Source organism: Urocitellus parryii, chromosome 3 (genome assembly GCF_045843805.1).
Source record: "Urocitellus parryii isolate mUroPar1 chromosome 3, mUroPar1.hap1, whole genome shotgun sequence".
NCBI classification, from domain to species: domain Eukaryota; kingdom Metazoa; phylum Chordata; class Mammalia; order Rodentia; family Sciuridae; genus Urocitellus; species Urocitellus parryii.
This window is the reverse complement of record NC_135533.1, coordinates 212652570-212796748: the sequence shown is the minus strand read 5'-3', so window position 1 is coordinate 212796748 and position 144179 is coordinate 212652570. Positions and strand designations below refer to the sequence as shown.

Here is a 144179-nt window from a genome sequence, read left to right as displayed (position 1 = left end):
TAACATTCAGTTTTGAGCAAGTATGGATCAGTGTGTTCAATACTCAGAAAAATGAGCTGAAAACTGGGGCCCACAATGTCCATACCCATCTGTCTACCTATATCGTGGTCCTAATAAGCAGGCAATTGTAGCTCCTTCCCTAAAGCCCTTCAAACTTCTTGCAAAGTTATTTTAGAAAACTATCACCTAGGATTAGAAGTGATTAAGGGAAATGTAGTCCTCAGCTATATCCAAATTAATATAACACACATTATTAACTTAAAACATTAGATCAAAATTCCAGCCATGATGGCTGGGGTTGTAGCTCAGTAGTCAAGTGCTTACCTAGCGTGTATGAGACACTGGGTTCGAGTCTCAGCACCACATATAAATAAATAAAATAAAGGTCCATCAACAACTTTAAAAAATTAAATTAACAAAGATTCCAGTCATGAACAAACATAAAGAATAAAACACAAAACAGCAATCAGATGAGACTATAATCTTTCAAGGCCTTTGTACTAATTAATTTCTACTAAAACTTTTTATTACACATGAAAAGCTTTTGATAGTAAACACTGATATTCTCAAAAACAGTTGGTACTCTTAGTTTAAAGGGAAGGGGGGAATTATTGGGTAGGCAACTTTCAGTACCCAGATGAAGAAGACGACGGAGGGGAAGACGAAGACAAAGAAGACGACGATGACGAAGGGGAAGATGAAGACGAAGGGGAAGATGAAGATGAAGACGAAGAAGAAGAAGGCAAAGGCAAAGACGAAGACAAAGAAGAAGAAGGTGCCCATGCTTTGAGTTCAAACTGAAACAACAATTTAAAAAAAAAAAAAAACACCATTTTCCTGCTTGCAAAAAAAAAAAAAAATGCACTTGTGCCAGACTCAATGATATATGCCTGCACTCCCAAACTTAGGAGGCTAAGGCAGAAGTCCAGGAGTTACAGGCCTGGAAAACATAGCCAGACCCTGTCTAAGAGGAGAAGCATACACACATGTAAACACACAATCTCCCAAGAGTCCAAAAGACTTTGTAATGAAGATAACATTTACATCCCAGCTAAAGAAACTCACCTCATACTCAAAAGTATCTCATAAAAGCTGAAAAGGGAAACATATAAATTAAGTCTTTGTATTAGAAAACATTGGAAATCAATGACTTTCTAGAAGTCCACTTTAATGAGGCACTGATCTTCTCTTCTAGCTCAAATTTTGAATTTTCTTATACAAGTGTTGAGAGCCACAGCCAAGTCAAAATGGTGCCTGGCACTTTGCCAGGAGGAGTGGTTTGAGAAGTAATGCCAGGGATCTATTAAGATGATGAGGATTCCTTAAAGACTGATTGCTGTAACTGGATGATGTTAGTTGAAATAAGCTGTGTGTATTTAGTTGGGTATATATATATATATATATATATATATATATATATATATATATATATATATATATCTGCTGTTCTGAATAAAGAGGCTCCCGCTGTTTCAACTTTCAGAAATTCCTCGTCGCCCCCCGGCTACTTTGCACAGCCCAGCTGGACTGCGGCACAAGTTATATTCAAAATCAAAAGGCTTTACCATATAACTTACAAACACAGGGTTTCTCTCAGTTGTCCTCAAGTCTTCAAAAGAATGAGTGATAATCTCCCAATTTCGCACATTTATAGCGTCTCTACAGTATGAGACTTCACAAAATAAGACTTCAAAAGTTGTATTAGTTCAGAAAAAGTCTTGCAGAGATTCCCTTCCTCCTTACATTTATATGTTGTCCATTGTGTGAATTTTCACGTCTTCAAAAGTAGGCTGAACAAATAAAGGCTTTCCCACATTCCTTACATTCATATGTTTCTCTCCAGTATGACTTCTCACATGTCTCCCAAAGGATGAGGGAGAACTGAAAGCTCTTCCACACTCCAGACATTCAAAGGGTTTTTCTCCAGTGTGCATTCTTGCATGTATAGTAAGGTATGAAGAATGTCGAAATGACTTCCCACATTCCTTACATTCATAGGGTTTTTCCTCAGTGTGGGTTCTCATGTGGATACTAAGAGCTGAGAAACAAATAAAGGCTTTCCCACATTTTTTACATTTATAAGGTTTCTCTCCAGTGTGAGTCCTTGTATGTACTGTAAGATAGGAAGAACTAATGAAGGCTTTCCCACATTCCTTACATTCATATGGTTTCTCTCCAGTATGGCTTCTCACATGTCTCCCAAAGGATGAGGGAGAACTGAAAGCTCTTCCACACTCCAGACATTCAAAGGGTTTTTCTCCAGTGTGCATTCTTGCATGTATAGTAAGGTATGAAGAATGTCGAAATGCCTTCCCACATTCCTTACATTCATATGGTTTTTCCTCAGTGTGGGTTCTCATGTGGATACTAAAAGGTGAGAAACGAATAAAGGCTTTCCCACATTTTTTACATTCATAAGGTTTCTCTCCAGTGTGAGTTCTTCTATGTACTGTAAGATAGGAAGAACTAATGAAGGCTTTCCCACATTCTTCACACTCATAAGGCTTTTCTCCACTGTGAGTTCTTAGGTGTTCAGTGAGGGATGAGGAACGACTAAAGGCCTTCCCACACTCCTTACATTCATATTGCACCTTACCATTGTGATCTCTCACATGTGCTTTAAAGGATGAGGGACAACTGAAGACCTTCCCACATTCCTTACATTCATAGGGTTTCTCTCTACTTTGATTTTTCACATGTGTGTTCAGGGAAGTGGGAAGATAAAAGGCTTTTCCACATTCCAGACATTCATAAGGTTTCTCTCCAGTGTGTTTTCTCATGTGGATACTTAAGGAGGAGGGGCAATTGTAGGCTTTCCCACATTCCTTACATTTATAGGGCTCCTCTCCAGTGTGTGTCCTCACATGTACAGTGAGTTTTGAGGATTCACTGAAGGCCTTCCCACACTCTTTACATTCATAAGGCTTCTCTCCTGTGTGAATTCTTATATGTCTTATAAGATGAGAGGAAGAGCTAAAGGCCTTCCCACATTCCTTACATTCATATGGCTTATCTCCACTATGAATTCTTTTGTGTTTGGAGAGTGATGAGGAACAACTAAAGGCCTTCCCACATTCCTTACATTCATAGGGCTTATCTCCACTGTGAATTCTTTTGTGTTCTGTGAGGTGGGAAGAACTACTGAAGGTTTTCCCACATTCCTTACATTCATGGTTTGCCTTTTCACTATGAATTTTCATATGTGCTCTGAACATGGAGGAACAACTGAAGGTCTTTATACATTTCTTACATTCATATGGTTTTTCTTCAGTAGGAGTTTTCATATGCTTCTTAAAACAAGAAAGAAAATGGAAGGCTTTCCCACATTCCTTACACTGATAGGGTTTGTTTCCAGCATGAGATCTGGTGTGATTCTTAAGTGATGAATGAAACAGGAAGGACTTTCCACACTCATAGCATTCAAAGGATTTGATTTCAGTAGTTCTCTGGAGCATAAGATTAGAAATTTGTCCACATTGATTTTCTTCATTGTATTCACAGATGTTCTCTACCACATGACTTTTAAAAATAAAAGACAGATTATTAGTAATAAAATTTACCATTTTCAGTAAATATGTATGCTTTCTGCCACATCAACTTATAAGCTAAAAGTTCTCAAGAAGGCTCTTCCACAACCAACATTGTCACTCAGCTTTTGACTTAAATGATTTTTCTGATAAATCTGTCAAACCAATCTATGTGTCAAACTTTCAATATCTCAGTATCATTTGTAGGAAAAACTATCTAGACAAAATTCTTTGTGAAAGTACAATTTTTTTTAATTTTGAATTTGAATACTTTCATTTCTTTTTTTAAATTTATTTTTTATTAGCATGTATTCCATTAGTTATAAATGAGTGCAGAATGCATTTTCATACATCATACATAAATGGAGTATAATTTCTCATTCTTCTGGTTATACAGGATGTAGAGTTACACTAGTCATGTAATCATATATGCACATGGGATAATAATGTCCAATTCATTCTACTATTATGCCCACACCACCTCCCTTCCCCTCACTCCACTCTATTTAATCCAAAGTACCTCTATTCTTCCCAATCCACCCCCCCATTGTGAATTAGCATCCACCTATCAGAGAAAACACTTGGCCTTTGGTTCTTTGCACCAGCTTCATCCATTTACTGGCAAATTCCATGCTTTCATTCTTATGAAAGCAAAATTTTTGACCTAGGTTTATGTTGAAAATGTTTCTTTTTTTAAAAAAAATTTTAGTTATAGATGGATGCAATATCTTTATTTTGTTTATTCATTTTTATATGATGCTGAAGATTGAACCCAGTACTCACATGTGGGAAGCAAGCACTCTGCCTGCCACTGAGCCACAATCCCAGCCCCAAATATGTTTCTTAAATCTCAAAATTGTTTCCTGATGCACTACCTTCTCTTATATGAAGGGCACTCACCTTAAACCTTTCTCATGGCTTTTGTTCCAATCATTCACAGGATGGGTGTCCTGGTTTTCATGTAAAATAGAGGAGCAGGAACCACTTCTTTTGAATCTCACTATTTTCTGTTCATTGGATATTTTTTCTCCATTGTTATCTTGAAGAGCAACTAATTCCTTAGTATTAAGTAGAGACTCAAATTCTGAAGCGAAAAAATAAAACAAAATAAAGTTACCTATGAGCAAAGGACTTTGAGCAGTGCAGCTGTTTCAGGACTTCATGATTAATAGGCACAAGGGTCAAAACTAAAACAATTCACTAAAAAATATTTCCATGAAACCATAGTATGGTAACATTACCATAGTATGGTAACACATGCTTGTACTCCCAGCTACCTGGGTGGCTGAGGTACGAGGTTCATAAGTTCAAGGACAGCCTCAACAACTTAGACCCAGTCTCAAAATGAAAAAGGGTATGGGATATAGCTCAGTGGTAAAGCACTCCTGGGTTTCCCAGTGCTGAAAAATAAAAAATAGTGCTTTGAAGAATGACAGTGATGGTAACATGACCAGTAGAAATGATTGGGACCAGAGACATGAAAAATTGTGCTCCATATGAATTAAAATGCATTCTGCTATCATGTATAACAAATTAGAACAAATACATAAATAATTTTTAAGAAAGAAAGGTTATGTTAAAATTTTTCTGTTAACTTGATATTTCATATTAGTATAGAAAATATATTAAAATTTTTCATTAATAATTTTTAAAAAATTATTAGGAGAGGAAAACAGAAAGGATAAAATACACATACCAAAAACAAACGTTAAAAAAACACATATGGAGATCTTTGCCAAGATCAAGGAAAGTATCAGAGGACAGATAAACAGTCAAAATAGTCCTCTGAGGCATCTGTGGATAATGAGCCTCCTCAGACAAAACAAACTTTTGCTTTATTTCTATTTTATTTTTGTCTCCTCCCAGGCCAGTTTCTCCCAGGGATTCTTGCCTTCCTGGTGCTGCTCCAGGATAACTTCTGTGTTCACTGTCTGCAGTTCCTCCTCTTGTTCCCACTGGGAGATCAGATTGGGTGTGAGTAGTGGGTATCCTGCATACGAGGAAAGGAATATCATGAGAGAAAGCAATGAAGAATCACATATATCTTTTCATAAGATTGGGTCAAACTTTGGTCTTCTGATACTCTAAAGACAGAGAAGGATGAGTTTAACTGAAACAAAATGTCAAATCCATTGAAGAAAAAAAAAGGCAAAGGAGGGAGGGAGAGGAAGGAAGAAAGAAAAGAAAAATAGAGAAGGTAAAAAAAAAAAAAAAAAAAGCTGAGATGTGGGAGGAAAGGCAGCCTCTAATGTGAAGAACTGATCTGAATCAGACATAGTGGCACAAGCCTATAATCCCAGGGTCGGATTGGGAGGCTGGAGGATCATGAAGTCAAGGCCAACTTCAGCAACTTAGCAAGATACTGTTTCAAAACAAAGAAAAACAAAATTTTAAAGAATTGGGGATGTAGCTCCTGGTAAAGTGCCCTCGGTGTTCAATTCCCAGCACAAAAAGACAAAGAAAGAAAGATTGATGTGGGCTGGGATTGTAGTTCAGTGGTAGAGCACTTGCCTAGCATGTGCAAGGTGCTGAGATTGATCCTCAGCACCACATAAAAATAAATAAATAAAATAAAGGTGTAAAAAATTATTAAAAAAAAAAAAAGATTGACCTACATTCACAGTGGAACCTCAATATTATTATAAGCTGATTTGACACACCCAGAATATTTTTTTTATTTTTTTAAATATTTTTTTAGTTGAAGTTGGACACAATACCTTTATTTTATCAGGTTAAACAGGGTTTCACCAAAAGTCATGTCCAAATGTATCAAGGAAACAGAGTAGAGAGCAGAGACACAGATCTACATAAGTAAAGCTGGCCCTCTTTATCTGTGAATTCAAGCAACCATGGATAGAAAATATAATAGGAAAAAATTACATCTGTATTAAACATGTATTTTTTGTGCTTATGTCCAAATCAATGCAGTACAAAAGTAATTATGAATAAGATAGGATAGATAGTAAAACAGGCAGACAGTTAAGAAAATGCACTCCCCCACACAAAGAGAGAGAGAGAGAGAGAGAGAGAGAGAGAGAGAGAGAGAGAGAGAGAGACTGACTTTAAATGAAGAGGCTATTTCACAAAAATAACCTATAGAAAACATTCCAAACATTACAGCCAACTTCTTTGTCCCAGGTAGCAGGAAAAAGGAGATAGTGCCTACCTGGGTGAAGTCTACAGACTCAAGGCCTAACTAATCAGAATGTCACAGACCAAACCAAGAACCTTGGCACTTTTCCAATACTTGTTTAGCATAGGTGTTAACCAATAGTATTGGCATTTTTTCGAGACATGATTAGTATAGATACTGACCAACACCCTTAGTATCTTTCCAAGACCTGATTAGCACAGATACTGATGAATGCCTCATCCAGTAGCTATTTAAGTCCCTAGACTAGTACACTTAAGGAGAAACCTACTCTCAGGTTCCCCTCTCGGCCGAGAGTTCTGCTTCTTTTCTTTTCACTTATATAAATAGTACACCTTCATTCTTGCCTTCTGTTGTCTGTGGATTTGTCTTCAAATCTGTGAATAAGACCTTGGGGGAAAAAAAATGGCACCCAGCTGCTGAGGTCTGTCATTGAGAGCTACAATACACTGCTCAGTAATACTGAAGAAGAGTCAGGTTCTGTCAGCTCTGACCCATAGAGCTGACCAGACAGGCATTTCCCTGCTGTGATTAGTTGCAATAATAAAATGGGCTCTCTCAGCTGCAGAGGCATGTAACTTATGTGGACCTACAGACCAGCAGAGTGGAGACTCTGGTTTCATTTCAAACTCCAGTTTCAATTACATAGCACTTACATTTTGTCAGGCACTAAACATAATCAAGAGATGATGTAAAGTATATGAGAGCTCAGGCTGTATACCAGGGAATTTTAATTAAGAGATTTTGACCATCCACAGATGTAGGACTCTGGGAAGATTCTAGTATCAAATCCCTACAGATCAAGCAATAACTATGTAGTCAACTGATCTCTGACAAAGAATTGACAGCAACACAATAGAGAAAAGATAGCCTTTTCTACAAATGCTGTTAGAACACTGGACATACCCACATAAAATAATGAATCTATGCCCTTCACAAACATTAATTTAAAATGGATCATAGATCTAAATGTAAAACATAAAACTAGAAAAATTGTACAAGGTAGAAGGAGAAAATCTAGATGATGTTGGATTTGGCTATGACTTTTTTGATACTATATCAAAGGTATGATTGATGAGAAAAAGATTGATACAATACACCCCATTAAAATTAAAATTCCTGCTCTGTGAAAAATAATATCTAGAGAAAGAAAAAATAAGCTATGCCTAAAAGAAGACATTTGCAAGAAATTTCTCTGGTAAGAGGCTGTTTCACAGAGATTTATCTGGTAAGAAACTGTTTTCCTGTTCTTTACACAAAGAATGCTTTTTAAAAAAATATATATTTCTTAGTTGTATACAATACCTTTTTTTGTTTATTTATTTTTAATGTGGTGCTGGGGATCGAACAAGGGCCTCGCATGTGTGAAGCAAGCGCTCTATCACTGAGCAACAACCCCAGCCCAGAGTGCTTTTTCCTTTTTTTACATATTTGTATTAGTGTTTTATCACATACATAATATTGCAGTTCATTTTGACATAACCATACATGCATGGAATTAATGTGCTCCATTTCAGTTCCCAGTACTTCTCCTTTCCTTTCCTTCCTCCCTCCCCCGTCCGCTTCCTCTTCTCTACTGGTCTTCCTTCTATTTACCTATTGTTTTAATTCCTGCTTTATAGATACACACAATAGTGAAAGTCACTGTGGTATATTCCTATACGTGCACAGCACAATTTGGCCAGGTGCACTTTGCAGTCCCCTCTTTCCCTCTTCCTCCTTCCTTCCCATCTGCGCCCTACCTATCCTACCCTTTTTATTTTCATGGCCTCCCTCTGCCTGTTTCCCTCTTATTTTGCTCAAGCTTCCACAAACCAGAGAAAACATTGGACCCTTGGCTTTCTGAATATGGCTTATTTCACTTAACATGATATTTTCCATTTCCATCCATTTACCAGCAAATGCCATAATTTCATTATTCTTTATGGCAGAATAAAAACCAATGTGTGAATAGCTGCTGCCTCTGATTCTACAGCTGCCAACCTGAGGTCGCCTGGAGGTCTTCTTTCTGGGCTGCTGCAGAATCCACTGCTGTGCCCAGAGGTCTCTTTTCTGGGCACTACCTGATGACCCCTGACCCGATTCTGATGCTACCTCCATGGTCACTGCTGCTGAACCGGAGGTCTCCTGTTACTCAACTGCCACCTGCACCACTACCGCTATTGCTGCTGCCTCTGATTTCTCTACTGCTAGACTGAAATCACCTGGAGGTGTTCCTTCTGGGTGCTGCTGCCACAGAAGAAACTGTGGATGCAATTGAAGCCCACATTTCTGCTGACCCTGGAGATCATCTGGTGTCGCTGCCCCCACAGCTGCAGTTGTAACTGCCAATGCAGCCGCCACTAGTGCTGCTACCACGGCCTAGAGGACTGCTGCAGGAGAGATTCCAGGTTTGGTTGCATGTGGCTGAACCCATATTGGGATACCAGCCAAAGCCTGGGACCTGGGTGCCAGCAGGTTTACCACCACAAGACCCCCTGTCTGGGGACTCCAATCAGGACCTGCAGGTCCAGTGTTGGGGTACTTGTGGGTTTGGAGGACCTAGGGTCTTCCTGCTGAGAGTGCTAGTGGCCTGGGTATTGCTGCTTCATCTCTTGTTTGCATGGGTGTATTCCTGGTGGTCTCTCTGCAAGTAGGAGCAGCATTGAGATCTTGGGACTACAAATGGCAGAGCCTGAGGTATTTGAAACCCAGGTTTGTAGGCTAGAGACTAGGTTTGCAAGGGCTGATCTGGATTTGTTGATCCCAAGAGACGTCAGAGTCAGAGCTGAGAAACTGTTGAACATGACAGAGACAGTTCGACTTTCCAAAAAGATTTATTTTATTTTTTATTCACTAAACTCTCTACCATATTTGGAAAAGGATGCTTTTTAAGCTATTTTCTTTCCAACTTCTCTCCAATCAACAGCCAATCTCTGTCGCCTCCTCTTCCCCTCTTCCTGTGAATTTTTACTTCTAGCTTCTCTCTTCCTCCCTCACAAATACTACATACTACACTACACCGTTCTCTCATCCACCCTTTGAAATTGTAAACCATTTTACAAAATTTCTGTTTATACTATAGATAGTTATTAAATTCATCATTTTGGTTTAATGCGAGAAAGCAGTAGTTGCCTTAGTGGGAGCTATTAGGTTTAACGCTACATATTATACACTGAGTAATATTGACATTGATCTCACCATTAAAGGTGAGGCTCTGGAAACCTTCAGACACCTAGACACTATAAGTCTACAGGGTAGATTTTTATGCTGCCTTAGATCCATACTTCTAGATGGGAAAACACACTAACAACATGAAAAAAGAAGGAATTAAAGAGCCCAAAACAAATCAAGATGCTTCAACAACAGAAGCCGCTGATAACACAGTAAAAAAAATGTCCAAGAAGGAGTTCAGATTGCATATAGTTAAATTGATATGTGAAATAAAGGGTAGTATGAGGAGTGAAATCAAAGAACATACAGGAAATAAAAGACTACTTCAATAAAGAGTTAGAGATCATGAAAAAAAAAAACCAAGCAGAAATCCTTAAAATGAAGGAATCAGTAAACCAAATTATAAATTCAATAAAAAGCATCACCAACAGAGTAGATCACATGAAAGACAGAACCTCAGACAATGAAGAAAAAATATATAATCTTAAAAGTAGAGTTGCCCATGAAGAGAAGATGGTAAAAAACTATGAACAGAACATCCAAGAATTATGGGATAACATGAAAAGACCAGATTTAAGAGTAATTGGAATAGATGAAAGAGCAGAGATACAAACCAAAGGAATGCATAATTTTTAAATGATATAATAGTAAAAAAATTTCCACAATCTAAATAATGGAATGGAAAAATCAAATACAAGAGGCTTGTAGAACCCCCAAATGTACAAAATTACAGCAGACCCACAGCAAGACACATTATACTAGAATGACTAACACAGAGAATCTTAAAGATAAAATCTTAAAGGCATGAGAGAAAAAAATCAAATTACATATAGAGGGAAACCAATTCAGATCTCAACTGATTTTTCAGCCCAGAACCTCAAAGTAGAAGGTCCTGGAATAATATATTTCAAGCTCTGAAAGAAAATGGATGCCAACCAATAATTTTATAACCAGAAAAATTAAGTTTCAGATTTGAAGATGAAATTAAAACATTCCATAATAAACAAAAATTAAAAGAATTCACAATTAGAAAGTCTATATTACAGCACATTCTCAACAAAATGAAGTACGTGAAAAAAAGTCAAAACCAGCAAGGGGAGGATCTACACTAAAACAACACTCAACCAAATGAGAATCTAAGACAAATCAAAAACCAGAAAAAAAATCAAAATGATAGAGAATACAAAATCATATCACAATAATAACCTTGAAAGTTAATGGCCTAAACTCATCTATCAAAAGACATAGAGTGGCAGATTTTATTAAAAAGCAAGACCCAACAATATGCTATCTTCAAGAGCAAAGGCATCCACAGGCTGAAGGTGAAAGGATGGGGAATCACTCAAGTGGATTGTATAAACAAGTAAAAGTTTCCATTCTCATTTCAGATAAGTAGATTAACAAAGTTAATCAGAAGAGATTATATATACTTCCCTTAAGAGGACATTTCATACCTCTTAAGGAAAGTATATATAAGAAGGATACAACAATTACAAATATTCATGCCCCAAACAATGGAGCATCTATGTACATCAAACAAACGTATCTCAATTTCAAGAGTCAAATAGGCCACAATACAGTAATACTGGGTGACCTTAACATACCTCTCTCACAATGGGTCAGATCTTCCAAAACAAAAACTAAATAAGGAAACTATAGAACTAAATAACACAATCAATAATTTAGACTTAACAGACATATATAGAATATTTCACCCATCAACGAGCAAATATACTTTCTTCTAAGCAGTATATGGCTCCTTCTCTAAAACGGACTATAGCTTATGCCACAAAGCAAATCTTAGTAAATACAAAAAAAAAAAAAAAAAAAAAACAGAGATAATATCTTGCATTCATTGAGACCACATGGAATAAAATTAGAAATCAACAATAAAATAAAAATAGAAGTAACAAATGGAGACTAAATAATACACAATTAAATGATGATGTATAGTAGAAGAAATCAAGAATGACATAAAAAATTCTTAGAGGTAAATGAGAACACTGATAATCATATCAAAATCTCTGTAACACTATGAAGACAGTACACAGAGGAAAGTTTATTGCATTGAGCACATTCATTAAAAAAATAAAAAGTCAACAAATAAATCACCTAACACTACATCTCAAAGCCCTAGGAAAAGAAAAACAAATCAACACCAAAAGCAGTAGAAGACAGGAAATAATTAAAATCAGAGCTGAAATTAATGAAATTGAAACAATTGGAAAAACTGACAAAACATGAAGTTGGTTCTTTGAAAAAATAAATACGATAGATAAACCCCCGGCCATGTTAACAAAGAGAAAACTCCAAATTACTAAAGTACAAGATGAAGAAGAAAATATCACAATGGACACATCTGAAATACAGAAGATGATTACAAACTATTTTGAAAATTTATACTCTAATAAAATAGAAGATATTAAAGATATCAACAAATTTCTAAAGATATGTGACCTACTCAAACTGAATGATGAGGTCATATGTGCTTTAAATAGATTTTCAAGTAATAAAATAGAAAACACCATCAAAAGCCTACTAACCAAGAAAAGCTCAGACAAGATGGACTCTCAGCTGAGTTCTACAAGACTTTCAAAGAAGAATGAATACTAATACTCTTCAAAGTATTCCATGAAATAGATAAGGAGGGAACCCTTCCAAACTCATTCTATGAGGCCAATATCACTCTGATACCAAAGCCAGACAAAGACAAATCAAAGAAAGAAAATTTCAGACCAATATTCCTGATGAACATAGATGCAAAAGTTCTCAATAAAATTCTGGCAAATCACATACAAAAACATATTTAAAAGATAGTGCACCACGATCAAGTGGGATTCATCTGAGAGATGCAAGGTTTGTTCCATATACAGAAATCAATAAATGTAATTCATTATATTAATATACTTGAAAACAAGAATCATATGATCATCTCAACAGATGCAGAAAAACCATTTGACAAAATACAGCACACTTTCATGCTCAGAACACTAGAAAAACTAGAGATAGTAGGAACATATGTCAACATTGTAATAGCTATATATGCTAAACCCAAAGCCAGCATCATTCTAAATGTAGAAAAATTGAAAGCATTCCCAATAAAAACTGGAACAACACAAGGATGTCCTCTTTCACCACGTCTATTCAACATCATCCTTGAAACACTAGCCAGAGCAATTAGATAAAAGAAACAAATTAAAGAAATACAAATAGATAAAGAAGAACTATCACTATTTGTTGATGACATGATTCTATATCTAGAAGATCAAAGAAATTTACTAAAAAAATTCTAAAATAAGTGAATTTAGCAAAGTAGCAGGATATAAAATCAACACCCCTAAGTCAAAACACATTCCTATATATCATCAATGAATCCACTGAAAGAAAATTAGGAAAACTAACCTATTCACAATAGCCCCCCAGCAAAAAAAAAAAAAAAAAAAAAAAAAAGGGAATCAATCTAACAAAAGACCTCTACCATGAAAACCATAGACCACTAAAGAAAGAAACTGAAGAAAATTTCAGCAGATGAAAAGATCTCCCATGATCCTAGACAGGCAGAATTAATATTGTCAAAAGGGCCTTACTACCAAAAGAATTATTCAAATTCAATGCAATTCCTATTAAAATCCCAATGAGATTCTTCATAGAATTAGGAAAAGCATTCATGAAATTTATTTGGAAAAATAAGAGACCCAGAATAGCTAAAGCAATCATAAGCAAGAAAAGTGAAGCACAAGGCATCACAATAGCGGATCTTAAACTATACTACGCAGCTATAGTAACAAAAAACAGCAGGGTATTGGCACCAAAATGGACTTGTAGACCAATGATACAGAATAGAGGACACAGAGACAAACCCACATAAATACAGTTATCTCCTACTAGACAAGAATGCCAAAAACAATCACTGGAGAAAAGATAGCCTATTCAACAAGTGGTACAGCAACACTGAAAATCCATATGTAGCAAAATGAAATTAAACCTCTATCTCTCACCCTGGGCAAAAAAATCAACTCAAAGTAGATAAAAAAAAACTTAGGCACTAGAACAGAGACCCTATGCCTAATAGAAGAAAAAAATACGCACAAATATTCACCACATTGGATTAGGATCTAACTTCCTTAACAAGACTCCTAAAATGCAAGAAGCAAAGTCAAAATAATCAACAAATGGGATGGATTCAAATTATGAAGCTTCTTCTCTCAAAGGAAACAATTAATAACGTTAACAGAGAGCCTACAGACTGGGAGAAAATTTTTACCACATGCAACTCCAATAAAGCATTAATCTCAAAGAACTCAAAAAACGTGACACCAAAAAAATAAATAACCCAATCAATAAATGGGCTAAAGAACTGAACAGACACTTCACAGAAGAAGAAATACAATCAATCAACAATTTGCATTTCTTCTTCTTTTTTTTAATAATCTTTTTTTTAATATATTTATTTTATTTATTTATTTTTATGTGGTGCTGAGGATCCAAACCAGGGCCTCACACGTGCTAGGTGAGCTCTCTACCGCTGAACCACAATCCCAGCCCACATTTCTTCTTTGGAAAAATCTGTTTAGTCCCTTTTGCCCATTTCTTGACTGGGTTATTTGGTTTTTGTTTGCTTTGGATTTTTTGTTTGTTTGTTTGTTTTGTTCTGTTGTTGAATTTTTTTATTCCTTGTATATTCAGGATGTTAATCCCCTGTCAGAGGAGTAGATGGAAAAGATTTTCTTTCATCCTGAAGGCTGTCTCTTCGCACTTAATCATTTCTTTTCCTGCGTAATACAAAGAAGTCTTAAAGATCAATAAGAGAATAAAAAATACTGTAAATATATAGCCAAAGACCTAAACAAACACTTAAACAAATACAGAGAAATGGCAAGTAAAAAAGTAAAAGTACGCTCCACATCCTAAAATCATTCAGGTAAAAGAAAACAGTGACACACCTCTACACGCCTTTGTGAACAGCCAAAATCCAGAAAATTGACAATGCCGAATATTGGCAAAAATGTAGAGAAACTGAAACTCTCATTCATTCTTGATGGGAATGCAAAATGGTACAGCTACTTACGAAGACAATCTGGTGGTTTCTTATAAAATTAAAAATACGCTTACCATGGGGCTGCGGCTAGCGCTCACTCCTCAGCACCACAAAAAATAAATAAATAAAGATATTGTGTCCATCTAAAAAATAAATATTAAAAAAATACTCTTCTTACCATATGATCCAGCAATTAAATTGTGTCCCTTGGCATTCATCCAAGGAGTCAAAACTGCACACAAAAAGCTACACGTTTATGAGAGCATAATTCATACTTGTCAAAACCTGAAAGCATCCAAAATGCCCTTTAGTAAACGGGATGATAAATAAACTGTGGCACATCTATACTACATAATATTATTCAACAATAAAAGGAAAATCATAAAAAGACATGAAGGAAACTTAAATGCACATTACCGAGTGAAATAGGCCAATCTGAACAAGCTACATACTATATAAATTCCAAAATTATGACATTACACAAAAGATAAAAAATATACAGATGATATAAAGACCAGTGGCTGCCAAAGGGATAAGAGAGAGTAAGGGATTAAAAAGTGAGAGCACAGAAAATTTTTAGGGGAATAAAACTACTCTATATATTACTATGATGGTACATGTCATTGTACATTTGCCCAATGCCATACAATGTACAACACCACAAATGAACCTTAATATAGGCTATGGACTCTAGTTAATGATGAAGATGTGTCAATGTACATTCATTATTTGTAAATTAAACATGGACCATTCTGGTGGAAGATGTTCATAGTGAAAGGGGCTGTCTGTGTTGTGAGGACAGTAGTTAGAAATCTCTCTACCTTCCACTTAATTTTGCTTTCAAACTGAAACTGCTCTAAAAATTAAAGCCTGTTACTCTGGGGCATGGTGGTGCACACCTATACCTCCAGCTATTAAGGAGGATGAGGCAGGAAGATCCCAAATTTGAAGCCAACTTGAGCAACTTAGCAAGACAATTTTCAAAATAAAAAAGAGCTGGGGATTTAGACTTAGCTCAGTGGTAGAGAGCCCCTGGGTTAAATTCTCAGTACCACATAAACACACACATACATACATACATACATATGTGCATATGTACAAATGTACATACACACATACATTTTTTTAAAGCCTATTTTAAAAATGTTCACCCATACGTAGAATGTTGCTTTATATGGAAACTAGGTCTTTGTCAATATAGTAAAGTTAAGATGAGGTTATTCTGGATTAAGATGGACCCTAAATCCAATGACTGATGTCCCTATATGGACACAGATCAGAAATACGTACACAGGGAAGGTAATGGTGGAGGCAGAGACTGGAGTGATACATCTATAAACAAAAAGGACTGTCAGCAACCACCAGAAGCTAGAAAGAGACAGGGAGGGACTTTTTCCTTAGAGCCTTTAGAAAGAATATAGCTCTGGTGACACCTTGTTGCACACTCCCAGATACCAGAAATATGAAAGAATAAAAATTTCTATACTTATGGTTCTTGTTCATAGAGAGCGTAAGAAACCAATATAATCTACCCCATAGACACATCTCTAAATCATCCAAAAAGCACAAATTCTCTAATAGGTATTTTCTAATGGCCTCTTACTAAGATGCCCCTCGACTCCCCATGGGTATGTTCTCCCATGACTGCAAAATAAACCCCGCTTGTTTAACTTACAGGTGTGCTCCTGGTGGTTTCTAGGTAAAGGGCATTTACAGCAGTAGAATCTTCAAAGGTCTGAAATCACAAACTCTCCCTGTGCCCCAGAGAAGCGCCCCAATCCTAACACATTCAATACTTAATAATCCTCAAGGCTTGCAACCACAAAAAGAAAAAGAAAAAACAAGTTTAATATGCCCGTGTTCATTTACATGAAGAAGCCTCCAGATCATAAGCACCCTGTGGTTAGTGACCGTGTTTGTCTTATTTACCAAGTACTCCCACTCCTCAGCACAGATCCTGGAACAAGGTCAACTAGGAGATACAATTGTTTTCTAAACCACTACATGAACCAACACTGCTAATCTTACCTAGTGAGACCAGGTTCTGGAAGGTTTCCAGCATCACATCTCTGTAGAGGCTCCTCTGAGCAAGATCCAGCAAAGCCCACTCCTGCTGGGTAAAGTCCACAGCCACATCCTCAAAGGTCACCGAGTCCTAAAAGATGCCACAAACTCTGTTGAGAAAGGTACAATTCCTCCAGTGTGTGCGAGATGATGGGTGAGGCTGACAGCATGGGGACCTGAGAATCAATTCAGGGGAGGTTCAGAAGATTCTGTGGTCTCCCCAAGTCTATGGCAGGACTCAGTAAGCAGATCTCGTTCCCTTTCTACACACACATACTTAATGACTGAACAAATCCTGTCTAAAAGCCAAAATACTTCTAAAATACTACATTAGTCTCTTTGCAGTTGATGGTAATGAAATAAGAAAAAAAAAAATCAAAGTTATTTTCCTTCGAACCTGCACAGAACACTGGATATTAGGTGTGTGGGTAATTTTCCACACACATCAAGCAGTTCTCCAACAGAGAGTAGCTAGGTTTCCTGTTATTCAATAACATTCTTACACTATCTACATGGACAGCTTCATCCCACAGGTTGAGGGCTCAGTCCCACAAAACTTCCCTATACTTCATGCAACATACCAATTAGTACATTGTCATTTATACTTCTGACCAAATGGCTACATCTCAGGGGCCCCACTGTACCCTCCTTGAGTTGGCTAATATGCTGGGATGGCTTACAGATTCTAAGCAAACCCTTCCTGGTGCTTATGGTTTGTTATAAATACAGAGAACTACCCAGATAAAGAAATATATATGGCATAGCATGGTAGGAAAAGCTGCAGAACTTCCATGCCTATTGGGGTGCCTCGTACCAGGAACCTCTACATATTCAGCTATACAGAAGCTCCCTAAATTCATTCTTTTTGGGTTCTCACAGAGGCTTTACTAGAAAGCATGACTGATTTAAATTAGCAATTTAAATAATCAATTTAACCTTCAGTACCTCTCAGCTTCAAGGTTAGGGGATAGGGCTGAGGAGTCAAGCATACCTTAGTTCTTCTGGACCAGGAATCATCCTGAGGCTATCTGTCCTGGTCATCAGTCATCATACAAAGCTATTCTTATCACTCCAGAAACATTTGAAGGCTTTTAGGAACTCTATGACAGGATATGGAACCAAGACCACATATTGTACAATATCATATTATTCCTTATTCAGAAATTCTTCCTCATGCAAGAATAACTTGACCTGCTACTTTATTCCTATTAAGGCATTGAGCACAACATCAAACTCAGGTTTAAATCTTGATGAGGTTTTAATGAATGAAAACACAGAGAGTGAATTGGAACTTTTCCTTTTTTCCCCTCTCACAATCCTGAGAGGCCCAAGAGCCTGCACATCTTTCAAGTCAGGCCCACAGTGGCTCCGTTTTATAGTATTGTGACCTGGGCTCACCAAACTATAGCATATGCACTTACTCTAGCCTATCACATACGTATGTAAGTAAAGTTTTATTGCAATACAATAAAACATTTGTTTATGTTCCTCTATGAATATTTTTTTGTATTAAAATGACAATTTCCTTGTAATAGAAATTCTATGACCTTCAAAACCTAATACTTACCATGTGATCCAAAACAAACAAAAAAAAGAAACAGCAGATTGCTAACCTGTGCTCTAAAATAGCTGCAGGATAGCAAATGAAATAGAAATATTCTTTTAGAGCATTATACCTTTTACTTACCTGCATCATATTTTTCTGTAACCCAACACTTATTCTTTCTTCCTCCATGTCACCTTCATAAAGAAAAGTAAGACGTTGAGAAGTTATAGGTAAGATAGAAGCTGACATGGGAATCCAATCCTCCAGAGAATTCCCATACTCATGAGCCTGGATATTGTAGCACATCCATTACCAGTGACAACTCAAAACACATACCATGACTCCCAAGTAAATACAAACTGAACTTGTGTGAAACTGGAACAATCCTTTCTCCCCTAGAGATACAAAACAACACTCTTATCCTTGTCAATGATACAAAAGAGGTTAATAGTAACATTTTATTAGTAAATTAACTCAAGTCTTAAGAACATCTGGCTGTCCATTTCCCCATAACAAAAAGCATAAAATGTACCAAGTGGTGCCTTCAACCCTAAGAATATATACTCCCTGACTCATATCTAAGAAAGCACTAATTTATTTAAACACTAGTCTTCTTGGGACTCCTTGACCAACATTTTTACTTGTTTACCATTTTACAGGATAATAGGCATTACTACAAAGCCCTGAACACTGCTGTCATCCCAACCCCACCCAATGGGCTCCAAAACACCTAATTTCTGAGAAAGAGAATCAAGCTATTTGTTATGGTTAGGATATGGGATGTCTTTCAAAGCCTCCTGTGTTGAAGGCTTGGTCTCCAGTGCTGCAGTGTTCAGAGTTTGGGGTTGGGGGAAGCGATTGGATTATAAGGGGTCTGACTTCATTGGTGGATTAATCCATTTTATAGATTAAGAGTTTGAATGGACTACTGGGAGGTAACAGGAACTATAAGAGGTAGAATCTAGAAGAGATGAGAAAGAGGAAAAGAAAAAAGTAGTGGAGGTGGTGGTGGATGGTGATATTAGTGGTAGAAGAGGAGGATGAAGAAGAAAACTTCATTGTATCCAGTCATTAAAAGAATCATACTTAAAACATGCACAAGGAAACAGAAGTTGCAAATTGTTTTACAGAAAGTTTCACAAAATAAGCAGGAAATTCATAATTCCAGTGTACAGAGGGAAGGTAATTTCCTACTTCCAACACCAGAAGGGTACAACTAAAAAATATGCCAGATCACATACAAAGTACAAATAATAGAAAACTATTGATAACAGTTGAGAAATAAACAATAAGTATAAATCACATTTTAAGTTCATTTCATCCTAGGAATGACAGATGATTAAAAACTGAGTCACCAAAAAAAAAGGAATAAAACTGAATCACTGGGACTCAGTGGTATGGTGCCTTACTAGTGTTGAGTCCTTGGATTCAATCCCAGCACCACAAGAATAAAATAAACAAAAACTGAATCACTGATTAATGAAATTCACAGTATTCATAGAAAGGTTATTTGACATATTCCCTTAGACATAAAGAAATGACTAATCTATTTCAGTGTACATTGCTAATAATAATTTAGGCCATTAGAAAGGAAAAGATTTTATAGATTACAAAATGCAAACATTCTATTTAATAGGGAAATACTGATTAATTTTCTCTGAAATCAGGAACAAGGCAAGAATGAAAATTATATGCTAATCTCCATTAAGCTGGGAGTCTGGCAAGTGCAGTAATTAGAAACCAAAAAAAGGAAAACACAAATATTTAGGAGAAAAAAAATTCAAACTGGCATGTTTTCTGTACAAAACTTAAAGAATCTATAAATAAGTGACCAAGCTTTTTTTTTTTTTTTTTTTTTTTTTTTTTTTTTTTTTTTTTTTTTTTTTTTTTTTTTTTCTTTCTCCCTGCATTTGCAGTACTAGTGATTGAAGCCAGGGGCACTCTACCACTGAAGTACACCCCTGGTCCTTCTAATCTTTTGTGTAGAGATAGGGCCTGCCTAAATTGCTCAGGCTGCCCTTGAACTTGGGATCAAGTTCTACCTCAGACCCGAGTAGCTGGGATTACAGGCGAACACCACCGCGCCGGGCTAAAATGTATCACTTTATTAAGGATGAAATGCACTTGCCCAGGAGGCGGGTTAACAGTATTTTAAAATCAGCTCCCTCTTGTGTATCTGAATGCAATGTGTCCAACAGGCCCCAGGCCCCCGGGGAACTCTCAGACCCGCGCTCGGCAGTGCGCGAGGCCCAGGGGCAGCGGGACGAGCTCACCCCACGCCGGGTGTGTGCAGACCAGCAGACCCGCACAGGCTCCGGACCCGGGCCCCGACGCAGGCGAGGCCTCTGCTCTCCGCAGGGAGAGGTGGCGGGGCTCCCCAGCTCCCGCCTGCAGGAGACGTGCTCGCCGCTGGCGCAGCCCGGAGTCCCCGATGCGGTCACCGGGATGAGCGCGACGCCCGGGGAGCCTACGGGACTCTGGGCCGCGCGGGTGAAGGGGACCCGGGACGGCTGACCAGTGTAATCCAGCCTTCCGCCTCCCGCGGCCCATACCTGGATGGCGCGGGGCCGGACGGATAGGATGCGGCGGCAGACGACAGGAAGCCAGCCTTCCGCCTCTGGAGGCCCATACGTGGATGGCTCGGGCCCAGAAGGATAAGATGCGGACTGAGGCAAGAATATATCTCAGATGCGGTCTGCAGCGTAAAGTGTCATGGCGGCCACAGGCACACAGTGACCTACCTCGCGCATGCGCAGACACGCTCTTCTGCCGCCCGCTACCCCTCCTCATTCTGAGAAATATTCTGCGTAAGGGGCGGAGCTTCAGGAGCTGGGCGTGGCGCAGAGCGGCTGCTCAGTCCACCATCGCAGGGAACGTGCTAGTTTTTCCTGGGGTTGTAGGTAAAAGGAGAACCAGAACCGTGGCCGAGGCTGGGGAGGGACCAGGCTAGGCCCGCCGCCGAGTGGACTCAGGTGAGACCAGATCAAGGGGCATGACATTTAATATTCCAAAGGTTGGGTCTAAGATGGGACCTGATTGCCAAGGGAGACCCCTGGAAATTCCTAGAGGCGGGGCTAAGGTTAGAGCCTGTCACACAGGCTCCCTGAGGTCCAGGAGTAGGATGCTCATCAAATACATTAATACCCTAGCTAGAGCCCTGTCCACAGGCCATCATACTTAAAACTCTGAGTCTACCAACCTGTGCGATAAACTCTTTTCCATTGATTCAGTCCTTTAGGTCTTTACTTTTCCCTTTCATTGTTTTATTGACTATTGCTCTGCTAGAGGAAAGCTACTGAAAAGTATTTAATTAGGTCCTTCTATCTGGAAACCTTGCTGAACTTTAATATCTGTAAGTTCCTTATTTTGGAATTAAATATAAATAATTTTTCCTTGCATTTTTGTTATTATAATATTCATAAGTCGTTTATTTTTTTTTTGTTATTTGTGCAGGGCCTCCTAACTATGTCAGATAAGAAATAAGGTATTCATGTCTTGGTTAATAATAATCACCAAGGTTCCCATGTTAGCTGTAGTTTGTGGCTTTTATCAAGTCCTATTTTGAATCTGCTTTGTGAAGACATTTTATCAGTAGTTTTGATAAATATTACACAGTGTATATGAAACTATTAAGTTCATAATAGTTTACTCCAACTTGATTTATGATGTCATGTCTGTAAGAAACAGACTCTCCTGTCCAAACCTAAAGAATAGATTGAGAAACAAAAGGTATAGCCAAAAAAAAGCAAGGAATGTGATTTTCCTGTCCCCCGAGGCCAGGTAGGGCTGAAGGCAGATTGCTTTTTAGAAAAGAAAGCATATGGAGAATCAGTACAGTGAACTCATTTTATAGAATTATTCTTTTAACCTTGTGTTCCCACCATCTTCATCTATTTGTCCCCTTACACCTTACAGATCTAAGTCTGTCTGTCCCCTTGATATAGGACAGATGTGGCTGGACACCAGAAATCAGGTTTATTTTAGCTGCAGCAGTCCAGAGGAGGCTAACCCTAAAAAGCTTTGGACCCTGAATCTGAAAATTCTTTTAGATTTATACTTAGTGGGGTGGTTACATGTCACTGGGTGGGTACATAACACTTACTCTTTGTCCCACATTTTTAGGCTAGACAGAGGTTTCACAAATTTTGTCTGCAAACCTGGCATTTATAAGAAAGAGGAAGCTATAAACCACAGAAATTTTTGGTGATATCCTATTGACACCTTTGTAAAATTCTTTCTGACAAGCAAAGAAGCTTAATTATGGCAAGGGTCTTTTGGATGGGGGTAACTGGTCTGCTTCACCATTACAAAGCAGTAAAGAATTTTTTTTCAATGCTGGGGATCAGACCAATGTGTTGCACATGCTAGGCAAGTGTTCTACCACTAATTTATACCCCTAGCCCCAGAACAAATTTTATTTAGGACAATTGCAGTAGGGGAGTAGAGATCTCAGTATAGAACTGGACTCAATTCTGAATACAGCACAGATTAGTGGAAATTTATAAGCCAAGGAACATGGTGGTGGTTCTAGGTAGACATGAACAGTGGGAATATGGTGTTTAAAGGGTTAATTCTATATATACTTGAATAATATGGAAAACAACATCTTCCTAGAAAAGGGAAATGACAACCCCCAGGGCTGAGGGAGGACAATGGGTCCTGGGAGAGAAAAGGCAAACAAAGTGCCTTGTGCTCTCTCTGGTCTTTCCTCCTTTCCCAGTATCCTGGAGGGGAAGGCAAACAAATGGGCTCTGGGCTCTGGATTATTATCCCAGTAACAAGGAGTTTCAAGCTTTTACCACTGTTTTCCTGAGTTAGATTTTTAACCTGCACAACTAGTTTCCTGACTATCCAGCCAACATGTCCCAAATCTCTCATGATTAAGTCACACAAAATCTTCTGCTATGATTAACTCTCATTAAGATCTATAAAAAACAAACCTCTCTTTTAACCAGTCACCATTTTCTCCCCTGAAAATGTGCCATTCCACTACTGCTTAATAAAGAAGCTTGCTGAGCTGAGGTCCACCCCTGTTTCCAGTTATTTTTGCTTACATGAGCCTACATGCTAACTCTCAGCATATCTTTCTTTGAAACAATTCACACAAGGCCATTCTAACTCAGCTGTGTTTTAAAAATAATAACAGTATTTGGGCTGGGGTTGTGGCTCAGTGGTGAAGCTCTTGCCTAGCATGTGTGAGACACTGGGTTCAATTCTCAGCCCCACATAAAAATAAATGTGAAAAATACAATCTGTTAATAAAAAGATAGCAGTATTTACAATCCTTGACTAACAAGCTTATTGTTTTCAGGATGTTCTGGTCCTTGTCCTGATAGGCTATGATTCTGCCTATCCAGGGAACAGAGGGTTTTTAAAGACGTGATTCAAAGGCTACTGTCCACATTTACCCTGATGTAATTCATTTGTTAATTTGAGAGATAACCATTTCTTAAATCTTCTGGTTCCATCCCCAGAGATCTATTTACTTTATTCCTGTGATTGATGTGTGCTCAAGGACAGATAACTGGGCCTAGGATAGAAAAAGGGTAAACCTGTTTCCCCAGAAGTTAGGAAAGGGAAAAGGGAGAAGAGAAAAAAAGAAAGTCAGCTTTAAAATAAGCCTCAGTGGAAAAGCAACAAGGGATATATTCAAAACATGACATGGACCACTGTCACATTCTTTTATCTAGGGCTGAAGAGCACAGGCCCCAAAACTCCTTTACTAATAAGAAAAAGAAAAGGATATCAAAGAACAAAGCACAAGTTACACTGATGTGGGATGGATCTGGATGAAAGAGGATCTTTGACTTTACACGAACCAAAATGACCTAGAGTTTCTGTTCAGTAGAAACATGCACAGTAGGGACTAAAAAATATGATACAATCCTATCATCAGTCAAAAGAGGTTGTGCTTAGTGATAAACCCAGCCTAATTCCCTTTTAAGACTGGGAACCATCTCGTCACATTTTATTTTGTGAGCCCATTTTGGTTTTACTATAAATTACTGTGATTTCTAAACTTGCTTGGAATGCCTGACTCTGCCGTGAATTCACCCATGCCTGGATTTCCCTGACCAGATAGCAACCCTCTCTGAAACATTAGTGGTGCTTCATAAATTCTGGCTTTTCCTGGCCAGATAATGACCCTCTTGGAAGCTTTAATGGCACATCATAAATTCTGGTGTTAGGATCTAAATTTACTCCCTAAGTGCTGGATCATTAAATTTACTACCTGCCTTTGTGTTATGCTTGTAAAATTCCTGTTATCTGTAAGTTCTCAAGACACCTCCCCTTTTTGCAACTTTCTGTGCTATAAAGCTACACTCCTAGAGAGCTGGAGGGAGTGCTGTCTACTATTCCCACAGGTTTTGGCCTGTCAGAATTACAAGGTTGCTTTAATTTAATTTAAATTGGAGTTGATGGTCTTTTCTTTGCGTTGTGGTTGAACACTTAGGTGGGATTCTCTAGAAACCTTCCCTTCTGTCCTAATAAAAACTGAGATCAGGAAGAAGTGAGTTGTCACTCTCCTGAGACAAAGCACTCTCTCCTGTGAGGGTATTTTCCCCTTCTTTCTCTTCTAATAAATTCTGCTATTCTTTTACTAAGTTTCATGTCTTGCTTGAAATCTTCTCCTGCAAAGACAGGAAAGCCAAAGAATACATCAATTTCCAGAAAGATCTTATCTCAGATATCATCTTATCTCCTTATCCATTGGTTGTGTGGAGGGGAAGTCAGAAAGGAATATACTAAGAGGAAACTATCACAGATAAAAGGGGAATTTTGGTTCATCCAACCTAACAGATTTCTTGCTAAACACAGGCCAAAGTGATCATACATCACCAGGATGTTAAAAGCTAAGAACATGATTAGATATTGTTAAATTCAGTTTGGCCTCAAACAGCCCCTGTGAAGTGGACTGTAGCTTGATGTGTAAGCAATTTGGATTTAACCTTAGCAACGGAGGCTCAGCGAATCACAGTAATCAAGTTTCAGCCAGCCACAGGCTGCCACCTGATCAGCCCATGCTCATGTGAAGCAGATGCTTCAACAACCAAGCGCATATAAGGCAAATGCTAACTGTAGCCAATCAGATTGTTTCTGCATTTCACTTCCTTTCTTCAGCTAAATAAAAATAAATAAATAAATATAGTGGGCAGACTTGGTTGAGGAAATCTGAATTATACCCTAATGTAATAGGTTCTTTTCTTGATCAATGTGGACCCAGTGAGCACAACCAGAAGGTAATGAATAGAGAAAGCTGGCTCATGGGGTGCATGCCTGTAATCCCAGCAGCTCAGGAGACTGAGGCAGGAGGATTGAAGGTCAATCCTCAGCAATTTAGTGAGATCCTAAGCAATTCAGCAAGACACTGTCTCTAAATAAAATATTTAAAAGGGTTGGGGTTGTGTTCAGTGGTTAAGTGCCACTGGGTTTAATCCCTAGTACCCAAAGAAAAAAAATAGAGAAGGATTTGTTACCCTCAGAAATATGGTAGGTGCTAAAATCATCAAATGAAAATAAAAGTTTATGATTAGAACAACAATCTAGCAGCATTGGCAGGCCATCATTAAATGAATTATCAAGAGAAAATAAAAAACAAAAAATCTGTCTTCCTAACAGATACCTTTCTGTGATGGCATGGGGTTGAACAAAATTATAATGCCAAAATATTTAAAAATTTCATAAGGGTGTCTTGTTACTACATTATTCTTCAAACAGTGACTGACAGGTGCACTGTACACTAATATCACCTTTGTGCTAACTGATGTTATGTGATTATGTTCATTTAAACTATACATCAAAATATGAAGATCACCAAAGCCAGAGACAGGAATTTCTCTGACATAGTGTTTATAGTCATTTTAATGCCAGGATTTTTTCACTGCCTTAAGGTAAGTTATATTTGACAGCTTCTTGATTTCTTTTAATGACAATAATTTTCAAATGGGAACAATAGTTCTTCTTCTTCTCTTTTATTATTATTTTTTATGGTGCTGGAGATGGAGCCCAAAATGCATGCTGGTTCTGCTATTTTATTAGAAAAGTTGACTGTACAAAACAAGCCAGACTCAGGAGCACAGTTTTCTCTCCAATGTGGAAGTTAGAGAGAAAAGAGGGGGGGAATAGTACTCATCAAAATAAGAGGAATGACATTAAGGAAGTGGTAGGAGCTTGGGGAAGGTGAAGAGGGAAGCGGTAGGTACTACAAAATAAAAACTGATCAATTGTTAAATGCATGTACAAATAGACCACGATAAAAACTACTCTTCTATATAAGTAATGTACACCCATATATTTCACTGTGATCATAGACTTGCTATGTGTAATGATCTTGGTCTCTAGCACTGCTCATTTACATATGAGCAGAGAAGGGTGTGAAACACAGATACCAGTAAAGCAAGAGTTCAGAGAAGACTCAGTTTGTCCAGAAAATATTTCTGAAGGTGCATGGAATTCAAGTTTGAGTACTTGCTTATGCTGAACACCTGTTGTTTCCTTATTCTAACACTTTTATTCCCAAAGGTGTCCAAGTAATATAGAAGAACCTAATCTAACATGTATCTCAGAATTCCTCCTCCTAGGCTCTCAGAGAATGCAGACATGCAGCCCATCCTCTTTGGACTGTTCTGGTCCATGTACCTGGTCACTGTCCTTGGGAACCTACTCATCATCCTGGTGGTCAGCTCTGACCCCCACCTCCACACCCCCATGTACTTCTTCCTCTCCAACCTGTCCTTGACAGACATCTGTTTCATCTCCACCATGGTACCCAAGATGATTGTAAACATCCAAACTCACAGCAGAGCCATCTCCTAAATAGGCTGCCTGACACAGATGTCTCTTTTTGCCAATGTTGTCTGTATGGAAGACATGCTTCTGACTGTGATGGCCTATAACCGGTTTGTGGCCATCTGTCACCCCCTGCGATATCCAGTCATTGTGAACCCTCGTCTCTGTGGCTTCTTAGTCATGGTATCTTTAATAATTAGCCTTTTCAACTCCCTGATGCACAGTTTGATTATACTACAATTTGCCTACTTCAAGGATGTGGAAATTTCTAACTTCTTCTGTGACCCTTCTCAAATCCTCAATCTTGCCTGTTCTGATACTTTTACCAATAACATAGTCATTTATATTATAATTGGCATATTTGGCTTTATTCCCATCTCAAGGATCCTTTTCTCTTATTATAAAATTGTTTTCTCCATTCTGAGGATCCCATCCTCAGCAGGGAAGTACAAAGCCTTCTCCACCTGTGGGTCTCACCTGGCAGTTGTTTGTCTATTTTATGGAACAGGTATTGTAGAGTACCTTGGATCAGCTGTGTCACATTCTCCCAGGAAGGGTGCAGTGGCCTCAGTGATGTACACTGTGGTCAGCCCCATGCTGAACCCCTTCATCTACAGCCTGAGGAACAGGGACATTAAAAGTGCCCTGAGGAGGCTGCACAGCAGGATGGCCTAATTTTTCTTTGTTTCATCTTTTCTTGGAGTGTGGATTCTAAACCAGGACACCTCTGGTTATTGTGATCATATCAGTCCTTAGTAGCAAGTCAGAGCCTTGATTGTGCCCCCAGCAGGAGAGGCTTCTCACATCTGCAGTCCTTAGTCATGACCAAGCAGGTAGTCAGCGCAACCAAGAATGTGCTGATGGAGACAGGATGGGAGGAGGGATCCACATAGCACTTATTCATTATCTGCAACATAAAATGTAAATATGTTTGTTATCATTTCACTAATTTTCTGGATACCAGGGATTGAACCCAGGGGCGCTAAATCATGGATCCACACCCCCAGCCCTTTTTATTTTTATTATATTGAGACAGGGTCTCACTAGGTTGCTCAGGGCTTCACTAAATTCCCAAGGCTGGCTTTGAACTTCCCATCGTCCTGCCTCAGCCTCCAGAGCTGTTGGGATCACAGATGTGTGTCACCATGCCCGAAGTCATGCATGGTGTTGGTGTTACCTCTGGATTTCTTCCTATCTCAGGGAGCTTATTCTGTTAGTATAAAATTGTTTCTTCATTGTGAGGGTCAAATCAAGAGTTGGGCTATCAAGCCTTCTCCATCTGTGGTCTCACCTGTAAGGTGTTGTATATTTTATGGAACCAGATTTGGAGTACATGTTGGTATCCCATTCCCCCACAACTCCAGACCTCAGTGACATGCACTGCATTCATCTCCATGCTGGGTCCTGAGGACACAGAGCAGAACAGTCCAATCTCAGGACCTGGAGCATATAGTTAGAAGGTAGGCTAGAAAAACTGCAGCAAAAGCTAGCCTCTACAAATGTATTCCTTCTCCCTCTTTACATTATTTTTTGTAGACCACATATATGCTCTGATGTTTGATAATAGTGTTGCATTAGCCAGGGTCAGAATCAGGATAAGTATGTAGTTGTGCCAATGGGTACAAATTTTCAGTTTAGCGAGATGAAAATTTTCTGGAAATGGACAATGGTAATGGTTAAACAACAAAGGGAATATAATTGATACTACTGAACTATGCACATAAAATAGATACAAATGGAAGTTGCTGTTTCCTGTATATTTTATCACAAGAAATAGAATTAGGCACAAATGGGTCATTCAAAACAAGGAAAAGAAACAAATTGAGTGAACAGTACCCCAGAGCTTCCTTGAGTAGAGGAAGAGACCATAACCTTGGGGATATTTATTTTCTCTTCTTCTTTTTCTACTTCTACCCATGTGAGGAAGTCCTTGGAGATTAGGATAACAGAGCAACTTTGCAAATTACATTCTCTGTGCATGGATCCTTTAAGTTTATTAAAATGAATCATCCTGTGTCTCTAGCTCTTGATTTTGGTAGTTCAGGGGGCTCCATACATGGTCTCCTCCTCCCAGGGTTGTCTGTATCAGGAAGCTCCTACCTGACCCTGTGTGGCTATCAGTCCTGAGGAATGACTCTGAGCCTTCACAGGCACCTGATTAGGGTGTAACTTTGGATCCTCAATCTTTGTTCATGAGCCAGCAGGGAAGAAACTTAACCAGTATGTCTGAGGGAGACATTGGAGAGGAAAAGGGCTGTCAGAAATGTTGTTTCTATGTCATCAGGACAAATATGATAGTCTGGGTGGACAAATGAAAGGATATCAGTGTGCAAAACAAAGAGTTGTGAGATCTGGTTTTTATATTCTTGGTTGTTTTGAGGGTGAGACATCCAACTCCAGCTCACCTCCATATCTGTACTTCCAATAGACACCTCATCCATTCTAGCAGAAAGCGGATCTCCCAAACTCTTTCCTCAGCAATCCAAGAGGAGTATAAAGGTGATCATGATGTTTAAGAGGAAAATAGCAGCACACATAGATTTGTGATGCATCGCCAAGGGCTTCCTAAATGCCAGGTTCAGAGCTGTGTTTCATGCAGCTTGGCTCATCTCAGAGTCTCTGCAGAGCCTTTCTTTAGTTACATGTGTTCACATTATTATAGAGAAAATAAAAGAATATTATATTTATGAAAATTTTGCCAGGTTGTTAGGCAGAGATGAGTAAATCTGTTTGATTGAGGTGGTCTAAATATGGACACCAGGCTTCTAGGCCGAAGAACCCCAGCAGGCTGTTTCCTTGACAACCTAATCTGCCATTTCCACTCCTGTCCCTCCAGAAGTGACCCTTTGCTCACTCTGCTTTTCATTGTGGATGTTCCCAGAAGATCAAAGAGAGAGCAGTTGACATAAAAGCAGCATCCAACATGGGAAGAATAGATCAAGGGCAGAGATCACAGGAAACAGGGGCACATAAAAATTCAACACAGACCTCTCCCCACTGCAGGACACTCTGAAGCCCTCTCTATCCTCCTTGCTACTGGCCCACTCAGTCTCAAAGGAGTCAATGACACCTCTTGGTTTCATTCCTACACAAGAAACTGGAGAGTTTTAAAGGGTTCTCCAGATGTATTGGTGGTCAGGGTCCTGGACCTCTGCTTAAAACTTTCTGATAATTGGTAAATAAAAGACAAGATTACTGCATCACACCCAGACAATGACTGCTGAATTTTTTTACATTATTATGGTTATACTATAATTATTATTATAGTTATACATAATAGTGGAATACTCTGTGACTATTCATGCATGTGCAAAACAAAAATTGGTCCAATTCTTTCCCCGGGACCTCTCCTATCTCTTTCCTTCTCCTTCCCCCTGATTCTATTTCTTTACTTTAGTAGTCTTATTACTATTTTTTTTAATTGGTGCATTTTAATTCTACCCCAAAGTGGGATTCACTGGGGTGCATTTGTACATGCACTTAACATCATTTGGTCATCTTCTTTCCCCAGGATTCTGCTTTCCCTCCTTCCTCTGCCACCTTTGATCCCTTTCCTCTATTCCACTGTCCTCCCTTCTGTTTTCCTGGGGCCCATTTTTATTTATTTATTTTTTCTCCAGCTTCCATATATGAGAAAAGACATTTGATCCTTGCCTTTTCAAGTCTCTTATTTCTTGTAGCATGAAGTTCTTGTTTCACCCATTTACCAGCAAATTACATAATTTCTTTCTTTGTATGACTGAATGAACTTCTATTGTGTGTATTTACCACATTTTCTTTATCCGTTCATCTATGGATGGACACCCTGTCTGGTTCCATAACGTGGCCATTGCAAATCTCACTGGTACCAACACTGATGTGCCTGTGCCCCTATCGCACGCTGATTTTAGTTCTTTTGTGTAAATACCAAGGAATGGGATTGCTGGTTACATGGTGTTTCCAATCCTACTCTTTTGGAAAATCTCCACACTGCTTTCCATGGTTGATATTCTACTTGCAATCCCTGCCTTCTCTCCAGCCTTGGTTATTATTTGTGCTCTTGATGATTACTATTCTTACTGGAGGGAGGTGAAATCTCAATGTAGTTTTTATTGGCATTTCCCTGATTGCAAAGGATATGGAGCATTTTTTTCACATATTTGTTGGCCATCTGTATTTGTTTTTTGCTTTTAGAAATGTGTTTTTAGTTCATTTGTCCATTTATTTATTGGGATATTTGAGGGATTTGGATGTTAAATTTTTGAGTTATTTATGTATTCTGGATATTAATATTCTGTCAGAAGAGAAAATGACAAGGATTTTTCTCCATTCTATGGGGGCTCTGTCTTCCCCTTGACTATTTAATTTTGATCACTATCTATTGAATTTGTTATTTCTTCTCAGAGGAGAAGGTTGTTAGTATTTCTAAGACAACGTTGTCATCTGAGTTGATCTACTGGTGATACAACTGCATTGAACTAGTAATAAAGAGATAATGGATGATCCCATGTGATTATCATGTGATGAATGTATTAAATAATGCAAAATAAAATTGAGATATTATTATTTATACTAATTATTAATTATAAGGTAATCTCCTACCATTCAACCAAAATATGCTGTTGCCTGAAGTTACCATTCTCTAATTTCTGTTTTGAGGCAAAAGTTATATTTGATAATCATATACCAGATATTTGGACAAGAATGACTAGCTCTCTTCACCTCTGATTCTCTATTCTACCTTGCATGGCATAGAGGAAGTATAAAAAATATCACAGTGGCTGGGGTTGTAGCTCAGTTGCCTAGCGTGTGCAATTTTACAGATATTTTACACATGTTCTGTATATAATGGCAACACCAAGATCCAGAACTAAAATTTTCATTTTCTAACTTGTGCTCTATTCTCCTATCTCCACTACTAGTGAAAAATGGAAATATTATTCCCAATGCATTATGAAATGTCTTCATGAGTTCTTGTGGAAGGATTATCACAAAACAGAATGAAGGGATATTTTTGATAGTATAAATGAAGAATACAATGATGTAATTGATAATAACTGATTTGATCAGAGTATCAAATGTAGATAATTAATATTAAAATTGAACATACATCAATTATTGGAGGTCAGACAACTATCTCCCATAAATATGGCACATAGAAATTCTAACTTGTGTTATACAGAAAGAGTCACAGGAAGTTTAAAGGATTGTTGCCACAATAAACTGACATACTAAATGATGTCCTTTTCCTGGGTAATGCTTTGTAAAGTACAAAGCTTTTGAGGTCAATGTATGTATTACACAAGGTGATATAAAACCACATGTCAATGGACACTAGTGTATTTGAGGGACAGTAGGTGTTACTACTTAGACTAACTTTAGAAACTTTAAGGTAAGTTTGAAAGAAAAATGTCCATAGATACCTAAACGAATACTTCTATGGTAACATTGAGAGGAAAATAAATGAACCAAATTCATGATGGCGGTTGCTTCTGGGGAACAGATATACAAGAGAATGTAACCATGAAGAGATACCAAGAACTCAAATGTCTAGAGGATAATTCGAATTTCCACAAAGTAGGAGTTTTATGAAAATATTAAAGTTTTTTATGTTCTTGGAAGTAGTGGTATTATCAATAGTGACTAATATTAATGGACCGTTGTTTTAATGCCAGGGAATACTCAAAGGCAGCTGTTGTTAATTATGGTGTGAGAAATGACCATCGGGAGCTGGGTGCAGTGGGTCACACCTGTAATTCCAGTGGCTTAGGAGGTTGAGACAAGAGGATCAAAAATTCAAAGCCAGACTCAGCAAAAAGTGAGGCCCTAAGCAAACAGTGATATCCTGTCTTTAAATAAAATACAAAATAGGGCTCGGGATGTGGTTCAGTGGTCGAGTGCACCTGAGTTCATTCCCTGATTCCTCCCACCCCCAGGAGGAGGAAGAGGAGGAAGAGAAGAAGGAGAAGAAGAAGAAATGACCATCAAGAACTTCACCATGCAGACACTCTGATTGAATATGTTCACTTGTGGCCAGATATCTGGGCATTTATAGATACCCACAGGTATATATGATGATAAATGGGGCTGAGGACCAATATTCTATGCAAATTAAAATAATTAAATAGAATATGTATTTTTACAACAAACCTCTAAGGAGTTAATTATTATCCCTGTTGTACAGATGAAGAATCTGTCAGCACATTCTCATAGTTCCTGAATTTTTTTAAACTTTTCCTTTTAAGTCATAGTCTTATTGGATAAAATAATAAACCTAAGGGTAGTTGAAGTGAGAGAATTGCAAACCATGTATAAGGAAGAACTGGCCAGAAATGCATAGATCCATCATAAGGTTAAGACTCAAAATGCACTTTGTGATCTTCACTGCCACTAAAGTCCTCCACTTTTAAAAGTTGGGTGAAGCTTTCAGAAACCACTTCCCTATGTGAACAGGCCATTATTTTACACAGAATAAAGGAGAAAAGCAAGCATATATCCTTGCTATGTTTCTTCATACTTTAGTATTTTGTATTCACTGATAGGTGCACCTTTGTGTTAATAGATGTCAGATATGCATTTAACTAAGCCATTTTTGGAAATGTTGATGTCCACCAATGTAAAAAAAGGGACTTATATTAAATGTTTTTTAAATATATTTAGTTGTAGATGGACACAATGCTTTATTTTATTTATTTCCTTTTATGTGATGCTGGGGATCAAGCCCAGGGTCTCACAAAAGCTAGGCAAGTGCTCTACCATGGAGTCACCACCCCAGCCCCATATTAAATGATTTTTAAGAGACAAAAACAAAATATGAATGAGTGACAAATTATACCCACAAAGGAAGGTAATCAGAAAACAATAAAGAAGAAAAACTTCTAGGAGAAAACTGGTATATAAAAATGTTTCCTGATTATGTACTATCAACATAGATAAAGTGTTTAGATAATGTTGTCCTAGATCATAGAAAAATGTTTATAAACATTAAATATGCTGATTTAAGGGAAGTACTACTACCTTAGAAAAATAAGGTGTATTCAATTGTTTGAATTGCCTTTAATTGGAATTTTTTCCTTAAGCAAGTAAAAATATTTAGTAGCTATATTATCTAAGGAATACTTTGTTTTTTACTGTGTTTATGAAATAGCTACTTCTGATATTCTTGTTTTTCTAATATCACTGAAAAATAATATCTAAATAATAATAAAGTAAGCATGCATAGAAAGATATGAAAAACAAAAATGAACAAGGAAAGAGTGATAACAAATTTGTGTTGATTACAAAGGATAAATATTGTTGAAGTTTATGGAAACCAAATGTGAATACATGTCAATATTTGAATTAAAACTATGTACAGAGTATTGTATGTCTGTTTATTTGAATCACTTTTCCAAACAGTTTTTCCTATTTCAAAAGATGTCCAAGCAATATGGAAGCATTGAATCTAACATGTCTCAGAATTCCTTCTCATGGCACTCTCAGAGTACCCAAACTAGCAGCCCATCCTGTTTGGAGTGTTCCTGTCCATATACCTGGTCACAGTGCTTGGAAACCTGCTCACCATCCCGGCCATCAGCTCTGACTCCCACCCCCATACCCCCAAGTACTTCTTCCTTCCCCATTTCTCTTTGGCTGATATTTGCTTTATCTCCACCACAGTCCCCAAAATGATTGTGGACATCCAAACTCAGATCACAGGCAGTCATCTTATGTAGACTGCCTGACAAAGATGTCCTTTTTTATCTTTTTTATAAACATGGATAATATGCGTCTGACTGTGATGGATTATGACTAGATTGTGGCCATCTGTCACTGCTTGCATTACTTAGTCATCATGAACCCTCACCTCTGTGGCTTTTTAGTTTTGGTGTCTGTTTTGTTTTGCCTTTTGGAATCCCAGCTCCACCACTTGATAATCTTACAATTTTTCTACTTCAAGATCATTGTAATGTTTTGAGCAACTAATAAAAAATACTGTATAGTGATTAACATGATTCAGATGTCCATCAACTTGGGAATAGCCCCCAAACCTATAGTTCAGTAAATAAAAGTTACATTTTAAAAGGTAAAAAAAAAAAAAAAGATGTGGACATTTCAAATTTCTTTTGTGACACTTCTCAACTCCTTAGTCTTGCTTGTTCTGATAAATTTACCAACAACGTAGTCTGTATTTTATTGGAGTCATCTTTGGATTTTTCCCCATCTCAGGGATCATTTTCTCTTACTATAAAATTGTTTCATCCATTCTTAGAAATCCATCTGCAGGCGGAGAATACAAAGCCTCCTCCACCTGTGGTTCTCACCTGGAAGTTGGTGGCTTATTTTATGGAACAGCCATTGGAGTGTGTCTTGATTCTGCTACCTCACATTCTCCCAGAAAGGGTATGGTGGGCCTCAGTGTTATATACTGTGGTCACCCCCTTGTTGAATCCCTTCATCTACAACCTGAGAAAAAAAGACATTAATGGTGCCCTGAGGAGGATCCACAGCAGGATGGTCTAATCTCACAATCTTTGACATCCATTTTGAATGTAGGTTGGAGTTGGCAGCAAAACTAAACAAGCAGACCTATTAGCCATTCCTAATTCCTTATAACAATTTTTGTTGATTTTTGACTTAATTTTTCATTGTACTTAATAGTAAAATGGTCATTGCTAGTGTTGGGATACAGAGAAGTGAAATTTATTCAATGTACAAAGTTTTGGTTTTGAAAGTTAAAATATTTCTAAAAATGGGTGCTGATTATAGCTGCACAATAAGGTAAATGGGTTGAATACATAGTGCACATGAAATGTTACAGTTTTGATAGATATCTCTTTCCACAATGAACAACAACAACAAAAAAATACAGATAGCTCTTTTAAAAAAAAATAAGGCTAGGGATATAGCTGAGTGGGGAGAGTGCCTGCCTCACATGCACAAGGCCCTGGGTTCAATCCCCAGCACCACAAAAATAAATAAATAAAATAAAAGTAAAAATGAATAAAAACTAAAATCCAACAAATAGCCCATAGAACTTCCTTTTGAACAGAAAGTATAAGATAACAATTTTGGTGGGCATTCATTTTTTCTTCTTCTTCATCCCCCTCCCCTTCCTTCTCCTCCTCCTCCTTCTCTTCTTCTTTTCTTCATTTTCTCCACGAATATAAAGAAGCCCTTAGAGATTGGGCAACATGGACAAATTTTGCTAATTATGACCTCTGTGCATTGAACCTCCATTGTTATGCTATGATAAATAATTGCCTGCACCTCCAGCCCTTCAACTTGGTGGCTCCAGCTGAATGTGCTCCATACCTGTGTCTCCTCCTCTCATGGTTGTTTGGGATCAGGAAGCTCATATGTGACACTGTGCTCATATCAAGCCTGAAGACAAAGACAGAGCCTTCACTGGGCACAAGAGAGGCCAGCAGCATTGGATCTTCCTTCCTTAGTCATGACCGAGCAGAGAAGCAGCTTAAACCAGTAAGTGTTGAGGGTGATGGTGGATGGAGGAGGGCCTATTGGAAATGCTGTTTCCCCTTCTTTAGGTCTAAGAGTGAGTTTGTGCAGACAGATGGGAGGAGGAGTATGAGGCTGACGTTCTGACTTGTTTTGGAGCCCAGACTCATTCACAGTCCAGCTCTCCTCTCACATTTGTAACTCTGGCTGTGAACTTCCCACCATCAGTGGGTCCCTCTGTACTGTGACCTATGTACACAGCATGATTACAAAGGGGAAGGTGGCAAGAAGAATGGCTGTGAAAAATGCCATGCACCATGCTGGAGGGCTTGCTGAGTATTAGGCTCTGAGCTGAGTTTGGGCAACTCTTTCCATTTCATGTCAGCTGCATAGTTGGCCCCAAGCCATAAGTACACACACTATTTCCACAGAAAGAGGAATGACAGCATTTTAAAATTTACTTTTTTAGTTACATACAGCACCAGGATACAGCATTTTGAGGTAACAACTCTCAGATTGTTAGAAAAGAAGGAAGAGGGTTGGATTGGTCTGCCTGAACACAGACCAGGACATTAATGCTAGGATCTTCTGGGAGGATTTTCCCCTTAAAAACCTAAGAGGACTTTCCTCTTCTCTGTCACTTCAGGAAGACACCCCTTGCTCTCTGTGCCTTTCCCTTTGGGGGTTCCTGATGAGTCACAGAGGAGAGCAGTAGGGGACATACATCCACCCAGGTCCATCAAGGATGGGAAGGACAGGTCAGGATCACAGACAAAGATCACAGAAAGAACAGCACATGACCAAGCAGCACAGATTTTCCTCTCGCTCTTCTCTGGGATATCCTTGCAGCTGTCCAAATCTTTCTGCCATCTTGTAATCTATCCACTCCATCTCAAAAGTTGTCATAGAGTTTACTGTTGATTTTCTTCCTACTCAGGAAATTGACCAGTGTTTAAAAATATACCACAGGGACTCCTATGGTTTAGATCTCTGGATATCTGCTTGAAACTTTACAATGTCTGGGAAACAATGAAAAGTTCCATGTATCAGACCCAGAGCCCAGCAATTAATGTTTGAATCTGTCAGTCTCCCTTGTATTGGATCCTCCAATGCAAAACAGGGCAGGTACTTATCATCTCTGAAACTCAGCATTGTCACACTGAAGAATGATTAAACAGATGTGGGTGTGCCTTGGATGATTGTTATTTGATAAATATACAAATAAGAATATACAATTTAGATATTGTTACTTTTTTAATGATAGGGTTAATCTGCATATCATTCAACTATAATATCCTGTTATTTGTAGTGACTATTTCCCTGTTTCTGAAACAAGACATGTTGTTTTGTCCTCATACAAATATAAGCCATGTTGTTTGGAGAGGTATGCCAACTCCCTTTCATTCCTAATTCTGCAGTATAAGACACCTTGTTTTCCACAAAGAAATCATCAAGCAAGGTGAAACTATGTTAAACATTTACTAGATTCTTCCTTGGTTCACAAAAATCGGTCACAATATGTCATCAACACTCCTGGTGATTTCCTGTCCCCACTTTCTTTACTTTCAGGAATGTCCAGCAGAATAACTCTGAGAGAAAACCAAGAACTATAGCTCTTCTTTGTGCCTGTATCTTGAACACATGAACTTTAAATTGTCATTTACCAGCGTCTACATTATTCAATGTTTCAAATGTAATTGTGGGGATACTTGTGGGTATTTAAAAAAGGAGAAAGAGAAATGGACAAATAATCTTTATGTCTGAACTGATTCACACTTTGGAGTCACTGACTTTTGACAATTGTCTTCATCAATAAACCCGCTGTTTCCATTAAAATGAAAAATTTTATTAGGAAAGAATAATACAATAACAAAATATTAATTAGGTTCCAAATTTCCCTTAGAGGATTTATACATGGGTGTTTTGTACTTGTTTTCAATAATCAGTCTGTGCTCTGAGAGATGGGGAGATTTGTACCCATTCTGCATATAATAGGATTTTGAAAAGATTGTCCCAATTCCATACTCCTATCCCAGGTCACTGTCCCTTCTGCTGGAGTCAAATGGAATATTACTACTTACACAAGAGGAAATTTCTTAGCCAATAATCATGCAAGGGCTATCACTAGATACCCATAAGCAACATTTCTGACAGTACACATTTAACTGTAATAGTTTGTTGTAATATGTTGAGAGCCACAGCACAAGGGGCCCCAGCAAACTTCCAGCTGCCAGCAAACTTCCAGCTGCCAGCTGATGATTGGCTCATAGCGGCCCCAGCAAAGTTCTAGCTGCCAACTGATTGGCTCCTCTGTGGTGATGCTCATTGGGCTGTTTCCCCGCCCTTTCAGACCATGGAGTTGCTCATTGGGGGACTTTTTTTGGCTCCGCCCACACGACCCAGCCAATGAGCCTCAAGAGCAGGAGGGGTGAGGGAGGTTGAGAGGCTTGTGGGAAGCCAGTGGTGGCAGTTGGGCTCTGAGGGTTTTCCTGAGGAGCTGTGTGGTGTGGTGTGTGTTCTAAAAATAAAGTTTGTTTCTTTTGACAAGTGGCTCAATTAGGACTCATTTTTTATTGAGACAACCAACATAGGTTATTAATAGTAAAATACAACATGTATCAATTACTGAAATTCAAGTTACCAATTCATGCCCACATACTATGTAGAATTTCTTATTTGCATGAGACACAGGATTTTGAAAAGATTGCCCCAATTTGTGTATTAAATTATGTTTCTCCTTTAGGTAATGCAGTAGCATTAGTGAAAACATACTTCACAGAGAAACTTAAGTGTACGTACAGAGGTACACTGTACATTTGAGGGACCACAGATGTTGTGTTGTACACTACCTAGATAAGATTCAGGTACTGTTGAGGTGAACGCTGAACAGAACTGCCTATGGAAACACAAATATGTATGGACATTGTATATTGACATAAAAATAAGACCACTTAATCCTGATAGCACTTTCCTTTGGGTGGCAGCTATGCAGGAAAATGGAATTATGCAGAGATAATCAAGTACAAATTTCATAAGTGGTAATTCAATTCCCTATAAAATATTAGTTCTAAAGCACATATTGCTAAATGTTTAATATTCTAACATGGGTAGTGCTTATTATTGATGATAAAAATGAAGAATATTGATGGCAATTTCTAAATGTCAGAAAATGTTACAGGCAGTGGTTCCCAAAATTGATGTAAAAAAGGATCACACTAATTTCAAATGCAGGTATTTTAACTAAATTGTCTTTAATCCAATGTCAGGGATCCTAATATTTTTAAATATTCACAGGCCAGTTGTATCACAAATCAGACTGAGAACCACTAATATTTGGTATTTAAAAACACCTTAAGTATTTTTACAATAGCACTTATTAGAAAAGTAATGATTTTATCATTGTACAGATGATGAATTGATGGCCCAGGTATGCTTATGTTATTTCAAGAATTTTTTTCTTTTTCATTTATTTTCCAAGTTAAATCATTATGATCTGAAAACATAAGAACACTAAATTATATTCAAGTAGCTCAGTTAAGAGAGTTGGAATCCAGGTATTAAATTCCAGGTACCAGAAAATATTGATGTGAAAATCTATTAAATGACATTTTTAAAAGGGCTGGAATCAAACTTGAATTTCAGGTTCTTCCCTGATTTTATAGTCTTCAACTGTATCTATGAGAGATTAAGGGAAAGGAAATGAATTAATATTCCCAGGCCACAGCAGGGGAGGGGAAATAAAAGAACTGACCTTCTTTGCCAGACATGTTACTGTAATTGTGTGGGGTTGATACAAATCAACCAGCATAAAATAAAAATTTTGAAAGTGCTTCTTAGCATATTGGTGCAGTGTCGTCATTGATAAATGCAGTGCTCACAAATGCTGTGTTCATGGTTGTTGGCTACATGACTGCTTTCTTTTTTTTTTTTAAAGAGAGAGTGAGAGAGGAGAGAGAGTGAGAGAGGAGAGAGAGAGAGAGAGAGAGAGAGAGAGAGAGAGAATTTTTTTTAATATTTATTTTTTTTAGTTCTCGGCGGACACAACATCTTTGTTGGTATGTGGTGCTGAGGATCGAACCCGGGCCGCACGCATGCCAGGCGAGCGCGCTACCGCTTGAGCCACATCCCCAGCCCATGACTGCTTTCTGATATGAACTATCAGCTTTATCTGAGTGGTGAGATAATGCCATCCTATCCCTTATCTAGTTTTTTAAATATTATAAGCTAAAGGAATTTGTATTATTTTTTGTTTACTTGATGTCTCTGCTTATCTAGTTTCTTTGTACAATACTCTTTTCTTTTTCAAAAGGTTCCCAAGCAAAATTAAACTGAAAAACCTAACATCTGTATCAGAATTTCATCTCATGGCACTCTCAGAGGACCCAGACCTGCAGCCCATCCTCTCTGGGTTGTTCCTGTGCATGTACCTGGTTGGGGTGCTCAGGAACCTGCTCATCATCCTGGCCTTTAGCTCTGACTATCGCCTCCACACCCCCATGTACTTCTTCCTCTCCAACCTGTCTTTGGCTGACATCAGCTTAATCTCCACCACAGTCCAAAAGATGCTCATGAACATCCAAACTCACAGCAGAGCCATCTCCTATGTGGGCTGCCTGACACAGATGTCCATTTTTATCATTTTGGGATGTAGGGATGACATGCTTCTGGACCATGATGGCCTATGACCAGTTTGTAGCCATCTGTCACCCCTGCAACACTCAGTCATTGTGAACCCTCGCCTCTGTGGCTTTTTAGTTTTGGTGTCTGTTTTGTTTAGCCTTTTGGAATCCCAGCTCCACAATTTGATTGTCTTACACTTTGCCTACTTTAAAGATTTGGAAATTTCTAATTTCTTTTGAGAGGCTTCTCAAGTACTGAATGTTTCTTGTTCTGATACCTTTACTAAAAATGCAATCATGTATTTTGTTGCCATCTCAGGATTCCTTCCTCTCTCAGGCATCTTTTACTCATACTACAAAATTGTTTCCTCTGTTCTTAGAATCCCATCATCAAGTGGGAAGTACAAAGCCTTCTCCACCTGTGGGTCTCACCTGGCAGTTGTTTGTTTATTTTATGGAACAGCGGTTGGAGAGTACCTTGCTTCTACTGTATCACAATCACCCAGAAAGATTGCTGTGTTCTCACTGATGTATGCTGTGGTCATTCCTATGCTGAATCCTTTTATCTACAGCCTGAGGAACAGGGACATTAATAATGCTCTGTGGAGGCTGCACAGCAGGACAGTGTAATTTCAGGCATGCAGCTTTCATTTGGAACATGTGTTGGAAAAAGCAGCAATGGTAAACATCTGGATTTCCATGTAACTTATGCCTCGTTGTGATAACATTATTGTTGTAGTTTGATGATTTTATTTCTTCATCATGTTTCTTAGTAGAATGGTGTTTTCCTGGGCTAGGAGAAGGAGGAAGTGTTTTTTTAAAATGGGTACAAAGTTTCACTTTGGGAAGATGAAAACTGTCTGGAGATTGTTGATGGTGATGTTTGCATGAAGGAGTGGATGCAATTAATGCCACCCAACTCTGCACTTCAACATGAGTGAAAGGAAAATCAGTAAAATAGAGGAAGGATAATGGGGGAGACAAGAGGGGAGGGAAAAGGCTAGGACAGGGGACTGAAATGGAACAAACAGATTTCATGCATGAATGATTTTGTCAAAATAGATTCAACTACTCTGTGTAATTATTATGCTCTAATCATTTTTAAAATCAATGCAATAAACAGTGGAAAGTACACACAAGTATACTCTTGAGTATAGGAAGAGCCCAAAACCTATTGTAGATGTTCAATTCTCCCCTCCACTATTATGAGAAAGTCCTTTATACATTTCAATATTGTGGCTCAATTTGACAGATTGTGAGTTCCTGAGCCCCCAACCTCATATGATAGTAAAAAGGTAGCATTGCCTGCTTCCTTGTAGTTTGAAGATTTCAGTCGATTGCACTCCATACCTGTGTCTCTTCAACCATAGTTTTTTGTATCAGAAAGCTCCTGTCTGTCCCTATATTCAAGTCAATTGTTAGGATGGAGGCTGAACCTTCATTAGGCACCTGTCACGGGTAGGATGTTGGAACCACAGTTCGTGTTCATGGCCCAGCAGAGAATTATCACAACTCATTCAGTGCCCAGTTGAAGATGAATGGAGAAAGGCTATCAGAACCATTGTTTTAATCATGAAGACTAACATGAAGTTTAGGCATTGAGATGGGAAGATATCAATATGCAAAGTTTCAGCTGGTATGAGTTGTGTGAATATGGGTATTTGGTTATGTTGGGGGTCCTAAGAATCTCATTCAATGTTTCCATTTCCTTCCACACTTGGAACATCATCCATGATGGCAGAGAATGGGTTCCTGTAAACTGTTTCCCAATTACTGTAAAAAGATTATGAAAATGAGGCCAAGGAGAAAGAGAAGAGTACCCACAATACTATGAATAAATATTGAGGGATACCTAAATGTCAGTATCAGAAATGTGTTCTTTGTATCTTGCGTCATTTCATCCACATAATCTAACATTTCAGCTCCTATGTTATATTATGACCATCAACACCATCATCATCATCATCATCATCCATGAAAGAAAAAAGCACCACATTTTTATGTAGCTAATACCAGGTAGTCTGCTAGAAAATAGAAAAGCCATTTTGTAGTTATTGTTAATAGTCACAGAAAAATCACACTAATAGAGCATTTTCAGAATGCCAGCAAATATTCTAAGGCTGTGATTCTCAACCCTGGTATAAGACAGGATAACCAAGATCTTCACTAGCCGATATTATAATCAAACTGATTTTAATCCAGTACCAGGGCATCTTGGTATTTCAAAATATTCACAAGAAAATATTATAAAGGAGACCAAAAACTTCTACTTCATGTGATTTAAAAAATATTTTAAAGCATTTCAAAAATAACACATAAGCTAGGAAATTATTTTACCCAGTTTAGATGTAACTAAATGGTCCAGATGTGTTTAAATAATTTCCTACAGATTTCTGTTGCGTTCTTCCCAATTAAATGACAGTGTGAGTTGACAAAGGAATGAACCTGAGCTGCCTTCAAGTAGCTGATGTAGGAGAATTATAAGCCATTTACCAGGAAATATTGATATGAAAATCTACTAAATGGTATTAGAATTGATATCAGGAAGAACGTATTAGAAGTATCATATCCCAAACTTCAGTTCTGTGTGTTCCCTAATGCTAAAGTCCTCAAACATATGTAAAAGGGTTTATGATTAGAAGAACAAAGAAGCAGTGTACCTAAGCCATTATAAAGTTTTTACAAAGCAAGGAATAGATTTCTTTAGTAGATACTGAGGGAAGACATATAGAGTTGACAAAATAAACATATACACAACAAGAAAATTTAAAAGTGCTAATATTTCATTATCAGTGAATCATTGATGGGGCAATGTGCCCTAAGGCTGATGATATTGGTTATGTACATTCATCTTAAACATATTAATCAAAATTAGAGTCCAACACCAATAATGATTCAAGCTATCTATTACATTAGTGTTGAAATACATACAAAATTTGAGTGAGGACTTCATTCACACAGGAGGGGAAATAGAATGTACGAGAAACAGAAAAACTCAGGGGAAATAAGTAGTGCATAATGCTTTCTGATGTAAATGATCAAATTTAGTGTACCAAAATAAGTGAAAAAAGAAAGAAAAGGTGGAGGGAAGGAATTCCATGAAAATAGAAGAGGTATCAGAGAGTAGAGGAAGGGATTGAGGGGGAGAAAGAAAGGACTGGGAAAAGGAGGAGCCAGGGACTGAGCCAGACCCAGCTCTCCTTCCTGCACATGGGAATATACCACTGTGAATCTCACTTTTACTTATATCCACAAGACAAACATATGCGTGGTGTTTAAATATTCTAGGCTAATGTACTGGGTAACATTGTGTTCATGCTTGCATGTATTTATTGGTTTCCTTTTTCCAATACATTTTTCTTTTTCAAAATTTGCCCAAGCAAAACTGAACTGAAAAATCTAACACTTGCCTCAGAATTCTATCCCATGGCATTCTCAGAGGGCCCAGACCTGCAGCCCGTCCTCTTTGGACTGTTCTTATCCATGTACCTGGTCCCATGCTTGGGAACCTGCTCCTCATCCTGGCTGTCAGCTCTGACCCCCACCTCCACACCTCCATGTACCTCTTCCTCGCCAACCTGTCCTTGGCCGACATTGGTTTCATCTCCACCACGGTCCCCAAGATGATTGTGGGCAACCAGACTCAGAGCAGAGCCATCTCCTATGTAGGCTGCCTGACACAGATGTCTTTTTTTCTCATTTTCAGGTGCATGGATGATATGCTTCTGACTGTGATGGCCTATGACCGCTTTGTGGCCATCTGTCACCCCCTGCTTTACCAAGTCATCATGAACCCTCGCCTCTGTGGCTTTTTAGTTCTGGTGTCTCTTTTGCTTAGCCTTTTGGAATCCCAGCTCCACAATTTGATTGCCTTATACTTCACCTACTTCAAAGATGTGGACATTGCTAATTTCTTCTGTCAACCTTCTCAGATCCTTAGTCTTATCTGTTTTGATACCTTTAACAAAAATATCGTCATGTATACTTTGGTGCCATCTATGGCTTTCTTCCTGTCTTAGGGATCTTTTTTCTCCTATTATAAAATTGTTTCCTCCATTCTGTGAATTCCATCCTCAGGTGGGAAGTACAAAGCCTTCTCCACCTGTTGGTCTCACCTGGCAGTTGTTGGCTTATTTTATGGAACTGCCATTGGAGTGTGCCTTGCTTCAGCTGTATCAGACTCTCCTAGAAAGATTGTTGTGTTCTCCGTGATGTACACTGTGGTAACTCCCATGCTGAACCCCTACATCTACAGCCTAAGGCATTTAGAATGACTGTGCCATAGGACAAAAGAATGCTGTTTTTCACTTGAAGTCATTTCATAGAGGGTGACATGGACAAGACACTCACACCACAGCCAAGGAAAAATTTACAATATGTGGCATGTTAAAACTGAGGGTAGCATGTAATTTGTTCTTATCCCAATTCTCCTCCTATGATGAGTACCCAAAGAAAAATTAAAACCAGAACTTCTTGCATTCTTTATTAGATATCTCCAATTTTTTTCAAAAAAGCATGTCTTCATTATTGTATACCTTTACTTTTGTAGAACTGTTTAAAATCTATATTTTATTCTATAACTCTTAATCTTGGGAGGAAATAATTCCATTCTTCATCATATTAAAAACAAATAAGCTCACATTTCTTCTCTCAAGAGTTTATGGAGCATACTATAGAAAGTCAAGCAATCTAGGGAGGAATTGAAATACTGGATGCATGTCTATAAAATATAAATATTTAGTATTTTAATAGGATATTGTGATGGCTAATTTTATGTATAAAACTGGTGGGCTATTGATGTCTAGATGTTTGATCAAACATCATCCTGGGTATATGTGTCTGTAAGTTTCTAATTATTTTAGTTGAGTTTATCCTTTTAGTCGATAGACCAAGTAAAGCAGATTGCCCCTGCCCCATATTGGTCTGTTTTCTGTTGCTAAAACAAAATATCTTATGCAGAGTAACCTATACAGAAAAGAAGGTTTATTTAGCTCACAGTTTTAAAGACTGAACCTCTAAACAGTCTGGCACTGGCTGTACTGAGAGCCTCAGGACAAATGAGATTACAATTGTGCAAACACCTGTGAGGCAGAGAACCCATGGCAAGGCAGGACGCCAGAAAATGAAGAGGGGCCAATCATATTCTTTTATAGGAAACCTGAAATATGATGCCACTTACCACATCTCACAGGGATGTCCTGAACAACAACATATATTTAAAACAAGCTTTATTTCTTCAGCACATTTTGAAATGTTACAATTGTTGACAAATCTCAACATACATTTTTCCCCCTGTTACAATCACTCAGAGTTCACTTGAAAATAGAAGTAAATCCAGTTATTATAATGGAGTGAATTGCATATGGGCAATAAGCTGGATAGTTACTACCGGACAAAGGCCAAAAGGGGACACTGAGTCACAGAGACAGTAACTGAAGGAGCCTGTCAATCACTGAGGACTCAGGAGTGGGAAGGGAGTGAGCACACACCTTGTAACTCCAGCCTCATAACCCTCTGAAATGTGATGAGGTGTCAGAGCCAACAAACTGAAAAATGATGTGCCCGCAAGGTAGAATTCCTAGGTCTATGTTACTACTCATGGATTCTCCCACATACATTCCAACGGAGCAGCTCAGGTCCTGACATAGACTTTTCCACTGTGGAACCTCCTTAGGGCATTTTTAATGTCCCTGTTCCTCAGGCTGTAGATGAAGGGATTCAACATGGGGGTGACAATGGTGTACATCACTGAGGAGGCCACACCCTTTCTGGGAGAATGTGAAAGAGCTGACCCAAGGTATACCCCAACACTTGTTCCATAAAATAATACAACAACTGAGAGGTGAGACCCACAGGTGGAGAAGGCTTTGTACTTCCCCCCTGAGGATGGGATTCGCAGAATGGAGAAAACAATTTTGTAGTAAGAGAAGAGTATTACTGAGATAGGGAAAAAACCAAATATGACACCAACAAAACATGTGACTAGGTTTTTGATGAAGGGTTCAGAACAGTCAAGATTAAGGATTTGAGCAGGTTCACAGCAGAAATTATAAATTTGCACACTATTGAAGTAAGCAAACTGTAAGACAATGAAATTGTGCAACTGGGAGTCCAAAAGGCTAAATAAAAAAGACACAAAAACCAAGAAGCCACAGAGGCGAGGGTTCATGATTACTGGGTAATGCAGGGGGTGGCAGATAGCTACAAACCGGTCATAGGCCATTACAGTCAGAAGTAGATCATCCATACATCCAAAAATGATGAGGCAAGACATCTGTGTCAGGCAGCTCACATAGGAGATGGCTCTGCTGTGAGTTTGAATGTTCACCAGCATCTTTGGAACCGTGGTGGAGATGAAGCAGATGTCAGCCAAGGACAGGTTGGAGAGGAAGAAGTACATGGGGGTGTGGAGGTGGGGGTCAGAGCTGACAGCCAGGATGATGAGCAGGTTCCCAAGCACTGTGACCAGGTACATGGACAGGAACAGTCCAAAGAGGAGGGGCTGCAGGTCTGGATCCTCTGAGAGTCCTATGAGATGGAATTCTGATATCTGTGTTAAATTTTGTGGTTCTGTATTTCTTGGGCATCTTTTGCAAAAAGAAAAAACCATGTAAAATTGTTGGTGAAAAAAAGAAGTTAACAGGCACCCAGTACTCCATATATATATTTTGAACTCACACATTCACAATTTACGTGTTCACACTTCAGTTCTGCAAACCCTCAGTAATGTTTCTCAGTTGGGACAAACCCAAACTTCCAACTATCCCTATTCATGGTTTCTGTGTTATTCACTTTCTTTTTTGCACACCTACTTTGGAGAGACTTAAGTTGAACCCTGAAAACCAAGAACATCCGTGATAACAACTCCAAGCTCACCTTGCAATATGACCTATTCTTTTGAGAAAATAATGGAGAAAAAGTAAGAGTTCCCACTTCCAGAAAAACAAACAGAAACCAACATCACTGTAAAGGAATTTAAGAAGCATTGAAATTTACCTTATTCTTACCTTAAACCAAAGTGCAGTATCTATGTACTTGAAATGCACAATATTACAAAATCTACAAGAGTTAGCCTGTATTATTATAATGCTATTAGAGTTGACAGTTGGAAATCAGAATACATAGTTATGTGCCAGTAACTCCCAGAAGGTTTTCTTCTTTGTTAGGTTTCTGATTTACTTCCTTTATTCAAGTACTCACTCAAATTTTGATAGTCTTTTAAGAAGTATTTAATATAAAAGTCTTATCTCTGATGGTAATGAACTTCAACTTTACATAAATAGTGCTTGGTTAAATGCACATAATCTTATGATGATGCTGACCAAATATGATCTTAGTGTGGCACTGTACCAGTCAAGGATCAAAAAGTAATGAAATTTGAAGAAATGCTTTTTAAATTATTTTATTTCTTCTTAATTTTATTTTTAATTTTAGTTTATTTTTGTTACCTTCCTATAAACTCAGTAGTTCATCTGCTATTAAGACTTTCAAAATGCACTAGCTTATATCACCACCCGGATTCCAATCTCTCTGTGAAGTGCATACCTCTACTTCAGATGGATTAGAAGACACACAGCATGACCCAAGGGAAGGACGTCATTTAACTTGTCCTTTTATTCTTAGGATAATTCTTTCAAAATTCCGTGCCTTTTTCCTTATTACACAAGTTAGAATTCCCCCAAACAATGTGAGTGGAGGATAATTGAATTCCAAGCATAGATATATACTCACTTTTACTATTAATCATCTACAGTTGTTACCCCTCCAAATTATCAGTCATTATACAATTCATACCCTTATTCTTAATATGCACCATCAAAAATACTCCTGAATTCCCCATGAAAAGGGAGGAGAGGTAGGTGGATAGGAGAAGGGGGTTGAAGGGGAGGGAGGGATGAGAGGAAAGGGAAGAACAGTGGAATGAACCTGACCAAACTTTCTTATGTCCATACATGAATATACCACTGTGAAGTTCACCTTGATGTATATCCATATTGCATGAAATTTCAAAGAAAACTATAAGCAGTTGGAAGAAGAATCAATAGTTGAAGGAGAAGTATAGGAGGGGAAGAGGGGAGATAAGGGGAAGAATTGGAACAAGCTATATCCTGTGCTTTTGTAACTACATCAAAATGAACCCCCATATTATACAACTGTGAATAAAATCTTAGTGTATTCCACAAAAATATTCTTGTCTTTTCCTCTTTAAAATTTATTATTGTATTTTTAATCCATGTCAGTTTAAATTTATATGTGTTTTAAAATAAGGTTTGAAGTTCATTTTTCCTACACATTTATTCAATTGTCCCAGAAGCATTAAATGCAAAGGAAAAAAAAGTCTTTTCTTCATTGAATTTACTTGGTACCATCACTGAAAGTGAATTGATCATACCTGTCTGGGTCTATTTTTTTAATTCCTGACTTCCATCTAGTATCAATTATTCCAAGATAAATCAAAGAGAAATTTCATCCTGCATGGGTGATAATATTCCCATTTGGCTCCAATACAAGGGACCTTGCCATGGGATGGGAGGTAGAGAGTCAACACTCAGTCCCTCATCAGTGACCTGCTACTATATGAAGAACAAGGGTAACTTTCTCCACAACTCTTTTCTCAGTATGAAGAATAACACTCATCTCCAAAACACTCATGCTACATGTCTAAGTTTGGAAACTAATACGTGTTTAATCATCATGGGTTCTGTTCAAAAAGTGAAGAATTCAACAATTAAACAGTGATATAAATACAATGATCAAAGTTACTGAATCTTTGGAATGATGCAAAACTCCAATATAGGTCTCACCACAAGACCGAAGGCCCACCTGGCCACTAATATTTATGCATATTTTTATTATTTTATTGCATGAAAAATCTCTGCCAAAATTTTTTTATTGGTGCATTACAGTTGTACATATTTATGGGATTTGTTGTTGCATATTTGTACATGCTCACAGAATAAATTTGCCCAATAAATGTCAATGCACCTAAATGGAATCATAGGGCCCAGGTGACCATGGCACAGACACAGACAATAGCTATTGTGACCTGTCTCTAGTTCTGTGGCACATTCTTAAAAGAGATGAAAGGGCAGGAAGGGAAATACAAGAACACTGGATCCACACTGAGTAGGCCAAGTACTGTGGACCAGAAAAGGGCCTCTTTAATATTTAACAGAGACTTTTCCCTTTTTATGTCCCCCTGTGTGCTAAACAAGGTATAGGTTCTGGGGAAATGGAAATCAGATTAATCATTCCTCTATAGATGTTGGCATATAGTTACACAAGAAAAATAAAAAGTCTTGTTACAAAAATAGGAAATCTGTGCCATCAGGTCACAGAATCTTTTACTTAAGTGGTGTGATGACTTAACCTTATCATTACTACCAATAATAACATGCAAGTTTTATTTTTCCCAATTTTATGCATTTAGTACATATTAAACCCACAAGGAGCATCAATTATCTGCTTGATCCTTACTCAACACAGTTGTCTCAACTATAAATAAACTGAGAGTCTTACAACCTTCTTTTTCATGGAAATAGTTTAAGCAACAGGATATAAAATTAAGTTCCCAGCTCTGGGTAACATGGACTAATCTTTTTCATTGTTTCAGGACCATCTGGAAGTTTTTAGCAGAGGTACAGAGGTCTTCATCAGAGGCTCATCTCTGGTACCTATTTCAACTCTTTCCAGTTTCCTGAGTAATAATGAAGCCATTATTAATCTGACTCAAAGACTCCTTTATAGGTTAAGTGGTCTGACTTTAAGAATGCGGGAAGATGTGGACAGCTGCAAGGTCATCCTGGAGTGGGAAAGAGAGCAGTCTGTGCTGAATGATGGTGTGTCTTTTCTTTCTATGATCTTTTCCTATGATCTCGGCCATTGTTCCCATAATCACTGCTTCTGGTGACACCTGATGATCTGTTCTGTGACTTACCAGATACCCCCAAATGTAAGTGCACCCTGAGGGGCAGGTCTCATGCTGGAGTAACAGGCAAGTTAAATGATGGTTAACTGGAGGGCACAACCTGTGAGGATTCTCCTTCTCAGAGTCCCTGTTCCATAACCAGACAGCTCAATTCCAACATAAACTCAGAGTTTACAAGCTAAAAGCATAGCAGAAGTTTCATAAAAATTCTGTTCTCTTATCTTTTCTGTAAAATGAACTTAAGGTGCTTCTAACCTGAGAAGGACTATGCAGAAAAACTGAAATAATCTACACAGAATGTATAGCCCAGAGCCTGGTACTCTGGAAGCTTTAAATAATGTTTCCTGTTATTATGAACACTATCCTCATCCTCCTCATCACCTTCATAATTCTTTTGTAAAACTAAGGAAACAGTTTAATGGGAGCTATCTTCTGCTATTGTGGAAGGGATGTTTATGGTAAATAGAACAAGTTTGGAAGGAAAGTAAAACTTTGAATGAGATTTCTAGGACATTTGACACAACTGAGAATATAAACTTTACAGTCGTCAGACCTAAGACTTTTTTTTTTTACATACATGACAATAGTGGAATGTGATTTTGCATATCATTATTCTCCTATCTGGCTACTCAAAATGAACATTTGCTGTGATAATGAGGAAACAATTCTTTGGACAGACCTTCCTCCATCCTTTATCTCCTCCAGCACTTACTGCATCTCTGATGGATCATGGAAGAACCGTGAAGATCTAAAGTTCATCTATTCTCTGATACCCATTGAAGGCTCCAGCTCCATCCACAGGATTGATGCCAGTGCAGTTTCACATAGGATTTCTCTGATGCCACCAATCATGGTAGGAGGCACAGGTATGGAGGCCACTGAACATGGAACCATGAAGCTGAAGGGCTGAAGGCACAGGCTCATTATTGATGATTATATAATGTTGAGGCCCAATGCACAGAGCTGATTATTAGCCAAATTGGTCCAGTTTGTCACTAACACTAAAGACTTTCCCATAGTAATGGGAAGATAGAAGGGAATATGTCCACAGAAGTTTGGAGGCTCTTCTTTCACACAGGAGGAAGCTCGTCTTTAAAATATATATATTGCTATTAGGTTGTTATTTCCAGTTTTACTATGGTAATATTAAAATTCCCAAACAATTTACAACTTTCACCATCATGAGGCACATGGTACAGTAGTATTAATTACCATCATGCTGTGGTGCATTCATCATCAACATCCATCTCCAGAAATTTCTTCTCATCTTCCCAAACAGAAACATTCTACCTATTGGAAAAAATTCCACATTCACTGGGCATCATGGCAAATACCTATAATCCCAGCAGCTGGGGAGGCTGAGGCAGGAAGATTACAGTTCAAAGCCAGCTTCAGCAACTTAGGGAGGCCCTGTCTCCAAATAAAATATAAAAGGGGCTGGGGATGTGGCTCCATGGTTAAGCACCCCTGGGTTTAATCCCTGGAACCAAAAAATAATAATAAAATTCCCCATTCAGCTGCCCCCAAATTAGCTACAACTGTTCTACTATAAAACAAAATGATAGATTAAAATCATTATAGCATATACAAAAAATAATGTGACCACAGAGGCAAGATATCAAGGTATAGATGTTTAGTTTTGCTGTCTTTCCTACCCTACATTTAAATTGTTTTCTCAGGCCATTAGAGTGGGTTAATGGGGCATAATTTCATTTGTAATCCTGTTAATTAAAATAATAAATTATTACTCATCTGAAATAGGATTAATATCCAGAATATATAAAAAACTGAAAATATTAACAATAAAAACAAGTAAACTAATAAAAAATGGGCAAATGACCTAAAGAGACATTTCTCAAAAGGAATACAAACAGCCAGTGAATATATGGGGAATGCCCAATATCTTTGGCCATCAAGAAAATGCAAATTGAAATTGAAACATGATTACACCTTGGAATGGCTACTATCAAAAGCAATGAAGCAAGCAAAAAAGTAACCAATGCTGGCAAGGATGTGGGTACGAAGCCCTTATGCATCATTGGTGGAACTGTAAACTAGTATAGCCATCACAGAAAACAGTAAGAAGTTTCTCATAAGACTAAAAATGGAACTATCATATGATACACCTGTATTACTAGTGGGTATGTGTCCACAGTGTGTGTCAGTGTACAAAAGAGGCACCTGCACACCTGTGTTCATTCTGGCACTGTTCATAGTAGCTGATTCTGGACAGCTTACACACCCACAACAACAGATTAATTGATGGATAAAACATGGTATTTAGTAGTAGTAGTGGTATAGTAGTAGTATTCAGCCACACCCACCCCCCAAAAATGAAATTCTGTCATTTGTAGGAAACTGGGTGGAATGGGAAGTTATCACACTAACAGAAATAAGTCATATACAGAAAGACAAGCATTGTCTGTTTTCTGTCATCTGTGGAAACTTAAAAATGACCTAAGAGGAGAAAGACTATCAGGGACTGGACTAATGACCATGGGGCAAGGGAGGGAAGGGAGAATGGGAAAGGTTAGATGGAAAGGTGGATCCACACACAACATATGGATGTTTGGAAAAGTCACAGGAAAACCTATCAATATGCGCAATCAACACAAGTTCATCAAAAAGCATGTGTGTGTATATTTATATACACACATATACATGTATGTGTGTGTGTAAGTAGACATTAGTATGTATGTATACATACACACACATATTTCTAGCTTTAGTTGTAATTACAGTTATAGCTATACGTTGGATCTGAAATGTCCCCCAAAGGCTTTGTCCCCAAAGGTGATGCTGTGGAAGGTGGTGAAGAATTTAGGAGGTGGAACCTAGTTGAAGGAAGTAGGTCACTGGGAGTGAGTTGTATTTGAAGGGCATAAGATATTCTTGGTCACTTTCTCTCCTCTCTCTCTCTCTCTCTCTCTCTCTCTCTCTGCAGCTAATAAAAGGCTAGCAACTCCCCCCACACACACCCTTTCTGCCATGTTCTGCCTCACCATCGGCCCCAAATAGCAGCACAAAGAGACCATGAATTGTAATCTCTGAAACATGAGACACAATAAATCTTTCTTCATTTTACATAGTTTTCCTCAGGAGTTTTGTCACAGTGGTAGAAGGCTGACTAACACACAGTGCTGAGAGCCCATTTGTTTCTTTTTCAACACTTTTCCTCTTAAAACAATATCCAAGTAATTCCTCATGGTGTATATATACCAAATTTTCTTTATCCATTGATCTGTTGAAGAGATGTTAACATACAAAAAGGGGAGAGGGAAGAATCAAAGTTCAGTGGATTAGACAAAGGGGAATGAAGGGAAGGGAGGGGAACGAGAGTAGAAAAGACAGTGGAGTGAATCAGACGTAACTTTCCTATGTTCACATATGAATATACCATCAGTGAAAGTCCACATCTTGTACAAGCACTAGAATGGAATCCTAATTAGAATAAGTTCTACTCCATGTGTGTGTAATATGTCAAAATACACTCTACTGTCATGAATATATAAAAAGAACAAATAACAAAAGGTATCTGAGCAATATAGAATCACAAGATAGAAACATGGATGTAATACTTCCATCTTCTAGGACTCCAAAAGATGACAAAATGCAGCCCATCTTCTCCAAACTGTTGCTGACCATGTACCTGGTCACAGTGCTTGGGAACCTGCTCATCATCCTGGATGTCAGCTCTGACCCACACCTCCACACCCCCAGGTACTTCTTCCTCTCCAACCTGTCCTTGGCTGACATCAGTTTCATCTCCACCACAGTCCCAAAGATGATTGTGAACATCCAAATTCACATCTCCTATATGGGATGCCTGACTCAGATGTCCTCTGCCTGACTCAGATGTCCCTGTTTATTATTTTTGGAGGTATGGATGGTATGCTTCTGACTGTGATGGCTTATGACCCATTTGGGGTCCTCTGTCTCCCCCTGCATAACCCAGTAATCATGCACCCTCACCTCTGTGGCTTCTTAATATTAATGTCTCTTCTGGTTAGCCTTTTGGACTGCCACCTGCACAGTATGACCACCTTAAATTTTCCCTACTTCAAGTATGGGAAATTCCTAATTTCTTCTGTGACCCTTCTCAGCTCCTCAATCTGGCCTGTTCTGATACTTTCACCAGTAATAAAATCATGTGTTTTCTTGCTGCCATTTCTAGATTTTGTCCCATCTCAGGGATCTTTTTCTCTTACTATAAAAGTGTTTCCTCCATTCTGAGGATCCCATCCTCAGGGGGGAGGTACAAAGCCTTCTCCACCTGTGGGTCTCACCTGGCAGTTGTTTGTCTATTTTATGGGACAGGCCTTGCAGGGTACCTTGGCACAGCTGTCTCACATTCTCCTAGGAAGGGTGCAGTGGCCTCAGTGATGTACACTGTGGTAAGCCCCATGCTGAACCTCTTCATCTACAGCCTGAGGAACAGGGACATTAAAAGTGCCCTGTGGAGGCTGCCCAGGAAGACCATTTAATCTCAAGATCACAGCATTCACTGGGAAGACAGAACACAAAGGTTTAAAATCACCAGTACTCTTGTAGTTCAGTGGTCTTAATTCGGCATTACGTTTTATCATAGAAGAGTGGTAGCCAGAATTGGGGGAAGGAGTATTGGGAAGTTTTACAAATGTGTGAAAATTTTCAATTTAGGAATTGGAAAAAAAAGTGTCTGGAAGTGGATGATGGTGGTTGTTGTACAATAATGTGAATGCAATTAATAAAATTGAACTGTTTTATTAATAATTAAAACAATGATTGTTCCATTGTAAACAATGGAAATGGAATACATGTGGACCTTTTTTAAAAAAAATAATGAAAGAAATTAAAATAGCACGCAGTCCACATGAACTTCCTCATGAGAAGAGGAAGAGCCCAAAACCTTTTGTGGACATTTTATTCTCTCTTCTTATTCCTCCACTAGGCAGTCCTGAGAGGACGGGAAACTTGGAACAATTTGGTGAGTTATAAGCTCTGTGCACAGAGTCTTCAGGTGAGGGGTAGTCAATAGGTCTGCCTATGCCTCCAGCTGTTCACTGGTGGTTCCAAGAGTACTGGGCTCCGTACCTGCACATCCTCATTCCAAGGTTGTCCACATTCAGAAACTCTTATCTAACACTGTATTCATAAAAATCCTGAACATGTCGCCTGTGCCTTCATTGGACAACTACGAAGGAGGTGGTGTTGGGTCTACACTCCTTAATGACTCAGCAGTTATGCAATGTAACTCAGTAAGTGTGGTGGGAGATGCTCAATGGAGGAAGGACAATCAAAATTTCTTAATGCAATTGCCTATGCCTTCATTGGACAAGTAGGAAGGAGGTGGTGTTGGGTCTACACTCCTTAATAATGACTCAGCAGTTATGCCATGTAACTCAGTAAGTGTGGTGGGAGATGCTCAATAGAGGAAGGACAATTAAAATTGCTTAATGTTTTTTTTAACTTTAAAAATTTGTTCTAATTAGTTATACATGACAGTATAATGAATTTTGACAAATTATACATAGATGGAGTATAAGTTCTCATTCTTCCAGTTGTATATGATGTAGAGTTACATCAGTTGTGTAATCATATAGGCACATAGGGTAATAATGTCTGATTCATTCTACTATCATTTCTACCCATATACTCCCTCCTCTCCCTTCACTCCTCCTCTCTGTCTAATCCAAAGTACCTCTGTTCTTCCCTAGTGTCTCCCTTATTGGGAATTAGCATCTGCATATAGGAGAAAACATTTGGCCTTTGGTTCGTTGGGATTCGCTTATTTCATTTTGCTTGATATTCTCCAGCTCCATCCATTTACCAGCGCATGCCATCATTTTATTCTTCTTTAAGGCTGAGTAACATTACATTGTGTATATACCACATATTCTTTATCCATTCATCTGTTGAAGAGCACCTATGTTGATTCCATGATTTAGCTATCATAACTTGAGCCTCCATGAACATTGATGTGGCTGTGTCATTGTAGTAGGCTGTCATTGTAGTAATTTGGGTATAAACTGAGGAGAGGGATAACTGGGTCAAATGGTTATTCCATTTCAAGTTTTTTAAAGAATCTCCCTACTGCTTTCCAGAGTGGTTTCACCAACTGGCAGTTCCACCAGCAATGTATGAGTGCCTTTTTCCCCACATCCTCACCAATACTAATTGTTACTTGTATTCTTGATGATTGTCATTCTGACTGGAGTGAGATGGAATCTTAGTGTAGTTTTGACATGCATTTCTCTAATTGCTAGAGATATTGAGCATTTTTTTCATATATTTGTTGGTAGATTGTATTTCTTCTTCTGTGAAGTGTATGTTCAGTTCCTTAGCCCATTTTTTAATTGGTCATTTTTTTTTTGGTGTTAAGAGATTAATGCTGTATCTGAGGTGCAGGTAGTAAAGATTTTCTCCCATTCAATAGGCTCCCTGTTCATGTTATTGTTTCCTTTACTGTGAAGAAACTTTTTAGTTTGATTCCATCCCATTTGTTGATTGGGTTTTTTGTTTGCTTGTTTGTTTGTTTTTGTTTTTGTTTTTTTGTGATACTGGGGATTGAACTCAGGGGCACTCGGCCTCTGAGCCATATCCCCAGCCCTATTTTGTATTTTATTTAGAGACAGGGTCTCACTTAATTGCTTAACACCTCACTTTTACTGAGGCTGGCTTTGAACTAGAGATCATTTTGCCTTGGCCTCCTAAGCCACTGGGATGGATTACAGGCATGGGCCATTGGGCTTGATTCTTGATTTTACTTCTTACACTTTAGGAGTCTTGTTAAGAAAGTCAGTTCCTAAGCCCACATGGTGAAGACTTGGGCCTATTTTTTCTTCTATTAGGCACAGGGTCTTTGTTCTATTGCCTAAGTCTTGATCCTCTTTGAGTTTTGTGCAGGGTGAGAGATACGGATTTAATTTCATTTTGCTACATGTGGATTTCCAGGTTTTCCAGAACCATTTGTTAAAGAAGCCATCTTTTCTCCAATGTATGTTTTGGTACCTTTTTCTAGTATGAGAAAACTGTATTTATGTGGGTTTGTCTCTGTCTTCTATTCTGTACCATTGGTCTACATATCAGTTTTGTTGTCAATACCATGACATTTTTGTTACTATGGCTCTGTAGGAAAATTTAAGTTCTGCTTAAATGCCTCCTGCTTCACCTTTCTTTCTAAGGATTGTTTCGGCTATTCTGAGTCTTGTATTTTTTCAATGAGTTTCATGATTGCTTTTTCTAGTTCTATGAAGAATGTCAATGGGATTTTAATAGGAATTGCATTAAATCTGTATAACTCTTCTGGTAGCATGACCATTTTTACAATGTTAATTCTGCCTATCCAAGAGCATGGGCGATCTTTCCATCTTCTAACATCTTCCTCAGTTTCTTTCTCTACTGTTCTATAGTTTCCATTGTAGAGGTCTTTCACCCCTTTTGTTAGATTGATTCTCAAGTATTTTATTTTTTTGAGGCTACTGTGAATGAGGTGGTTTTCCTGATTTCTCTTTCAGCGAATTCATCACTGATGTATAGGAATGCATTTGATTTATGGGTGTTAATTTTGTTTACTCTTCTTCAGGACAAACATTGCAGTTTGGGTAGCAAGATGGTATGTAACTGATTTGCAGAATTTCAGGTATGAGGACAGTGAAACGTATAACCTTGGAGGAAGTATCAAAAATCTCATTCAAAGTTTTGATTCCACTCCATGGATTCTTCTTCCCAAAGACATCTCATTTATGTTAACGTAATATAAACTCAGTCCCTCTAAATTGATCTCTTAACTTCCAAAATAATACTGAAGGTCATGCTGAAGATGATGAGAATGATAGTAACTGAAGCATCACAAAACATAATTAAGACCTTCCTCGTGCCTGGGCCTGAGCTATTTTCTAAGTAGTCTGCATCATTTCATATGTACATTCTTTCCCATATCATGAGCACCTATGTCATTGCTATTTTACAGCAAAATAAGGAGCATGATGTTTTTATGTAATTTGTACCAGGTCATTATGCAGTGAGCAGGGAAGACATGTTTTGTTTTTCAGCCTGTCTGATTAGAGACATGGCACATCTTTCCAAGAGAATCTTAGTGGTTTGTCTCCTTGATAACCACTTCCTCTCCCATCCTCTAGGAAGAGACCTGCTAATGATTGTGACCTGATAATCATGTGATCTTCCCTTTGGGAATCTCTGGGTTAACCACAGAGATGCTCTGTGATTGGCACCGATTGCATCAACTGTATTAAGGACATCTGGGATCACAGGCAAAAAAATCACAGAATGAATAGATACTAGGTCAGTGTAGAATTCTCTTGCCCTCACTCTAGGGAATTCTTACACCTTTCCACATCCAGTATGATCTTACTTAATCTCAGAAGTAGGCATAGGAGGCAGAGCAAGACGTTCATTGCTTGAATGAGATTCACTAGCTTTCATCTCCCTGTAGACACAACCAGTTGCATAGATATTCACACAGCATATTACATTCCTAAGAGCTGGGGAAATCAAGTGAGAATGCTTAGTGCCTACTTTTAGTATAAAAAATGATAATACATATGGAAGAAATTAGGAGGGAACTAGCTGCCTATGTCATCCCTCTCCCAACTCCAAGCAGCCCAGTGCATACAGAAATGCCTCCCATGCGGGAGGGAGGGAGAGTAAATGGCTTAGACTTGAAATCCAGTACCAGGCTTGCCATGGGACATCCAGAGCTAGGAAGAGCCCTGCTTCGCTTACCATCATGCCAACAACCATGGAGTGAGCTGCTGAAATTCATGGACCAGGTGGCAAAGAGAATTCCATCAACACTGTTCCACCCAGCTCAGGTGACAAAAGGGAGCAGGGGTCCATACACTGGGGAGCCAGGCACAGAAGTTGGCACAGGGCTTTGTCTTGGAGGTCAGCTCTGGTGATACCTGGCATCCAGTAAAAACGGAAGACCCTGAACACAGGCTAGACCTCCCGGAGCCTCTGAACTGGACCCAGTATCAGGCAGAGATAAGTGAAGCAGTGGGACAGACTCAAGTCTCAGCAGAATCATTTTCACCCTTGGATTGGGTCTGGGGCATACCTGCCCTCCTACCAACGCTGTACAGGTCTCTGTAGCCATGAGACTGAAGTGCGACCCAGTTTAGCATCAGCCTAGTTGGCCAAACACTGACTTCACCAACACAACGTCAACTTCAGGAAGCATAATGTGGTGTAAGACCCCCATCCTCTGGGGGTAGAACAGGGTAGAAAGCACAAAGCTTTGCCTTAGTACTTGTACTGGGCTGGTAAAACCTAACACAGTTAGAGTTTCAGGAAAATGTAACTTAACTAAACAGTCCAAATAAGTTGCCAGTCAGTGTGGTGGTGTGCACCTATAATTCCAGAGACTTGGAAGGTTGGGGCAGGAGGATCACAAAGTTCAAAGTCAGCCTCAGGAAGGCAACTTAGGAAGGCCCTAGGCAACTTAGTGAGACCCTGTCTATAAATAAAACATAAAACAGGCTGGAGATGTGTATCAGTGGTTAAGCAACTCTGGGTTCCACCCCTGGTAGTACTACTACTACTACTACTAATGATAATAATAATAATGTGCCAGAAATAAACCACATAGTAATCAGTGTGGGAAAACTCTCAGAGAATTTAAATAAAGGAAATTCAATGAACTTAAAGAAAGTATGGATAAATGATTGAATACTATCACAGAGAAACTTAACAAAAAGATTGAAACAGGTTTTTTAAAAAAATCAAACAGAAATCCTTGATCTGAAAAATGCAGTTAGTGCCAGGTGCAGTGGTACATGCCTGTAATCCCACCAGCTTGGGAGGCTGAGACAGGAGGATCACAATTCAAAGCCAGCTTTGGCAATTTAGCAAGGCCCTAAGCAACTTGGCAAGACCCTGTTTCTAAATCAAATACAAAAAAATGGCTGAGGATATGCCACATGGTTAATCCTCCGTATCAAAAAGAAAGAAAGAAAGAAAGGAAAAGACAAGAAAAAAAATACTTAGCAAAAAAAATGCAATAGAAACCATCAACAGGAGTACAGATCAAAGAGAAGAAATAATTAGTAATCTTGAAGAGAGTCCATGTGAAAATACAGTTGGAGGAAAAAATGAGATGAAGAAAGACTGTAAGAATTTTTAGACAGTATTAAGTGAGCAAATATTAAGGTTATTGGATTGGAAGAGTCTTGTAAATGCCAAAGGGGTAGAAACCATGTACAAAGATACAATAACAGAAATCTACCTGAAGCTAAAGAAGGATACACAGATCCAGGTCAAAGATAACCGGTCAGATAGAACTCAACCAAGTCTACCCTTTGAGACCTCTTATAATCAGGTCTCAAAGGGGAAATCCCACCTGATCTCACTTATGTGTGGAATCCAGAAAAGTGGAACTCACAGAAGCAGAGTGGGGTGGTTATTAAATGGTGAGAGGCAGGAGGTAGAGAGTCTGCTCAGCTCAAAGCACAGGCAGGTACAGGATTCCAGGCAGAAAGGAGGAAGATGTTTACCAGGTGGATTTTTATAACACAGTGAACAGCAATGTATTACACTCCTGAATATTGGAAACAAGAGATTTATGTTCTCACCACACACAATTTTATAATTTTATAAAATATGTGTATTTCAAAAATCATGTTTATGTGATAAATATTTGCAATTTTGATGTTAATTAAAAATAAATAATTGAAATTTAGAATTTACTTTTAAAAGAATTTTGGAGATGATGAAGAAAAATATCACCGTGCATGCAGTTTTAAAATCTCTAAAATTTAATCTTTTTAAATAATTTTTTAGTTGTGGATCAACCTTTATTTTATTTATTTAAATATGGTGCTGAGAATCAAACCCAGTGCCTCACACATGCTAGGCAAGGACTCTACCACTGAGCTACCACCCCAGCCCCTTGTGTTTTATATGGCACTGGGGGTTGAAGCCATGTGTCTATGTATACTGATATAGTTCAGGGTTCACCAGTGAGCTTCATTCCTAGACCTTTTTATTTTTATTTTGAAACAGGGTCTCACTAAGTTGCTTACCACCTCACTAAGTTACTGAGGCTGGCCTCAAACTTGTGATCTTCCTGCCTCAGCCTCCTGAGTCACTGGGATTTAAGGTTTGTGCCACCAGGCCCAGCTAACATCTCATCTTTGTCAAGTGCTTTAACTATAGCTGAAATACCCCCAAATGTAATTACAAGTAGACTTGTCTTTTTATCATCCAGTTGCAAACCCAGAAGGAAATGTCAGTGTCCATGATCACAAAAGATGATGCAAAGGGGCTGGGGTTGTGGCTCTGTGGTAGAGTGCTTGCACACATGAGGCACTGGGTTCAATCCTCAGGACCACATAAAAACAAAATAAAGATATTATGCCTCCCTACAACTAAAAAATAAATATTAAAAAAGATGATGCTAAATAAAAACTTATTGTACTAAACTTGAAACACTTCACCCATAAGGAACCCTATCTAATATTTTCTCGGCCAAGTAAATCATAGTGTCTAATATCCTAGCTGATAAAGAGTAAAAACAGCAAATAAATGAAGGGATGTCAAAGTAAGAAAAGCATAGGGACCTGCCACATCTGGTCACTGTGGAAATGAGCAGGGAAACTCACCATGACCCTAACTAGCAGGGAGGGAACTGGAAAATGTTAATTGCACCCACCCACAGAAAGTCTCAATGGAATTAAAGCATTTTACTTAAAGCTGAAATTCTTTTAAAAACGACATAGATTTAATTAACAAGAAACAAAACAACTTGGTTGTTTCAAAGTACAACAATAAAATGAGATATAATAGTTAAAAATAAAGCTCATTCAAGATGATGAGAAAGGGAAGGTCACCTTAGTCAGTGGGTTAAGGACAAGACAACATAGGCTAGTCATGATTCTCCCAGGGATTCAAATCCTCTTCCTTTTCAGAACAACTGTTTGCACTACTTAGCACATGAATAATTCTAACTCAGATCTACAACAGACACTAGTATGGCAATATGTAAAAACGTGGATGTGTAACCATTGTGATTCTGCAATCTGTATGCGGAGTAAAAATGGGAGTTCATAACCCACTTGAATCAAATGTATGAAATATGATATGTCAAGAACTATGTAATGTTTTGAACAACTAATAATAAAAAAATCAAAATGAATTTGATAGCTTTAGAGCCAGTAACAAATGTGTGTGTGTGTGTGTGTGTGTGTGTGTGTGTTAGAAGAGGGATGCACATTCTCAGATAGAAAAATAAAGATTCACCTTTAAAATTATATGTAAAATGTTGATTTTAAGTAGAAAGCATTTGACTGAACATGAAGCATTAGGAAATTAGAGCTTATAAACATGCAAAGAACTGTTGTTAAAAAGCGTTCAGATAAATGCATAAGATGAAAAAGCAAGTGAAGACATAACTTTATGAAGTCAAAGATGAGTACGTCATTAGTTCTTTAGATGTGTAGGTGATGTTTGAAAGCAAGAGCATCTCCGAGGACACAGCTTTGTGTGGGTCTTTCCTCACCCATTTAACAAATCCTACAGTAGTTGTTGTGAACTTTCACTGTGGAGAAATAAGATTTACCTGGAGGGCTTATTAGACACAAAGAGCTCCCTGACCCTGGAGTTTCTGATTGCATGTATCAGGGTGGAGGCCAAGAATACGCACTCTAACAAGCTCCCAGGTGATTCTGAGCCTGCTCTTCTGGTGACAATGGGTTGAGATCCATTGTTCTCTGTGTCCCTAGAGCTTGAGTCTAGTTAAAGTTGTCCTGCACTGTTGACTTCTGCTGGTCCCCTAATCCCAGTCCTGTTGGGTGCAGTGCTCTCTCAGATGGCCCCAAGGAAGTCCCTGCTGCCCTGGCTCTTCCACAAGGGTTTTCCCAGAGGGCGCAGGGAGACCTTCCATTCAGCTTCTCTTGTTAGGTTCAAAGACGCTGTGCCCTGGGACTCTGGAAGCTGACTTAAACTTTTCACAACCTTACAAAATCCTCAGAGAACCCCATCCAATTCACTGTTCTAACAGCTTCCTGGTCTTTACCCAGTTCTGCTCCCACAGGGTAGAAAGGGAAGCTTTCTGCCAGTTCCTTCTCCCTAAAGACAGCTGTTGGAGGCACATTTGCTTCTCCAATTGTTTGTCTCCTTTCTCGGGTCTGCTCAACCGCTTGCAGTCAACAAGCTCCTTCTCCTGGAGACTTAAAGAGAGTTCTTTATCTGTCTCCAAAACCGTCTCCCAGGGCCCATTAAGCTGCTGCTCTGACTGTGCTCTTCCCTTCACAGAGTTTAATTTCACAGACAGGAGTTTCTCCCTGGGGGCTGTGTTAGTGCCACAGGGGCTCCCTTAGGCTTGCCTCTGAGCGCCCTGCTGGACTGACATGAAGTCATCACTCGTGACTTTGCCACTGCACATTGCAGAGTCAGAAGACTGGAAATGCCCTTCCTCATGGTGGGGGACGGATACAAGGTCCCTGTAGACCTCAGGGCAAACTACTGTGTCAGAAATGAAGACTTCCTGTGAGTTAGGTGAGGACAGAGTGAGCACAGGGAAAGGGGATTATCAGGTAGACAGCAACCTGTCAATACATGAAGCACTAACCAAAGGGATAGATGGAAAGCCCAGGAGGGGATTTGTAAGAGGCCATCACTAACTGAATAATTACACAATAATAATTTAAGTGGTGCTCACCCCAGTGTTGATGTGAATGGAGACTAATGTGGTCTTTGGGACTTTCTTAGAGAGTCATGTAAGTCAGAGAGCATGAGGGGGGTCCTGAGAATGAGAATAGCAGGGACACAGGTAGGATTCAGCCTGGGATATATTCTTTATCACTGCCATCTGACAGGAGTGAGATGAAATCTTAGAGAAGTTTTAAGTTGCATTTCTCTAATCACTAGAGAGGTTGAACATTTTTCCATATATTTCTTGATCAATGCACATCTTCTTCTGTTCATTTCTCTAGCCCATTTACAAATTGGGTTTTTTTGTTTTGGTGTTAAGTTTTTTGAGTTATTTACAGATACTGGAAATTAGTGCTCTATCCGATGTGCATGTGGTAAAGATTTTCTCCCACTCTGTAGGCTCTCTGTTCGTGTTATTCATTGTTTCCTTTACTGAAAATAAGTTTTTAGTTTGAATCCATCCCATTTATTGATTCTTGATAGTATTTCTTGTACTTTAGGGGTCTTATGTTGGGATAGTTGTTATTAAAAATAAGAGATTATTTTGATGAGGATATTGAGGGAAGGGTACTCTTGGGTAGGGATTTTGTGGGTGGTGATATAAATTAATACAACCATTACTGAAAAAAATTAAAAATTTCTTCAAAAAAATTAAAAATAAAACTACTTTATGATCCTATGATCCCAAGACAAAGGATATGCCTGAAAAAAATAAAATAAGTACTTTTAAAAGGTATTTTCACTCCATGTTTTAATCCATGAACAACTGCTAAGCTTGAATATCCATCAACAGATGAGGGGATAAAGCATATGTGGCATGCATACATAATGAAATACAATTCCAGCATGAACAAAAAGAAATGTTGTCATTCAAAATATGGGTGACCCTGGAGATCAGTATATCATGTGAAGTAAATCAGGCAAGAAGGATCAATACCATGTGATTTCATTTGTATGTAGAATTTTAAAAACTCTCTGATAGACATAGCAGAATGGACTTTACCCAAGATAAGGAAAGTTGGGAGACCAATGTGTGGATGGAAAATTTGTCAAAGAATAGCAAATTCCAGGTGGATGAGAGGAATAAATTAAAGAGATCAATTGTATATAGGGGTGACTATAGTGAATGACTATGCATCATTTTTTTAATGAGTAATGGATGTCAGTGTACTTTACCACAAGAACAGTACCAATAGTAGGTAATGCAGGTGTTAACTTTTCAGATGTTGTAATTTTACAACTTATAATACTTTAAAATATGTGCACACTTTAAACATACAATTTTTTCTATCATTTTTAAAAATAAATAAATTTGAAAATATATTAAGAAAAGTAATCACCAAGAAAGGACTTCTTTGCCTCCACAACATGGTGCACACAAAATGGTCCATGAAACCTCCAGTGCATGTTTCAACAGAGGCAAGTCACAGAGAGATGGTTCCTGGTGCTACCAGCACAAGAGCAGGGTCCCTAGAAGATCCTGGTTCCAGGTTCTTGATGTGAGCAAAGAATTGAGTGAAGTGCGAGAGGTTGGCAGGGAGACAGGGGTTACTGAGAGCAAAGGAGAACACTGTGGGAGAGCTGGGGGCTGAGATGCCAGGTAACTCCAGGCCCAGGCCACACAGTGGAGCTGCTTTTGTTGGGCTGTGCTGGTTCTCCCCCTTCTCCCCTGGTGGATCTGGGGTTGACTGGCATCTTGGTTGACAGCTGAATTCTATATAATTTCTTTTCTGCTGCCCATGGATAAGTTTCTTTCCCCCCAGCAAATGCACAGGGAGAAGAAATCTGTAATGCTAATGACAGGTTAACTAGCAACAAGTTCACTTAATTTGAGAACTTGGTCTACTGTGTTTCTCCAAGATTGGGGACTTTCCCTTCATGGTCCCAAATTCCCCTGGTGGTAGTCTAGCTTCCTCCTTTGAACCACAAGATGATCCAGTGTCCCCTCATAGGAAGGAGCTTGAGGTGGGGTGTTGTGAGGGCCCTGGGAGGAACCCAGAGCCCTAAGGGGGTGGTCTCTTCCCACCCTTATCACCCACCTAACACTGGGATGTGCTCCTTCTGGACATGAGACTTCCCTTTTCAGAATGAATAAAGTCACACAAGTCAAGTGACAACCACAGTCGTGAAATGATAATCGTTTTCCTTTGACTTGTATGACTTCATACCAGTTCCTTCAGGAAGAAGAGGTTAAGCACTTTAAGGTAAAGAAGCTTCACATTCAAAAGGAAAATGTGGGGGCAATGAGTGTCGGCATGTGCCATGATAAGGGCTTTAAATATCAGATCAGAATGCTCAGGACAAAAACTGACCCAAGTAGAAGGCATCTTTAGATTAAGAGCCCCATAGATTAAAGACATCTGGGGGGAGAAAACTTACAAAGGATGAACTGATGAAGTGGTTGAGGAGAAACCCATACAAACTCTTACACAAGCAAAGTCAAAGGTGTTTCTGGAATGGAAATAGGAAGAAGCATGTTTTTCAGGGGAGAAAAGAGTCATGCTATGTAAACTCACAGTCTTTGCCTCAGAGACCCAAGCATCCACCTAGTTCTGAGGTCAATGTCCCTCAAGGACCAGAGGTTGCTCTGCTGAGGAGTCTCCCCAGGGCCCCCTTCACATCCTTGTTCCTCAGGCTGTAGATGAAGGGGTTCAGCATGGGGGTGACCACAGTGTACATCACTGAAATGACTGTGCTCTTGTTGGAAGGATGGGTCCCAGCAGAACTGAGGTAAACCCCCAGTGCCGTTCCATAGAACAAGGAGACCACACAGAGGTGGGACCCACAGGTGGAAAATGCCTTAGACTTGCCCACAGAGGAGGACATCCTCAGTAAGGAGGAGACAATCTGAGAGTAGGAGAAGAGGATCCCAGTGACGGGAAACACGCAGAGGAGTGCTGTGGCTACAAGCAAGACGATATTGTTGATGAGGGTATCAGAGCTGGCCACCTTGAGAACCTGTGCTAATTCACAGAAGAAATGTGGGATTTCAGTGCCCACAGAGAAGCTCAGCCTCTTCATCAGCAGAATGTGCAGCAGGGAACTGCAGAAGATGACGAGCCAACACAGCAGCACCAGGAGGACACAGAAGTGAGGGCTCATGATGATCATGTAATTCAGGGGGTGGCAGATGGCCACAAAGCGGTCATAGGCCATCACGGTCAGTAGGAAATTATCCATTCCAGCAAAAAACATAAAAAAATACACCTGAGTGAGGCACTCTGTGTAAGAGATGTCTTTCCTCTGTGCCTGGATGTTCACCAGCATCTTGGGAACCGTGGTGGAGGTGAAACAGATGTCCACAAAGGACAGGTTGGAGAGGAAGAAGTACATGGGGGTGTGGAGGTGGGAGTCACAGAAGATGGCCAGGATGATGAGCAGGTTCCCAAGCACTGTGACCAGGTACATGGATAGGAAGAGGCCAAACAGGATGGGCTGCAGGTCTGGATCCTCTGACAGTCCCAGGAGGAGGAACTGTGATAGAAGTGTGCGGTTCTCCACTTCCATGAAGCTGTCTATTCCCCTTGAGAAATCAACAAAAGTTAAAAACAAACAAGCAAAGTTAAAAAGTCAATCAAATAAAAACAATACAACTTGATATCAAGTAATCCTCCCTTCACAATGTCACCCTCAGGTGGACGTCCTTTGGCATGCCTGATTCCTTCCCATAGTGATTCATGTGGCTAAATGGTAGCTTACTTCACTTTTGCATGTCTATAACAAACCAGACTTTCTTTAATTCAGCAGAAATCTCTCATTTTATGTCTACTCACCTATTTTAATTCCCTTTTTAAAATTTAAAATGAAATAACTTAAAATGAGATAATTTTGTTTTGTTATGACCCATCCAGAATATTTTAACAAATTTCATATTTTCCTTGATAATCCCCACATTTCCTTAGTTGAAATAGCTCTATAATAATAATAAAGCATGGACTTAGAAGTAAAAACAACATTTATTCTATGACTTAGTAATTCCTAATAGTGTGATTGCTAAGTCACTACCTATTTTAAACTAGAGATATTATTATTATTATTATTATTACTTGTTTTTAAATTTAAAAATTCCTAAACAGTGGAATTCAGAATAAGTAATACCTGTTGTTATTATTTTTATTATTCTACTTTATGATAATTGTTTTGGATAAGTAGCTCTCCCAACAAGCAGAATAGAGCTTGATCTGCAAAATTCTTGAGTTCTTGAGTGGGACTTCCTGGAGTAGATTTTTGCCTACCCATCTTATTATGTATGACCTTAAGAAAGTCATCTAAATTCTATTAGTTATGAATGCTTTATCTCTCCAGTAGTAGTAGTAAATATTTCCTATATGATAGGACCAATAAAGAAATGTAATGACATGATGATATAATTGTTCTATTGTGGTTTCTGAGACATTTGATGAACACTTAAATGTGAACTTCTATTCTTAACATCACAATACATTTTTCCTGCATGAGTATCATTTAGCAACATCCCCTTAAGTCAGGCAGCAATCAGGATAAAATTATGATCATCATAAATATAACAAATCTGCTGGGCACAGTGGCACACACCTGTCATGCCAGTGGCTCAGGCAGCTGAGGCAGGAGGATCACAGGTTCAAAGCCAGCCCCAGCAGCTTAGCAAGGCCCTGAGCAGCTTAGTGAGACCCTTTCTCAAAATAAAAAATAAAAGGTCTGAAGGTGTGGCTCAGTGGTTAAGTGTCCCTGAAAACAGAAATAATTAATTAATTAATTAAAATGCAACAAAATTTAAAAATATAAATACACACCCCCAAAATATAATAGTTATTACCTTAGGGTCACTGTACAGCATTCCTAATTAATAGAGATCCTCATGGCTCCTACTTTCAGAGAATGCCTGCCTGGTGAACTCTTCCAACGTGAGGAATAAGAATGTGGACCACATAGATAGGAGGAGAAAATAATACTGTAGTGCAATTAAACTCAAACACAATGCGTGTGTGAGAGTGTTCTTGCTCTTTCTGCTCTTGGGTAGGTACGTTTTGTGATAAAATAGCTCAGGTAATGGCTAAAATTTTTTCAAGGTGCAGGGACTACAGCTTCAAGGAGTAGGTAAGTCTGGGACATCCCAGTATCCTGATTCTGGAGCAGAGCCCAGGATCCAGGTCCTCCCCATGCCCCCTCCTTGGCCCCCAGCCTCACTGTGACCCACCAGCTCTGAGCGCTAAGGCTGATGCTTTCTCTTCTCCACCCTCTCTCTCCCAGGGAAGCCCACTTGGGTTTTCAAGGAGGCTGCATCTGAGAATCACAGGTGAAGGCCAACAGGGCCATGTTTAAGGCTTCTGTCCTCTCAAGTGTGGAATTCTCAGAGCTCCTAATTAACTAGATTGTTCTATGGTCTCTCCAGATCCAAATAATTCTGCTCCCTTGGAGTATGAAGGAGATAGCAGAATAGAAAATTTCAGTCAATTTTGTGTTTATCTATGTCCAATCAGTTAAGAGATGATTTCCTTCAAGGGCAAACTCACTGATTTTGGTCAGGTTTGAAAGTCACAATATGTCCCCTAAGGAAGGAGGAATTTCTACAAGGACACAATCCTAGGAACTTCCTCTGACAGCTCCCTTAAATTGTCTTTGGAGATTGAATGGATCATTGGGGTCCACAATGTTATGAGTGGAAAGAATTCCATCCTTTCATTTTTCTTAATTATTTTTGTTGTTTTGAGTTTAATAATTTTTAATGGACAGGATGGTGTTTATTGTGTATGACCTTCTGTTTAGAAACACCACACACTGAAAATCAGTTAAATCTAAGAAATTAACATATACATTACCTCATATTGGTGTCATTTTGTGGTGAGTCATTTAATATCCACTCCGAATTTTTCAAGAATACAAATCATTAGCAAGAGTCACCACACAAGAACACTTCTCTTGAACTTAGTCTTCCTATCTAACTGGACTTTTGTCTCCTGTGACCAGTATTTCTCCCCCAACACCACCCCAACTTCTCTAGTTTTCTACTGAGATCAAGTTTGTAAAATTCCATGAGTGAGTAGTGACCTACCTGTCCCTGGTTTATCTTTCTTAATATAATATCCTCCAGGTTCATCCAAGTTCTCATAAATGACAGGATTTCCTTTTTTATGCCTAAATACCATCGTGTGTGTGTGTGTGTGTGTGTGTGTGTATGTGAGAGAGAGAGAGAGAGAGAGAGAGAGAGATACCCTCCTATGTGTGTGTGTGTTTGTGTGTGTGTGTGTGTGTGTCTGCATGTCTGTCTGTCTGTCTGCACACACAGCACATTTTCTTTATCCTGTATGTATACATAGATGGACTCTTAGGTTGATTCCCAATCTTGGTTATCATGAATTGTGCCTCAATAAACATGGGAAAGCACATGTGTTTTCGACATGTTAAACTTATGTCCTGTGGACAAATAACCCATAGTGAGGTTGCTGCATCATTCAGCAATTCTGTGTTTAACTTTCTGAGGGACCTCTGTGTTCCTAGCTACTTTGGTTGTTGGTTGTACTGATTTATAACCCCACCAACATCCTGCAGGGCTTTCCTTTTCTCCACATCTCCATCAACAGTTATCTTCCACCTTTTGCTGAAGCCATTGTCACAGGTGTGAGGCGCTGTCTCATACTGGTTTTGATCTGCATTACCTGGATGCCTGGTGATATTGGCATTTTCGTGTCTTCTTTTAAGCAAAGTCCACTGATGTCTTTTTCTATTTTAAAATTGGGTTGTTTGATTTCTAGCCATTGAGTTGCTTTCATTTCTTATAGATTTGGGATATTAACCCTTTATCAGATTCATGATTCGCAAAGTCATCTCCTTGATCTGTTGATTTCCTTTGGGGGTGTTGCAGTTTTCATTTTGTCATAGTCCCACTGGTCTCCTTTCACTTTTGTGGGAACTGCTTTTGAGGTCATATTTTAAAACTCAGCACAGACGGATGCCACAGAGCCTTCCCCCTGTTTTCTTCTAGGAGCTTTGTGCTTTCAGTTCTTAAATTCGGGTTTTCACTCCACTTGGTTTGATTTTTTCTCTATAGTATACAAGTCTAGATGTGTTCTTCTTCCTGTGAAATCCAGTTTTCCCAGCACCAGCTTTTGAATACTTTCTGTTTTCATTGTGAACTCTAAGCACCTTTATCAATAATCGGTTGGACTTAAATGGCTGGATTTGTTTCTGGTTCCTCTGCTCTGTTCCATTGATCTATGCATCTATTTTTATTCAGTAGCATGCTACATTTTAAAAGTTATCAAGGCTTTGTATTATGTGTTGAAATCAAGTGATGTGATTAGACTTCCAATTTCATTCCTTTGGCCCTAGGTTGCTTTAGTGATTGTGATTTTTAAGAGCATTTAAATATTTTTCTATGGAATTGAAAAATATAATCTGGATTTTAATGAGGATTGCATTAAACTTGCAAATCACTTTAGATATAAGGGACACTTTAACAATATTAATTCTTCTAACACAAGAACATAGCATTTCTCTATTTATTTTTCACTTCCGTGTTTTTCACCCATGTTTTATGCTTTTCAACACAGAGATCTTTCCCCTTTCCTAGAGACCATTTGTACTTATTATTTTATAGTTATTTTTTTTTCTTGGTTTCCTTCCAGGCACTTCACTGCTACGGTATAGAAACACTACCAATTGGTGGATATTAGCCTTGTATTCTGTAACTTGACTGGATTCATATATTCATTCTTTCAGTGGATCTCTTGAGCTTCCTGCACATAAAATCTTGTCATCTGCACACAAGATAATTTATCATCCCTCCCCCCGAATTTTAATGGATTTTCTTTCTTTATCTTTACTTCCTTCTGGAGGTGTGTTCAGTGGTGGTGGCAAGTGTGGGTATCCATGTATTGGTCTGGAAATGACAGGAAAAACTTTCACCTCCTCCTGTTCAAGTATGTATTACTTATGGTTTGTCTATATTGCATTTCTTGCATTGAGGTACATTCCTTCTGTATCTCATTTTGGGGGGTTTCCATCCTAATGCATGTGAATTTTGTCAAATGCATTTACCTCTATTAAAAATGGTCATGCGGTTTTTGGTCTTTTAGGCTATTATTATCATTTACAATGTAGATTTCACAGACTTCATTCCGCAATACCTCCTCTTGCCTTAACCTCCTCCTCCCACTAATCCCTTTTCTCAACCCCTCTCATTTCCAAAAGAGCACCCTTCTACTTTTTTTTCCTCTCTTGCTTCTATATATGATTGAAAAACATATAACCCTTGACTTTCCAAATCTGGCACATTTCACTTAACATGATGCTCTTCAGTTCCATTCAAGTCCCTTAAAATGGCTTTATCTCATTCCTCTTTATGACTGAATAAAACTCCGTCATGCACCTACATTACATTTTCTTTATCCATTTATCCACAGACAGACACCTACATGATTCCATAACTTGGTTACGGTGAACTGTTGCACTGTACATATCACTATATATGCTGATTTTAGTTCTTTTGAATTTCTTATTGGTTTATTTTAGTTCTTTTAAATAAATTCCAAGACATGGTATAGCTGTGTCCTATGGTGGTTCCATTTATAGTATTTTTGGGTATCTCTGTAATGATTTCTATAGTGGCTGTGCAAAATGTATATTCCTACCAACAGTGTGCAAGTGTTCCTTTCTCCTTACCTCCAAACCAGTGATTATTGCTATTTGCATTCTTAATGATTGCCATTCTAACTGGAGTGAGATTAAGTAGTAGAGTAGGGTAGAGGAGCAAAGATTTTCTCTCATTCTGAAGATTCTCTCTTCACATTCTTAATTATTTCCCTTGCTGTGTAAAAGCTTTTTCATGTGATGCCATCCTGTTTATTAATTTTTGGTATTATTTCTTTTAGGGTTCTAATGAGGAAGTCACCCCTGAACCCATATGTTGGAGCACTCAGCCTGTGTTTTCTTCTGGGAGTTGCAAAGTCTCTAGTCTAACTCCTAGATCTCCCATTCATTCTGAGTTGATTTTTGTGCAGGTGAGAGATAGGGATCCGGTTTCATTCTTCTATGTACGGATTTCCAGTTTTCCCAGCATCTTTTGTCACAAGGGCTCTTTTGTTTGCCTTTGTCAAGGTCAGATGACTTTATCTGCCTGGGTTTGTTTCTGTCTTCTTTTCCCTTGGTCTGCGTGTATATTCTTAGGCCAGGACCTGGCTGCTTTTGTCATGATAGTCTTGCGATATAATTTGAAGTCAGGTATTGGGATACGTCCAACATTGCTCATTTTGCTCAGAATTGCTTTGGGAATTCTCGGTCTTTTATTCTTCCTTATGAATTTTAGCACTTTTTTGGACACCGTTATACAAGCATGAGCTCTGATTTCCCCCAATTCAGTCCTCAGTACTTCTCTTTTTCCCCCTCTCGTTCCTTCCTTTGTTCCCTTTCCTCTACCTATTGGTTTCTGTTTTATTTTTAATTTATTTAATAGTTTCACTTAAAATTAATACAGTATAGATATACATAAAGGTAAAATTCAGTGAGGGGGAGGCAGGCGGGGCTGGAAAAGGGAAGAAACGGGGACGGAACTGACCAAACCATCCTGTGTGCATGTACTTCTTCTTCTGAGAAATGTCCATTCCGGTCCTTAGCCCACTTTTAAAGAAGCTGTTTGTTTTCTCACTATTGAGTTGTTTGATTTCCGTCTATTTTCTCTGTTTATCTCTTATCTGGTTATGATCTCCAAGTATATTCTCCCATTCTGGAGTCTGTGTTTTCACTCTCTGGGTCAATTCTTTTGCTCTGTGGAAATTGCTGGATGGGATGCAACCTCATTTTATTATTTTTGCTTCTGCTGTCAAAATGTTTGCTTATATAAAATAAACATTACCCAAATTCATCATGTAGCTTTGTCCTATTAATCCTTTTAGTACTTTAAGAGTTTCATATGTCTTTCATTCATTTTGATTTGTGTGCATGTATAGTGTGACGTACAGTCTGATGTACCTCTTCTCATATGGAAATCCAATATTCCTAGCACAATTGACTGGAGAGATGATCTCCTCCCACTGAGTGTTAATGTTAAATTGTCAAAATCAATTAACCACAAATTGAACTGTGGTTATGCTTATAGACTTATGTTTTGCCTCTTTATACATTTATGTTTGCATCTTTATACATTTCTATTCTTCTCTGTTTCTTCATTTTATGCTCCTAATATGCTTCATCTTCTTTTTGATGACTTTTGAGGCATAGAGATTCTGATTTTGATAAGTTCCAACATAACTATTTTTTGCTTTATTTCTTATTTGTTTAATGTAGGATGTAAAAATCCATTGCAGAATCTAAGATAATGAAGACATTACTCTGTTTTCTTCTAAGAATTTTAATGATTTTAACAATTACACTAAAACTATTGAACATTTTTGAGTTAATTTTTGTACATGTTGTGCCTTCCAATTAGGGGTCTTCTAGCCAACAAAGCAGGCTTTCAGAAGTGGAGGAGACTTTACCCCAAAACAGGAGTCAAAGAGTTCACCACCACCAGATGTCCCTTAAGAAATGCTCAAGAGAGTTATTCAAGCTGAATGAAAGCCCACTAGTGAGCAAAACAAAAACATACAGAAGTGTATAAAACTCACGAGTAAAACAGTCAAATTCAGAATATTCTAATACTGTCCACAGTGGTATATAAATCACAGAGATTTTTAGTTTGATATTTAAAAGACTAAACTATGAACATACTAGGAACAATAATATGTTAAGCAAATGAAATATAAAAAGACAGCCTCCATTTATGAACACATCAAATGAACCCATTATTACATATAATTATAATGCAATAATAAACCAAGACACACAGGAGCAAGCCAGAGAAAGAAAACACACTGGGGCTAAAAATGGAGCAAACTGAGCTTTATGTGTTTGTCAATGTGTTACAATGAACTCCACTATTATATATAAATACAATGCAATAATAAAGAAGACACAAATTGGAAAACTGGTGTATAAAAATGTTCAGTATTGATAATCATCCATTAATGCAACAAAACCACAATGAGAAGTCATCTTGCACCAGTTAGAATTGCTACTCATTATAAAGACCAAAAATAGCTGGTGTTGGTGTGGACTCCCTGAGTACCATTGGCAGAAAAGTAAATTAGTACAGCCATTAGGGAAAACAGTATGAAGATTCATCAAAAAATTAAAAATAGAATTACCATATGATCCAACAACATCACCAATGCATTTATATACAAATGATATGGAATCAGTATGTCAAGACACATGCCCAGCCCCACCATTACTCACAATATCCAAGACATGAAATCAACCCAAATGCTCATCATCAGATGATCAGAAAAAGAATACGTGGTCTATATACACAGTGGAATCCACAAAAAAGTAAAACAGAAGTTCCATGCTTTATTACAACATGGAACTTGGAGGACTTCATGTTTAGAAAAAGAGCCAAACATAGAAAGGCAAACACTGCATGAACTCACACATAGGTGGACTCTTAATAAGGCTTGTAGGCACAGAATGAAGTGGTGACTACCAGAAGCTGCAAGGAGGTGACTTAGGTGGCTTGGTAAAGAACATGAAATCTCTGAGAGAAAGGAGAAATAACTTCACAAAATATATTTCAAATCCTGATGAAAAGAAAAAGTGGAAAGAAAACATACAGAATGGGGCAGGTGCTGTCAAAACACACAGCAAAAAGGGGCAAGTATCTAAAATATATTCAAGTCAAAAACAAAAATATGAGTTACATAATTACAGAAGAGCAAAGGATTGAAAAGCTATTTCTCCATGGAAAATAACCAGTCTCCAACAAGCGTAAGCAAAGGTGCTCTGTCAGTCACAGAGAAATTCACATCAGAGGCACAGTGATACTCCACTTCTCAGCCACTAGGAGGCTATGATCGTAATTTTTTCATTATTGTCAAAACAGAACCTTTATTAGTTTTCATCAGACAGTGTTTGCTTTACAGAAGAAATTGTAATAACTACGTATAAAGAGTAATCATGTTTTGGAAATCATCATTTTTTTTTAAATGTGAGCATTGGACTGGAGATACAGCTCGGTTGGTAGCATGCTTGCCTCGCATGCATAAGGCCCTGGGTTCAATTCCCAGCACCACACACACACAAATGAGCATTATCTATCTTTAATTTTAATATTAGTATGATAATAGTAATGCAGTATTTTCATGTTATCCTATTCTTATTAGTTAAATAAACACAATTATACACCCTGATAGAATCACAAAAGCATGAATACAACCCACTCCAATTCAGTGCCCCCCAATTCCCCTCCCTCCACTCCACCTCTTCAATCCATTTATACTTTTTTTTCTTTTTAATTAGTGACCTGTGGGTGTTCCCAGGTCTAGGACTCGCCATGCCACATCCATGCTTGCACATACAAAAGTTGGGTCAGAATCATTCCACTGTTCTTCCCTTTACCCATCCTTTCTTCATCCTCCTCATTGGCATCATCTCCTCTACTAATCTTTCCTCTGTTTTGATGAAACTTTCGCTCCCCTTATTTTTAAGAAAAAAAATATTGGCAACCTGATGTTATAACCTGAGATATTGTAGTGAATGTAAAATATGTCAGCCATTCTTAAAAACATTTTGGTGAGTTCTCAACAATGTGACTATGTAAATATCCCAGGATCCTGTCATCTCACTCCTAGGAATATTCTCCCAAGGATTGAAAAAAAATGGTTAAACAAATAAATGTACATGCGGGCTGAGAGCAGTATTATTTAGAACACCTAACAGATAAACACTACCCAAGTGTACACCAATGGGTGAATAAATGAGCAACTTCTGTATATACATATAGTAGAATATAACTCAGCCACAAGAAGGAAAGGCTCAAATTAACTTTAACCAGTGAAATAGTCCAAAAGGAGGAAGGAAGAATGAGGGAGAAAAGACAGAAACCAAGAAAGGAAAGAAGGAACAAGGAAAGAAAGAAATCATCAGGAGTCAAAATGGATGCATTCATATCTGAGACTTCATTTTGGCTATCACCGTGAATCAAATGGCCAAAACACGTTCAAGGTATATTCTGTTATGTCAAAAATCCAATCAGTGTTTTTATGAAAACTAAGGACACTGAAAGGTTATAATCAATCTTAATTGCACAGTCTCTCCTGCTCAGAAATGAGGCAATTGAAATATCTCAAAGAAATGTTTGGAAGAATAAATGAAGTTACATGTCTAAAAGCAACAAGCACGGTTTTCATATGGTAACCAATTGGCCATGATGCTGGTATAATTATCATTCCATTTCCACCAAGGAAAACAAGAACACAATCAAGTTAAGGTGAACAATATTAACATTCAATAAGATAATTTTAAAACAGTACTTTATTTTAGTAGACCCTTAGTTGTGCATATTTAGGTGCCAAATGTGATGGATATTTTGATACAAGTACACACTGCAGAATCATCAAATCGGGGTAATTAACATATACATCACAGCAAATATCCATTATTTTTTGTGGCTAGAACATTGAAAATCATGAAGAGGATAATTTTTGAGGAAATCATATCAGCCTTGACACATTAAGTGCTTTAAACATCCAGTTAGGTCTGTGAGAAGAGGTACAAACCTGTAATCCCAGCTACACTAGTGGCTGATGCAGCAGGATTGCAAGTTTGAGGACTGCTACACCTTAGCAAGACCCTACCTCAAAATGAAAATTAAGAAGGGCTAAGGATGTAGCTCAGTGGTAGAAATTAGAAATATGTGGAATACTTATAAGCAAACTTACCAAAAAATTTACCCTCAAGGATCATGTACACAAAAGAAATATTTTAAAGGAATTTCTAAAGGATTTGTTGAAGATAAGCAAATAAAATGCCATCTACACAAAAGCCTTTCCCACTCTGGAAGGACTAGAGTGTGTGTTTTAGGGAGGACACTGAAAATCACATCATGTGACATGGGCACACAACTCCCCCTTAGTTCTGAGGATCTACGTTCAGAACTCAGGGATCCCACAAAGACAAGAGGCTGTTCTACTGAGGAGTCTCCTCAGGGCCCCCTTCACATCCTTGTCCCTCAGGCTGTAGATGAAGGTGTTCAGCATGGGGGTGACCACGGTGTACATCCCTGAGGCAACGGAGCTTGCCTTGGAAGAGTGGGTCACAGCAGAACTGAGGTAAACCCCAAGTCCTGTTGCATAGAACAAGGAGACCACACAGAGGTGGGACCCACAGGTGGAGAAGGCTTTATACTTGCTCTCCATGGAGGACATCCTCATTAAGGAGGAGACAATCTGAGAGTAGGAGAAGAGGATCCCAGTCATAGGAAACACACCCAGCAGGGCACCTGCCACATAGGTAAAGATGTTATTGATGAGGGCATCAGAGCCGGCCACCTTGAGAAGCTGAGCCAGTTCACAGAAGAAATGTGGGATTTCAGTGCCCATAGAGAAGGTCAGTCTTTTCACCAGTAGAATCTGAATCAGGGAGACCCAGAACATGATGAGCCAAGACAGCAGCACCAGGAGGACACACAGCCGGGGGTTCATGATGACTGTGTAGTTCAGGGGGTGACAGATGGCCACAAAGCGGTCAAAGGCCATCACAGTCAGTAAAAAATTATCCACTCCAAGGAAAATAATATAAAAGTACACTTGAGAGAGGCATTCTCGGTAGGAGATGTCTTTGCTGTGTGCCTGGATGTTCACCAGCATCTTGGGGACGGTGGTAGAAGTGAAACAGATTTCCACAAAGGACAGGTTGGAGAGGAAGAAGTACATGGGGGTGTGGAGGTGGGAGTCAGAGCTGACAGCCAGGATGATGAGCAGGTTCCCAAACACTGTGACCAGGTACATGGACAGGAACAGTCCAAAGAACATTGGCTGCAGTTCAGGATCATCTGAGAGGCCCAGGAGGAGGAAGTGGGATAGGGCTGTGTGGTTCTCTGCTTCCATGTAGCTATTGTATCTTCTGAGTAAAAGAGGAGGGGGGAAAGCAACATTCAAAGACCACTCACCTGGGACCTCAGGTAGGTACCACTTTACAATATTATTCTTGGATGGACGTTCTTTACCCTACCGAGTTCTGCCCATGATTGTGATTGATGGAACAAGGGCTACCCCATTTCCAACTTAAACGTGTATAATTGTTCTGCCTTTATTCAATTTAGCAGAGAACTCTCTTACATCATCCACTCAATCATTTTAACTCTACTCTTTGAATTAATCAACATAAGTAATTATCTTTTGCAATAAGTCTCATCCAAAATAAGTGAGGACATTTTAGACCATTGCCTTATTTATCCCATGATGTTCATTCTATTAACTCCATAATATGGATTGAACATGGATTTTCAGATCCACTCTTATATGGCTTGAAACTTCCTAGGAATATGAGTTGGTTCTCAGTACCTTATTTTTATTATTTTTAAATATAATACTATCATAACTTCTCTGATTGTGGAATGCAAAATGCTTTTTTTTCATGGTATAATTCCAATAAATCAAAGTTGTGACTTATATAATTATTACTGATCATTTTTAAAATCCTCCTATAGGATAAACACTTAGGATAACCCCCCACAAGGTATAGAAGAGTTATGATTTAGAAATTGGCTTCTTGAGGACTGGGGTTGTGGCTCAGTGGCAGAGTACTTGCCTCGCACATGTGAGGCACTGGGTTTGATCCTCAGCACCACATAAAAATGAGTAAACAAAATAAAGATATTGCATTCATCTATAGCTAAAAAATATTTTTTTAAAAAAATTGGCTTCTTGAATCAAACACTTTGGAAAAGAATTTGAGTCCATCTCTTATAGTATGTGTGATCTTGAGAAAGGGTTCTAAACTCTCTTAGCTGAAATTACTTCACCTCTCCAGGAGGGATTGAAAATGTTACTAAGTAGTGTGGCTGAAGAAGAAAATTCAGTAAGATAAGGATCATTTTTCTGCTACAGTTCCTGGGGCATACAGAAAGTATTCTATAAATGTGAGATTTCACAGTTTACTTCATGATAAATGTGTCATCAATATCGCTCTTAACTTGTGGCAGCCCTCAAGCCCAGACTTGTGATCACTATCAACACAGTAAGTAGGTCTCTTACCTCTTTTGACCTCCACAGGGAATTTTTAGTTATGAAGATCCTGTGGCTCCTTCCTTCAGACAAAGATGCCTCCATGATGGATTCTTCCAAGAAGAGAAAAACACAGGGACTACACAGATGAGTGGAGAGAACAAAGGCACCTGCCATTGAAATTGCATGTGCGGAGTGTGTGATTATGTGTGCCCGTGTGCCCACCTGGTGAGTGATATGCATTGTGTCAAAATTGCAGTTAACTGTCAAAACATATCCGATGACCTACATTTCAACAATTCAAGGTTGTTCTATACAAACCATCTAAAATCTTAAAGACTATGTAAGTCTTGAAAATGATTACATTTTTATGATTAAAAAACCAATCAGCAGAATAGGAGCTTATTAAAGACAAAAATATCACAAAGAACCAATATTTAATGGGAAGTGACTATAAGCACCTTCTTTCAAATAGGAATGTGGGGCTCAGAGAGGAAGTAAGGAGAAGAAGACAGTCTAGGCCAAGAGAGCAGAGTGTGCAGCTGCCCATCAGCTGGTGGGCTGGGAAGAAGGGATTGGAAGCCCTTGGGATAGAGAGCAGGAGTGAAGGGCAGTGGGGAGGGGCGCCAGGTCTAATGTCCCTTTACCCTGGTAATTTCATGTTCATTTGTGGCCCTGACCTTGTGACAGCTTTTTCTCACCACTTGCCTTCCCAAGGACTGCATGACTGTCACAGTGCAGGTGTTGCACAGATACAAATGTTGGATGCACAGTAAACAAAAGACCAAACTCTTAAACTTGTCACAAAGGACTTTCCCAAACTTCACATTTCTGAGCATAAATTTAAAAACAAGAGTATGAAAATTAAATAGGGTGCATTCCTATTTTTTTTAAGTATTGGGGATGTGGTTCAGTGGGAGGGCAGCAGGTTGCTAGCATGCTTAAATACCTGGGCTCAATCCCCAGCATTACCACAAAACAACTCATGATGAACAATTCATAGCAGTTCTGGGAATCAACGACAGTTTTATATAATGATGTTTGTAAATATAAGTGTTCACAAAAAATAGGTGAGTGGAGATAAATATACACTATAATCACCATACAGAAGGTATTAGAGAAAATTTAACAGTAATTACTGCTGCTAATAGAACCAGAAAATGTGGATAAACCAAGAAAATAAAGACAATTACCAATAAAGAAGGATTGTTTTCAAATCAGCCAAAAGGAGATGTTACTTGAAAGCACTAGAGTGTTTGTGTTAAATTCTTGCAAATGCCAAGGAAATCTGTTCCAACATCAATCATTTGTCACTTTCCTGAATTCTTTAAGGGACTGGTCATATAAGAAAGCAATTTGACTGAGTGTTGAATATCAGAAATAATTATATCATTTGCATGAGAATGGATGTATTGGAGAGCAGTGTGTTAAGCCTGATTTAGAAACCCAAGGGTCACATGTTTTCTCTCATGTGTGGAAGCCAGAGAGAAAAATGGGGAAAAGATCTCATGAAAACAGAAGTGAGAACAGTCAGGTAAATGAAGCAGACAAGGAAGGAGGAAGAGGAGTGGAAAAGGCAGGAATGGAACTGATCAAATTATGTTCTGTGCGTGTGTGGAGATGTGGCAACAAGTCCTCCTGTTATGTAGAATTTTTCTGCACCAATAAAATTTTTAAGAAGAAAAAAATGTATTTTTCATTACATTATTGACACATGCCATTGGGGACACTAAAGTGAGATGATTCCTAAAACAAAACAAAACAAAACAAAACAAAAAACAAAAAACTGTTGACCTAATAAGAGCTTTCAGTAAGTCAACTTTTCATTAAAAGTAAACAGGATATAAAATAAAAAAAAATAAAATTAATTTTGGAACAAAATCAACACTATTTTGAGTGTAACCTACCTTTGGAGTGCACTTATTGAGTAAACAATTGCATGCAGGAAATGTAACAGGAGCCGACCACTTATAGGAACCAGTGGGGGAAAGCTGGAGACTCTCCAGGAAGTAACTCTTATTGACAAGAGGCTCTAGATTCCAAGGGTGAGACAAGGAGACAGAACAGGTGCTGGGAAAGGCAGGTCTCAGTGGGCACTGGGTTTCATCAAAGAACAGGGATTCCCCTTCACAGCCTGAAGACATGGGACCTTCCCAGTATCCATATTCTAGAGGCAAAGGCCAGTACCCATGTTCTTTCCTCTTCCTCTTCTGGCTCCACCAGCCTCGTGGGGACACGCTGACTCTCTCTGATGGCCCCTACAGAAGCTTTCTCTTCTCCAGAATCTGTCCCAGGGAAGTCGGCTTGGGTTTCATGGAGGCTGGATCAGAGAAATACAGGTGAGGTCCGCAGGGGCATGTTTACAGTTCCTCGCATCTCAAGGGTCAAATTCTCAGAGGAGCTCATTAAATAAATTGTTTGCTATTCTGTCCATTCTTCGGGTAATCCATCTTCCTTGAGAGAGAAAGCATAGAGCATTATGGAAATTCACAGTCCATTTTGTGTCTATGTTGGTAGGCCTTGATGAATTTAGTTCCTCAAGGAGAAATACTTTTTTGTTTGACTTGATTTAAAAGTCGTAATGTGTCCCCTAAGGAAAGATTAATTTCAGCAAGGATCACGTCCTAGGAGCATCTCTCTGTGATGTGTCTCCATGAAGACTCTTTGCAGATTTCATGATCTCTTGGGATCCACAGTGTTATGGAGGAAAGGAGCCATTTATTTCAGAGTTTTCTGCTTATTTTTCAAGTTCATTTTTAAAAATTGGCAAATAAAATTCTGTGTATTTATCAGGTACAACATGTTTCAGAAGCACATATACAAAGTAGAATGCCTAGATCTAAACAATTATCATTTTTGTTGTGAGAACGCTTACATCCAGTCTTTCTCAAATACAACATATCATCACTAACTACAGTCACCAGACTGTAATTATGTTTCTCCTATGACTTCCACCTAATTAATTGCAATCTTCTCTCCTTTAATGAACATTTCCCATCACCACCCTCAACCACCCCAGATGTTTAACCACCAATCTGATCTTTGTTTTTGTGAGATCAACATTTTTAGATTCCACATACATGTGAAATTGATTTTCTGTGCCTGGCTCATTTCACGTAATCTCACATCCTTCAGGTTCATCTGGGTTGTGCCAAATGATAGGATTTCCTTTTTGATTTCTGGATAGTATTCCATGTGTGTGTACATCACATTTTTGTTATCGATCCATAGATATGTGCTCAGATTGTCAACAAATATTGGCTCCTGTGAATAGTGTGTCAGTAAACAAGGGGGTGCAGGGGTCTTCCACATGCAGATGTCATTTCCTTTGGATACACACCTAGTCCTGGGATTGCAGGATCTTGTGGAGTTCTATTTTTACGTTTTGAATGTGCCTCCGTATGAGTTTCCATCCCAGACTCACTGACATTCTCAGGGCTGCACTAACACACACCCCCCAGGAGCAGTTTTGGGGGGCTCCCTTTCCTCCATGTCCTTGCCAACACTCCCCTTTATCCTTTTTTACAATAGCCATTGTGACTGGAGGGACGTGAGAGCACAAGATGGTCTTGATGATCATTTCCCTAATATTTACTGATGTTGAGCAACCCTTTTTGGACCTGTGGGCATCTGTAGATCTTCTCATGAGAAATGTCTATGCAGGGTTTTTCCCAGTTTTTAATCAGATGATCTGTTTTCTTACTGTTGAGTTGTTTAACTTCCTCGAGTATTTGGCGTATTAATCTTCATTGGATATATAATTTGCAAATATTTTATCCTATTCTGTAGTTTTCTCTTCACTGTTTGGAGTGTTTCCTTCATAGATTACAAATGTTTTAGCTCCATGTAATCCACTTCTGCTCTTGCTACCAATGCTTTTGATGTCATACACCCAAATCTCTGCACCAATGAAAATCATAACATGGTTAAAAAACTATAAATTTGTTACACATATTTTACCAAAATAAGACAAATGGAGAGGTAAGTTTGAGATTCCAATGGAGTCTGGAGCTTGGGAGAGAAGTTTGTGGTGGAGATAGAAATTGAAGAGAGTAGGGCACCAACATTTTGGGTAAACTGAGCTCAGTTGAGAACCAGCAAGGCAGAACAATTCCAAGGGCGACAGATTGATGGCATTACTTTCCAAGATATGGCCATAATTTAAAAAGCAATATCTTAGGGAAGACAAAAAGATCATGTATAATCTTGTAACATTGAAGTTGAGGACCTTGAAGAACCCCCCAAAGGTGCTATGACCTTGGAGATCAAATATTTTGATTTGGTCTTTATTGGTCTCCATTGATGGAAGAAAATAATTGATGAGTTGTACATAGAATAATAAAGTTCCTGCTTAGCAAGACGGGAGTTAGAAAGACAAGAAGTTGAAACCTACCCATAAACTTGTTCTTCTCATCTATAGGACCCATAAAGCTCCCTGACTTTGTGGATCTTGAGGAAAGCCCAAAGCTCTCCATGGATACTGAGCCCACCCACACAGAAGTGAGCACCATTTTGATTCAATAACTGTGTGTAATTATTTTGTAGTGATTACCTCTCAAAAAATCTTTTCCTGAGCTTTTAACACCACCCCTTCTTGGAATGGTTTTGAAATGCCAAAATATAGATAACCAAGTAGACGAATATTATAGGATTCTACTCCAATGAGTACCTGGAATACTCAAATTCATGGAGATAGAAGTGGAACAGCAGTTACCAGAGGTGGGGGAAATCAAAGAAGGGTTACCTTTAATAGATGTAGAGTTTTGATTGAGATGATGAAAAAGTTTGGGAAACTGATGTTGTAAAATGGAGAGACTGTGCTTAAGGCCACAGAACTTACTCACAAAATATTGGTGGATAGCCAGGCACGCTGGTGCACACCTACTCAGGAGGCTGAGGGAGGAGGATTGCTTGAAGCCTACAGTTTCAAAGCAGCTTGGGCAACATAGTGAGAGCCCATTTCACTAAAAATGGTTAAAATTAATCATTGGATGGTTCAATAAGCAAACTGAGATGATGGTTTGATATGCCAGTGGAGGCTGGAGGAGGGCACAGACACACAGGGCAGAGTCCAAGGGAGATGGAGCTACTGATTTTAACTGGAAGGTACAGCTCTGAGAGCAAAGGGAATATCAGGGAGGATGTAGAGCATCAGGTTGGTCTTGGAACACTTGATTAGAGGTGCTTACAGAGCACTTCTTAAAGGTCAAATGTATGAATTCAGTCTTCATGGGTCTGCACTAGTGGTAGAAAACATTTATTAATTGTATACAGAGAAAGAGAATTTTCCTGGTGGAGAGTTGGGAGTTGGAAAGGCAGGAGTAACCCAGGCTAAATCCTACCCTGCTGTTCTCATTCTCAGGACCCCCTTATGCTCTTTGATTTACATGACTCTCAAAGAAAGTCCCCAAAGACCATATTAGTCTCCCTACCCATCTATCACAGTGGTGAGCACCATTTAAATTATTATTGTGTAATTATTCAGTTAGTGATGGCCTCTTACGAATCCCCTCCTGGGCTTTCCATCCATCCCTTTGGTTAGTGCTTCATGTATTGAGAGGTTTCTGTACCTGATAATCCCCTTTCCCTGTGCTCCCTCTGTCCTCACCTAACTCACAGGAAGTCTTCATTTCTGACACAATAGTTTGCCCTGAGGTCTACAGGGACCACGTGTATCCATCCCCCACCATGAGGAAGGGCATTTCCAGTCTTCTGACTCTGCAATGTGCAGTGGCAAAGTCACGAGTGATGACTTCATGTCAGTCCAGCAGGGCGCTCAGAGGCAAGCCTAAGGGAGCCCCTGTGGCACTAACACAGCCCCCAGGGAGAAACTCCTGTCTGTGAAATTAAACTCTGTGAAGGGAAGAGCACAGTCAGAGCAGCAGCCTAATGGGCCCTGGGAGACGGTTTTGGAGAAAGATAAAGAACTCTCTTTAAGTCTCCAGGAGAAGGAGCTTGTTGACTGCAAGCGGTTGAGCAGACCTGAGAAAGGAGACAAATAATTGGAGAAGCAAATGTGCCTCCAACAGCTGTCTTTAGGGAGAAGGAAGTGGCAGAAAGCTTCCCTTTCTACCCTGTGGGAGCAGAACTGTGTAAAGACCAGGAAGCAGTTAGAACAGTTAATTGAATGAGGTGCTCTGAGGATTTTATAAGGTCCTTAAAAGTTTAAGTCAGCTTCCAGAGTCCCAGGGCACAGTGTCTTTGAACCTAACAAGAGAAGCTGAATGGAGGGTCTCCCTGCGTCTTCTGGGAAAACCCTTATGGAAGAGCCAGGGCAGCAGGGCCTTCCATGGGGCCATCTGAAACAGCACTGCACCCAACAGGACTGGGATTAGGGGACCAGAAGAAGTCAACAGTGCAGGACAACTTTAACTAGACTCAAGCTCTAGGGACACAGAGAACAATGGATCTCAACTCATTGTCACCAGATGAGCAGGCTCAGAATCACCTGGGAGCTTGTTAGAGTGTGTATTCTTGGCCTCCACCCCGATCTATGAAATCAGAAACTCCAGGGTCAGGGAGCTCTTTGTGTCTAATAAGCCCTCCAGGTAAATCTTATTTCTCCACAATGAAAGTTCAGAACAACTACTGTAGGATTTGCTAAAATGGATAATGAGCCCGGCACAGCGGTGCATGCTTGTAATCCCAGTCTCTCAGAAGGCTGAGGCAAGAGGCTTGCAAGTTCAAAGTCAGCCTCAGCAAGGCCTGGGCTACTTAGTGAAACTCTGCCTCAAAATAAAAATAGAAAGGGCTGTGGATGTGGCTCAGTGGTGAAGCATCCCTTGATTAAATCCCCGTTACCAAAAAGGGGGGGTGATGAAGAACCCACACAATGTTGAGAATGGCAAGGGTCCAAAATACAAATAGCAACAGTCATGCTGGCAAGAATATGGAGGAAAAGGGAGCACTTGCTCACTGTTGGTGGAATTGGAAATAAGTACAGACATTCCTCAAAAAGTTAAAAAATAGATCTACCATATGATACACTTATGCAATTCCTTGATATTTATCTAGAGGAAATGAAGTCAGCATATTTCAGAGTTACATTCATACTCATGTTTATTGTAGTACAATTGACAATAGCCAAGTTATGGGATCAGCCATCTAGGATCTGTCAATAGATGAATGGATAAAGAAAATGGGACACACACACACACACACACACACACACACACACACAATGAGATCTTATTCAGCCATAAAGAAAATTTGAATTGTCATTTACAGCAATTTGATGGAAATAGAGACTAGAATTTTGAGTAAAAATAAGTCAGACTCAGAAAAGTATTATATGTTTTCTTTAATCCATGAAAGCTAGGAGGAAAATTAAATAAATAAATAAATGGACTCTTTTAAATTAGAAGAGATAATGGACAAGGTAGAGGAAGGAGATCAGGGGGAGAGGGGAGAGGGTGGGAGACCGAAAGTGATCAACTTATGTTTTTCTGTATGCACAAACATGCCACCACAAAACCCACCATTTTGTATAATTGATATTCACCAATAAAAATTTTAACCCTAAAAATAAAATAGATGGCTAGCTGATGTTTGCTGACCCTTATACCAAAATGTCTAAGAAAAAGTATTCTTTGTTTTTAAATAAGAAATAAAAATTATATATACTTATGGTGAAAAAAAAAGACTGCTGAATAAAAGTTAAGTGTCCTCCCCACAGAAAATAACTGTGTGAGGCATTACTTATATTAAGTTTCTAGATTCCACCATTTCAAAATGTAAAATACTTCTAACCATTATGCCATACGTGATAGACACATACAATTTTATCTGACAATTTGAAAAATTTTAAAATTGAGAAAAATATTAACAGAAAAAAAGACTTTTTTCCCTTCAAAACATTATAAACACCAAATGATCCCTTAAGTCCCTAAATATCCTTCTGAGGAGGTACAGCACAGACAGACTGTTCCTGGGATTGGTTCCTTATAGAAAATTAACCTTGCTTAAAGAGAACCTGGTGACTCTAAAATCAAACCAAAGTTAAAACAGTTTCTCCTCAAAGGAAATAAATTCATCCTACCTTGTTACCTCCATAGACACAAAGTTGGCTGAAAAATTGCCACTCTGCCTTCTTGGGGTACAAAGGTACCCCAAGGGAGCTGAACTTTTTGGAGGATGGGAAGACAATGCAATGATTAATGAGGAGCCCTGAGAATTCAAACTTTGAGATTCCGGAAACTATAAATGTGCCCAGATGCCCCCAAGTGTAATTCTGTGATCTCAGCCTCCGTGCAAACCTCTGGGGGCTTCCTAGGGACAGATCATGAAGAAGAGAAAGTCTCAGTGATGGTAGTTGGAGATAATTTTTGTGTCCCACTGAGGCTGATGAGTCAGAAGGAGAACAGGAGAGAACCTGGGAACAGGGCTTTGCCTCTAGCACAATGATACTGGGGAAGTCTCCTGTTTGTGCTGTCTGTGGGGTGAATACCTGTACGTTGGAAGAATTTTAGCTTTTGTTGTCCCTTCCAGCTATTCTGTTTCCTTTTCTTACTCTTTGTATTATAGACCCTCTTTCCAATGAATGTTATACCCTAGTGAGTCCCAAACTTGTCACCATGCTTTCCTATAAAGTATAGGCTCTGTGAAATATGACACATGAGCACATAGTTTCTCACTGAGGACCTATTATGCAGAAAGTATTGTCCACTTTGTTCAAAATTGATTGAAATTTTCCTTATGTTTCCTATTTTTTTTATTGACAGATTTGACTTACTGTGATCTCTTATTAGTGCATATTATTATACCTGTCATTTCACGTTAGGGTCCACAATATCATCTACCAATAATGTCATTTTTTCTGATGTCTTATATAATCAGTCCAATTCCTCTTTTCATATGTCAGTCCCTCTAAGTGTTCAGAAAAATATCAAATGCTTTAAGTTGGAGGGAATTGTGTTGGCACGTTCACGAATTTAACACAAATACACTCTAGTGTTTTAATGTCAAATCACCTGTTGACTGTGGTTTAAAAACAACCATTCTGTACTGTATTAGGAAAATGTATTTGGTTTCTTTGTTTACCAGTAGATTGGAACAGGCCTTGGGGTTACCTCAGTTCTGCTGGGACCCATTCTCCACTGGAAAGCACAATTGTGACAGTGATGTACACTGTGGTCACCCCCATGATGGACTCCTTCATCTATAGCCTGAGGAACAAGCATATGAAGGCAACCTGGGGAGAATATTCAGCAGAGCAGCCTCTTGTCCTTGATGGATGGTGTGCACCCTTAAGGTTGATGTGAATGTCAATATCCCAGCTCTTTTTCTCCCCGAAATGGCATGTTCGGTTACTTATATTCTTGAAGCACCTATGAATTTTCTTCTACACCTTTTTTTTTCTCCTCCTAAACTGCATCTGTATTTCCTTATAACTTTTCTTCTCCATATGTGGTTCTTAAAATTTCAAGTTTGGAATGTTTTCTTACACACCGGCCTGTGATTTTCAGCATGATTTAAAACACTTATATTGTGTGCTGAGATGGTGTTCTAAAAAAATTGCTTGGGGGGGCTAGGGTTGTGGCTCAGTGATAAAGCACTTGCATGGCATGTGTGAGGTCCTGGGTTCAATTTTCATCACCATAAATAAATAAACAAACAAACAAATAAAGTTCCATCAACAAACAAAACATATTTTTTTAAAAAACTATTGCTTTATTATTAATGTTTATCACCTTGATTTGCTTGTTGTATTCCCTGGAGAAATGGAATGAAAATCCAAGTGCTTACCAGTTCAGTACTCACCATTTTACATAAAGAACTTTATTTAATCCCCAAAATATTTATTTGAGGTATTTTCTTTCATTCAGTTTCTGAAAGGAAGATCCTGAGGTTGGGGTCCACAGTAACCTGGAACCTGGGTCAATCCGACCCTGTGACTTTTGCTACCCTACTTTTTGTAAGAACATTTTCATTGTATGTATTTTTATGTGTGTGTATCATTGCTCTTATTGATAGACATCAATCTTTTCCAGAGAATAAATATGACTTCTATTTTTTAAATGTTCTGGCTCTTATTTTGTGGCCTAAGATATCATCTATTCTGAAGAGTGTCTCCTGGGCCATGGAGAAGAATGTGAATTCTGTAGCTCTTGGACAAAGGGTTCTATAAATATCTGCAAGTGCCCTGGTTCTATGCCATGTTTTAATCTACAAGTTTCTGTGCTGGTTTTTTGCCTGAATGATCTATTCATTGATGAACGTGTGCTATTGAAGTTCCTCATAAGCTAAGATATATTATTAATGTATTGGAGTACATCTCTCCACATATATACAATATTTGCTTTTTATATTTGGGTGGTGTTGTGTTGGCTGTCTTTTTATTTATGAATCATTGATCATTTGCTGAGTTGATTCTTCCATCATAATAGAATGACCTTCTTTGTCTCTTCTTACAGTTTTTGGCTTAATGACTCTTTTATCTGACATGAGTATAATTAGTCCTGTGTACCATCAGCTTCTACTGGTGTGGGAAAGCTTTTCTTTTCCCTTCATTTTCAATCTCTTGTGTCTTTTCGATGGATGAACCTAGAAGCACTTAACCACTGAGCCACATACCCAGCTCTTTTTATCTTAAAGCAGGGTCTCCCTAAGTTGCTTAGAGCCTCACTAAGTTGATGAGGCTGGCTTTGAAACTGTAATCCTCCTGCCTCAGCCTCCCAGGTCCCTGGAATTACAGGTGTGTGCCAACATACCCAGCTCAATCTCTTGTGTCTTTACCAGTAAGATGAGATTCTTTGGTTTTGGAAGAGGGTTGTCCATCCAGCCAGTTTATATGTTTCTTTTTTATCCATTCAGCCAATCTATATTGTATGTGTGTTGCTGTGGACTGAACCCAGGACCTTGAACATGTTAGAAAAGTGTCTACCACTGCGATACATCTCCAAACCCTAATTTTTTGAGACAGGGCCTCACTAGACTGGCCTCAAATTTGCTAGCCTCCTGCCTAGCCTCCTGAGTAGCTGGAATTACTCATATGCACCACTATACCGGGATCAATCCATATCTTTTAAAGGAGGAATATAATTTATTTGCATTCATAGAAGTAGAAGACAAAAGCAAATGATCTTTTAATAGTCAGGGTTTTCACTTCTCATCAGGAAGCTTGATTGTACTCTGCATTTTCATTACAAAGTTTCAGAGATGGTAATATAAAATTCCACTTTCTTTTTTTAATTGAAACACAAAATTTACATATTTATGGGTTAAAATATGATGTTTTGATACACACACATATATATATCGTGTAATGTCCAAATAAGGGTAAACATATCATACATTTATCACCATTTTGTAGTAAAATCGTTTCTTTGATGTTTTACTATTATTTGAAAAAAATCAACTTGTGTCTTTTTCTTCTGCAAATGTTTTGAATGAACTATGTAAATAAGGAAAAATTATCCAATCTGTGAAAAGAAGCTGAGGCAATTTTGTTTGTGCAATTCAGATTTTTTTTTACTCTAAAGAGATTCCTCTTTTATTCTTCAAACTACTGTGGTTTGGGATTTGGGGCATTTTAATTTATGGTTTTTTTAGTTTTATTGATTTTTTTTAAATACAGGACAGCAGAATACATTACAATTCTTATTACACATATAGAGCACAATTTTTCATATCTTTGTAAATGGAGTATGTTCACACCAATTCATGCCTTTATACATGTACTTTGTCTTTTTTTGCATTACAATTCTTATTACACATATATACCACACATTTTTTATATATCTCTGTTTTTATATAAAGTATGTTGACACCTAATTCGAGTCTTCATACATGTACTTTGGATAATGGTGTTCATCACATTTCACCGCCCTTGCTAAACCCCTGCCCCTCCCTTTATGTTTTGTGACAGTATAGATAACAGCTAATTCTAGATTTTTTCAAAGAGATATGTGTTGGTATAGTATAAAGTCCTGATATTTACACAGTCATTGTTAAGTTTCTACTCCCTTCAAATATTCCACAACAAGTATCTAACCAAAGGGCCAGCCAGGGTTGCAGCCATCTCATGGCTCAACTGGAGAAGATCTGGTTTTGAGCCAACTTACCTGGTCACAAGGAGGATTTGGTTCCTTTCAGAATGAAGGAAAGAGGCCTCTCTAGTTCCTTTCCACAGGAACACATGGGGAAGCTCAGAATATGGCAGGTGGCTTCTGCTGGTAGAAGTAAGTAGGTGACAGACCCAAAAGGGCCAGGCCCATTCCATTTTCAAGACATTGGTCTCTAAGCACCCCCAAGATGGTGGAAATGTCCCTCTGCTTTCCAGTATGGCCCCCTACCCATCAAGCCAGTAGCCTCTCAGTCAGATTTCCCCACAGAACACCTGGCAGATGGGCACAGCTGCCTCTCCTCTATACTGGATCTTTCTATAGACTCACCAGGTGATTCCAACAAAACCAGCCTTGACTATCAAGGTAGCCTCTGGGCATCACTTGCCTACATAGGTATGTGAGAAGCAAAGCAATTTTTAAAGAAAACATGAATGAACTTTGAAAGGGGATATAACTTTTAAATATATATATTTATTGCTCAGAAATTACAGAGGCTACCTGGATACACTGATTTAGTCGTGATGTTTACAATGAAAAGGATTTTAAATGCTCACACAATTCCATTAAAGACAAAGCAAAGGGAGCAATTTTGAGATATGAAACATGGAGTGGAAGCCAAGTTATGAAGCTACAAAAGTAATGTGAACAAAAAGGTTGGCTTTCCAGGTCTAGATGATTGGTTTTTCCAACCCAAACTAAAAAAAAATGAAGGAATTGACAATGAGACTGTATTGCTGTGTTCTGCAGCCTCTGTAAGACACTCTTAATGTTCCTGTTCCTCAGTCTACAGTGAGGTGATTCCGCATAGGGATGACCACAGTGCACACCAAAGAGAACACAGCTGTTGTTCTAGGGGGAGTTGATACAGCTGATGGAAGGCACTCCCCAATACTTGTTTTATAAAATAAGCAAACAACTGAGAGGTGAGACCCACAGTTGGAGAAGACTCTCCTACAGTCTGACAGAAACCCCCAAAGGAAGTACACAGTGACTAACAGTCCCATCCTGGAGTGACAGGAAAGTGAAATGGATGTTTGGGTGGCAAAGGAGACAGGCTGGCAGGACTGTCCAGCCAGATATCCTGTGTCTCGCCTCAGCTTAATTCAAACATGGGTTAAGCTCAATCAACCTACACACCTAACACAAGTTACATAAAAATGGGCTCTTTGTTTTCCCTAAAATAAAATATGGTGGCACTTATATCTTGTGGAAGACCTTACAGGTGAATTCAAACAACCTACAAAGAACATGTAGCTCAGAGCCTGGCCCTCGGGAGTCCCTCAATAAGGACTGGCAATATTATGGGTATTACCCTCATCTTCATCACCATCAACACCTTTGTGACCCTTTTGGAATGCTTAGAAAATGGTCTAAAGAGGCATATTTCCTGCTATCCTGGGTTATAGTGTATGGGGAGTACACCCAGTATGGGGGTGGGGAAACAAAGGTGGAGATATGTCTGCCACCACATACATATATACCCATAGTCCTCATGAATGAAATGTGAACAAGGACAGGGTAGGGACGAAGAGCTTGAGAAGAATATTTACATTAAACAGGGATGAGAGGTGGGAGGGAAAGGGAGTGAGAAGGGAAATTGCATGGAAATGGAAGGCGATCCTCAGGGTTATACAAAATGTCATATGAGAGGAAAGGAGGGGTAAGACAAGATAATACAAATGGAAGAAATGATTTACAGTAGAAGGGGTAGAGAGAGATAAGGGGAGGGGAGGGGAGGGGGGATAGTAGAGAATAGGACAGACAGCAGAATACATCAGACACTAGAAAGGCAATATGTCAATCAATGGAAGGGTAACTGATGTGATACAGCAATTTGTATACGGGGTAAAAGCGGGAGTTCATAATCCACTTGAATCAAACCATGTAATATGATGTATTAAGAACTATGTAATGTTATGAACGACCAATAAAAAAAAATTTAAAAAAAATAAATAAAAAAAAATAAATAAAATAAATAAATAAATAAAAAGCAAATTGTGGCATATTATTATTCTCACATGTGGTACCTGAAATGCATGTCTGTCTGTTGGAGTCCCCTGGACCTGAGACCTCAACCTGAAGGATTGGAGGAACAGACTATTTATTGACAATCATGACCTTGGAGGTTCAATAGGCTGAACCTATTCAGTCCCTAAAATCCCAGTATATAGGGATTTACCAAGAGCAGGAGCAAGAGGAAGAAATGAATGTGCACAAATGTTTCTCAGCTTTTCCTCTACAGAAGAGGAAACTCATCTATATTATTCACTCTATTCATTTCTTTGAAGGATCATTTACTTTCTATTTCCATTGTTATTACTATACAGCTTAAAGTTCAAAAAATTACATTTTCACTGTTGTCAAGTTGACAGTTCAGTGGTATTAATTACTTCCACATTGTTCTGCAATTATCACCACCATCCATCTCCAGAAATTTTTCATGTTCCCAAGCTGAATATTTGTATCCCTTTTAACCACTCCCATATCTCCCTCCCCAATGCTCAAGTACCATTATGCCACCCTGAAACAAGACGAAAAATTAAAGGCATTAAACTACACAAATTAGGTTACTAAGGAAACAAGATTGATCAGACTATGTGTTTAATTTTGCTGCATTTTTCAACATACACTACAGTTAGATGCCACAGATCCTGTGATCACACCAAGCTACGGCACAGCCTCCTCAGGGAGCATTTTAAGTCCTTATTCCGTAAGCTGTAGATGAAGGGGTTCAGCATGGGGGTGACCACTGTGTACATCACTGAGGCCACTGCACCCTTTCTGGGAGAATGTGATACTTCTGAGCCAAGGTACACTCCAAGGGAAGTTCCATAAAATACACAGACAACAGTCAGGTGAGACCCACAGGTGGAGAAGGCTTTGTACTTCCCACTGGAGGATGAGATCCTCAGAATAGAGAAAATAATTTTATAATAAGAGAAAAAGATCCCTGAGATGGGAATAAACCCAAATATGGCAAAAACCAAGCATTTGACAATGGTACTGGAGGAAGTTTCAGGACAGGTAAGATTAAGGAGTTGAGAAGGGTCACAGAAGAAATTGGAAATTTCTACATCCTTGAAGTAGGAAAAGTTTAAGACACTCAAGTTTTGCAGCTGGGAGTCTAAAAGGCTAATTAAAAGAGATAGCAAAACTAGGAAGCCACAGAGGCGAGAGTTCATAATGACTGAGTAGTTCAAAGGGTGGCAGATGGCCACAAAGCGGTCATAGGCCATCACAGTCAGAAGCAGATCATCCATGCATCCAAAAATGATAAAAACAGACATCTGTGTCAGGCACCCCACATAGGAGATGGTTCTGTTGTGAGTTAGGAGGTTCACAAGCATCTTTGGGACTGTGGTGGAGATGAAACCAATGTCAGCCAAGGACAGGTTGGAGAGGAAGAAGTACATGGGGGTGTGGAGGTGGGAGTCAGAGCTGACAGCCAGGATGATGAGCAGGTTCCCCAGGATGGTGAGCAGGTACATGGAAAGGAACAGTCCAAAGAGGATGGGCTGCAGGTCTGGGTCCTCTAAGAGGCTCAGGAGTTGGAATTCCGAGACACGTGTTAGATTTTGTGGCTCTATATTGCTAGGACACCTTTTGAAAAATAAGAAAGTATGGAAAGGATGGGAGAAATGAAATACATAAATGGGCACCTACATTCTATATACTTCAAGTATTCATATCTAAAGGAGTCACATTTGAGGTCCACAGACCATCAGCACTACTTCTTGGTTGTGAAAAATACAATATTTGTAGACTTTTTTATTATTGCTTTCTGTGTTATTTACCTATTTCAATCCACACCAACTTTCAAAATATTCAACTGACCTTGTTAGAAAATGAGAAGCACTAAAGAGAACATTCTAGGATCACAATAAAATATAGCCAACTCCCTTAAGAAAAAAAATAGTAAATAGCCTCTTTATCATAAAAAATTATTCTCAAAAAGGATATTAAGAAGCAGTGCAAACTGAGTGTGGTGGTGCATGCCTGTAATTCCAGCAGCTCAGGAGGCTGAGGCAAGAGAATTGTGAGTTCAAAGCCAGCCTCAGAAATTTAGTGAGATCCTAAGCAACTCAGAGAGACTGTCTCAAAAAAAAAAAAAAAATAGGATGTGGCTCAGTAATTGAGTGTCCCTAAGTTCAATCACCGGTACTTTCCCCCCCAAAAAGAAAATACAAACAGTATAGTATGCCTCATTTTGTCTGAAGTCCTTAATACAAAATCCTTTGACTTACAAGATTTAAAATACTGTGCAAGAACTGTATTATCTGATAAGTAAACTGAGGTCAGTGGTTCACAATCAGAAAACATTATGGGCTCCTTATCTTCTATGAGTTTCATCCTTCTTTGACCGTCTCACTTCTGTCCTTCATGGATTTAATTTTGTCCTTTAAAAATCATGTAATATAAAACAAATATCCTTGTATTTGCTGGGCTTCAAATTTTGATAAATCAACTTGATTGAATGTATATCATTAATGGTATCACTGACAACAAATTTGACATTAGAACACAAATCACCTCTCAATTATTTTTTTAAAAAGTAATTGATAATAAATGTCTTCAAAGAGTTTAACTTCAGGGCTGGGGCTATAGCTTAATGGTAGAGCCATTGCCTCACACTTGTGAGGCACTGGGTTCGATCCTCAGTATCACATAAAAATAAAGAAGAAAGAAAGAAAGATAGATAGATATTGTGTCCTTCTACATTTAAAAAATAAAGTTTAATTTTGTACAGGTTTGTCTGTAAAAATTTCAAACAGTATCAGTAAAAAAAATAAAAGTGTATAAAGTAGCCCTCCACCCTTTTTCTTTTTCTTGATTCTTTACTCCATCCAGCCTGCTAGTGTTGCTTCATTATTTTTCTGATTGTAATCTTTCACATTCATAGAGTAGGAACCAAGGAAAGATCCAAAGCTCACAATTGAGTCCCCACCTTCTTAATTCTACTTAATAGACTTTCACATCAATCTCTCCTGATGCATGAATTGCAATCCCCTTCCTTCAGCTACATGAAGAAAACTTGGGTTCATTACATTGTCAGATCTAAGGTTTAATTGGGAAAATGCAAAAGATAAGAGAACAGGAAGAAAAGAAATCACAACAGGCTGAATCATCATCTTCAAAATGGGGGTAATAATTACCTACCTCCTATGGTTGTTGTAAGAGAGTTTTTAAAAATAATATCCTAAATAAAGTAACTAGTGATTCTTAGTATTGGTAATTAATATATTCTCCTATGTATATTCCAATAATTTGATCTCAGGTTTATCAGCATCTGCAGCTGAAGATATTGCTGGTATTTTCTTATATCAAAAATACTTAGAATACTTCTTGGCACTTAAAATATGATCCATGAATGTTAACCATTCTTATTGTCAATAATATTCACCACATATATTAAAATATAAATATTTGATGATCTTGGCATCAGAACTAACATTTCATAGAAACCTTAATTCCTGCCTATGGTATTTTTGTTCTTGGTGTCTCTGCAGGATTCAATTCTCCTGCATACCTGTGCCCCAGACACAGCTACTCTCATGAATTTGGTGAGCATAATTTCCTTTCAGTGGTCCATGTCATTGTTGATTTATGTATCCTTTATAAGTTTTCCTAAGAATCTTTGGAACTCACCTAAAGGTCATCTATGTAGTTTGTGACAAAATTCCTAGTGTTTCAAAGATGTGCTACTTTACACCAACAAGTGGTTGTAAGCCTATGTGAAGTACATACATCTTCTTGAATGTTGTCATCTGATGTACTGAAGGATGGACATCATTTAATTTTATATCTATTATTATGAGAATTCTTTCAAAATTCTTGGGCCTCTCTCCATTTCACACAAGTGAAAATTTCTCTATAGTATGTTGATAGGGTTGTTGTTTGACTTCAACAATCATGCATGTTCCATATTATTACTATGAATCACCTACATTTGTGTTCCAATAAGAAAATAGGTTATTAAACTTGCATCTTCTTAGTATTAAAATATACCATCAAAATGTCCCTGCAGTCTGTATAGTAATATTATCTCCTTGATATCTCCCAATGAAATTTTATCTTGTATAGGAATAACATTTTCTGTTTTCTCCAGTAGAAGATGGTACCCTGGGATGGAAATCAGGAAATCAACACTGTTAGTCTCTCATCATTGTCCTGCTGCTGTCTGCAGAATGTGTGTAAATATCTCCCCTTCTCTGCACTCATACTGTTTAAATGGAAATGGGAGAACAACACCCATCTCTGCAACATGTGTGGAACCTAATGGATGCCTGGAATTCAATAAACACTTGGTCCTTGTGTTTCTATTAATAAGAATTCCACCATTATAGAAGTGTTGATGTCATTGATGAATTCAACTGTGAAATGCCAGCTTGGAAGGCTGTGAAACTGAAATGTCTCACTCCAAACAGCAAAGCAACCCTAACCCTTCGGCTTCACTCTCTTTTCCCAGTTTCCTGCTCGTGAAAATTTCTGCCATAGTCACTTTAAAATTTGGATGAGGTAGATCATATTCCATGAAAAGAAAGCATCCATGTGTCCATGACATGGATACAGCAAGATGTTATTTTAAATTTTCTCTACTTTTATGAGACCTTCCTGAAAATTATAAAAGTACAGACAGGAGAGCCCCATATGTTAAAAAAATAACTTTAGATATTTTGTGAATGAAGGATTGGGCAATTCAATGGCTAACAGATTTTTGATGCCTCCTCTGTACCAGGTAAAGCATAGCCCTGAGTAATCAGAATTGAGTCATTTTTTCTCCAGATACACAACATATACTTGTAGAGGGACAAAAATAAAATGACCCATCATGAAACTGAAAAATGACAACTTCAGGTCACAGGATAAGTTAGTTGAATGGTATGAAAGTATCATTAGAAATAAGAATAACTACAATTTGTCATTATAAATAATGATGTATAAATTTCATTTTTCCCTTTTTTATACATTCCTCATGAATTAATTTTATAAAAAGCACCTATTTTCTGTTCAATCAATACTCAACATAGTTGCATCAACTAAAATTCTATCAGATGACAATGCTTTGTCTCAGGACACAACTTACCTATGTCACAAGAGTAAGGACAAACAACCCTGAAGGAGAATGTGGTCAGCTATTTGGAAACTCTGTAAGAGGGGGCAAGAGAGCAACCGTGCTGAAGTACTGTGTTCCTGCTCCTGCTGTAATCATTTCATGGGAGCCTAGCTATTCTTTCTATAATGGATGCCGGCCACTGCTCTTCCCTGAGATCCACCAGAAACTCCCAAAAGGAAGAGGACAGTGAGCAAGAGGTCTCCTCCTAGAGTGACAGGAAGTGAAATGAATGACTGATGGGATTGCCAAGGGGACACCGTGCCAGGGTTCTCCCAGTTTTGAAGCCCATGTCTGTAATCAAGCAGCCCATTTCACAGATTCATTCCTTTCTACCTAACAAATGAATACATGTTATATAAATGTAATACAATCTTTCATTTTCTGTAAAAAAATAACTGTAAAGTGGACAGGTATAAGGATGCCCTGTAATGAAACGTGCCACAAGAGCACAATCTCAGTGCCCACCCTGGCTAGTGCCATCCGTTTTCATTTGTCACTACCACAGTCATTTTGGAGTGTTGTGAGTTTTCTAGAATAGTGGGTGAGAATTCTATGGGAAGTAGAACCAGTGTGGGTGCAAAGCAAGTTTTGAATAAGATTTCTGATCCCCACACCGTAACTATAAATGCAATCCTTCACAGTCCCCACAGCTGAAACTTGGCGTATTACTGTCCTCCCATCTGCTACCAAACTGTCATTTCTGTCATCATAATGAGGGATTCATAGTTCCAAGGTCTGTCCTTCTTCCAGGGGCTCTCTCTCCACTTACTGGGCCATGCTGCTTCCCTTCTGGGTAGTGACCAAAAAGTGCTGATCTGAAAAGCCTTCCATTCTGCTGCCCAGGGAAAGTCAGGGCTCTGTCCTCAGGATTCACATGGACACAGTGTGCTGCAGGAGCTTCCTGGTGCAGGCAGTCATATGAGGAGAAAGAATCATGGAGCTCCCTGAACCAGAACCATCAAATCCAAGGGCTGCAGGCTCAGGCTATTTATTGACTCCTATTTGACCTTGGAAGCTCAATATACAGAGCTCATCATTAGCCAAATTGGTCCATGGCCTCCCAATCTCTAAGGACTGCCTAACATTCACAGAGAAGGAAGAAGTGAAAATGAATATCCACAGACGTTTTGGAGCCTCCCTTTACTTAGGAGATACTTGTAGGTCATACAATGTTCATGTCTATTTTTTTAAAAAAAAAATTATCTGCTTTTCTATGTTCATTTTTTATTTAGGTAAAACATACAGAACAACACACCTACCAGTTTAACCATATCCAGTGCATGCTTTGATGACATTAACTACCTTCACATTATTGTGCACAGAGCTCATAATTAGCCAGCCTAATCCATGTTATCACAAACTCTATCACAATATGAATGGAGGAAGAGGAAAAGAAAACACAGATGTTTTTCACTCATCCTCTACTGAAGAGGAAACATGTGCATAATTTCTGACTTTCATTTCTTTTGATATTCATTTGATTTTTATTTCTATTTTTCTTGATATATATATATATATATATATATATATATATATATTATTGTCAAGTACATAGTTCAGTGGCATTAACTACGTTCATGTGGTCCTACAATGACCACCACCATCCATCTCCAGGATAATTTCCCAGACTGAAACTTTATATTCATTTAAAAGCCCCTCATTCCTCCAAACCCACAACAAATGCCTCTCACCCTGAGATGTGCTGGTTTACATCAATATGTAGATTTAACTCTGTCTTTAAAGTACATTTCTCTATACTAAATGCTTTAACTTATGCACAGTATCTAAATTGATGGAGGGACATGATTTAAATTTTCAGTGTAGTATTACAACAATCCTTTAGAACTTCTAATGTCTCTCTCCATATCACACAAATGAAATTTCCATTTATATGTAAGTGGAGGATATTTATTTGACTTCCAATAATTGATGCATATTTAATTATACTACTAAGAATATATTTGTTGTCCAAATTTACAAAAACAGCTTTATCAACTATTTCCTCTTATTATGAAGTTATACAATTGACATATCTCTGCAGTCTTTAGTAATCATCCTTCCAAGATCAATCACCAAGAAATTTCATCTTGAGCAATATTTCTATTTGGCTCCTGAATACATAGCCCTTTGGGAAGTGAACATTTTACTCTCATATCATTGACCCACTGGAAGTGTTAAATCTCCCCACCACTCTGTGCTCATATGTTTAATGAAAATGGGGAGAGCATTGCCCATCTCTATACCAGGCATGGCACCCAATGTAAGTCTGGAACTTGATAAATATTGGATCATTTTGGTATTTTCAAATAAAGAATCCCCAAAAGCACTGGAGTTTAGAGTTATGTGAATTCTAAAATGTGCCTTAGTCCTATTCATGAATACACCTTTATCTTTGTGCCACATTTTCATTATTGCCCATAAATATCTCTGCCATGATCTTTGAACAAATGAATTTTAAGGGCTATGAAGCAGAAATATAGAGCCCAGGTGTCCAGTTTAACTTACTTTAGTTCTATGGAAAATGGATGGAAATGCAAATTCAAGGCACCAAGTTTTTTGAAGACGTAGTGATTATGGTCGATGCCATGTGAAGAAATAGTGCTTCTGACGTCTCCATCATCCCCTTCAGCATTGACTCAGTTCCATTGCATTTCTCCTGGTTCATGATCAAGGACTGCAGATCTGTAGTCCCTCCCCTGCCAAGTTCCATGGTCAGCTCAGGCAATGTCCACAATTGATATGAGTGCAAATTGAGACAGGATCTTCCTCATGGGAGAAGAAATAGGTATAAAGTCCACAGAATTAGAACCATCCAACTGAAATTTGGAGGCACAGGATGATTATTTACTGGTACATAACTGCATGCTCAATGAACAGAGTTCAAAACTATGCAAATTGGAACAAGCCAGTCTAATTGTTAAGGACTTCCTAATATTAAATAGAGAAAGAAAAGGAAAAATGAACATCCACAAAAGGTTTTGGAGTTTTTCTCTACTTGGGATCACACTGGTGCCTAATAGTCCCTGGTTTTCTTCCTTTTTTAAAAAAAAAAATTAATATCCATTATGTTCACATTTGCAATTGTGGCAAAATATACACATGAAAATTACAATTTTGACCATTCACAGTGACATCAATTACACTCATATTATTGTAAAAATATCACCATGCAATGTCACCAGAACTCTTTTTAAAATCAGGCGAGGCAGGCAGAGACCAAAGGAGGCAGATTTAAAAAGGCCACAGAAGAGGCTTTATTTGAGACTCACTCCCGGGCGGAACTTGATTAGACCCACAGAGGGGACAGGAGAAGGATCTGAGGAGAAACCACGTGAAAGCTCTACTGGACTGGACTTTTATGGGGCTTACAGCAGGAAGGGAAGGGCTTGGGACAGGAAAAGGTGTTTTTAGGGTCCCTTGTCCCATTGGAGTTGGTCAGGGGAGTTGACTGAACTCCAGGATTGTCCAGGGGGTCCTGATGATTGACAGGCATTAATCCGGAGATCCCACTGATTGACAGGCGTTACTGTGGGCACCTGATTGATGTTTCTTTCCTGTGCGGCTGCTTTGTTCTAAGTACCACCACTGACCTAACACTCTTCATCTTCCCAAACTGACACTTCATAAGCATTTTCAAAACTCCTCATCAACAATATACCCCAACACTGATGACCACCATTCCAGTATGAAACATAAAAAATTAAATATATTACAAAACATAATCTGACCCAAAAAGCAGGATTTATAGGTCTAGATGTTATGTATTTGCTTTGCCAAACTACATATCCAATGGATGTCAGTGACCATGAGGTTAGAATATGCTATTACAAAGCCTTTTCAGGGTGTTATTAATATCTCTGTTCCTCAGACTGTAGATAAAGGCGTTGAGCATGGGAGTGACAGCTGTGTTCATCACTGAGGCCACTGCACCCTTTCTAGAAGAATGAGACACAGCAGTGCCCAGGTACACCCCAAGGTCTGTTCCATAAAATAAAAAAACAATGGATAGGTGAGACCCACAGGTGGAGAAAGCTTTATATTTCCCACCCCGAGATGGGAAGTTCAAAATAGAGGAAACAATTTTATAGTATAAGAAAAAGATCCCTGAGATGGGAACAAAGCCAAATATGGCACCAACGAAATACATGACTATGTTATTCGTGGAGGTGACAGAACAGGAAAGACTGAGGACCTGAGAGGGATCACAGTAAAAATTTGCAATTTCCACACCTTTAAAGCAGGTAATCTGTAATGCAATCAAATTGTGCATTTGGGATTCAAAGAGGCTAATCAGAAAAGACCCCAAAACTAGAAAGCCACAGAGTTGAGGACTCATGATGACTGAGTAGTACAAGGGGTGACAGATGGCACAAAGCGGTCATAGGCCATCACAGTCAGAAGCATGTCATCCATACAGACAAAAATGGCAAAAAGGGACATCTGAATCAGGCAGCCCATGTAGGAGATGGCTCTGCTGTAAGTTTGGATGTTCACCAGCATCTTTGGGACCATGGTGGAGATGAAACCAATGTCATCCAAAGACAGGTTGGAGAGGAAGAAGTACATGGCTTCAGTAATTCAATCTGAATACCTAGCCCAAGTTACATAAACACCTAAGCTCATTTCTGTTCTGTAAAATAAAATTGGGTGATACTTATGCTGAGGGAAGACATAGCACGTGAATTCAAACAATCTAAATATACGACATAGCTTAGCACCTGGCATTCAGAATCCCCAACAAAAGATCATCCTCATCTTCATTCACATCCTCATCATCACCTTCACAGACCATATGGAGTGTTGAGGACACAGTTTAAAGGGATGCCTTTCTGCCCTTGTGGATGACAGTGTGTGGCAGGAAGAGTCAGGAGGCAATTAAAGAGGACTTTCCATGAGCTTTCTGTTGCGCTCACCATAACAAAGCATATGAACTCACAGTTTCATCCCTGACAATGTGCACCACGTTCTCCCATCTGGGTGGTCAAAGTGCATGCTCCTCCTGATGAGGAAGAAATAATGCTATGCAATGCCCTTCCTCCACCCTTCCCTTCCACAGCAGCTCCTTATTCACACTGGGGCTCTGCTGACTTAGAACTAAGGAGGGAAGGTCCAAAGCCCCCACCTCCCTGGTGCCCAGTGGCCCTGACTTCAGCCTCTGGGTATCAACACACACTCTGTTAGGTGCTTCCTGATACAGACAACCACAGCAGGAAGAGATGCATAATGGCGCCCACTTCACTGGGGTCCTCAAGCTGAAGGGCTGGAGGCACAGGCTGGTTGTTGAATACTGTGTGACCTTGGTGGCTCAGTGCATAAGGCTCCTAGTTTACCAAGTAGCTAAAGCATATCAGAAACTCTTAAGAGCTTCCTAATATTAATGATGGAGAAGAGGAGCAGAAAATGAACATCTATCAATGTTTATCAGTTTATTTCTATTAAGGAAGAGGCTCTTCTCTACTATAAATTTTTCATTTCTTTAAAAACACTTTTTAGCTTTATATTACTATTGTTGCAGTAAATTGAAGTTAAAAAACTTTCCTTCTAACCATTCTCAAGTATCATTGATCACATAGATGGGTTTTTTTTTAAATATTCATCATCACCATCTCAAAAATCTTTCATTATTTCAAAGTGATACTCTGTTCCAAATATGAAGAACTCCCAAACATTCCTCCCCATCACTGGCTGCATGCATTACACTTACATCATGTGTGGTATTAAACCCATCAATGTTCCTGAAGAGGCAGATTAACCCAACTTGATAATTAGTTATAATGAATTTTCCAACACACATCGCAACTGGACACCACAGGGTCTGAGATTTAGGCCATCCTGCTGGGCAGCCTCCTCAGGGCACCTTTAATGTCCCTGTTCCTCAGGCTGTAGATGAAGGGGTTGAGCATGGGGGTGACCACAGTGTACATCACTGAGGCCACTGCACCCTTCCTGGGAGAATGTGATGCAGCTGACCCAAGGTACACTCCAAAACCTGTTCCTAAAAATAAGCCAACAACTGCCAGGTGAGAGCCACAGGTGGTGAAGGCTTTGTACTTCCCCCTTGAGGATGGGATCCTCAGAATGGAGGAAACAATTTTATAGTAGGAGAAAAAGATCCCTGAGATGGGGAAAAGGCCATAAAATGCTCCCAGAAAATATTTGACAATGTTATTAGAAAAGGTGTCAGAACAGGAGAGATTCAGAAGTTGAGAAGGGTCACAAAAGAAACTGGAAATTTCCACACTCTTGAAGTTGGTTACTTTTAAGATCATTGAATTGTGCAACTGTGATTCCAAAAGGCTTAATAAAAAGGATACCAAAATTAAGAAGCCACATAGGTGAGGGTTCATAATGACCAGGTAATGCAGGGGTTAACAGATGGCTACAAAGCAATCATAGGCCATCACACTCAGAAGCATATAATCCATACATGCAAAAATGCCAAAAATAGACATCTGTGTCAGGCAGCCCACATAGGAGATGACTCTGTTGTGAGTTTGGATGTTCACAATCATCTTTGGGACCGTGGTGGAGATGAAGCCGATGTCAGCCAAGGACAGGTTGGAGAGGAAGAAGTACATGGGGGTGTGGAGGTGGGTGTCAGAGCTGATGGCCAGGATGAGGAGCAGGTTCCCAAGCACCGTGACCAGGTACATGGACAGGAATAGTCCAAAGAGGATGGGCTGCAGGTTTGGATCCTCTGAGAGTTGCATCAGATAGAATTCTGATATGTGAGTTAAATTTTGTGCTTTTGTGTTGCTTGGACACCTTTTGAAAAGCAAAGAGTGTAAGAAAAAAAAAAGAAACCCATCAGCAGGCTCCACTCACTCTGCATGCATTTGGATTCAGGTATTCACTAGGAAGCTGCTCACACTGGAGATCCACAGGCCCTCAACATAGGTCTCAGTCCTGAGACACCCAGACTTGCACACTCTTTCACTGTTGTTACCTACATCATTCACCCCTCTCTCCACATCCTATTTCAGACATTTAACTGATCAATATTAAAACCCCAGGAGCAGAAAGAAGAAGTTCATGATTGCAGGAAATTATAGCCTACCATTTAAGGGGAAATTCAGGGAAAGTAATAAGTTTTTTATTAAGAAAAAATAATGTTCATGAAAGTTTATTAAGAACCACTTAAATTTACTCTGCTTTTTTCTACAACTTGAGGGGGATGTGTCCCAGTCAGAAAGCATGGTTATGAGCTACTTATCTTCAAAGTGTTTCATCATTTTTTTAATTTTCTCATTGCCCTACTCTGCAGATTAAAACTTGCTCTTTAAAGGTATATAATATAATACAAATATCCTTTTCTTTGGCACATTTCAAATTTAGATAAATATGATTGATCCAAATGCACAAAATCAATAGTAACCCTGATCACAAATGTGGCTGAAAGAGATGATATTAAAAATATAAATGATAATAAACACTTTGTATAGTTTGATTTTATACTGGTTTATTTGTATGAGCCTATACAATATCAGCAGAATAGCTGGCATATAGAAGAGCTCTTCACTGTTTTTCTTTCCTTGATTCTGTCCTCCAGCTGACCTGTTAAAATTGCTCCATGGTTTTGTGATCTTAGTCCATCAAGTTTGCAGTTTAAGATTTCATCACCAAAAAAAGGCCCAAAGCTCAGCTCTTATTTCCAACATACTTATTTCTACGTTGTGGACTCTGGTCAGGCATTCCTGATATGCAGATTGTAATCCTCTCACTTATGCTATGTGAATGTAACATGGGTTCATTATTTGTCTCTTCTTGCTGTGATTTAATTTGTCTAAATTTGGGGTAATGATTACCTATCTTGGGTTCTGGTTATAAGAAATTATTTTAAAAATCTTTCCAGGGCTGGGGATGTGGCTCAAGCGGTAGCGCGCTCGCCTGGCATGCGTGCGGCCCGGGTTCAATCCTCAGCACCACATACCAACAAAGATGTTGTGTCCACCGAGAACTAAAACATAATAAATATTAAAAAATTCTCTCTCACTCTCTCTCTCCTCTCTCACTCTCTCTTTAAAAAAAAAATCTTTCCAATTGCCTAACTAGTGGTTTTGTCTCAGTTAAGGTTAATATTCATCTTTGGATATTTTCGATTATCCACATACTGTGAAATCAGACCAACACCAGTTTAATCAGGATATCTGCATGTGAAATCCTAGGTGGTTTTTTTCTTACACCAGATTTGGAAACCACTGTCTGACAATATCCTGGCACTTAGAAAAAGCTCCATGAATATTACCTTCTCATATTTTAATAACACCCACTACCTATGTTAAAATATAGGTATTTGACAATACTTGTCTCAGGACTAACTCTGTATAGAGAGACTTGAACAATTACCTCAGAAATTTGAGTTCTTAGTGAGCTCGGGATTTAGGATAAAGAGAGAGAAATATTGAATCTGAAAGAAAACATCCAATATTCACTGTGAGATGTAGAAAGTACAGTTATAAATCTTGAACAACATGCTCTTGGCCCATGCCCTGGGCTCATGCCCCTGTAATATGGGGGAAATAAACAAGTGCAGGGGAAACTGGTGCAAAATTGTGCAGCTCCACCCTGGCTCCACCTCCTGTCCAGGACCTGACACAGCCCTTTTATAAACATTGTACACCCTGCCCAAAACAGGGCTGCCTCTCACTCTCAAGACAGCCCACATTCTCCCTTGCATGTGTACCTGCCTTCATAAATAAACCTCTGTCCACGCCTCTGTCCAGCTCCTGCTGAAATCCTTCTCCATCACATATGACAAGAACCCCACTTTGTGGACTCTCTGGTCAGGCATTCAGGTATTCACTAGGAAGCTGGAACTTCACTAGGTCAGAGCTGAGCTCCCCCTCTGCCCTGGGGACTCCTTGGACCCATCTCCAGAAGTATCTCTTCCCCTGTGACGTTACTATCTCTGCCTGATTCCACCCTCCCGCAAACCTGTCTCCCAAACACACCTACTTCATGAAATGGGGAGCTGTGATTTTCTGTTGATGTTTCTATGTCAATATTAATTTATGTTCCCATAAAGGTTTCCATTAAAAATTACATAAAGAGCACCTAAATGATATCTAAGTAGTGCACAATACAATACCTATTGCCCCAGAAATGCACTGTTTACGTTAACTTGAGGTGCTAATTCCATTTGTGAAGATCATTCGTCTACTTCAAAGACTTCATCCTACACAAAGTATTTCCTGAAGAAAACACATCATTTAACCAGTAAGATATGGCAATCATTTCAAAATTGTTGTTGATCTCTCCATATAACACAAATAAGAATTTCTACTAAATATATCATCAGAGGATGTGTGTATGGTTTCCAAAGAACAATGCATGTCCAAATTTACTTTTTTTTTTAAAGAGAGAGTGAGAGAGGAGAGAGAGAGAGAGAAAATTTTTAATATTTATTTTTTAGTTCTTGGAGGACACAACATCTTTGTTTGTATGTGGTGCTGAGGATCGAACCCGGGCCGCACGCATGCCAGGCGAGCGCGCTACCGCTTGAGCCACATCCCCAGCCCCCAAATTTACTTTTTAAGAGCTACGTTTACTTACCAATTTTAAAAAGTAATTATTATAGTTATACTTAATAGTTGGGTTTGGTTTTTTCCATGTTATTATGAGTGTATGATAGTTGTACATAATGGTGGCATTTATTGTTACATATGCATACATGAACTCAATATAATGTTATAATTTGAGATGTATCATTCCCTAGTGCTTTCCTTTTCCTTGCATCCTCCCTCCCCCAGTCCCTTTCCTCCACCATATTGATCTCCCCTTGATTTTTAAAGAGCATTATAATTAAATATATTAGTTGTGTTTATCCCAATATAATCATATGCCCATGAAGGGGAACCAGATGTGTAGAATCAAAAGTATCTTGGTATGCATACTGGGCTGCTTATCAGATGGCCAAATGTGTCACAAGTTTACTGTGTTAAGTTTCCTTTTTCTCCAATAGACCAAAATATAGCAATCTTTAAGGAACAAAGAGAGAACATGGGAGTTTCCCATAGGAAAAGTTTCCCTAGAAGCTGCTGGGACAGTCCCTCAGTCCTTTACTTTACTTACAGGCACAGCTCCTCTGCTTCATCACAAGACAAAGCCACAAGGTCCTAGTTCTCCAGCAGTAATTTCTTAATAAGCTCACCAGCCACCTGGCATCCTTAGGGTGGAAGGGGGGTTGCCTGGAGTGTCAGAGCTGCCCAAGAAGACTAGGGTGGGGGCAGCTGTGGGATCCCAGGTACATTACCAGTTTGTTTCCAAAGCTTCATCTTGTCCCAATACCAATTCAACATTACAAAGAGGGCTTTGAGAAAAGGGAAAAATAAGAATTATTGCTTTGTTAGCAAAGCAGAAACACAGAGGAATCTTGACATAGAGTCTGTGATTCTCTCTTACATCTTCATCTTAATATGTGTCATCAAAACACTGCTGACCATGATATATTCTCTGCATAATGACTCCTGAAGAAATCTTATCTGGTTTATAGGATATTACCATGTTGCTCAGGTAGAAGAGAAAGCACTTGCACTTGAGTCATAAGAGCAACACTTGATGTCACAGCCCTGCCAGTGTGTGCACAGTGTGTGAGAATCACTCCACTTCTCCTGGATCCAACTGCTTAAGGAGAGAGGGAGAGCAACACCCAGTTCCAAAACATGTGCAGCACCAAAGGGGAATTCAGAACTTGATAACTGATCGGTCATTGTCACTTTAAATTAAAAGATGTATGATTAGGAAAATGCCAACAGTATTGAGGAAAGAAATTGAAACAGACCCCAGAGACTCCACAGTGGGAAACTCTGATATGTGCCTCAGTAGAAGGCTTGGGTTTCAGGGGATCCCCAGGTTCTACCACATTTTGCTATTTTTTTACTTTAGAAAATCTATGCCATGAGTGCTCAAATTTGACTAAGTTAGAGGTAATTAAATAAAAATGAAGGGTTCATATGTCCATGACAAGGACATAGAACGATAGTGATTAACTTGCCATGATTTTCATGGGGCATTGCTTCAAAGAATGAAAGTACAGACTGGAAGCAAGAAGTCCATGAATCCAAATTAATTTGGACCATTTTGGGGAAGAAAGATCAGGTGAATTCAATGTGGAACAGATCTGTTTTACATGCCTCCCTGTGCCAAGACAAGCATGGGCCCCAGCGAGTCACAAATAGAAAGAGGGACACCTTCCCAAATACACAGCAGAGATGTGTGGAGCATCAAAATAAAAATACCCAATCCAGAAATAGAAACATTGTAACTTTGAGTAGGGGATAAATTATTTGAGTTGCATGAGGATTGACCTAATCACTACTAACAGTAACAATAATATCTAGATCTTATTTTGCTCAGAAATTTTTCAAAAATTCCTCATTATTCCTGTAAGAGCACGATGTATCTATTTCATCCTTAGTCAATGCAGTTGTATCAAACAAAAACCAACTCAGATATCAATGCTGAATCCAGACACTAGTGACTTACTCTTTCACAGACACAAGTAGTGGGACTGAAAGACTCTAAGACCCATCTGCTGTGTGCTTTTGTTTTCTTCCACCCAACATAAAGTTCTCTACCTATGTCCTAAGATTTTAAATATCAGGTACACAATTAAGTTCTTTCCAGTGACATAAGAATAAAATAAAGACATAATATTAAGTTTGTTTTAACATTAGAGGGCTGTTTTCAAGTGAAAGGTCATATGATAAGGTCCAAGGAAGTCACGGAAGGGGCCCAATATCATGATCTGTGCTGAATGATCATCAGCCTCCCCTACTGTGACCTCTCCTGTGACCTTTGGTTGTTCCTCCACAGTGCATACAGCAGGCACCTGCCCTGTGCTGCCCTTGATCACCAGGAATCCAGCAAGGAACTGCACCATGGGCAAGGCTCTCTTTCTGTAGTGACAGGGAAGAGGAATGGGACAGGATTCTCCTGTGGTGCCCTGTGTCCACGGTCTGACAGCCAAGTTCAACCAGGCTGCAGTCTTTCCTATCTAACAACAAGAGCAAGTAGCATGATTATAAAGTTTCTTCTTTACTGTAAAATAATAATAAATGGGTCATGCATTTTCAGAGTGGGACAATGCACAAGAAATGAAACTGATGATAGGGAACACATTGCTCACCCGCTGAGCCTGGGAAGCTCTGAACATCAGTCCATGGTGCTCTGGTTTCTGGCATTGTCCTCCTCATCCTTATCACCACCAGAGTCTTCATGGTGCTTAGGAAATCTTTTTTTCTATTCATTCTTTCTGTTTTTTTTTCTTTTTTGGTATACCAGAAATTGAACTCAGGGGTGCCTAGCCACAGGACCATAGCCTTAGCTCTTTTCATTTTTTGAGACAGGAGCTCCCTACATTAATTAGGGCCTTGCTAAGTTGCTGAGGCTAGCCTTGAACTTGCAAACCTCTGCCTCAGCCTCCCAACCCACAGGGATTACATACACACACTGCTGCACCAGGCTAGTGAACACTTTTGAGGACACATTTTGAACCCTATGGGAAACAGAACCAGTGTGAATGGAGAGCACATTTTAAATAAGATATCTAATACCCTAGTAAAAATAAAACGTAAACTTTTCAAACATGATGCATGAAAATTTACACACTAAAAACTCCCATTTGGACACTCAAACTGTGATGTTTGTCCTTCTGATAGAGGAACAATACTTGCCATCTTTCTTCCAGGGTCCCAAGGCTCCATCTGCACCTACTGGGTTATACTGCTTCTCTGCTGACTCATGAAAAAGAAGTGCACATGCCAAGACCTACCCATACCTGGTGCCCAACAAAGGCTCAGACTCTGTGCCCAGCATTCCCATGAATATGCTGTCAGCTGGGAGCTTCCTGATGCAGAACCACAGCAGGAGACTCAGCCACGCAGCACACTGGACAGGAACCATGCACTGAAGGGCTGCAGGCACAGACTGAATGTGGACTAATATAGGATCTTGGAAGCTCAATGCACAGAGCTCATTATTGAATTAACTGGTCTATGCACTGTGATCTCTAAGGATTTCTCAACATTAATGCAGAAAGATGAAGAAAAGAAAATGAAGGCCCACTTAAGATTTGGACCCTAGCTCTAATTGGGAGGGACTTTATGTACTCAATTTACTGCTCTCACTTCTGTGTTTTAAAGATAATCAGATTTTAATGCCTATTCTCAGTACAAATATGCAATATAAATATAAATCACAAAACATTGCTATTTGAACCTAATGAGCATATGCTTTAGTTACATTTATTTGGCCATTTTTTTAATGAAGCATTCAGTCATTTAAAAAACAGTGGTTCTCCTGCTCAGGACAATTGTCAAAGGACTCTGCAGGATTGAAACGATGAGAAACTCTAAAGTGTGTCTCAGAACAAGCTCTAGGGTCTCCTCTCACTCCCCTCTGTTCCTACTTTACTTTTCCTAGGCTCATGGACATGTCTGCCATTGTTCTTGAGTAACTGAAGTTTGTAGATGCTGTTAAGAAGAAGTATAGGGCTTGTGTTTCAGTGACCAGACAAAAACAAGACCTGTTAGTCAGTGAAAATCAGCAAAGGGAGGATCTACACTAAAGGGACATTCAATCAAAGGAGAAACTAAGTCAAATTAAAAACCAGAAATAAATCAAAATGACAGGGAATACAAAACATATCACAATAATAACCTTGGATGTCAACAGCCTAAACTCATCAATCAAAAAACATAGATTGGCAGATTGGATTAAAAAGCAAGACTCAACAATATGTTCATGGACAAAGACATTTTCAGGCTGAAGGTGAAAGGATGCGGGGAAAACTTATCACTCATATGGATTCTGTATACAAGCAGGGGTTTCATTTTCATCTCAGATAAAGTAGAGTTCAAACCAAAGTTATCAGAAGAAACAAAGAAGGACATTTCATACTTCTTAAGGGAAGTATATATAAGCAGGACATAACAATTATAAACAGTTATGCCCCAAACAGTGGAACATCTATGCACATTAAACAGACTCTTCTCAATTTCTTTTTTTTTTTTTGACTGGTTGTAGGAAGCACCCTACATCCTAGAACACTTTATTAAGACCTTATTGCTTATGCAGTTAAAAGAGACATTGATTAAGCTATAGAAGTTTCTGTACCTGGTCCCAGGTCAATCTGTGCAGAGCTTTCCCAGGCTGTTGGGAGCTGGGACACTACTAGGCAGGGATAGGACTCAGAGTGGGAAAGATGCTACCTCCTAAGAGCCTTAGAGGTGGCAGTGGGCTTCAATAGGGCCCTTGGGTGAGCAAAGGGGTTAGGGGTATAGGTTTAAGCCAGGATCCAGGGGCAACATTCCCTGAGATGAGTCAAGCCCCAGCCCTCTGTGGGGTTTCCAGAACAAAGGCTGGGTAAGGGAAGCAGCACTGTGGAGGGGGTAGGGGATATATCTCCAGGCAGTGCTAGAGCAGAGGGACCTTGGCAGAGTGGCCTAGGTGACAGCTATATAATTTGTAGCAATTGGGCCTTCCTGCATGACTGTTGGGTGTGAGTGTCCCTTATGAAGAAGTCATGCGCCAAGGCGGGGCTTGTGCACCAACACCAGGCCTGGGTAGTGGGTATACTGGGGTGACCACAGTGGGCAAGGAAAGCCACTTGTCACCCATACCTCATTTTGTGTTTATGGAAGATGAGGCAGGGGGCCTTCCCCATCAGGAATGGAGTTATTTTTCAGGCCTAGGTATTGATGCTCCCAATTCTTTAGTTTGGAAGAACTTGGGGGTGGGTGGGGAAGTTAAGTTTCCTTAACCAAATCTACTCTTCATGCCTCCTAGAAGCCTCCTTCATACACCACTTCAAGACTAACTTGGTTGCTCTCCCTTCTCCAGCTTTTCTCACAAGGCACTTATTACAGTTGCTAAGGGGAGGAAAGGAAGAAGTTTGAGAGATGACTCTGGTGGTGGTGCCCAATCTATAGAATCAGAAGCAAGCAAGGTAGCCAGGGGCTAGTGACTACCATAATACAGGCTCACAGCCAGGCCAATGAGCAGTGTGGCCAGGAAGAATGTAGCTGTGAGTTGCAGCCGTAGCAGGGCTGCTGAAAGAATGGCATTGACCACTAATGAGCAGGACACAACAAAAAGGCGTGTGATGCTGCTGCCATGCTTCATGACAGCGGACATGAGCAGTCCATTTAGTGCTTGGCTCAGCACCACAAGTGCTGCCCATCCTGAGAAACCCTCCAGGAGGCCTGGGCCAGGACCACCACCTGCATGCAGACCAAGGTTCAGGAGCACACCAAAAGTGTAGAGGAAGAGGTTTTGAAGTGCGAGGGGCAGACGCTGTCGCTTCATGAGCAGCTCTGTGTATACAGACGACAAGCCTGAGATGAGAGAGTACAGGATGAGCAGCAGCAGTCCCAGTGGAGTGATATGCAGGGGCATGGGGCTGGCAGCAGCTGCTAGAGGCCCAGGAAGGGTGTTCCCAGGGTCCTGAAGGCCACCTGCTGCATAGCAGGCCCCTGCAGCCATCAGCAGCAGCAGTGCCAAACCCTGGCGTGCAGAGAGGCGGTGCCGGAGACAGAGGCAGTAGAATAGGGCTGTGCTTCCAATCTTGAGATTGCTCAGCACCTGGTAGGTGCTGGGGTCCATGTAACGCTGTAGATAGATCACCAGGTTGTTGTTGGCGCCATAGAGCAGGGCAGATAGTGCAAAAGGAGCAGCTTGGCGCCAGGGTGGGGCCCCCCGGGGCCATGCTTGCCAGCCCACAAGGAGAGAGAAGGCGCACAACAGTAACTTGGTCAGCTCAGTGCGCAGCACAGCTGAGGAGGGCCGAAAGGGCACTCGGCCATCCACATGGCACAACGCCAGCAGTGGGGCATGGGCACCATACATGGCAGTGGATAGGAGGAGCATCAGGGTCCAGCGGGCCTGCCTAGGACGGCCCAGGCCTGGCATACCACCTTCCTCTACACTCATGCCCTCATCAGATCCTGGTTGCCTGTGTAACTAGCAAGTGGCAGAGGAACTGGGGCACATTTAAGGGATATTAAGTTATGGAGCCAGCTTCCAGGAGGAGCTGGTACATTGCCAGAGAGAATACTGAGGATCAGAGTCATCTGTACACTCTACAGTTAGGGCTGGGAGAGTAGGGGCTGATGAAGCATGGTCTTGGGGCCAGTCTCATGGAGCTGGGGAGGGAAGGAGTCCAGGTTACAGTCTGACAAGCCACTGTGCACCCTCTGCAGGAAGAGAAACTAAGATGAAGGTGGCAGGACAGGTGGAGACAGTAAGTAGATGACAGCTGGGGAAGCCAGATAGTGTGTCTGTGTTTGAAAGGCCTCCACCTGTAGGCCCCAGCTGTTCATCCTGCTTTCCCCATAGGATCTAGAGCTAGTCAGGCCCCTTGCGCAGTGACCGAAAGTAGTCCCTCAGTGTCTTCTCCACGTTGGGCACAGCATATGCCTGAGCTGCATAGATGCCAGTGCAGGTGCCAACTGCAAAGCCCAGTACTGCCGATGCCCTCAGTTTGGCCACCACATAGCCAGCCAGGAATCCTTTGAGGAACGGGGAGGACAAAAGCGAGCCATCCTGGCCCACACCACTGCTGACTTCGTCTTCCACTCGCTGTTGCAGGCGTTCCAGCTGGTTCTTGAGAAATGCCAGGTCCTTAAGCTTGGGCAGAGAATCCTTGTCATCCACCATCTTCCCCGCCGAACTTCGACTCTTCTCAATTTCAAGAGTCAAATAGACTACAGAACAACAATACTGGGTGAATTTAACACACCTCTCTCACTGCTGGACAGATCTTCAAAACAAAAACTAAATAAGGAAACTATATAACTAAATAATACAATCAATAATTCAGACTTCACATACATAATCCATCAACAAATGTATATGCTTTCTTCTCAGAATCACAACTCTTTCTCTAAAATAGACCATATCTTATTCCACAAAGCAACTCTTAGTAAAAACAAAGAGAGAGAGAGAGAGAGAGAGAGAGAGAGAGAGAGAGAGAGAGAGAATACACTACATTCTATCAGATCACAATGGAATGAAATAAGAAATCAATGATAAAATAAAAAATACAAGCTACTGTAACAAATGGAGACTAAATTATACACTATTGAATGATGAATGGATAGTAGAAGAAATCAAGGATGAAATAAAATTCTTACAAGCAAATGAGAACACTGACATATTATATCACAATCTCAGGGACATCATGAAGGTAGTAGTGAGAGAGGAAAGTTTATTGCATTGAGTGCATTCATTAAAAGAATAAAAAGTCAACAAATAAATGAATAAAACTATGTCTCAAAGCCCTAAGGAAAAAAAGAAGAAGAAATCAACACCAACAGCAGTAGAAGACAGGAAATAATTAAAATCAGAGCTGAAATCAATGAAATCAAAACAATTGAAAAACTGACAAAAAAAGTTGGTTCTTTGAAAAAATAAATAAAATAAACAAACCTCTGGTCATTCTAACAAAAAGAAAGAGAGAGAAAAACTCAAATTGCTAAAATACAACATGAAGAATAAAATATCAAAACTGACATGTCTGAAATACAAAAGATAATTAGAAACTATTTTGAAAATTTATATTCCAAGAAAATAGAAAATATCAAAGATATTAAAACATTTCTAGACATATGATCCACCCAAGTTCAAGTAATGAAATAAAAAATATCATCAAGAGCCTACCAAACAAAAAAAGCCAAGGACCAGATGGATTCTTTTTTTATATAACAGTCACATTTGTAATATAGTTTTATTGCCTTGGTTAATTGTATTGTTAACCTACTGTAGATGAAATTACTTAACATAGAACAGTGATTTCAAGTTTTCAACTTATTTTGAATATATATTTTTTGTTTTGGGTGGACACAATATCTTTTTTATTATTATTATTTTTATTTTTATTGATTAAAAAAATAAATGACAGCAGAATGCATTGCAATTCTTATTACACATATATAAAACAATTTTTCATAAAACTGTTTGTATATAAAGTATATCGGCACCAATTCATGTCTTCATACGTGTACTTTGGATAATGATGTCCATCACATTCCACTATCCTTGCTAATCCCGTGCCCCTCCCTTTCCCTCCCACCTTTCTGCCCTATCTAGAATTCTAGATAGGACCATATCTGCTTTGCAGACTCCTCAGTGCTCCATTAATGTCCCTGTTCCTCAGGCTGAAGATGAAGGGGTTCAGCATGGAGGTGACCACAGTGTACATCACTGAGGCCACTGCACCCTTTTGGGGAGAATGTGACACAGTTGAACCAAATTATTCATGAATTCCTGTTCTATAAAATAAACAAACACAGCCAGGTGAGAGCCAGAGATGGAGAAGTCTTAGTATTTCCCTCCTAAGGATGGGATCTTCAGAATGGAGGACATAAAATTAGTAAAAGAAAAGGACCCTGGAGATGGGGAAAGGCCATATGTGGCAACAAAAAAAATACTTGAATATGTTATCAGAAAAGGTGTCAGAACAGTAAAGATTCAAAAGTTGAGAAGGATCACAGGGCTGGGAATGTGGCTCAAGCGGTAGCATGCTCGCCTGGCATATGTGGGGCCCGGGTTCGATCCTCAGCACCACATACACAAAGATGTTGTGTCCGCCGAAAACTAAAGGAAATAAATATTTTTTTTAAAAAAGGATCACAGAAGAAACTAGAAATTTCCACATCCTTGAAACTGGTAATTTTTAAGATCATCAAATTGTGCATCTGGGAGTCCAAAAGACTCAGAAAAAAAGACATCAAAATTGAGAAGCCACATAGGTGAAAGTTTATTATAACCAGGTAATGCAGAGAGTGACAGATGGCCACAAACTGGTCATAGGCCATCAGAGTCAGAAGCATATAATTCATACATCCAAAAATGGCAAAAAGAGACATCTGAGTCAGGCAGCCCAGATACGAGACAACTTCCTTTTGAGTTTAAATGTTCACCAGCAACTTTGGGACAGTGATGGAGACGAAATCGACATCAGTGAGGGACAGGCTGGAGAGCAAGAAGTACATGGGAGTGTGGAGGTGGGAGTCAGAGCTGATGGCCAGGATGATGAGCAGGTTCCCCAGCACTGTGACCAGGAACAGGGACAGGAGCAGTCCAAAGAGGAGGGGCTGCAGGTCTAGGTCAACTGAGAGACCTATGGGGTGGAATTCTGGGATGCATGTTAAATTTTGTACTTCTTTATGTCTCAGACATCTTTTCAGAAATCAATGAGAGTGAGAAAAAGACTACATCAGCAGGCCTCCCTGATTCTGTGTGCATTTGAATTCAAGTAAGCACCACAAAGCTGCTCACACTAGAGATCCACATACCCTCAACATAGTTCTCAGTAGTGCAACACCCAGTCTTGCACATTCTTTCACTATGGCTCTCTCCATCATTCACCCCTCTTTCCATTCCCTATTTGAAGACATTAAACTGAGCAAATTTAGAAGCCCAGGAGCAGAAGAGAGAAGTTCAAGAAGATAATAAAATATAGCCTATGGTTTAAAGGAAAACAGAGAATAAGAAATGACCTTTCTATCAAGAAAAAGAAATCTTCATGAAAGTTAATTAACAACCAGGACAATTTACTTCATTTTTGTGTATGTAACAAAACAAACTTCTTTGACTTATTCTATTTAAGATACCATTGAGGCTCCATTCTCTGACAACTAAATTGAGGGTGATGGGTCGCTGTCAGAAAGCAGGTTATGAGCCAGTTCTCTTGAAAGGGTTTCATCATTCGTTGATTTTTCTCACTTCCCTCCTCTGTGAGTTTAAGATTGCTGTTCAAAAAATATGTAATATGAAACAAATATTCTTGTCTTTGGCACAATTCAAATGTCAATAAATATGATTGAATTAAATGCACTTAATCAATAGTAACACTGACTATTAATGTGGCAAATGTAGATGATATTAAAATTACAAATGATAGGAAATACTTTTGAATAGCTTAATTTTATACAGGCTTTTTTATCTATTCATACAATATCTGGAAAATATCTGATATACAAAATAACACTTTGTGCTTTTTCTCCCTCTGACCTGTTAAAACTGCTTCAGGGTTTGGTGATCTCAGCCCATCAAGTTCAAAATATAAGATCTGAGAACCATGGGAAGCCCTAAAGCTCTCTTATTTCCAACCATCTTATTTCCAATTTATGGATATCTGGTCATTCCTTATGTGTGGATTTCAGCTCTCTGTCTTAAGCCACATGATGACAAATCTGGTTTGTTATATGTCAGTTCTCACTGTGCTTGAATTAGATAACAATTCATAAAAGGACAGTACAGGAACTAAGGTAAACACTTCTGGGGAATTTTCAAATTTTAAATATAGGAAAATAATTACCTACCTTGGTTCTCATAAGAAATTATGTTTTACCTTTCCAATTGTGTATCTAGTGGTTGTGTCTCATTTATTACTATATCCACTTGTGGATATTTTAGTATATCCACATAATGTGACATCAGATCAACACCAATTTAATCAACATGTCTGCATTTGAAGGTCAGGGGTCCTTTTTCACTAGAGTTGGAAACCAATGTCTAACAACATCCTGGCACATAGAACAGGCTCCATGAATATTACCTATTCTTATTGTCAATAATACCCTCTGCCTATATGAAAGCATAAGAATTTGATAATACTTGTCCCAGGACTAACCTTGGATAGAAATTGTATGATTATCTAAGAAACGTGAGTCTTAGTATTTCTTCCTGATTCCATTCTCCTGCAAACCTGTCTCCTAAACATACTTATTATTATGAATTGAAAAGGTGTAATTTTCTGTCAGTGTTTTCTATGTCAGTATTCATTTACACATCCATCCAGTTTTTCATTAAAATCCATCTAAAGAACCTGTTGTCTGCAACACAATACCCATTGCCCCCCAAATCTACTAGTATAAAATAACATGAAGTCTTAATTCCATCTGTGAAGTACATTGGTGGACTTCAAAGTCTCTATTGGATGCAAAGTGTCACCTGAAGAATGGACATTGCTTAACTGGACAGTTTATTAGTATGGCAACCATTTCAAAACGCTTCTGCCTCTCTCCATGTCACTCAAATAAGAACTTCTGTATAAGATACTGACACAGTATAGGTGTTTGATTTTCAATGGAAAAAAATGCATGTCCAAATATACTATTAATGAGCTGCATTTATGTCACTATTAAAAATAACTGTTATCATGTTTACCTTAGTCTTACTATGAAACACTGCTGCACCCAGGCATATTCTCTACATGATAACACCTGAAAAATCTTGTCTTCTATAAAGGATAATATTTCCATTTGGCTCCAGTAGAGGAGATGGTGCCCTGGGCTGGGTCAGAAAGGCCACAGCTCAGTCCCACCACAAGGACCTGCCAATGTGTGCACAGTGTGTGAATCCCTCCATCTCCCTCGCTCACTGCTTAATGAAAATAGGGAAAATCACACCCATCTCCAAAACACAGGGTGACAAAGACAAGGCAGGAAGGTAATAAATTTGGTCATTGTGATTTTAATTTCAAGAATTCCATGATTAGGGAAATATCAAAGTTAGGGAGGAAAGCTATTTTCAGGTGACATTGGAACCTTGAAGGATGTGGAATCTGACCTGTGCTTCAGTTGAAGGCTCAATCTGTAGGTGCCCCTTATGTTTCTGCTTCATTTCCTTTTAAACACATGAAGATCTGTGTCATGATCCCATCCAAGTTGACTATTGTAAATGATATTACAAAATAATAAGGAGGGTCTGTAGCTGTGATAGGGACACAGAAAGACACTTTAAAGTTGTCATTGTTTCCACAGGGCATGGCTTAAAGAATGAACATACAGACAGGAATCAATAACCCCATTAATTCAAATTGATTTTGGCCAATTAAGGTAAGGAAAATGGGGGAGGGGCAGGTTTCAGTGCTCCACAGACTTGCTCTGGCTGCCTCCCTGTGCCAAGCAAAGCAGGGGCACAGGAGTCAGAATAGAAGGAAGGAGATGTTCTCCCCCAGTACAGCACACATGCATCTCCAGGGTCTATTTAATCCTTACTCACTGAAGGGGTGTCAACTAGAAATCAACCCAGATGACAAGGATGAATTGAGACACTAGTGACTTGCACAACTTCACAGACAGAGTAAGTGGGACTGGAAGACTCTGAGACCCATCCACTACATGTTTTTATTCTTTCCCACCTAACAGGAAGTTTTCAGATTAGGTCCAGAGGTCTTAACCACTGGCACACCTCAGGTACATTTGTTAAACATTTCCAGTTTCATGAATGAAATAAAAACCTGACCATACGTTTGCTTTGAGTCTGAAGAAAACTTTTTACAAGCATGGAGGAGCATGTGGTGAGCTCCAAGAAGGTTCTGGAGGAGGCCCAAGAGTCTGATCAGTGCTGAATTATTATCAACCTCCCCTACTGTGACCTCTCCTATGACGTGGCTGTTCTTACATGATGCATGCAGTAGGCACCCCCCACTGCTCTGCCCTGTGGTCCCCAGGAATCCCAAGTGGAAGAGCAACACTCTATCTGCAGTGACAGGGAAGATAAATGTCAGGTTGTCCTTCTGATGGGACAGCCTACCATGGTTCTCCTGTGATGTCCTAGGTTCATGGTCAGACAGCCCAGTGCAAACAGGCTGCACCCTTCCCACCTAACAATGGAGTACAAGTTGCAGAAGGAAAACACATTTTTCCTTTTTCTATATAATAATAATAGTGTGGACATATATAACAAAATGAGATGGTGCACATGAAATAAGACCAAACATCTGCTCAGCACCTGAGCCTGGGAAACCCGGCACATCAGTTCATGATCTAGTCTCCTGTCATCCCCTTCATCATCCTTATCATCACTACATAGTCCTTTCCTAGAGCCTAGGAAACACTTCTAAAGGACTCATTTTGTGCTGTTGTGGATGAGATTTCCGTGTGAATTAGAACCAGTGTGGGTGGAGAGCACAGTTTGAATAAGATTTCTTATCTCCCCACCTGAAACAAAATCTTGAACCCCACAACCCCAAGTTGAAGCTGCATGTAGTTTCCTCCCTTCTGGATACTCAGTGGTGAGTGTCCTCATGCTGAGGTAACACTACTTCCCCAGTCCTTCCCACATCCAAGGCCCCCTCTGCACTTACTGGGTCACACTGCTTCCCTGCAGGGTCATGACCAAGAAGTGCTGATCCTGAGACCCTACCAAGTGTGGAGCCCAGGGAGGGCTCAACTGTGTCCACAGAACAGATCATGTGCTCAGGAGCTTCCTGATGCAGACACCCAGGAGGAGGTACAGCCATGCAGCTCACTGGACAAGAACTATCAATGGAAGGGCAGCCGGCACAGGCTGATTATGAACTATGATATGACCTTGGAAGATCAATACACGGAGCTCATAATTAAACTAATTGGTCCATGAAATCCCCATCTCCAAGGAGTTCCCATCACTAATGGGGAATGCAAAGAAAATGTATGTCCACATGAGTTTTGGACCCTAACACTAATGAGGAGCTAAGCTGCATGTTCAATTTACTTCTTTCACTTCTACATGTTTAAATATGCATATTTAACATCCATTCTTATTAGGATAAAATATAAATAACAAAAATTTGCTCTGGGAACCTGAATAAGTCTACCCTTAAATGCATTTACTTAGTCATTATGATTTTTAAGTTTTGTGGTTTTTTTAATTAACCATTCAGTTATGTAGTGGGTCTAATGATCAACAAAACTGTCAAAGGACATTGTAGTCTTAGAACAATGTGAAACTCTCTAGAGTATCTCAGACCAAGTTTTAAGAGTCTCCTGTCACTTCCCTTTGTTCTTACTTTGGTTTTCCTAGGATCATAGACACCTCTGCCATTGTTGAAGGTAGTAGATGTTCACAAAGGGAGGTATGGGCCCTGTTTAAGGGAAACACAAACAGGAGCTGCTCAATCTTGTCTCTGACTCTGGAGGACATTCCTGAGTAGAATGAAGATACAGACAGGAGAGCACTCGTGTGTTGAAAGACCACTGAGCAAAGCAAACCTGTTTGTAGAGAAATGGCCTATTCAATATTTAATACATTTTCTAATATATATAATTTTAAAAAAATAAATAAATAAATATATATCTTCTGTGCCTAAAATGGTGTAAGTTCTTGGGTATCAGAAAAGAAAGACAGTTGGTCACTCCACCCCAGATATACAGCATATACTTATATAAGGGGAGTATGAAAATATAACATTATAGAAATATCAAAATAATAAATTCATATCAAAAACATTTCACTTGAATACTATGAAGTTTAGCCTTTCCATATGAATAATAACTATCTAACATTTTGTCCATATTTTGCACCTTCATCAAATATCAGTCACATAGGTAATACACATTTTCAGTTTAATGTGGATTCAATGACATTCTATCACCTATGGATGACATTGCTGAGTATCATAGACACTAGCAACCTGCCACGTATTTAAGAAAGAACCAGCTGAGACAACAGAAGCCAAAATTAAATTTTAACTCTCTGGTTCTGATGCACTAATCTCTTCACTGTTTTCCAAAAATCAGAGCTTTGTCAACAGAATCCAGAGTTCTTAGCTACAGGTACGTATCGAATACATTCTTATTCCTTTCCAAGTAGTAATGAAATCCTGACCTGCTTTTGGTCTCCTATTTAAATTGAGTGAGCTGATTATCAGAACACAGGAGGATGTGGCAGCTGCAAGGGTGTCCCAGAGAGGGGGACACAGGGAGGTCTGTGTTGCATTATCTGTGCCCACTTGACCTTAGATCTTTGTCTTATATCAGCCATTCTTCCATAGCTGGTGCAACTGATGCCACTGGCTTCTCTGTCCTGGGATCCAACAGAATTCCCACAGGGAAGTGCACAGAAAAACAGGGTCCTCTCCTGGATTGACAAGAATGTAAAACACAAATGGATTGTGGAGGGGACAACCGGCCAGCACTGTCCTGCCAAGATGCCATGTGCCTCAAACCCACAGTGCATTTCAAACATTGCCTCAGTTAGTTGATCTAAACATCTAGCACAAGTTACTAAAAACTCTGATCCTCTCAATTCTGTGAAATAAAATATCATGGTCATGGCACTTATACCTTGGTGAAGATTTTCAGACAAATTTAAACAATCTGCAAATAGCTCACACCTCAGGTACTCAGGGACCTCTCATTGAAGGAACATATGTTGGTGTGCTGTCCTCATCCAGGTCCACCTCCTCCTCCTCACCCTCATAGACATCTCTCAGTGCTGAGGACAGTGTGAAGAGTACATTCCCTCCATGTGGATGACAGTGTGTGCTAAGAAGGACCAGTGTGGGAGGAAAGGAAAACTGTAGTGACATTGGTGCCATCCTCACCACCACCATGGATGTCACACACATGCCTCGACTCTCAGTCCCCATGACTGACACTGTGCAGAGCTCTCCCCTCTGGGCAGCCACACTGCATGTTGGTTCTTCCTCCATCCTCACCTCCCTCAGCAGTTACCTATTTACACGGGCTCAGGTGGTCGTGACTAAGGAGAGTGGATTCCACATGGCTGGCACCCAGGGGCCTCCCACCTCATCTTTAGGACTGACATCTGTGCACACTCAGGTAGGGGCTTCCTAAGACACAACCAGGGTGAGAAGAAACACAGTGTGGGGCCCACCTGACTGGAGCCATCAAGCTGAAATTCTGGAGGCACAGATTGCCCATTGACTATGGTGTGACCTTGGAGGCTCATTGCATAGAACTCCTGGCTGGCCAATAGGTGAGCACATCACAAACTAAGGACTTCCTAACAGCAATGGTGAAAGAATAAGGGTAGAAAATGATCATCAACTGTTTATTTTCAGTAATTCTTTGTGAAAAAAGTCCATTTTCACTCTTGGATTCTTTAATTAATTTTTAAACATAGTAGCTTCCCAAGAACATTTTCATTATAGCATTTTAAAATTATAAGTATTTGCCATTATTGTCATCATTAATAGTATAGTTTAATGGCATTAAATATAGACTTTGTTGTGATACAATAACCATCATCCTTCCCCAACCTTCTTCATATTACCAATATAAATCCTTGTTCCCAGTAGGAAAACTTTCCAAATTTGCCAGCCAACATAGTCTGCACCATTCTACTATGGAACTCGATGGGAAATTAACACATAAGAAGCATATTGACAGGGCCAGGTATTTAGCTTTACTACATTTTCCCACACACATTGCAACCAGACCCCACAGGGGCAAAGATCAGACTGTCCACCTCTTCAGCCTCCTCAAGGCCCTTTTAATATCCTTGTTGCTCAGGCTGGAGATGAAGGGGTTCAGCATGGGGTGACCACAGTGTACATCACAGAGGCCACTGCACCCTTCCTGGGAGAGTGTGATGCAGCTGAACCAAGGTACACTGCAGAACCTGTTCCTAAAAATAAGCAAACACCTGCAGGTGAGAGCCACAGGTGCAGAAGGCTTTGTACTTCCCTCCTAAAGAGGGGATTCTCAGAAGAGAGGACATAATTTTATAGTAAGAGAAAACGATTCCTGAGATGGGAAGAAGGCCATATAGAGCAGCAAGAAAAAACTTGCCAATGTTATTAGAGTAGGTGTCAGTGCAGGAAAGATTCAGAAGTACAGAAGGGTCACAGAAGAAACTGGAAATTTCCACATTCTTGAAGTTGGTAATTTGTAAGAATTATCAAATTGTGCAGCTGAGAGTCCAAAAGACTCAGCAAAAATGGCACCAAAATTAAGAAGCCACAGAAGCGAGAGTTCATAATGACTGCATAATGCAGGGGGTGACAGATGGCCACAAACCGGTCATAGGCCATCACAGTCAGAAGCATATAATCCATACAGACAAGAATGGTAAAAAGAGACATCTGTGTCAAGCATCCTACATAGGAGATGATATCATTGTGAGTTTGAATGTTTACAATCATGTTTGGAACCGTGGTAGAAATGGAACCAATGTCAGCCAAGGACAGGTTGGAGAGGAAGAAGTACATGGGGGTGTGGAGGTGGGAGTCAGAGCTGACAGCCAGGATGATGAGCAGGTTTCCCAGGATGGTGACCAGGTACATGGACAGGAATGGTACAAAGATGATGGGCTGCAGGTCTGGATCCTCTGAGAAGCTCATGAGTAGGAATTCAGAGACACGGGTTAAATTTTGTGTTTGTATGTTTCTTGGACACCTTTTGAAAAGCAAAGAAAGTGTTTAAAAATACATAAAACAGGCACCCCTCATTCTGGAAACATTGAAATCAAGTTTTCTCAGGAAGGTGCTCAAGATTTAGGTCCACACACCGTCAACAATAATTCTCAATAGTGAAAAACCCCATCTCCATCATCCACCCCTCTTTCCATACTCACTTGAGACATTGAACTGAGCAATGTTAGAAGTCCAGAAGAAAAGGAGGGAATAAATTCATGATCACAATGAAATATTGCTTATCTTTAAGAAAAAAAGAAATTAAGAAGCAGTTTGATATACCTCCTTTGGTTCTAAGGCCTTTCAACAAAGTCCTTTGACAAGATATTTGAGACTGCATAAGAACTGCTTTTCCTGACAACTAGATCAAGGTTGATGGATCATAACAAGAAAGCAGTATGTACCCATTTTTTGCAAAGGGGTCTCATCATTCTCATTTGCCTCCTTTGTTCATTAAAGTTTTCTAATTAAAAATTAAGCAACATAAATAAAAATCCTATCCTTGGTGAACTTCAAATTTGGATAAACATGATTACATGAATAAAATTGCTGACCACAATGTGGCATTAGTGTGCACTGTACCTGTCAATGATTTTAAAATCATAGACTGTAAGAATCTCCTTTGAATAGTTTTATTTTATGCAGGTTTATTTTATCAATCCATATAATATCAGCAAAATATCTGTTATATAAAATGCCCCTTGATTTTTCTTCATTTTCTTGATTCTGTACTCCATCTGGCTTGATAAAACTGGATCATAGTTTTTTGATCTCAAACCATTAAGTACATTGTTGATGATCTAAACACTAAGTAAAGACTCAAAATTCCAAGTTTTATTTCCAATCTACTTATTTCTTCTTCATAGATTTTCTGGTCAGTCATTCCTGAAACATTGATTTCAATTCTCTTATTTAGGCTACGTGAAGTACACTTAGGTTCATTATTTATCATTTCTCACTGTGACTGAATTAGATACATTATGAAATAGAGTACAACAAGAAATAATGTAACAACATCTTGGAAACCTCATTTGTAAAAAGGGGGGTAGTAATTACCCACTTTGTATGGCTGTCATCAGAAAAAAATTTTAACAAATCTTTCAAGTGGCATAACTTGTACTTCTACTTGTTCATATTTTAGGATATCTAACATAGTGATGTCATTACACACTAATTGTATCAGCATATCCACATCTGAAGTTCTCAGTGGTTCTTTTTCATACCACAGCTGAAATCGACTATCTAGCAATGTCCTAGTGTATAGAACATGCTCCGTGAATATTGCTTATTCTTATTATCCATAACATTATCACCTATATTAAAACATATGAATCTGAAAATACTTCTTCCAGGACAAACATTGGCTAGATATCTGAATTATTACATAGGAAATTTGAGTCTTGGTATCTTTGCCTTTTTCCATTCTCCTGCAAACCTGTCTCCCAGACACAGATATTGTCTTGAAGTGGGGATGTGTAAATTTTCTCTTGGTGTTTTCATGTCAGAATCATCTACTATGCAGTTTTCCTTTACCAAGTCGCCTTAAAAGTACTTAAAAATACTCATCTAAGTATTCTGCAAAACAATACCTATTGCCCATGAAATATGCAACTTTACATTAACCTGAGAATGTACTCTGTGAAGTACATTCACCTTCTGCAAAGTCTTTATCTGATGCAAAGTGTTATCTGTTGAAAGGACACAATCTTTTAATTGGATAGTTTATTAATTAGATAATCATTTCAAAATCCTCTGCCAATCTCCATGTCACTCAAATAAGAATATCCAACTCCAACCAATGTGTTGGTTGGGGCTAGGTGATTGATTTCCAATAGAAAAATGCATGTTCAAATTTGCTACTAATAACCTACATTTATGCCCTTCAAGAACAGCCAGTATCACCCATATCTTCTAAATCCTAATATGTATCAGGAAAATGAAGCGTCACCCCAAGTAGTAATAATCTCTCCTTGATGAATCCTTAAGAAAATTTGTCAAATTCAGGAAATACTCTTTCCCTTGGATCCAACAGAAGAGATCATGCTGGAGTCAGGAAGGTAGCATTTCAGATCCACATCCCACCTGCCAGTGTGTGCACAGTGTGTGAATCTCTCCTCTTCTCCCTGCTCACTGCTTAAGGGAAACACAGAAAATAACACTATCTCCAAAGGGATATTTGAAACTCAACAAATGTTTGGTCATTGTGATTTAATAAAAAAAATTCCATGATTTGGGAAATATCAGCATTTTGGAGGAAAGCCATGGTCAAGGGCACTGGAGGCTGGAATGAGGTGAAACTCTGACCTGTGCCTCATGGAAGGCTGCAGTGTTAAGTGCCCTTCAACTTCTTCCTCCTTGCCTTTCTTCAAACCCATGAAAATCTCTGCCATGATTTCTGAATCTTTTTTCTGCTGTGGATGATATTAAATGAAAATAAAGAGTCTCTACATCCAAAACATGGACACAGAGAGACAGTTTTAACTTGTGTCTATACTCAGAGACACTGCTAAAAGGAAAGAAAGTACAGACAGGAGGCCACAATTTGCTAATCCAAATTCATTTTGGTCAATTTAGAAAAGAAATGGTGCTGGGGGTTCAATGCTGAACAGACTTATTCTGGATGCCTCCCTGTGCCAAGCAGGGCATAGGCCTCAGGGAGTCAGAAATAGAAAAAAAGGAGACGTTTTTCCCAAATATCCAGCACACATATCTGTAAGGTCAAAATTAAAATGCCCATCCAGAGATAGGAAAATGGTCATTTGGGGTCACTGGATATATTTGTTGAGTGGCATGAAGATTAACCTAGTCAGGACTAACACTATCAATGATATCCAGATTTTACTAATGAATCATAATAAATATATACCTCAGTGACATTCATTTGGTCATAACTTATTTTTTTAAAGCTTTTTTATATTCCTGGCACATAGTTGGCTTTCAATTGATGGGAGCAATCTTTTTTTTTAAGAGACAGTGAGAGAGGAGAGAGAGAGAGAGAGAATTTTTAATATTTATTTTTTAGTTCTCGGCGGACACAACATCTTTGTTGGTATGTGGTGCTGAGGATCGAACCCGGGCCGCACGCATGCCAGGCGAGTGCGCTACCGCTTGAGCCACATCCTCAGCCCCATAACTTATTTTTTAACTAAGCATTCAGTAATTATAGAAATGGTGTATCTACTTCTTAAAATGATGGTCAAAGGACTCTACAGCATTAAAATGATGTGAAATTCAAAACTTTGTCTCAGGCCAGGCTCTAAGGGTCTACTGTCACTTCCCTTTGTTCCTACTTTGCTTTTCCAAAGCTAATGGACATCTCTGCCATTGTTTGGAGGTAACTCCATCTAATTTGGGTTTTCCCATATTTTATTCTATGATCACATGTTAACTACATAGATAGAACAGGTTTTCTGTTTAATCTGGATTCGTTGTCATTGTATCAACAAGAAATCACCTTGGATGACATTATTGAGTCTCAGAGATGCTAACAACCTGCCCTTTGTTGAAGAAAGAATGAACCTAGCCAACAGCAGAAAAAATTAAATTGTAAATCTGTGGTTGTGTTGCATTAAACTTTTTGACTTTTTTCCAAAATCAGAATATTTTAACTGGGATCCAGGGGTCTTAGCTTGAGGTACATACATATCTGGTACATTCTTAACCCTTTTCAAATTCCTGAGTAGTAATGCAGTCTAGACCTGCTTTGCTCTTCATCTGATGGAGACGGCTTATTACCAGAATGCAGGAGGATGTGGCAGCTGCAAGGATATCCTGGAGTGGGGGACACAGGGAGATCTTTACTGGAATATTTGTGCCCATTTGATCTTAGATGTTTGTGCTCATCTCAGCCATTCTTCCTGAATTGGTGCTGATACAGCCACAAAGAGATCCCTCACCATAATTGTAACATATAAGCTTCTTCAGGGCCAACATCATAATTAAGCTTTTTGACAGCAAGATTTTGCAAAGAGTATCAACAGGATTTCACAGGAGATCTGCAGAGAGCATATTCTTGTTTGAAGCTTCCTCTTTCTAAATACAAGGTTTGCTGACAAAGGCTGTTATAGACTCTGTCTCAACAGACATTTGTATAAAAGGTAATATTTTGTTTTCTTTGGTAAAACTTGTGAAACCTCTGTCAAGATTAAGACTATGGGACAAAGAGTACCTGCCATGTAACCAACCACTATTATGAATCCCTGCCCCCAACTGTGTATAAATCTCAAATAATTTTCAGATCCAGAGTCCAGAGATTTTTAGTCATTAGACTCTTGGGACCACTGCAATTTAAATAAACCTGCTTCCTAAAAATACCTTGGGTGTCCAGCCTGATCTGTCCTACATCAGAGCAACTGATGCCACAGACTGCTCTGTCCTGGGATCTACCAGAAATCCCAAAGGTAAGTGCACAGGAAAGGGATTGCATCCTACACAGACAGCAAGGTGAAACACAGGGTTGCTTGTGGAGGGGACAACCTGTCAGCACTGTCCTGCCAAGATGCCATATGCCTCAAAGCCACAGTGCACTTCACACATGGCTTCAGCTATTTGACATGAACACCCAGAACAAGTTACTAAAATCTCTGATCTTTTCCAATATGTCAAATATAATAATGTGGCAATTGTACCTTGATAAAAATTAGGCAGACAAATGTAAACACCCTACACATACCACACACTTCAGCACCTGCCACCCAGCACTCTCTCAATAAAGGATCATATGTTGGTGTGCTGTCCTCATCCAGGTCCACCTCCTCCTCCTCACCCTCATAGACATCTCTCAGTGCTGAGGACAGTGTGAAGAGCACATTCCCTCCATGTGGATGACAGTGTGTGGTAAGAAGGACCAGTGTGGGAGGAAAGGAAAACCGTAGTGACATTGCCGCCATGCTCACCACCACCGTGGATGTCACACACATGCCTCGACTCTCAGTCCCCATGACTGACACTGTGCAGTGCTCTCCCCTCTGGGCAGCCACACTGCATGTTAGTCCTTCCTCCATCCTCACCTCCCTCAGCAGTTACCTATTTACACTGGCTCAGGTGGTCGTGATTAAGGAGAGTGGATTCCACATGGCTGGCACCCAGGGGCCTCCCACCTCATCTTTAGGGCTGACATCTGTGCACACTCAGGTAGGGGCTTCCTAAGACACAACCAGGGTGAGAAGAAACACAGTGTGGGGCCCACCTGACTGGAGCCATCAAGCTGAAAGGCTGGAGGCACAGGCTGCACATTGACTAAGGTGTGACCTTGGAGGCTCAATGCATAGAAGTCCTGACTGGCCAATAGGTGAGCATATTACAGACTCTACAAACTTGCTAATATTAATGGTGGAAGAAAAATGTTAGAAAATTAACATTAATTAAGGTTTTGCACCAACTTTTAGCAAAAAGGAAGTTTATCTCTACTACTGATTTTTAATTGGTTTTTTAAATAATCGTTTCTTAAGTCCACTTTCATTATAGTAAATTTAAATTACAAAAAAATGACATTATTACCATTGTCAATTGCATCTCAGTGGCATCAAATATAGACATAGTTGTCCAACAATCACTATCATGTACTCCAACATTCTTTATCTAACCAAAGTGAAACCATGTCCCCAATATGAAAAGAACCAAACATCCTTTCTCAACATGAGTTCCAACCACTTTACTATAAAACATGGTGAGAAATTAGCATAAGGGGCATATTGACAGGACCAGGTATTTAGCTTTGCTGCATTTTCAAACATGCGTTGCAACCAGTCACCATGAGTGCTGAGATTTGCTGTGCAGCCTCCTCAGGGCACTCTTAATATCCCTGTTCCTCAGGCTGTAGATGAAGGGATTCAGCATGGGAGTGACCACAGTGTACATCAGAGAGGCCACTGCACCCTTTCTAGGAGAATGTGATACAGATGATCCAAAGTACACTCCAAAGGCTGTTCCTAAAAATAAGCCAACAACTGCCAGGTGAGACCCACAGGTGGAGAAGGCTTTGTACTTCCCACCTGAGGAAGGGATCCTCAGAATGGAGGAAATAATTTTGTAGTAAGAGAAAAAGATCCCTGCAATGGGGAAAAGGCCATAGATGACAATAAGAATGTATTTGACAATGATATTAGAGTAGGTGTCCGAACAGGAAAGATTCAGAAGTTGAGAAGGATCACAAAAGAAACTAGAAATTTCCACATTCTTGAAGCTGGTAATTTTTAAGATCATCAAATTGTGCAACTGGAAGTCCAAAAGACTCAGCAAAAATGACACCAAAACTAAGAAGCCACAGAGGCGAGGATTCATAATGACTGGATAATGTAGGGGGTGACAGATGGCCACAAACCGGTCATAGGCCATCACAGTCAGAAGCATATAATCCATACAGACAAAAATGGCAAAAAAGGACATCTGTGTCAGACAGCCTGCATAGGAGATGACATCATTGTGAGTCTGAATATTTACAATCATGTTAGGGACTGTGGTGGAGATGAAACCAATGTCAGCCAAGGACAGGTTGGAGAGGAAGAAGTACATGGGGGTGTGGAGGTGGGAGTCAGAGCTGACAACCAGAATGATGAGCAGGTTCCCAAGCACTGTGACCAGGTACATGGACAGGAACAGTCCAAAGAGGATGGGTTGCAGGTCTGCATCCTCTGAGAAGTTCATGAGTAGGAATGCAGAGACACGGGTTAAATTTTGTGCTTGTATGTTGCTTGGACATCTTTTGGAAAGCAAAGAGGGTGTTAAAAAAAAGAAAAAGAAATACATTAAACAGGCACCCCTCATCTGGAAACATTTGTATCCAACTATGCACAAGGAAGATGCTCACACATGAGGTCCACATACCTTCAACAATAATTCTCAATAGTGAATCACCTGATCTCTACATACACTTTCATTATTTCTTTCTCCATCATTCACCCATCTTTCCATACACACTTTTGAGACATTAAACTGAGCAATGTTAGAAGTCCAGGAGAATAGGAGAGAAGGAGTTCATGATCACAATAAAATTCAGCTTACTCTTTAAAGAAAAATTAGGGAATAAATAATGACCTTCCTATAAAGGAAATTAAGAGGCAATTTGATACACCTCATTTTTCTCTCAGGACTTTAGTCAAAGTCTGTTGACAAGATATTTAAGACTGTGTAAGAACAGCATGTCCAGACAACTAGATCGATGATGATGGATCAAAACCAGAAAGCTGTATGTGCCCATTTTCTGCAAGGGTTCTCATCATTCTTTGATCTTTTCATTTGCCACTTGTATGGATTTAAGTTTTCTCTTTAAAAATTATGTAACATAAAATAAAAATCCTTGTTTTGGTAAACTTCAAATTTTGATAAGTATGATTGAGTCAGTGCACATAATCAATCACAGCATTGACCACAAATGTGGCATTAGTGTGTACTGCACCTGTCAATGATTTTTAAATCATAGACTTTAAAAATCTCCTTTGAATCACTTTATGATGTGCAGGTTTATTGCATCAACACATATAATAAAAGCTAAATGTCTGTTATAGGAAATAGCCCTTAACTCTTTCTTTTTCTTGATGCTGAATGCCATCTGGTCTGAAAAAACTGCTTCATGGTTTTGTGACCTCAACCCATCAAGTTCATATTTTATGATCTAAGCACCAAGGAAAGCCCTGAAGCTCTGGTTTAATTTCCATACTTTTTCTTCTTCATAGATTTTCTGGTCAGTCATTGGTAACACATTCATTTCAATTATATTATTTATATAATAATAAAATAACACTTGTGTTCATTATTTATCATTACTCTTTGTGATTTAACTGCATATAGTACAAAGTACAGCATAACAAGAAATAATGTAACAACTTCTTGGAAACTTTATCATTTGTAAAATGAGGTAATAATTACCTACCTTGTATGGTTATCATCAGGATTTTTAACAAATCTTTCACATTGCATAACTTGTACTTCTCTCCCATTATTTAATCTACTTGTGCATATTTTAGAATATCCATACTCAGTGATGTCAGACCAACACCAATCTTATCAGCATATCCACACATAAAGTTCTTTTCTTATACCACACCTGAAATCCAATGTCTAACAATATACTGGCATGTGAACATGCTCCATGAATATTACCTACTCTTATTGTCCATAATACCCATTACCTGTATTGAAACTTCAATCTGATAATACTTGTGGAAGAACTAACATTGGAGAGACGTCTGAATCATTACCTTAGAAATTTGAGTCTTAGAATCTCTGCCTTTTTCCATTATCTTGCATACCTGTCTCCCAGACAAACCTACTATCTTAAAGTGGTGAGCTATAATTTTCTGTTGGTGTTTTCATGTCATAATCATCTACCATACAGTTTTCCTTTACAAAACTGCCTTATGACTGCTTTGAGATTGAGAAGGCTGTTTTCAAGCATGGGGACCATGTGGTGAGCTCATGGAGGTTCTGGAGGGGGCCCAAGAGCATGATCTGTGCTGAATGATCATCAGCCTCCCCTACTGTGACCTCTCTTGTGACCTGTGGCTGTTCCTCCATAGTGCATGCAACAGGCGCCACCACTGATCTGCCCTGTGATCACCGGAATCCCATGAGAAAGAGCACAGTGGGAACGGCTCTTTCTGCAGTGACAGGGAAGAGGAATGGCTGGGTGGCTTGCTGATGGGACTGCCTGCCAGGATTCTGTGATACCCTGTGTCCATGGTCAGGCAGCCCAATGCAAACAAGGCTTCATTCCTATCTAACAAATGAGTACAAGTTTCATAATTGTAATGCACTTTTTCATTTTATATATTATACTAATAATGTGGACATATATAACAAAGGTGAGAAGGTGCACATGAAATGACACAGAGCACCTTGCTCAGCTCCTGAACCTGGGAAGCCCTGCACCTCAGTTCTTGGTGCTCTGGCTTCTGTCATCCTCATCATCATCATTACATCACCAACTTTAGTCCTTTTCTAAACCTCAGAAAACACTCTTGAAGGACCCATTTTGTACTGTTGTGGGTGAGATTTCTGTGTGAATTAGAACCAGTGTGGGTGGAGAGCACATTTTGAATTTCTGATCTCCCCACCTGAAACAAAAGCTTGAACCCCACAACCCCAAGGTTGAAGCTGCACGCTGGTGTCCTCCCACCTGGCTACTCTGTGGTGTTTGCCCCTGTGCTGAGGTAACACTACTTCCCCAGTCCTTCCCACATCCAAGGCCCCCTCTGCACTTACTGGGTCATGCTGCTTCCCTGCAGGGTCATGACCAAGAAGTGCTGATCCTGAGACCCTACCAAGTGTGGAGCCCAGGGAAGGAGCAACTGTGTCCACAGGAACAGATCGTGTGCTCGGGAGCTTCCTGATGCAGACACCCCAGGATGAGAGACAGCTACACAGGTCACTGGATGATGCCATCAACTGAAGGACTTCAAGCACAGGCTGAGTGAGGACTATTATATGACCTTGGAAGATCAATACTCAGAAATTATAATTAGATTAATTAGTCTATGAAATCCCCATCTCCAGGGATTTCCAATCATTAATGAGGAAGACAAAGGAAAATGAATGCTCATATAAGTTTCTGGCCCTAACTCTAATTAGGAAGAAGTTTATATATTCTATTTTCTTTTATTTCTTTGCTTTTTAAGATATATCTGTGATTAATGTCCATTTTATTGGGGTACAATATAAATACAAAAAAATTACCATTTGCACCACATTAAGTACATATTTTGGTGACATTAATTGCATTCACATTGCTGTGCCATAATCATTATCATTCAAATCCAGAAATTTTCCATCTTCTAGAATTTAGCTGTGTACCCAGGTGAAAAAACTCACCATTCCTCCCACCTCAAGCCATTGACCACCACTCTTCTGTGAAGCATGATGAGAAGAAAGTCATTCAAACAAAAAGCAAGTACTCAGGGAAGGGGCATTTCCATGACTGGAATTTAATTATGTTGTATTTTCCAGCCTGCGTTACCATCGGGTGCCTCAGATCCTGAGAATGCTAGCAGCCTCCTCAATGGTGGAGTAATGACTCTGTTCCTCTGGCTTAACTGAAGTATTCTGCATACAGGTGCCTTCTGCACAACCATGGAGACCAGCACATCTTTTCTACACTCCAAAGGTGCTTGAATTTGCCCCTATTTTATACTTCCAAGTCATGGTAATGGGGAACAAACATTTTCTGTTTAATTTGTATTCAGTGCAACTGTATGAGTAGAATCACCTCAGTTGCTGGTTCTCAGTGGCATTAACAACCTGCCCTGTGTTCAAGAAATGATAGGTAGATCTAGCAGCACTGATGCTAAATTGTGAATCTCTGGCCTGATGAATGAATCTTTTTAATGGTTTCCTAATATTAGGAACATTCTAAGCAGAGCTCCAGAGGTCTCAACTGCAGACACATCTCAGGTACACTCTGACCACTCGTCAGTTTCCTGAATCATAATAAAATCTAAGCATGACTCTGGGTCTTCTGTTCATGTTGAGTGGGCTCAAAGTAAGAATGCAGAGGATGTGGGCAGCTCCAGGGATACCCTGTGGGAGAGGTCTGTGTCCAGCTATTCTTACCTACTTTTTACTGATTTTTTCCTCTTTGAGCCATTCACCCATGTGCCCTGTGTCTCAACTCCACAGTGCAATTCAAATGTGGCTGCAGTAATTCAACCTAAAAACCTAGCGTGAGTTACACAAAAAAACTGTGCCCCATTTTTGTAAAGTAAAATAAAGTGCCATGTAGACATTAGGGAAAACCTTGCAGATGAATTCAGATAATCTGCATGGAACACTGTTCAACACTGGCACTCGGGAATCTCTTACTAGAAATTCATGATGTTATTTATGGTTGATCTCCTCATCCTCATCACATTCATACACCCGTATAATGCTTAGGAGAAGTATAAATGGAATGTATTTACTCCCTTTGTGGAGGAAACTCTATGGGAAATAGAATCATCAAGGCAGGAAAAGAAACGCTTTGCATGAGATTTTGGTTACCATCACCACAACCAGTCTCCCATGTGGCTACTCAAACATCATGTTCATCACTGTGAGGAGGAGGTAATGCTTAGGACATTCCCTCTTCCAATCTTCATCTCCCACAGAACTTACTGGTTTGCCCTGTGCATATGGTAGGTCATTTCCCAGGAGAGCAGCCCCAACACACCTCCCTAGCAGGAGTACCATGGCCCCATTAAGGACGAACGTTGATGCAGTTTTGGATAGCAGGTTCTTGATGCAAATAATCATTTGCAGAAAATAGATGAAATGTGAGAATATTATGTTAAGCAAAGTAAGTCAAATTCAGAAAGTCAAGGGTCACATACTTTCTTTCATTTGTGGAAGATAGAGAGGAAAAATAAAAGTGGGGCATTATTGCATGAAAAGCAAAGGGAGGTCAGAAGAGCGGAGGAAATGAACCAAGGGGTGGAAGAGGGGAGAAGATTGGGGGAGTGCTGGGGAGTGACATCACCAAATTCTGTTGTTATATTGTGTGCATGTACAAAAATGTAACAATAGATGCAAACACTGCATACAATTAAAATGCACCAATAAAAATGTAAAAGAAAAAACTACAGAAATCCATTTCATCGTCAAAAAATTATGATCACTGTTCTTGACAACTAAATCTTGTAGGAATTTTAATGACTTCATATAAAATTTCAGTTCTTGGAATCTCTGCCTGACACTATTCTCCTGCACATCTCTGCCCTAAAAGCAACTACTCTCAGAAATTTTAAGGGTGGGTTTTCCTGTCGTTGTTTCCATGTCTTCATTTATTTATGTATACATAAATAGTTTTCTTAAGCACATGCCTAAACAGTACCTAAATCTCACCTAGGGAATATACAACAAAATACATATTTCCCTGCAATGTGCTTATTTGTTTCAACATGTAGTTTAAATTTTCCCTAAAAAGGTACATATATCTACTTTGAAGGCTTTAAACTGCTATGCAACATTACCTGAGAGACAAGCATTACTAGTTTTTTTAGTTCATTATTACAATAAACATTGCAAAATCCTTGGGCACTGATTCATAGCATATAAGTGAGATTTCATATAATATGTGGATACACAAAAATTATATGACCTCTGTGTTAATCACCTTTCTGTTACTGTGACAAAATGCCAAAGAAAAATCACATAAAGGAGGAAAAGCTTCTTTTGACTCATACCTTCAGATATTTCAGTCCATTGTCAGCTGGCTCCATTGCTTGGAGCTGGAGGTGAGGCACAGCATCATAGAAGAAGGGAATGGCAGGGGAAAGCTGCTCACCTCATATCAGCCACGAAGAAGAGACAGAGGAAGGGAGGGAGGGAGGAAGAGAGAGAGAGAGAGAGAGAGAGAGAGAGAGAGAGAGAGAGAGAGAGAGAGAGAAGGAAAGGAGGAACAGAGGGAAGGAAGGAAGGAAGGAAGGAAGGAAGGAAGGAAGGAAGGAAGGAAGGAAGGAAGGAAGAGAAATTGGCTAAGAAAAAGTTGCATGCCCCAAAGGCCCTCCCACAAGAACCCCCTCCCTCCAGATATGTGGCCCCTCCCACAGTTTCTCACACCTCTCTGAAGTCCACTGAGCTCTGAGTTCATCTGTGGACTAATCCACAGATGAGGTCAGAGCTCTCATGGACCAACCATTTCTCACCCAGCATCTGAACACAGCCATGCTTTGGACCAAGCCTTCAACACACGAGTCTTTGGGAGACAGAACAGATTCAAACTGTGCCAGTTTCCAAACAGATATTCACATTCAATGTTCACACAACTACAATGTTGAAAATTCCAATTAAAAGTCCCCATTTATCCCTCCCAAAGAATGACAGCCATCAATCTGCTATTAAATATCTTGATATATAAAATCCAATAAATTACAAAAATATTATTAACAATGCAGTATTTCCAGATTTATTTGCTTCATTTTATTGCATTTTCCTAACTACTTATCAAATGGAGGTCAAAATTCCTGAGATTAGACTGTTCTACTGAGGAGCCTCCTCAGGGCATTTTTAATGTCCTTGTTCCTCAGGCTGTAGATAAAGGGGTTCAGCATGGGGGTGACCACACTGTATATCACTGAAGACACCACGTCTTTCTTGGGGGAGGATGACACAGCTGAACCAAGGTGTGCTCCAATGCCTGTTCCATAAAATAAGCAAACAACTGACAGGTGAGACCCACAGGCAGAGGAGGCTTTGTACTTCCCACTCAAAGATGGGATCTTCAAAATGGAGGAAACAATTTCATAGTAAGATAAAAGGATCCCTAAGACTGGGAGAAAACCATAGATGGCACCAAGAAAATACTTGATCATGTTACCAGAGAAGTTGTCATAACAGGAAAGACTAAGGACTTGAGTAGGGTCACAGAAGAAATTAGAAATGTCTACCTCTGTGAAGTTGGTAAACCCTAATGCAATCAGAATACAAAGCTGGGATTCAAAAAGTGCAAACAACAAAGACACCAAAACTAAGAATCCACACAGATGAAGGTTCATAATGACTGGATAATGCAGGGGGTGACAGATGGCCATGAAGCGGTCATAGGCCATTACAGTCAGAAGCAGATCATCCATGCATGCAAATATGACAAAAAGAGACATCTGTGTCAGGCAGCCCACATAGGAGATGGCTCTGCTGTGAGTCTGAATGTTCGTGAGCATCTTTGGGACCGTGGTGGAGATGAAGCAGATGTCAGCCAAGGACAGGTTGGAGAGGAAGAAGTACATGGGGGTGTGGAGGTGGGGGTCAGAGCTGACAGCCAGGATGACAAGCAGGTTCCCAAGCACTGTGACCAGGTACATGGACAGGAACAGTCCAAAGAGGAGGGGCTGTAGGTTCGGATCTTCTGAGAAACCACAAAGATGAAATTCTGATATGATTGTTAGATTTTTTTCTTCTATATTATTTGCACACCTTTTGAAATAAATGGGAAAAAAAGAAACATGTAAACAGGCACCCACAGTTCTGTATGTATTTTGAACTCATATATTCACATATTAAGTATTCACACTTGTGGATTATACCCTTCAGCAGTATTTCTCATTGTGATAAACCCAACCATATTGGAACTCTCGTACTATTGGTTTCTCTGTTTTCCTGCTCCTTCTACATACATCTGCTTTATAGACACTCAACAATGTTATAAGGCCAATAACATAAGCCAGATGTGGTGGTGCAGACCTGTAATCCCAGTGTCTTGGGAGGCTGAGATAAATTCAAGGGCAGCCTCAGCAATTTAACAAGGCTTTAAGCAACTTTGTGAGAACTTGTATTAAAATTTTAAAAAATAAATAAATAAAAATGGCTATTGATGTGACACAGTGGGTAGGCACCCTGGTTTCAATCTCCAGTACTACACACACACACACACACACACACACAAAAAAAAAAAAAGACCCATAACATTACACACAAGCTCCCAATCACAGTAAAAGTCAGCCTGGATAACGAATAATATCATTTATTCTCTGCTTCTTTTAAGAAAGAAATAAACAATAAGCAATCGCCTTTCCACTTTCAGAAGAAATAATCATTAAAAAGTAATTTAAGAAGCACTCAAATGTATCTATTTTTATCTAAAACCATGGCATGATGCTCCTATACATAGAATATTTAGAAAACATTTACAAGACTTAAGACTATAGATACTGATACTAAATTAAAGTTGATAGCTCATAATCAAAACTGTGTTATGGGCCAATTTCCTCCCAGCGACTTCTCAGTAATCTTGGATTTCTGATTTCCCTCCTTTTTGCAAGTAAATATCCACTCAAATGTAGTTTGCATTTTATGAATACTTATTTGTAATTCCTATTCTTGGATTTTATGAACTTCAAATTTTTATAAACATTTTTAGAAAATACACAAATGTATAACATCCCTGACAGCAAATACAGAATTAGTGCACACTGCACTGGTCACTGGTCAAAGCATAATGAAATGTTGAGAATCTTTTTGAACATTTTCCTCAACACCAATTCACCTACACCCTCTATCAATGCAGCACCACATCTGTGGTAAGGACAGATATGTGGGACTTTTCTTTCTAGATTCTCTGTTCTTTAGTGAGCTGGCAATGCTTTCACTGTTTCTCTGATCACAAAGTGAATCCTTTTCAGGGAGGACTTTGACCCCAGGCAAAGCTCCAAACTCTAGATTTCATTATCAAACTTAATTCCCTGGGTTTTGATCAGATAGACATATTCATGACAATTCTTCCTGAAACATGGATTGCAGTTCATTTACTTCAAAAACCTGAAGGAAACTCAGGTTCATTATTTCATCACCTTTCACTAGGATATAGTTTGAAAACAAAGCAAAGGAGAAAATGCCCAAAATAATGTAAGCACATCTGACAATTTTCTCATTTATAACATGGCGACAATATTTTCCCATTTTATATACTTTATAATCTTTTTAACAAACCTTTTTAAATCCCTGGGTCTAGGAATATCACTCAATTGTAGATAACTTGCCTGCCATGTAAGCCGTGGCTTTTAATCTCTGAATTTTTTATTATATTCACCAAATATTAACAACATACAGGTTATCCTTTATCTGTTTAATCCTTTCTTGATGCAGTTGCCTCAATTACAACTCAACTCAGAAGACAAGGCCTAAGCTAAGAGAATCCATACCCTGTTCTTTATCACAGCAATGGAAATTTAGCCCTCAGGGCTCAAAACTGAATTCTCCACCTCTGGGTGACATGCACCCCTTCTGCTCATTGTTCCCAACAATCCAAAACAGAGCAGAGGTACAGAGGTCTTAGCTACAGGTCTACCCCAGGTGCACTTTAAAATCCTTTCTAGACTACTGAGTAGTAATGAAATCAAGACCTGAACTTCAGACTGCTTTTGAGATCAAGTTGATATCAAGAATGAGGAACGTGTGTACAGCTGCAGGGATATCCTGGGGTGGCGAGAGAGGATCTATACTGAATGAGTGTCTGTCTTCTTTTTCTCTGAATTCACCCTTGATTTCAGACATTCTTCCTATAACTGTAGCACCAGATGCCACCCACTGATCTGTCCTGTGCTCCACAAAAAAATTCCAAACTGAAGTGCACAGTGAAGGAGGGTCTCATCCTGGAGTGACAGGGAAGGGGAATGACTAAGTTCACAGGGGACAAGGCCACCTGGCAGGATCCTGCCCAACCTGCTCAAATGTTCTGTCTCTAATCAAACCTCAATTCAAACAGGTCTTCAGATTTTCAACCTAAAATCCTACCACAAATTACATAAAAATATTATGCTTCTTTCTTTCCTGAAAAATAAAAGTAATGTGGCACTTTTGACATTGGGTAAATGATGGGAAAAATGCTTTATACAGTTCATACTCCATCATAAATTGATACAATCTATATAGAATGCAAAGTCAGAGTTTGGAGCTCAGAAATATACCAATAATAAGAGAGACAGAGTAGAGGCAGAAGTCAGGAGAAGGAAGGAGGGGGGACTGAATGGAGGAAGGGAAGATTGACATTGATCAAATTATGCTATATGCATATATGAATATGCCACAATGAAACCCACTACTCTGTGTCATTAATATATGCCAATAAAAATATTTAAAAGAATAAATTTTGATCAGATAGACATGTATTTGAATCCTGGATATTAATTTTTTCCAATTCTGCCAGAGGGGTTAATTAGTTAAGAAGATTTTATCATTTAAAAAGACTCAGCATGTATAAAATGCCCACACCCATGACTGGCACATAACAGTGCTTAATTATTATTAAACAAAAAGGTGAATTTCAGTAGTAAATTTAATAAAGCTAAAAATCTGTAAAAGTCAATTAATATTGGCTCATGATGTGATGGACACTATCCTCATCCTCATCATCACCTTCATAAATGTCTTGGAGAGCTTAAGAAAGAGTTCAGTGGGACCTACTTTCAGTTATGGTCTGAGAGCTATCCATGGGAAGCAGAACCAGGATAGAGGAAAGCAAGACTCTGAATGAGATTTCTAGGACCCCTC

The 144179-nt window shown here is 39.2% G+C and overlaps 8 protein-coding genes and 5 pseudogenes across 9 annotated transcripts in view; 3 read left to right on the top strand and 10 right to left on the bottom strand.

Moving 5' to 3' along the window:
- Window positions 1-21191, bottom strand: part of LOC144253699 (uncharacterized) — a 21442-nt gene extending 251 nt beyond the window's left edge. The window contains exons 1-7 of one of the 2 annotated variants that reach the window (XM_077796407.1): window positions 21032-21191; window positions 18621-18673; window positions 16898-17024; window positions 5419-5517; window positions 4428-4611; window positions 1578-3519; window positions 1-1092 (exon numbers count right to left, since the gene is read on the bottom strand). The exon at window positions 1-1092 is cut by the window's left edge and continues 251 nt beyond it. In XM_077796407.1, the coding sequence (XP_077652533.1) occupies window positions 1746-3519; window positions 4428-4611; window positions 5419-5517; window positions 16898-17024; window positions 18621-18668 (2232 nt within the window). In that variant the 5' untranslated portion in view covers window positions 18669-18673; window positions 21032-21191 and the 3' untranslated portion in view covers window positions 1-1092; window positions 1578-1745. Of the gene's footprint in view, window positions 1093-1552; window positions 3520-4427; window positions 4612-5418; window positions 5518-16897; window positions 17025-18620; window positions 19669-21031 lie in introns of those variants that run through there. The other variant, XM_077796406.1, reaches the window with a different exon arrangement.
- A 5844-nt stretch (window positions 21192-27035) lies between these two features.
- On the top strand, window positions 27036-27944 carry LOC144253898 (olfactory receptor 7E24-like; annotated as a pseudogene).
- Window positions 27945-43075: 15131 nt separating this feature from the next.
- On the bottom strand, window positions 43076-47915 carry LOC144253897 (olfactory receptor 7E24-like). Its single transcript, XM_077796557.1, has 2 exons — window positions 46972-47915; window positions 43076-43133 (listed from the first exon to the last, which is right to left on the bottom strand). Exons 1-2 carry the CDS (start codon window positions 47913-47915, stop codon window positions 43076-43078), a joined length of 1002 nt encoding a protein of 333 aa, XP_077652683.1.
- LOC144253608 (putative gustatory receptor clone PTE01 pseudogene) lies at window positions 44803-45579 on the top strand (annotated as a pseudogene).
- A 6883-nt stretch (window positions 47916-54798) lies between the features above and the next one.
- On the top strand, window positions 54799-55717 carry LOC144253896 (olfactory receptor 7E178-like; annotated as a pseudogene).
- Window positions 55718-67451: 11734 nt separating this feature from the next.
- Window positions 67452-68390, bottom strand: LOC144253701 (olfactory receptor 7D4-like). The gene has a single exon (XM_077796409.1). The coding sequence runs from the start codon at window positions 68388-68390 to the stop codon at window positions 67452-67454; it is 939 nt and encodes a 312-aa protein (XP_077652535.1).
- A 10433-nt stretch (window positions 68391-78823) lies between these two features.
- Window positions 78824-79780, bottom strand: LOC144253895 (olfactory receptor 7D4-like). The gene has a single exon (XM_077796556.1). It carries the CDS (start codon window positions 79778-79780, stop codon window positions 78824-78826), a length of 957 nt encoding a protein of 318 aa, XP_077652682.1.
- A 15841-nt stretch (window positions 79781-95621) lies between these two features.
- Window positions 95622-104644, bottom strand: LOC113178553 (olfactory receptor 7E178-like). The gene is made up of 3 exons (XM_077796554.1): window positions 104450-104644; window positions 100848-100979; window positions 95622-96623 (listed from the first exon to the last, which is right to left on the bottom strand). Exons 1-3 carry the CDS (start codon window positions 104642-104644, stop codon window positions 95622-95624), a joined length of 1329 nt encoding a protein of 442 aa, XP_077652680.1.
- A 1256-nt stretch (window positions 104645-105900) lies between these two features.
- Window positions 105901-106845, bottom strand: LOC144253894 (olfactory receptor 7E24-like; annotated as a pseudogene).
- Window positions 106846-114772: 7927 nt separating this feature from the next.
- LOC113179646 (putative UDP-sugar transporter protein SLC35A4) lies at window positions 114773-116019 on the bottom strand. Its single transcript, XM_026384352.2, has one exon. It carries the CDS (start codon window positions 116006-116008, stop codon window positions 115037-115039), a length of 972 nt encoding a protein of 323 aa, XP_026240137.2. The 5' UTR covers window positions 116009-116019; the 3' UTR covers window positions 114773-115036.
- Window positions 116020-116413: 394 nt separating this feature from the next.
- LOC144253702 (SLC35A4 upstream open reading frame protein pseudogene) lies at window positions 116414-116736 on the bottom strand (annotated as a pseudogene).
- Window positions 116737-132974: 16238 nt separating this feature from the next.
- LOC113178390 (olfactory receptor 7E24-like) lies at window positions 132975-136456 on the bottom strand. The gene is made up of 2 exons (XM_026382735.2): window positions 136428-136456; window positions 132975-133926 (listed from the first exon to the last, which is right to left on the bottom strand). Exons 1-2 carry the CDS (start codon window positions 136454-136456, stop codon window positions 132975-132977), a joined length of 981 nt encoding a protein of 326 aa, XP_026238520.2.
- Window positions 136457-140164: 3708 nt separating this feature from the next.
- LOC144253893 (olfactory receptor 7E178-like) lies at window positions 140165-141237 on the bottom strand. The gene is made up of 2 exons (XM_077796553.1): window positions 141218-141237; window positions 140165-141107 (listed from the first exon to the last, which is right to left on the bottom strand). The coding sequence occupies exons 1-2, from the start codon at window positions 141235-141237 to the stop codon at window positions 140165-140167; spliced, it is 963 nt and encodes a 320-aa protein (XP_077652679.1).
- Window positions 141238-144179: the final 2942 nt, after the last annotated feature.

Bases quoted from the DNA above. Each gene is read 5' to 3' on its own strand.
- LOC144253897 (XM_077796557.1), bottom strand. From the start codon at position 47,915: ATGGTTTTTTCTTTTTGCAAAAGATGCCCAAGAAATACAGAACCACAA. The intron at 43,134-46,971 runs GTTCCACAGTGG...ATTTATTCATAG, and splicing joins ATTAAAAATGCCCTAAGGAG to TATTGTGGGTACTCTTCTCT.
- LOC144253701 (XM_077796409.1), bottom strand. From the start codon at position 68,390: ATGGAAGTGGAGAACCGCACACTTCTATCACAGTTCCTCCTCCTGGGA.
- LOC144253895 (XM_077796556.1), bottom strand. From the start codon at position 79,780: ATGGAAGCAGAGAACCACACAGCCCTATCCCACTTCCTCCTCCTGGGC.
- LOC113178553 (XM_077796554.1), bottom strand. From the start codon at position 104,644: ATGTACTTCTTCCTCTCCAACCTGTCTTTGGATGACATTGGTTTCATC. The intron at 100,980-104,449 runs GTGCCATCTGTC...TGCCTGCACCAG, and splicing joins TGATGGCCTATGACCGCTTT to GAAGCTCCTGCAGCACACTG. The intron at 96,624-100,847 runs GTAAGTGGAGAG...TATAGAATGTAG, and splicing joins AAGGGAAGCAGCATGGCCCA to GTGCCCATTTATGTATTTCA.
- LOC113179646 (XM_026384352.2), bottom strand. From the start codon at position 116,008: ATGAGTGTAGAGGAAGGTGGTATGCCAGGCCTGGGCCGTCCTAGGCAG.
- LOC113178390 (XM_026382735.2), bottom strand. From the start codon at position 136,456: ATGACCCTGCAGGGAAGCAGCATGACCCA. The intron at 133,927-136,427 runs GTAAGTGCAGAG...GCTTTCCAAAAG, and splicing joins CAGGGAAGCAGCATGACCCA to ATGTCCAAGCAACATACAAG.
- LOC144253893 (XM_077796553.1), bottom strand. From the start codon at position 141,237: ATGAGAAATACTGCTGAAGG. The intron at 141,108-141,217 runs GTATAATCCACA...TTATTTCAAAAG, and splicing joins ATGAGAAATACTGCTGAAGG to GTGTGCAAATAATATAGAAG.